The 128,008-nt window shown below is 39.5% G+C and overlaps 1 protein-coding gene across 1 annotated transcript; it reads left to right on the forward strand.

Moving 5' to 3' along the window:
• The first annotated feature begins 26,201 nt into the window (after positions 1–26,201).
• CLVS2 (clavesin 2) lies at positions 26,202–81,595 on the forward strand. Its single transcript, XM_069851785.1, has 5 exons — positions 26,202–26,611; positions 36,496–36,670; positions 70,290–70,400; positions 73,442–73,662; positions 80,486–81,595. Exons 1-5 carry the CDS (start codon positions 26,223–26,225, stop codon positions 80,571–80,573), a joined length of 984 nt encoding a protein of 327 aa, XP_069707886.1. The 5' UTR covers positions 26,202–26,222; the 3' UTR covers positions 80,574–81,595.
• Positions 81,596–128,008: the final 46,413 nt, after the last annotated feature.

Genomic DNA, 128,008 nt, shown 5'->3' on the forward strand with positions numbered 1-128,008 from the left:
TTCTTGGCTGTTGTGTTGAAAGATAAAACAGTTGTCTTTTCAGTTGCACAGACCTTGAATGCAGGCTTTATTTCACTTATCTCACTTCCAGGCTGAACAGTCATGATCTAAGTGGTCTCTTCACTTAAACTCTTCCCCTAAATAGTCATTCCACACTTTCTGTTATCTTTGCTCTCTTTTGTTGTCTCCCTTTTCAAGTCAACTGTTTTTAAAAGTTTATATGCTGGTGTGCACCCAGTACTCAAGATGCGTGTCTGTCATGAACTGTGATCCTTTCATTTGCAGATTTTCTGACTACTGCTTAACAAGGATGACATAGTCACAGTGCCATATTGTGACCCAGCATCTCTTTCCTGCGTAGCAGTAGTAAATCAGATTGTGTTTGAATCAGTGTGGTTGTTTTGTCCCAGCTGTCTTACACTGAAGTACCCGATGTTGAAAGTGGGTTATCCTCATTCCCAGTCTAACATTTGTAGATGTGCAGCAGGGAGAGGTGACTCTTTTACTTCTCTCCCACCAAGTACAAGGAAAATGATTTTTCTTTCCTTCTCCAAAGTTAAGGTTACATGGAGATGGTGGACCTTAAAAGGGTAAATCTTGCCATGATCCAAGAGCCAAAATCATGGAATTGTAAGAATTCTTATTTTCTACATTCTTCCATGTGAAAGAGCTTGCTGCATTCAGGAGCAGTTGTAATGTTAGAAAGATGAACAGAAGAGCAGAGGATTTATATGACTGGAAGAGAGGGAAAGAAGTAGTAAGATTTACACAGAGGAAGACAACAACAAAGACAAGACAAGGCAACTCACTGCAGCAATGCTTTTCGTAAAATACCCATAGGTTATTTTAGACTGCATAGAATACACAGAGCATTGATAGGGTTAGAAGCTATTCAGCATTAATATAGAAGCAAAATTCAATTAAACCCATCTACAGTTGCCTGAGTTTGCTAAGAGCTTCGTCAATAAGCGCACAGACCTTTCTTTTGTAATGAATATATCTTTAACCTATGGAGTAGCAAATATGATTTCTAAACTCTCTCTGACAAAGCCTCTTTGAAACTGAAAGGACTCCAAGTTCCATTTATGTCAATACTTTCCTAAACAAGCAGAACCTGTAGAAGAATGTGTTCTCTCTAAAAATAAACCGTTTTTGTTCAAAAGTATTAGCAAGTTTAGAAGAGCACAAGAATCTGAGAAAAAGTGTATTAGTAGACACATAGTGTTTGTGCTATTCAGTAGCTGTCATAGCATATTTAAAAACTGATATTCAAGCAATTAACATATTAACATCTCAAACTATAATTTAACTGAAACTTTGTGGCTGAGACACAATAAAGATAAGAAAATGTCAAGCACTCACTGTTCCTTATGAAATACCAAGAGGGGATGAAACCTGAACATGTCACAGTGCTCATTCACCATATTCCAGAGGCTTACAAAAAGAAACTCAAATACATGTATTTTGATCATTATTCATATAAACTAATATCTTCCATTGTTATCTTTGTGAGCTGCAAACCCATAGCTTTGTGAGACGGATTTCCTTATGTAAAACCAAAACATTGCCTAGTATAATAATAAGTAAAATTGTTTAGGAAAAGCACATTTCAAATTAAATCCTAAATATAAATTATGGTCTTCAATAAAATCATGGCACATATATAAGCACTCAAGTAAACAAAATAATTCATTTACATTGATAGAATTGCAGTGGACACTGTGTAACATTTTCAGAATTACTGACAAGTGACTCTGCAATTTTGCAAAAACTACTTTTCCTAGTAGAAATGCACCTCAACATTATGAGATCCATTATAAAAATGGATTTTGACTAAATATTTAGCTTCCAGTTTTTAATGAAAAATCCAGTGCAAAAGAGACATCTGTAACCTAAAAAAATATCAGCCTACCAAGCATTTAGTTGCAATCAGCTACCACTTCTAACAAACTGCTTTCTCTATGTCTCTGTTTTCCTGTAATCAAATTACAAACAAAGGCTGTCTATTTTTCATACTATGTCATTGGATTCAGAGAGAGATTAACTGTAATTTGATAGGATCTTAAATTCTGTGCTTTCTTCCCCTGTCTGGCCTCCTGGGGAAAATGACAAGCAAAGAATCAATTCCATCATTTCCAGATTTATCCTTTGGTTTAGAAGGAAATTTATCTCTACGGTCTTTAGTATTATGATTTTTATCTGGAACACTGGATAAAGACACTGTTGAACTTGAAACCTTTTCTAGATTAAAGAATGATTCTTGAGCTATTTTGCTGTTTTGCTTTATGAGAAGAATTAAAAGAGCTCCTGGTTCGTACACAGCATTGTGAAAAAAGGCAGTTCATGCAAACGCTTTCCTTATTTAGCCATTCCCCATTTTCAAGATTCATGAACTTTGCAATAAAAGACAAAACTTAAGTATTAATTTGTAACTTCCATTTTAAAACCACTTATAGTTTTATACAATGCTTCAGAAGGAAGTACAGTGAAGTAGTCTTCTAATTACTGTCTTTCATGTTACTGAAACTACAATAAATGATGAAATAGCAGTGATGTTGGGATACATTTGTGTGCAGCATATCTATTAACAGTTTAACTTTTTAATATGCTAATTCTTTTCTGTATGATGGAGTATCAGCCAATAAATGAGTTAGAAGGAATCAGTTCTCCACCACATCACCACAATATTTTGCACATGTAATTTTTGTTCAAGACAAAATTGTGTACTGTATTCATTCTTTACTTGTGCATCAGATTTACATGACTCATCTCTACAGCCAGTCCCTTAAAAGTGTAACCTACCTCTTATCTCTCATTTGGATTAACAATATCAAAACCTGTTTCTGTAAAACCCACAGTTATAGAATCCATAATTAATTATTTTAAATTTACCTACAAGTATCTTGTGCTGCCCTTGTTTTGTGGAATGATACAATTTAGAATATATTGGGATTTATTTTAAATTATTTTTTCCAGATCTGCTTGCAAAGCATCGTCATTCTTCTTCAGACTCTCCTTTGCAAGTGGTGACTACCAAAGCCTATAGGAATGTTAAGCAGCTGCCAGTCTGAGGGCCTTGATTTTTCCACTGATGATTAAACTGAAATGCTGAACCTTTTTAAGAAGTCCAGAACTTCAGCCTGGCTGATGATGATAAACGAAAATCAGTATGAGCAAATGTTGGTGAATGTATTGGATCAGACTGAAAGAGCCAAGGGGAAGTACCCTGGAGCGCTGCTTTTAAAGCCAGACTTTTGGATGTGTTAAGTTTTCAGTGAAATCTGGGGAACTGAAAACAGAAAATGCTGCTGGCATCAGCACATGCTGCTTGACCTACAGGCTGGCCAAGCCAAATCACCCTTGAGCTTGGAGGGTCTTGTTTAATAACATACAGGACTAACAAGCACTAGCTGTGACAAAAAACATGTCCCTAATAAAAGATGCTTTTTCTTTCCAGGATCTTCTCATGCTTAAACAACAGTACCTCAATAATGAGCACTGTTTTCAGGGTTCACCTTTACCCCAAGCAAGACTGGGTGAATCTACTTTGGCTTAATGGGTTCTACTTTGGCTGCAGTGTAAATAAACAGTAATTAGTTTTGTGTCCACAAAAGCAGCTCAATCAACCTCTCTTTTCTGAGATACAGAGAAGCAGTTTTTCTTAAGTAAAGTGAACTCACTTGTCCATACTTTCGTGCACCACATTTTTTTCTGAAGTGATCAAAGAAGCACTTGCTAGGAACAAAAATCATTGCTGTTCACAGTACCTAAAAGAATCAATAAGGATTTGAATTTTGGAATATATTTGTCTTGCCTTTCTTGAGGCAGTGTGCAATATTCATAACTGGGAGTGAAAGATCCTGACAACTATTTTTATATTCAAGACAAAGGATGTGAAGTGAGTCTGGATGGATGAACAGTGGTAAGGTGTAGAGCCCGCGTCTGCTGCTCTTGGGGAGCTGAGCAACGAATAGGACTACAGTTAGTATGATTTCAGAGTCAGTGGCTTCTTTCCGCTGACTTTGATGGAAATCCAAGTCAACCTCTGGGAGGAATCTCATGTAAAAACATGTTTCCATTCGGCCTTCATTTTGTACTTACATGCACAATGACTATCACATGAAGCAATGTGAAAACCCTGGGAAAGGTGAGACTTTGTGAAGGGGGGATTAATTTCACCCAATGCTAGCTAATATGAAAGGTCACTACGTGACCTAAAATCATTGTCTGGGCTTCTTCTTATCAGCAGGATAGGCAGTGAGAGAGAGAGAAAACATTCTGCAAAAGGTGATCTGTCCTATGTAGTTTCGCCATCCATCTCAGGATGGGGTGGGTGAATTGCCTTGAAGGTTTTCTTTTGGTTTTCTTTTAGTTATCAGACTGCTACGCTCGGCAAGATGTTTCATTTCTGATTGGCTAAAGCTAAGTAAATTAAAGCCTGTGCTATCTGCCTAAAGAGCAAAACATATTTTGTTGTGTTTCCTAGTTATGCATACATGATAACTTCTTGTACGATGGATTTGGGTTATATTATTGCTTATACGATATTTAAAAATATTCTTACACTTTGCCAGTTCTTCAAATTGAAATGATAGAAAATAAAATAATAATAATATTTATTGTTAACTGTATTCTTAGCTTGCTTATGTGGTGTGTTTTCATGTACATCAAAGATCAACAGGAAGCAGGAAATATTGCAGTATGTGGAACTAAGCAAATTATGCTTGCAGGTGTCAAAATATGCAGAAAATTTATAAGGGTAAAGAAAACACTGGTCTTTCTAAGCAACACATTTTTATTTCCTGTCATCTTCTCCAATAATTGCAAAGACTCTGGAAGACTTCAGGCAAGCAATATAAAGGGTACAAAGCATTACAATAGTGTTCCAAAGTATTTTTTTTCTCAACAAAGCACATCCGATTTTTTTTTCTTTTTCAATAGGTGTGTTCCTCTGCTAGGTGACTGTGTTGTAGTCACACTGGGTTTTGCCATTAACTACAACAGGGTACAATTCTAGATAATAATCAGAAGCAGTCTGTAGGTAGAAAGGTGTCTTGTTGCAATGTGGGATGCAACCCTATGAAATATAATCTACTTTCCCTTTCCATGTGTTGCCATATCAAGTCAGGTAAAGAGGTAAGTGTTGCAAGCTTGGATTAGGTAGTGGGAGAGAAAAGGTAAAGCCATAAAGCTGGTGGGTGGATGGGGTCATGGTTGGGAATGATCATGAATATCTTGTAAGGCAAATGAGCAAAGAAACAATCAAAACCCAAAGAAAGGTTAGTGGAGCTTGTGAAGGTTTGCTTAAAATTCTATAGTGTGCCTTCTATAGTTAAGCTGTAAGCAGGTTGTCTCCATGGACAGGGTATTTGGGGAATGAATAACCTACGACTGGAATCCAACAAGCTAGTACTGTCAGCTTGGCTGTGGTTTGCAGCTTTCAGAAGGCTACAGAGGAAGTGTCTGTCTTGATAGCCCAAAGGCAGTAGCTCAGGTTGATCTGTACTAAGGTACGGAGGCCTAGGCCGGCTATGTAACTGAATATCTTAACAGCTGTGTTGTAGGTGACCTAAAGTCAGTGCTCAACCATGTCACATTACGTCACACAATTTATGAGGTATTTTATAACACAAGAGCTTAATTCAGCATCTGGTGCTTCACAGAGCATCTCTGAAGACTTCAGTAGTGTGACAGGCATGCCACAGGTTTGGAGATGGAAGTGGCAAGGTAGAAGCTGTATTTGAACTGAGAGCATCTATGCTCCATAGAAAACTACAGAGTCCTGGACTTTTGAATTTCCAGGTTGTCGGCCCATGATCACAGCACAGGATTGCCTTCAGTCTTGTGCTCAGCTCTCTTAGATGTGACTTTCTATAATCATGCAGCTGATCCAAGAACCCAAGTTCCATTGACTTTAAAGTGCCTGGAGTACCTGCCTGTATCTTTTTCTTGATTACAGGAAGACTGGGGAGAGAAGGGACAGCACTGGTGTCTCTGAAAGTATTTCATTTTCTCTTTGAAACAGCAGCTATGACTCTCAGAGGGGGATAGTGATTACACTCTTGGAATAAAGCAATTCTTGTGTTCGGTTAAAAAATGTATAAAAAAGCACTTGCCTTCAGCAAAGTTAATGTTCAAGTTTCATTTCCTCTAGAGAAAAATATCATTTCAGAGGAGCAAGAGAAGATAGAAAAGAATGAACCAGGTTACTGAAGACCATGGGGTCATTTCCATGTAACTCCAGACATTCTTGCAAAAGCTGGAATATTAAATCTCACTGGGTAGAAAGATGGATATGGACCAAAGGCAACCTAGAGGGAAATAAGACTGAACTAATGAAAGTTTGCTCTCTCAGTAGTATGTAAAGAATGTCTCCAATATTGTGCCACTAAAATAGTATCTCTGGGCAATGTGAGAATAATCATAGGCAGAAATTACACTTCCCTCTTAGAATCACATGAACAAGAATAAAAACTGTGTCTGAGAGAACATGATCTGTAGATTTCAGCAAGGTGTCACACTCTTAATGACATTTCAGTGTCTTCTGAGATTTCCTGACATAAAGAGATTTCAGACTGCTTTAGAAGATGATTTCCTTGTATCCAGAATTGCTGATGACTGTCTGATTTTCTTCCCTGTTCGTACATTGTTTTGTGGAGATTCTGTATTGGAGTTGTTAAAACAACATATTTGACTACATCTCTTCCAATAGAGCTATAAGATACATTTCCATTGAAAGATCAAACTTAAGTTTACCCAGGTGAAATAATCCCTGAGAATTATCAATTCCATTTTCAAGACAAGACTTGAGCAGTGGTTGTTGTATTTCTCTTTCAGAAAGAGAACTTGTGGGAAGTACTATTATCCTAAGGCAAAGTATCTCAGAATCACAGAATAATTGATGTTTGAAGGGACCTCTAGATATCGTTTACCCCAGCCTCTCAGCTCAAAGCAGGACCAGATAGACAACATTGCTCAGGACTATGTCCAGCCAGCCGTGTTTGGATTACTTCCAAGGATGGAGACTCCACAACCCATCTAGACTGGTTCCTGTGTTCCATTGTCCTCAGTGTAAGAAACTTTTTTATTATGTTTAAATGGAATTTCCTTCATTTCAGACTGTGTCTATTTCCTCTTGTCATCCCTCTGACAGAAGGTGCACACCATCCAAGTCATTAATGAAGATATTAAACAGTATTGACCCTGGGGTACACAACTACTGTGCTGCCAGCTGGACGATGTGTCCCTGTTCACAATCCTTTGAGTCTGGCAGTTCAGGCATGGTTCAGTTCACTTCACCGTTCATTTATCTAGTCTGTAGTTCATCAGTCAATCTATGAAGTTGTTATGGGAGGTGGCATGGAAAGTGGTACTAAAGTTGGCATAAAAGCATCCACTTCTCTCTCTTAGACTGCCAAAGCCAGTCATGCCATGTATAATACAATCAGGTTGTTACATGATTTGCCCTTCCTAAATCCATGTTGACTACACCCAGTCAGCTTCTTGTCCTTAAAATAAGTCACTCCATCACCTTCCCAGGGGCAGAGGCAAAGCTGACAAATTTTTATTTCCCATAATCCTCCTTCTTGCTCTACCTGAAGATAGAAGTAGCATTTCCTTTCTTCCAGTTCTCAGGAAGCCCCTTCCAATTGCTATGACTTACAAAGAGAATAGCCTTTTGGTGACATCTGCCAGCTCCCTTGGAGCTTGTGGGAGCACCAGTACCAAGGACGTATGCATGTCCAGTTTGTTAAAATACTCCCTAATCCGATTTTCTTCCATTAAGAGCAATTTTGCCTTGCTCCATAATTTCCCACTGATCTCATGAAACTAGGATTCCTGAAGGCTGGTCTTGTAAAGATCAAAGCAAAGAAGGCCTTGGGAACCTCAATCTGTTCTATGTCTGTTGTCACACTGTTCCCTGCTCCATTCAGTAGTGGGCCTGTAGTTTTGCTAATCTTACTTTTGCTGCTGGTATACCTGCAGAAGATCTTCTTGTTGCCCTTCACATCCCTCAACAGACTCTATTCCATGTGGACTTTTACTACCTCCATCCCTGCACAGACAGGCAGTCTCTATTCCTCTGGCTCACCTGATACTGCTTCCACCTCTTTTGCACTTCCCTTTTATGTTTGTGTTTTGTCAAGAGCTTCTTGTTCATTGATACTTGGCTCCTGCTGCATTTGCTTGATTTTTTCTGCTCCTTGGAAAACCAACCAGCAAGCAACCTTGGAAACCAACAAGCTCTTTTGGCCCTCTCTTCTCTGCAGTGCCATATGCCATGGAATTTTTCTAAAAAGGTACCTGAATAGGGCAAAGTCCTGAACTCTAGGGTTGTGATGCTGATTTTTCCTTTCTTTGCTCCTCTCCAAATCCTGAACTCCACAGATGTTACTGTACTTCAGAGAGGCACCCAGTTCTGATAGTTTCCTGGAAAAGGTATGACAGGTTCTCCCATAATGTTCCCCCTAATACTTGGTGTATGTTTGCATGGCTAGACATAGACAGACCTGTGTGCTTAACCATTATCCTGGGGAAGAAGATAGCTGTGATTCTAGCACTGTTTGGCTATATTAAAGATTTTCTTTTCTTGCACATTAATAATACTTATTGCAGTAGTATGCTTATTAGTCCATTCTATCTCAGCTCTTCAGTCTGTAGACAGGCATGAGTTGAAGAGTACATCCATCTTTGTGTTCACCCATGCAGACTAGACTGCTGAAAATAAATGAAATATACCAAAACTATAGTTTGGCATTTGTGAACAGGAAAAATTAACTTTAGCAACTTCCCCACAAATTTTAGAAGTGGTCTAACAAAACATATTGCCACTAAAGTACATGTCTATCATTTTGGTAAAGGAATTAACAAAAAAGCAGTATCAAATATTCTTAGTTGGAAAAAAACCTCAAGGTTATAATCCCATCTAGATGCAGCTACTTAAATGACAGGATAATGGGCTGTCTAGTTTCATAGACAACTGAGCAGAATGAATAAATGTGAATGAAATGTGAGTTTGATGCCAAGCAGTCATTTTTTTCTTCCCAGACCACTATATAACTATTTCTGGATTAGTTGCCGCTAGTCATATAAGTATGTTTTTATATGTTAATGAAGATATTTTGGTAAATTATTCTTTGTCTTGAGTATCACTGTTGGCTCTACCACTGTACTATACAAACACTCATTGAAAGAGAAATCCTCAAACTGTCTTGAAAAACTTTCAACATCATCCTTGCTAGCTCTATTTTACACACTTGCCCATTCCATTTTATCCTTCTTAACTATATTACCATTTATTTTCATATTGCATAGATGAAAGTAACTGCCTCATTTCTTTTTACAAAACATAAAACCTCTTGGTAGCACCCTTCTGATGTCTGCCAGACCCCTCTTCTGACAGATACAGTAAAACTCACCCAAACGAAATTACCTGCACTAGTATGAAAAGAAAGATTTCATGCATCTCATAGAATAACACGAGCAAAATAGATACTTTAAAAGTCCAATTTGAAACACTTTCTTTTTTAATTAAGGAAGTGTATATTTGAACAGAGTTTTCTTTTTCATATATCTTTAATTTTCTTCTTCCTATTTGACAGACAAGCTGACATCTAAGTTTGATGTTGTTGATATAAATCATTGTTTGTAACACTTGCGGAAGTCACTTAGGCTTAAGTTTGTTATAAACTGAATATTTAATCAATAGATATGGAAACATATTCTTTAAAATCACTAGCTGTGAGGGTCAGCTACTCTGGTTAGTGATCTTTCTACTCATAAAATATCACTCTCAAGAAGGAAATAGATATCTTTTTACTCCAAAAGTATAGAAACAAAAGGCAAATAAAGCATAGATCTTGGTGACCTACAAAAGATAAACCAAGGATTATTGATGATTAATGGAATAATTGCTGATAGTCCACAGAGAGCTACCAGATTTTCAGGTCTTCTTTTTTCTAAGTGATCTACTTCATGACAAGACAGGCGAAACCCTTAAGTATAAATATTGTAGCAGTGTTTTTCCATACAGCCGATTGTCCTAATTTGTATGCAGATGCTATGTAAGTAGAGAGAGAAGAGAGGACAATGTTTTCATATGTCAGATTGTAGAAATTAATGACTGATGAATAATTATAGATAAGCACCATTAAAAAAAACAAAACAGCTCACCTTTGAAACGCATCCTTGAAATTGGTGTCATTGAAAAAAAAGATTTTGCAGATTTATTTTTTTTCATCCACAAGACTGTGGATTTTTGGGGAACTTGCCATTTACTGTGTGACAGGAAGCGTTTCTTGGGCTCTTAGCCTACATTTTCTTTCCTGTTCTAAAAATCTCTTCAGCTCTTTTTTAGACATATTTCATGCCTTCCTCATCATGGGTACTTAAATTCTTCAGGTTCCTTCAGACGATTATCACCTCTGAACAACATATACCTGTAATTCATAGCTTTTAACAATTCTTGGTGGCTGGGGAAGGACTTCCTGGAATTACTCAGAGAACTGAAGAAAAAAAAGTCAGAACTAGCCTGCATCCTTTTGGGGAAGATTTTCACAGAATCATAGAATCATAGAATAACCAGGTTGGAAGAGACACACCAGATCATCGAGTCCAACCATTCCTATCAACCACTAAACCATGCCCCTTAGCACCTCGTCCACCCGTGCCTTAAACACCTCCAGGGAAGGTGAATCAACCACCTCCCTGGGCAGCCTGTTCCAGTGCCCAATGACCCTTTCTGTGAAAAACTTTTTCCTAATGTTCAGCCTAAATCTCCCCTGGCACAGCTTGAGGCCATTCCCTCTTGTCCTGTCTCCTGTCACTTGGGAGAAGAGGCCAGCATCCTCCTCTCTACAACCTCCTTTCAGGTAGTTATAGAGAGCAATGAGGTCTCCACTCAGCCTCCTCTTCTCCAGGCTAAACAACCCCAGCTCTCTCAGCCGCTCCTCATAAGGCCTGTTCCCCAGCCCCTTCACCAGCTTCGTTGCTCTTCTCTGGACTCGCTCCAGAGCCTCAACATCCTTCTTGTGGTGAGGGGCCCAGAACTGAACACAGGATTCAAGGAGCGGTCTCACCAGTGCTGAGTACGGAGGGAGAATAACCTCCCTGGACCTGCTGGTCACGCCGTTTCTGATACAAGCCAAGATGCCATTGGCCTTCTTGGCCACCGGGGCACACTGCTGGCTCATGTTCAGTCGGTTGTCAACCAACACACCCAGGTCCCTCTCCTCCAGGCAGTTTTCTAGCCAGACTTCTCCTAGTCTGTAGCACTGCACAGGGTTGTTGTGCCCCAAGTGCAGGACCCGGCATTTGGCCTTGTTAAACCTCATGCCATTGGACTCTGCCCAGTGGTCCAGCCTGTCCAGATCTCTTTGCAGAGCCTCCCTGCCCTCCAGCAGATCAACACTTCCACCCAGCTTAGTGTTGTCTGCAAACTTGCTAAGGGTGCACTTGATGCCTTCATCCAGGTCATTGATAAAGACATTGAACAGGGCTGGACCCAGCACTGAGCCCTGGGGAACCCCACTTGTCACTGGCCTCCAGCTGGATTTCACACCATTTCCCACCACTCTCTGGGCCCGGCCATCCAACCAGTTTTCCACCCAGGAGAGTGTGCGCCTGTCCAGGCCAGAGGCTGACAGTTTCTCAAGCAGAATGCTGTGAGAAACTCTGTCAAAGGCTTTACTGAAGTCCAGGAAGACCACATCCACAGCCTTTCCCTCATCCAGCAGCTGAGTCACTTTGTCATAGAAGGCAATCAGGTTAGTTTGGCAAGACCTGCCTTTTGTGAACCCGTGTTGACTGGGCCTGATCACCTGGTTCTCTTGCGTGTGCTTCATGATAGCACTCAAGATCACCTGCTCCATGACTTTCCCTGGCACTGAGGTGAAAGTGCCAGGCCTGTAGTTCCCTGGATCCTCTCTGTGACTCTTCTTGTAGATGGGCACAACATCAGCCAGCCTCCAGTCCAGTGGAGCTTCCCCAATGGTTTGTGTTGACCAGGAAGGTCATCTAGTCCAATCACCCTGCCATAAGCAGGGACATCTTCAACTAGATCAGGTTGCTCAGAGCCCCATTCAACCTGACCTTGAATGTTTCCAGGGATGGGGGCATCTTCCACCTCTCTGGGCAAGCTGTTCCAGTGTTTCACTACCCTCAGTGTAAAAAAAAAATTCTTCCTAATATGTAGACTAAATCTCTCCTCTTTTAGTTTAAAACAACTACCCCTTGTCCTATTGCTACAGACCCTGCTAATGTTTTTCCCCATCTTTCTTATAAGCCCCCTTTAAGTATTGAAAGGCTGCAACAAGGTCTTATTGAAGTTTCTCCAGGCTGAACAACTCCAGCTCTCTTCATAGGGAAGGTGTTCCAGCCCTTTGATCAATTTGGTGGTCCTCATATGGACCCGCTCCAACAGGTCCATGTCTTTCCTGTGCTGAGGGCTCCAGAGATGGACGCAATAATCCAGGTGTTTGCAGGTAAAGGTATTTTTTCTGCACAGAGGAAGAGGCTATCTACTCCTCATGCCTTTGAAATTTTTCCCCTCAGTTTTCCATCTACTTCTGTAAGCTAGCTGTGTTAAAGAACACCTATAAGAGTCAAGTGTCAGCTTGAGACTGGCTAGCAGAAAAAACATCTAAATGGAAAAGCACAGTTTCACAATTAAACTTAAGTCTCTCTTTTTGTGTTGTCTCCTTAATTTCTCTTTCTACAATTCTGCTTGTATTATTCTGACAAGGACTTCTGTAAACTCCCAAGATGCCAACCTGAAGCTGACAAGAGTGGTGGCAAAAATACCTAAAGCACAAATTCTTTTGACAGCCTAACAGGAGTCTGTCATCTGCTGGAATCGCCTTTCATTTTCCCCTTGTGCATTTCTTCTGCTCTGCCCTCTGCACACACCTCAGAGACAGCCTGAGGGTGTTAGGCTTAATTCTACAAAGATATGGAGAAGAAAATGCCAAGTGTCAAGTCTATCCCACTACCTCCCACTACAACATAAACTCAAAAAGAAATTGTGGGAAAGTACTCTGTTAGCTCCTTAAGTCTTGATCGGTTTAATTGGTTTCCTAGTGTTTTCATAGCTACACTGGAAAGATACCTGTATTTAGGACAGGACATAGTGCCCACTGAAATCAAATAGACTCTTTATACTGACTGCAGTGGGCTGAAGGTTGACCCTGGTTTCCACTGTGAGAGTTCTATCAAAAACCAATCTACTGATGTGCATTTGCAAAGAATGAATATAAAACCCCCTTGTTCCCCTAGCAAGTGAAAATGAGGCAAAAACGTTCTGAAAGTTTGTATTACAAACACAAGCTCAGCAGAGCTGGCCAGAAGCACGTGAGCTCATATGTGTGTTGTTATACAACAACAGAAGCAGCTTTTTGCAGTTACTGCTAATGTCATTTCTGCTGTTTCTGATCCAATACTGCTTTCTGTAGTTCTCCTGGAAAAAAACATTTGCTGGCAACACTAACCTTGGCCATTAGTTATGTTGCAAATTAAGTCCAAACAGTAATATTCAAAGGAAACAGATAAGTACAATGTGAAAAACAAGTAACTATGCAAAGATAAACCACTGACTTTGATAAAAACTAAATCAAACTGCAGCATTTAGTTAGTACATCCCTTTTAATTGTCGCCACTCTGAGTGGTACTTGGTTTTTGTGTAACTTGAATGCAACTGTCACAACCCACTCAGGTTGATGCTTGGGAACTCTAGGAGACAGCGCACTTCCTTGTGGCTGCTGCCTCCAGTTACCTACAGGTGAGTTCGCTGCAGTTCCAGTATAGTTATCATAGTCATGACAATTCTCATAAGCTGGCAGTCCTCTTGCATGGTGTATTGGACTTGATGTGTAATACGCTGCCAAGAAGGGAACGAGTCCTATAGCCTAGCCAGTTGCCAACAAATGCCAGATCTTTCCTGTTTTCCTAATCCAGCATTTACTGCCCTTTGCAGTTGGTAGTTATGACGCTTATTATAGTGACATACAGAGCAAAGAAACCAGAGTTAATGACCTCACTGATCAATCAGCTGATCAATCCCTTTAGAAGAACAGGTATTTTATTTAAAAATATCTTTCCTAATGTAACTTACATTATTATATTGTCTCATGCATTGGCTTTTTCTTGCTTTTCCATTTTCCTTTTCTCATTATTTTAATTTTCCTTGACCTTCATTTCCCTTTGCCAGCTGCCAGTCTAACTGGTGAAAAAAAAAGAAGGAGGGATGAATGGGGTGAGAGACAGGGACACAGAAAAGAAAGACATATGGAATAAAAATATGGGAAACAGCAAGAGGAAATATGTAACAAGAAAGCAGGACACTACAACATAAATCCAATTTAATAAAAAGCACAAAAGACATTAATGCCAAAAAAATACAGAAATTGCCTATCTTTAAATCACCAAAATGCAAATAACAGAAAAAAATAATGACTTCTTTTTCAAGTTCCTCATCTCCACCTTTAGCACAAGTTGATTGGAGAATGCACACTGCTTTTTGACCAGAAAATTTGTTTAGATAATCAAAATTCAACAAAAGAACAAGAATGCTAGTAGACAGAGCAAGATTTCTTCCCCTTGTGCTTTGTCTGGCTAATGAAGGAATAATTTGCAATGCCGTCCATTATTATCATAGACCTTCAGCTAAGGCAGCTCATCTTCCCTTGTGTCAGTTTTCAACAAAGATGTGCTGGATGGTCTTTAATCTGTATTTATGCCCAAACCAAACATAATGATACTGGGTTTTCTTACATTCAGTTTGAAACAGCCCTGTTAAATAGATGGGGCAAATATGTAACTTACTGGAGAAATTTGGCTTGATTCCTATCTTACAACTATGAAACAGGGACAACTCTTCTAAGGTTGGTGGAGTTGCACGAATGCAAACCCAGATAACAGAAGGAGGTGCTTGCTCCTGTTAACCGTTTGTGTTTTCTTCTAAGCTTTGGTAATATAATTGGGAGCAGTGATAAATCCTTAACAGATACCTATTGTTCACAGTCAAATGGCATTTTAGGTCAGCTGTTGAATTACCATGACTTACTAAGCAGCAGTATCTCTTCCATTCAGTGCCTGGTGTTGAGTGGTATTTTCCTGACAAGCAGAAGAAATTTTAGTTATCTATTTTTCTTTCTTACTTCTTCAGGAATGTTTACATTTTTAATATAGTATCTGGCCATACACTGCAGATGTTGGTAGGGTGTCTTTACAAGAATTATATTTTTGTAACTCTTTTTCATAATGAATGTGAAAGACGGAACCAATTTGCTGCTGTAGCTATCGGAAGAAATCAGTATTAGACCTGTGCCTGAACAGACTCTGTGAGATAACGTTGTGACAAAGTCATAGAAAATATGCTATTGTGTTTCTCATTCCGATTCTTTTGGATCAGCCGGCTCATCTTAGAAGGGGTGCTGCAAATTAAATTACACCAAATGGGAGGTACTTGCCATAAAATAATTGTTTATCTGAAGAGTGAACGATTACATACCTTTCATGACTCTTCTGAAGCTATTTTCCAAGAATCTTTCAGAACCAGACAAATAGCCACAGAGTTTTGAGTCGTAAGACACATTCACTTCCTGAGAATATAGGAACTTGTGTGTCACGCTTTTCTCTACAACAGTGTATCTCAAACTGTTTTGGAGGACAAAGCAACGTTTGTCATAAAAGCACACCCCAAAGTCTCAAACCCACTTTGGTGGTGTCCACGTAGCCTTTTTTTGTTTTGTTTTGCTTATATGTACATAACAGCGTTAGGGTGTGGATGGGTTTCTTGGCTTTTTTTGTGTTGTTTTTGCCATAGCTTCGTGTTAGAAACAATCTTGGCAGGTGGAAACTTGTTCAATACCACACATGTATCTCACTCAAACTTGGAAGCTTAGAAATACTTCCGAATCAGTAATTTTTGATACAGTCTCAGTTTGCTTTTGTGGCTATATCCAGGGTGAAGTGCAGGAGAATCTGGCTGAGTTCTTGCTATTTTAAAGCCAGTGTCATTTTCTGTTCTTTATAAATCATAATAAATATAACTTGGAGGACTCTTGAGTCTTAACAATAAGATCTTACGTGGCAGAATAAATAGTGCCATGAACTATATCTTCAAATACCACAGGAACCCTCTGAACTTTAAAGGTAAACCTTCAAATTTGGGGGAAGAGATATAGCCAAAAGATTCTCATTAGCATTTATGGCAGTTAAGAAGATGAATCCTTTTCTGCTGAACTAAAATTTACCTCTGTGCTGCTATGAAGCTATATGATGAAAGTCAGAGGAACTGCTAATGCCAAATGTGCTTTCAGAACTCATTTTGCGAAGTTCTTTTAGAACAGGCTTGGACATATCCTGGATTTGTTTCATATGGTCCTGATGGTTTTAAACATGATGATATCCTGCCTTGAAATGTTAAAAGATTTGCCTAGTGTTTCTACAGTGCAGGAATATCAAATGCCTTTTGTCCAAGAAGCAGAGTGCCTTTTTACAAGATATAATGCTCATTTTTAAGAGTATTTTTCTTGAAAGCTGAGGACCTGTGGAATTATGCCTGCTGCTTCATTGATAGCATTTTCTATACATTCATCTGCATTTTCTATAAACTTCTGAAAAAATTTTCATACTTTCGGATCACATTTATTCCATCTGATGGTTCAGGTTCTGCCTTTCTCTGAATTTTACCAGTTCCTTGGAAGTAGGTTTCTTAGTCAGCATTGAAGTATATCATTAATTCGTTATATCACTAATAACAGTGGGGCAGTTAACATTTTCATGAATATTATGCTTTATAGATTTATATATTTTTAAGGCCAGGGTGACTGCTGTATTAGCCTAAACTGACCTCCTCTGTATTTTTACTTACGGAAGTTTGAGAACTCAGTGAATTCCCTTATTTCTCAAAGGCAGTATGAAAATTACTCCTGACTTTGTGGATTCAGACTTCATGTCTGCATGGCATTTTCCTTGAACAGATGTGTAAAACCAAGTAAATTTAGTCCACATTTGGTGCTACCAACTCAGCAAGATAATTCACTGAAATAAGTGGAGAGGTAAAGGTCAGAAGAGAATGCCTGTGTTCAAAAGAACTTACAGAGGTGGAAAAGGGGCTTGGGGCACTTTCTGGCTATACAAGAGACTGGCCAAACGCAGATCATATTTTTTTTGTATTTACAGGACCTATTGGGTGATGATTCAGGTCCTTCCTAGGTTCTGTTGATAAACTTGGCAAGACTGAAAGAGAAGAGAGGAATTTACCTCCACTATCATGAGTGTAAAAAAGTCCTGGTGAGAACGGACCCTGCTGAGCCCTGGCCACACCAAGGTGTTACTTCTTGAGTCTATTTTTTTTCCTACATTGCCAACCTGATAACAGGTAAATGAACCCACAATTTCTTCTTTCAGCCCAGATTATTCAGTCCTCTGATATTCTCAGCTGTCTGAAAGTGCATCTCTTCTGCCCGGAAGGCTCTCAATCACCAAGAACAACTGTAGCAGATGCTGGGGTTTCTCCTTGAGTTGGCTAGCTTCAAAAAACAGATTTCCCTTTGTTGCTGCAACATTTCTATGTGCCTTAGTGCATGTCTCAGTTCTTTTCTTTCACTCCTGTCTTCTGTGCAGCGTCATAGTGGAGGAAGAAGGTTAGACATGCAAACTCTGACTCTTAGGTTGTTGTTTAGCATCTAGTGTGAATCAAACAGTAGCTGGAAAAGTTTATGAAAAGCATTCAACAGCCATCTTATTTTGCACTTTTCCTTCTCTGACGTTCTCAGTGATGGAGGGATCTAAGACTTAGACAGGCAAAACTAGAAGCAATTGCTTGACTCTCCGATTAATACTGTAGGTGTCCTTTTCACTTCCTATCATAGCTCCACAAACGGTGCAACAGCCAAAAGACAGCTAAATGTTTAAGCTGGACTAAATGTATGCATGTGATCCTACACTTAAATATATGATCCTTCGCTTTTGCCATTTCATAGAATAATAGAAACCCTAGTTTGGAAAGGACCTTTGAGATCAACAAGTTCAACTGTACTTGTCTACTACGTGAATCTACTACGTGATTCACCCTGTACTCAGCACTGCTGAGACTGCACCTCAAATACTGTGTTCAGTTTTGGGCCCCTCACTACAAGAAAGACATTGAGGTCCTGGAGCGTGTCCAGAGAAGGGTATCAAAGCTGGTGAGGGGGCTGGAGAACAAGTCTTATGAGGAGCTGCAGAAGAAACTGGGGTCGTTTAGCCTAGGGAAGAGGAGGCTGAGGGGAGACTTTATTACTGTCAACAATTACCTGAAAGGAGGTTGTAGAGAGGTGGATAAAGTCCAAAGTTCATTAGATTCACCTAAGCACTTCATCCACCGGTCTTTTAAATGCCTCCAGGGATGGTGACTCAATCACCTCCCTGGGCAGCCTGTTCCAGTGCTTGATAACTCTTTCAGTGAAGAAGTTTTTCCCAATGTCCAATCTGAACCTGCCGTGGTGCAGCTTGAGGTCATTCCCTCTCATCCTATCACCTATCACTTGGGCGAAAAAATCAACAGCCACCTCTCTACAACCTCCTTTCAGGTAGTTGTAGACAATGATAAGGTCTCCTACAGATGACCCACGTCTTCCAGAGCGGCAGCTGAAGACAATTGCACAAGAGTGCAATTACTGAAGGTATCTCAAAAGACTCTAAATACTTCTGCTTTGGTAACTAAATTGAATCTTAAGTGACTGAGTGAAGTTTAAAGTTAGCATTTTTAAGGTGCTAAAATAAAATCACCAGCTGCAGTGGCAGAATAAACTTCATTTCCAAAACCAAATGCGTGCACATTTGTTAATGTTGAGGTTTTTCCATCACTGTTTTCAAAGAAAACTGAATTTCTGTTGCCTGTTACCGTTATTACCTATAAAATACTGTGACAAGTTCTCCATGTGCATAAGTTTTGAAAATAAGGCCACCATTCTGCCCATTCTGGTTTAATGACTTTCAATAGCTCCATTTATTTTGAAACAAGTTACAGCATAAGGCAATTTTTCCACTCAATAGCTTTTGGGAGCAATCCACTTTTGACTTAGTAAATAGATGAAGCTTTCAAAGAGCCTGAATTCTTTAACTGGAAAAGAAAAAGGGCTGAAGACCAACTTAAGAGGCAGCAAGGTTTTTCATGCTTCGTGACATTCTGCAAAAAGAAATTCACAAAATACATTGATTATGTGCCAACTTTTCAAAGATAGGAGAAAATTGGAAAATCCTAATGAAATTACATCACTAAATGTAGCCCATGTTAGTTACACTATCTTGCCACATAAGTATTTGTGCTATGATGGACTACAAGTGCATTTTGCTGAACAAGCTGAAAATTCTGCCTTAGCAGAACAGGCTGACTTCAGCTTTATTCAGCTGCTTTGCTTTCAGGGAATTTCTGATACTTCAAAGTGACTGACAGAATCAAGCCAAATTCATAAACTCAGTCATTCAAAATGATATAAATTAAGACCTTTAAAATCAGAATGAATATTTCTAAGAAAATTTCAGGAAAGCACTATATAGTTATGATAGATGAAAATAATCAACTTTCTCAGAAAGCAGGTGGGTTTATGTCTTTCATGTACGACAGGTGATACGAATGTTCATGAAGAGTTCACCTGTAGATTTTACCAAGTAATTGGCTGATCAATGGCTGTAACCAGGTCAACAATGAAAGATTTGTTATTGTATCTAGATGTGGGGATAAAACACTGTCAGGAATGGTGTGGTGATATTGGAGGATTAATATCAGACATTGTATCCAGTTTGCAAGTAGTGGAGTCTTGTATATCATTACTGCTGGGGGCATGATTTGAATTAATCTTGCCTAGAAAACACTGAGAATAATACTGTACTAAAAACTACTATAAAACATTACCTGGTTTCCAGTACTGGGAAGTTAGCAGTTTTCTAGTATGGGTAATGCCAGTACCAGAAAAGAGCTGAGATCTGTCATTCTACAACGCATCCAAATGTGGCTTTCATCCATCTGCTGCATCTGATGGTATGTCTTCAAGGACAAATCAGATTACCTTCTACTTACACAGCAAATTTGGATATTGACCTCAAGAAAGCAAAGGCACAGATCATCACCGGGAGCTTTTCAGACTTACATGTCCTTCTCATACTTCACTAGAAATTATTTAATAGATAATTTTGTTCCATGACTGCATTCATCCATTTTTAATAAAATTAGCATTTACTCCAAACTTAGCATTCTTTAGCATTCTGTATTAATTCTGTACTGAAATTTTGGAATATTTAATGTTCTAACTCATCATTCGACTAAGCCTACTGAAATTATTGGCTTAGTTATGAATTCATTACCTTTTATTTCCTACATTATTTCTGATATGCAAATTTTTACAGCAGTGAAATATGTGTGACTGCTTTGCTCCCAGTTAATGCAGTATTAATATAACAATGAACTTCATTGCATTTCCAGATACCTTTTTACTTATACTAAATTAATATTTGAACTTGCTTGATAGAGTCCTGCAGTTGCCTCAGTCTGGGTTTGGTTTTTTTTTATTTTTCCCAAATTGTTAGAGCTGTTAAGATATTATGCTGGGTGAAACTTCTACTGTTTGTGTATTATGAGATTGTGTGTGTTATGATTACTGTGTTTGTGAGATGCTGACTTTTCTAAACCACAGGTTAAATATTTCAACTTAGAATTTCCCCTCTGTAAGACTGTCTATTCTAACAGTAAAAATGGCACATAAAGACATAATTTAGATAAAAGAGGAAAGCCTATCAAAATACTGTCCCCACAATAATAATGGCCTACTCACACCCATCCCTTCATACTGTACATCTTGAGTATTTTAAATGCCAAAGACTGAGAGAGCAAAGGTTGTACAACCAAAACAAGGAGAAGAGAGATTTTACCTGAGACTTTACCAGTGTCCAGATAAATAAATAAATTATTCTGTCAGTAGATAAGATAAAAAACAATAGGTGAAATTACCACAAGTCATAGACAGGCCGTATGTTGGGTAAAACCTACTGTGTAGATAGCGAATCTCCAGGAGAGACTGTCTAGAGAAGCTGTGGAGTATCTGCAGCTGGAGGTTTTTAAATACCACTCAGACATCTATCAGGACTGTGGACAGATAAACTAGGCAATCTCTTAAAGCCCCTTCCAGTTTTATTCTTTTATGATTCTGTGAGTAGACATGCCATACTGAAATATTTCTCTGATTAGGGTCTGATGTTATCCCCTGTCTAGTGTAAGGCTATTTATCCTTATGTTTTTAGAGACCTATGATGATGAATAAAAGACAGACGAGTTGTTTGTTTTCAGAAGCCAATTTTTTAGCTGGTCAGCATCTGAAGTTGCAAACAGATTTCCAACAGAGCTCAGTCGTACAGGTTCCCTTGTTTCAGAGATCATGGGACTTCATAGGTCACTCATCGTGACATTTTCTACAAATACACTTAAGTAAATATCACCATCATGCTCTGACACACAACTGCATTACTGTAACTCATCTAATTACAGAATGACATCTCAGGTGAATCCTCAACCTTATGTGGTTTCCAGCTTGATTTAAACTGAGAAGTTTTACCAGCCACTTGCAGTAAGACAAGATCATGCATGAGATCAGTTGCTAAATCTCAGCTGTGATACGGGAACTTCTTAAGTCATAGCAGTGTTGTCAATGACTGACTTCAAAGACAGATTCAGTTGAAGAAAATATTTCAGGAGTCCAGGAGCCTAACACTAACTGATACCATGTGATTCTATGTTAAGTCACTGTAAAGGCACGCTCTGAAGCTAAGATTCTTGTTCTGACTCCCTGCAATTGTTCTTACACTCGTAAAATGTTTGAATGAAGTTTCTAAATCAGTTCTGAAAATGGGACCTAGACCTTGAATTTAGCTGCTTTTGATTAAGGTGTCCTTTAGGTGCTTTTGACAAGGTTACATTTAGTCCTTTTCAAAATCTTCAAGGATGCACTTAACTATATGCACCTACACAAACACTGCTGAAGATGAATGGGCGCAAGCGTATATTCCTGGTTATATGCACTTGCAAACATATTTCTCATCTCTTTAGCTATATCACAGCTAAATAAGACAAACTCTCTAGGAAATTTGATCCTATATGCAGAGCTGTCCTGAAGGAATACCCAGACCGAGATGCTGAGCATGATGTAACTGTGTCAAAGACAACAGCGAGAGCTTTCTAGAGTCTTAAATGACTCCAGAGAAAGTGAGGTACCAACATTGGTCTTAATACAGTTATTTCCCTATCCATCATCTAGTATTTATTTTGTTTGATTTTATACCTGTATTCTATTTTTGTTCCTGAACGCCCTGGTCTGTTGCTGACTTTAAACAATCTCTGAATGTGAATTAGCATCTCTGATATCAAACACCTACACAAATACCTTTGTGTCTTATTTGTGTTTTATTTGTATTTCGAATCAAGTGCCTAATTGTAGTGCTTATAGGATTGCGGGGCACTTGGATTTTAATTGCATGAAGTTCAGGCAAAAGTGACTATAAAAGCATCGAAGAAAAATAATAGTTTGTAAGTGGAAGTGAAAAGATGCTGAGATTTACATAATGGATTTAGTCAAACACCCCTACTGTTTTATACAGTTAAAAGTGCATATGCACAATAAATAAATTACACTGTACCATCAGTCTGTTGCATTTAACTGCATTAGTGGCTCTATTTTTCCCCTCATGACTTGGTTGGGATGACATATTGGAAAACGCATATTTCTTCATTATACTATTTAAGTGGTTTGATAAATCTGCTTATAGATGACAGAAACATTTTTTATTGCTCCTGCCAAGTTATTATATGTAAAAGAAATCTTTCATGTGTTTATGAGCAAGATCTCAAACTACTGAAAAAATGTTAGTGTCATAACAAGCCCCGTCTGTGACGTGGGTAGAACATGACCAAAATCTTGTTCTTTGGCCTGTTCCGTCTTCATGCTGCCTTGCCCTGTGCACTTAACGTAGTGCTGACCTTCTAAATCTACTCAGTCCAGGAAACAGCTGTGTAAACCATCTCCTTCACCATGAGGGCATTTTGATCTATGTTTCAACAATTCATGGCGAAATGCTTTTCTTGAAATCCTGTTAATATGCAGTGAATTTCATTTTAATATGACAAAATATCAGTTAGAAATTGTTAAATTATTAAATCTATTTTTTTATGGAGGCTGAACCATACTTTGAAAAGGAAGCATACAGAAATTGCATTGGTTTTGATTAAACTCATTAATACACTGGGCTTCCAGGTTTTTTTGTCCTTGTCCTCCACATTTTTCCCTGTGTTTTTCTGTGTTGTTTTTTTTTTAAATCTAAAAAGGGTAAGAAGAAGAGGAATGGTCAAAAATGAGGAAAACAAAAAACCAGAACAATAGTGAAAGTTTTCAGATAGATTTTTTTTTTTAATATTCCTTTTATTTAATGGAAAATTAGAATCTTTAGAATTAGCCTTTTCTATAGTTTCAAAATTGTTTATATTTTAATTTTGGCTACCTCACTCCTTTTCTCTTTTCAGTGCATCTGTGTGCTGGAATACATGGGAAAATCTATTATATGTGTATGTTTCCATTTGAAAAAGAAAAATAAAACAAATTAAGGAATGTGTTACTGGAGGTCATGACAAGATATATTATAGAGTTTATTTGGCAAGACACTGAATGCCTGCAGCTCGCCTTGTATCGAGTGAATTTAAGGCACTTGTCACATGACCTACTCTTTTATTAGCTTAGTTGCAGTGGAAAAGGCAGAACAGTAGCATCAGAAATGGAAAATGATGGCAGGAAAAGTCTGGTTGTTGGTTCCCTAGGGGTGAAGAAAACAACTATTCTCAAAGGTTCTGCTGAAGAATATAGAAGTAATAGAGAAGAAGATCAAAAAATCAAAGGAAAACAAAGATTTATGAATAACACAAATCATTTTTTAAAAAGGTACAAACTATTTCTGGAGCAATAACTACTCTAAGAAAAAGTTACCAACCTAGATGAATCACACCTATGTAAAGGGGATAATTTAAAAATATTTTATCAGACAAAGAGAAACAAGCACTCTAGAGAGTGATTCTATCCTTAGGCAGACTGCTTATCTTTCTCTCTTAAGAGGCATCTCACAGTACAGAGTGAAATTCAGATAGAATAAAGCTGGGCCATGATGACTGGGCACTTATCAGGTTGGTCCTTCCAACAGTTTCTGCCTTAAGCTATGCCATTGGAAGTCTGGCACCCAGCTCAGTAAGGACTGCTGGTTTTGTCTGCCCTTCCCACAGTGAGTACTACAGATATTTTGAGATCAGGCAGCTATAAAGAAACAGGTAAAACTGGACCTTTACTTGGCACAAAGAAGGGACCTGGTAAAGAACTGCAAACCCCTATAATGCCCCACAGAAACAAACCCTACCTTTAGCCCCCTAAAGAATGATGATTTTGCCTCTTAACTCCTGCTTGCTGCATAGACTCCTGCTCAGAACAAGCTCATTGCTGAGGGCTCCCTCCTGCTGCTGAGGTCGTCTGTTTCATCCGATGGTGGCCTGCAGAAGATGCAGGGTTTCATTTAAATGTTTTTATGAGTATCTTTATTTGCCTGAGAACACATCCTATACTTCCCGCTGGTATATTTCCCATATATACTATCTACACAGCTCAGTGATCTCAGTGCCTTTTCAATAATTCAGGCTGTATGCTTTGGCTATGTCATCTTGGGAAAGAAGCCCAATTCAGTATGTAAGAGCTGTGCTTCTTGTAGGAAGGAGGAGGAGGTGCACGTTATGGGTTTCCCTGTGTTTGCCCTATCTTTCACGTAACCTTCATTTTCAGGCATATTTGCATCGAAAAGGTCCAATTCCTCAGACAAAGGTCAAACGTTCTTCAGTGGGAACTGTTCCTGAAAGCAGTATGCAGAATCAAGCTTTCCTAAATGAAAAATGGCATCTTTCCTCACTGAAATATTCAGTACAGAGAAGCGGGATACTTTCACCCTTTGCAATGAAATGCAACTTAAGACCCGCTGCCTCTGACATGAGACGAGTAGATGAGGTACTCAAAGATATGGTTTAGTTGCAGATAGGAACGGTTGGACTCGATGATCTAAGAGATCTTTTCCGACCTAGTGATTCTATGATTCTACGAGGCCATAAAAGAGGTTGCTTTGTTTTATCCTCCGATTTTTACACTCGCAATGGTTCACATGAAGAAATTCAGTCAAAAGAGAAGAAAAGACAAGGCTGGATGTACAACGCCTGGTGACCGGCGCCATCCACGCCGATCCTGGGTCCGACTCCCACGGGACGCTCCCCCGAGACCGACGGTCGCTTCCCCCTCCCCAGCCCCCTGGGTAACCACCGTCTTATTCCGCGCATCCCGGAGCCCCCTCCTCTCCCCGCGTTTGCTCCGCGGGGGCGCTGGCAGCGGCGGGCCGGGGCTTTGGGCGTGTGTCTGTGTGTCGGTGTGTGCGTGTGTCCGTGTGTCCGTGTGTGTGTGCGCGCAAGGCGGGGCCCCGCGCCGGCTGGTGCCATCTGGAAGCCGGGGCGTGGGGCGGGGGAGGGCGCCGGAGGGGGACGAGCATCCTCAAGGCCGACGCTCCGTTTGTCTTTCCGGGCTCCTCCCGCTCTTCAGCACCGGTACCGGCGAAGTACCTGCGGATCGGCATCCCTCCTTCCTCGCTGTGGTTTTGTTTTTTGTTTTTTTTTTTTTTTTCGCGTGTTTTGGTGGTGGTGTTTTTATTTATTTATATATATATTTTTTTTTAAACCCTCCCTTAAATCCAGGGAGACGCTTTCCAAGCGGGGCGAGCGCTGTTCTTACGTAAATGGTTCTGCTCTGGGGAGGGCATCCCCCCTGCCAGCCCCGGCCCGGGGGAGCATCCCTGGGTACCGCTCGCCCTGCCTAGTGCCGGGCCCCTCGGCGTCACCGCATCCCGGCCCGAGCCCCGCACCGGCAGCGGCTCCGTTCCCGGCTGGTGCCGGGGATGCTGCGGCGCGTCGGACCCCGCGGTAGGGAGGGCGCTATGTCCGGGAGATAACGCGCCTCCGCCGGCAGCCCGGGGCGGTCTCGGGGCCGGCCCCACCGGGACCCGGCTGCTCGGCGGCCGGACTGGCAGCGGCGGCGGGGACCGGCGGGAGCCGGGGGCGAGCGGCCGGGAGGCTGAGGAGCGCGGGCGGCGGAGCCGAGGAGGAGGAGGAGGAGGAGGGCAGCACCATGACTCATTTGCAGGCAGGTCTCTCCCCGGAGACTCTGGAGAAAGCCCGCCTGGAGCTGAACGAGAACCCCGACACTTTGCACCAGGACATCCAGGAGGTGCGGGACATGGTCATCACCCGGCCGGACATCGGCTTCCTCCGCACCGATGATGCCTTCATCCTGCGGTTCCTGCGGGCCAGGAAGTTTCAGCACTTTGAGGCGTTTCGCCTCCTGGCCCAGTACTTTGAATACCGCCAGCAGAACCTGGACATGTTCAAGAGCTTCAAGGCCACAGACCCGGGCATCAAGCAGGCGCTGAAGGACGGCTTCCCCGGCGGGCTGGCCAACCTGGACCACTACGGCAGGAAGATCCTCGTACTTTTTGCTGCCAACTGGGACCAGAGCAGGTAAATGCGGAGCCGCCCGGCTGCCTTAACCCCTGCTCTCCCCGGGAGATGCGTAGGAAAAGCTGTGCCAGAGCAGAGGATGAGCGGGCAGCGGGGACACACCCAGCTCTGCCCACAGGGGGCTGGGCAGCAGCCTGGAAGGCAGAGGGGGAAAAGGAAGATGAAATGCATTTTGTGGCTTAGGGCCTTTTCAGCTTTCTCATCCTTTAGGCTCGGAAATTTGGGAGAGAAGTAGGAACTGCTCAGTTGCTTTTCTCAACTGGTTGATACGAGGTTTACATCTTTCTTCCTCCCCTTAGCCGAAGCAAACTGGCACAGTAGATGATGTGCTTGTCCCCCAACAAAGGCTTGTTGTGGTCTCTATGCTGGTCTTTCTGCTTCAGCACACACAGAGCTGCTCAGGTGCCATAGGGGAAAGCATGTGCAAAACAGGAGTATGCATCACGGCTTTTGAGCTGAAAAGTTTGCCTATGCAGGAAGCTGAGGCTCTGAATCTTTTCCCTCAGTGAAAGAAAGCTCTTCCTGAGCCACCTGGAAATGCCAGGATGGAAGTTAGGGAAACTGCTGATTTTCTTTACTCATGCTGTGAATTCCCTGCATGATAAGATCCAAGCAAACAAAGATTTGGTAGCAAATTTAAGGAGGCTAGTGTAGTCCCCAGAACAGTTTCTGATCCCTTTTGGGACTACTGTAGCCTGAAGATGACTTAACAGGCTGACCCAAGAGCCCATCAAGGCCCTTTCTTTTAGCAATTGACTTGATACTATGTGATGCTGTTTTGTTATTCTCAATATCTCATTGAGTGTCATGCCCAGTTTCTCCTGCAGTCTAAAATTACATCCACAAAAATTACTTGATTTTCAGTACATGTAAATGAATGAATCCATTAAGAGTTAACTCTAAAGCCTACTCCTGTGAGCACTGCATGGCTTCCCTAGGCTTCCAAACTGAGAGCAGGTTTAGGATCTGAAGCATGTCTTAGCAGGAAAACTTAAAATCCTTCTGGTTGCCTTCATGAGAACTCAAACAGTCCATCTTTTGTACAGTCAGAACAGGCTGGACACAGGCAGTGCTGAGCACTGAGTGCATATATCCCAAGTCCAGCTATTTTGAAACATGAGAAGGGTATGAACACCTAGCAGGGTGGATAGAAAGAACAATTTTTGAGGGATCAGTATGGTTAAGCTTGCCCTTTACGTGTTTGTTTAGCCATCTTCTTGCAGGCTGTATCAATAGCCATTGCAGAGACTGATCCTACAGCTCTCTGCAGCAGCCGGTGTTACAGCTAGGGATGGGTTTCTGCCCAAAGAGCTGCTGGCCTTCCATACCTTTCCTGCTCTCCTGATAGGGTGGACAGATCCACATCACCTACAGAGAGAGTTTCCTATCCCTTTCTAACCCATGTATCATCCCCAGAGACTGGAAAAAAGCTGCTGGGCACAAATCCAAACTGCTCATGATCAGGCTAACAACTAGAAAGTGTGGATGAACATACAGATTGCTGGGGGCAGCATAATTTTCCTACTTCCATTTTGTGGCAGGTGGAGTAATAGAAGCTGAGCAATGAAGCAGTTGTGATGAGGCTAAGGACAGTCTGAGTGGTCTTTGTTTCCCACATAAGGACCAAGCCAACTATGTATTGTAAAAACGGCTCCACAAACTCTTAGAAGATCCTGAAAGAAGAATTAGGAAGGAAATGGATATTTAGATGTTTTATTAAGTTATACGTCCAGCATGAAGAAGTTCCCTTGTTAAAAGATAGTGTAGACTACTCTGTGCTGTTATTTCTCATTAACTAAAAAACTCTAGAGCCTTATGTCACACTTTTCAGACTGTTAGTTCCTAGTCAAAAGAACACCAAAAATTCTAGTTCAGAGATAGAGTTGCATTTAAAAAAATAATTGCAATATGAAAATAATAGGGTTATTTTCCTCTTAATATTTGATGTGCTAGTATTTAAATAATAGGGTTATTTTCCTCTTAATATTTGATGTGCTAGTATTTAAACTGCATAATATCAGCTGACACAATAGTAAATTTTATTTTGATCTTTTTTTCATGAAGATTGGTAAAACTATTATTTAGGATATTACAGGAAAGTGACTGGGGTACACAGGGGTACCTAATGGCCACATTTGCAGTTGGGTCCCTATTGCTCTACAGTGCTGCACGCCTATGGTACACCTCTCCTCCAGAGCAAGGGATTTGTTTTCAGCTAGACCACTCAGACAAAGGGGAGAGAGCTGAAGCCCAGCTGTGGGGAGTGGCTTGCTTCAAGGCACATAGCAATTCAGTGACAGATCTGGGAACGGAGGAGCTAGGTCACGCTCTTTTGTAATTAATTTAGTGTCTTCCATTATCTGATGTTCAGCAACTGACCTTGGGGAGCATTGTGTGTGGAACTTAAACCAGAGCCACCATGCAATGCATCTCAGGCTTATGCCTTAACTGACTTGAGATCTTAAAGTTCATAAACCAGCACTCCCCTTACAGCAACACTGAGAGGACTGCTTTTTGAAGTCTTCCTTGTTAGGACCTCTTTGTATGCTTCATAAACTAAGCTAACAGAGCACAACAAGCATCCCAAATTTATTATGCATGTATGACTTATTATGGCCACCATGTAACAATTAGAAATAAAAAGTTCCAATTCGTTACTTAAATGATTAGCAGACGTACTATAGATGATTTATATAGCACTGACAGCCTATGATTTGCATAGTTGCATAGTTCCAATTAGAAAGAGAAGCGTAGGAGGCAAAAAATTCCAGTGATAAAACAAGCTTGTGTACTAGATGTTACATCATTAAATTAAAGCAGGGCCTGAAAACTGTACCAGATGTCCTACCATCTGAACAACTACATCAGACATGTACTTAAGACAAACAAACAAAAAAAGTGAAGGTGAAGCATAATGCATTGAGCAGCCCAGCAGCTTTTCAGTGGGACCCTGTCTAAGTCTCCATTCTGTCTCTACTATGGGGAAAGTGAAGATGAGTGACATTCCTGCCAGGAGGCTGGATCGCACTGGAGGAGGGATCAGCCTTTCCTGTTAGCTTCCAGATTGTTGATTCATAACTACATTTGGCTTGTAGGTGTGTACGTGTATTTGAAGACTCCTTTTTCTTAATGTGATCAGCTGATGAAGTTTTTTTTCAGTTAATGGTACAATTGACTTCAAATCTCAGCAGCAAGGGATTGATTGTCATGCATGTTCTTCTTCATGCTTTGTGGCACTGTTCACAAATTCCCTAGGAAAATCAGTCTGTTTTGATGCTGCTTATTGGAATTCTTTCCCTGCATCAATTATCTGAAAACATTTTGTAGTAAGTGCAATAGAAAAGCGCAGTAGAAAAGTGCAGTAATGCCTAGTTCCTGTCTGTGTCACAGTGATCCAGTCAGCTCACACCGTACTCAGTGAATATGGAAATCCACTGCACTCTTTACCATTAGCTCTGCTGTTGCATCAGATGATTTATAGCAGGGCAAAGACGGACTCCACTGGTTTGCTTTCGAAACAGTGCTTTCATGTGCACAAGTGCTAGAAGCTTTTCATTTCCTCCCATTAAATGAAAATATAAATTCTATTGCTATTAGAAGACTGGTCTGCTCCTCCGCTCGCTTTAAGCCACAGGCGAGTTGGAAGGTTATTTTTCCAGCTCTTGATGGATGCAGTGTGACAAAATAAATAGCAACGCTAACAATAATAACATATTAACAATAATAAAATACCTAGTTAATAGAGTCAGTTTTTGTTTGGAAGTAATATCTTTCAAATAATAATTATTAACTAGTGCAAACACTGTCATATTGCTTTCTACAGTTTCTCCTGCTGACTGTTGTTGTCTTATTGTTTCCTACCTTTCTCCCAGGTATCTCTGTCTGCCTGTTATCACTTATGTTTAGACTGTGAGTGTTTGGTTAGGGATCTTTTTGATCAATGTTAATGTAAAATTTAGATCAGGTTGATCTTCATGCATGTCTGTGACTGTTAGACACTGGGCTAGTGTAGGAATAATGAATGGTATTATATCTGACTCTAAAAGATGATCTGGTGAAATATTTGAAACTTTATATTTCTCTGTGCATTTTTGTAACACTGGTGGTGCTTTTTGGTTTTTGAATAAGGTCCTCCAGGGTATGCTGCCACTCTATGCTGAATAGCAATAAAAAAAGTTCTGATCCCCCATCTTTTCAGTCCTCAAATTTGTACCCAGACTGACAAAACAAGGAGATATGAGGCATTATTTCTAGGTACTCATTTGTATGTTTTGAGGGCTCTCTTTTTCACTGACATTCTAAAAATACAAAGCTAGATCACTAGGTTAGAAATGGGATGATGGCTCAGAGACTTGACCAACTTTCTCTTTTAAACCATAGTGGCACAAAAGCTCATTTGACAGAAACACTTAGTTATTCAAATGGTGACGAACTTAAAATACAGGCTGCATATTCTTTACATTTTGAGACCTTCAGAAGACATATGGCTTAAATTCAAGCAAAGACTTACCATTTATCTCTTCCATTTAACAGTTTGCATCCTGAGAGGCAGACTCATGCCACTCAGTTTTAATTCTCAAAATAACTTGAAATTTCTTGATATGAGGAGGGAGATGACAAGTAGCAATAGAAATAGTGGGGCAACTCTGCCAAATCAGATTATCTGTTGTGCAATGTGAATGTGAATCGACTGAAACCAGAATCTGATTAAACAGATGATACGGTGGATGCCACCCATCATCTAGAACATGAAATATTGCAAACCATTGACACAGCTGGATTTGATATGAAACTTATGTACCTTTCATTCTCCCCGTCTCTTCTCTTTCTGTTGGCCTGGTGGGAATCACAGTGTCCTCTGAGAGTGAAGAGGATGCATAGACCACATGACCAAGAGATAAAGGGGAAAGATCATAGCGAGGTGCTACTAAAAGCTGATACCAGACCGTTTTCCCCAAAAATCCTGGGAAATACTTTGAATCTGTTCATGTCCCATAGAAAATTCTCCCAAGAACTTTTCTTTTCTGTAAAGGAGAAGTTGCTGCCACTGTTAAATTATGAGATTGGGATGCTGTTAAATTATGAGATTGTTTGAGCTGCCCTGTTCTTGATAAATCAAGAACTCAGTGAGGCATTACCCTAGCAAGCTCTGTCACTGTTGTAGTAGAAATGGTAGCCATCCTGAAGCATTTGAAAGAGTCACTGTTAAGTGTGGCTATTAACTTGTCAAGCCTTTCCAGGCTTATTGCTTTGAAGTCAACCTGATTGAAAAATTTCAAGAGGTAGCAGAGTGTGTCTGCACACCAGTCCCAACCTTTGGACTCAAGCTGGAACTCACATAGAAAAGGAATATTAAGTTTGCTTTATATATGCAATAACATATTTCCAGCATTTGTTATTCATATTAACAACTGGACTGAAAAAATTGGCTAAGGTCTCCATTGAATTAAGCATGGCTCTATAAATAGAGCTCATTAAATACATTTAAATTAACTGTGAGTTCTCGATTATCCTACAATTAGTAATACCTTGCTGGCTACAATATGTCCCATAAAAGTCTGTTTAAGCAAGTGAATACAACTGAATTTAGCTATAAATAAATAAGGATTTATTTCTGCACAGCCTAACTCCAGGCTAGTACAGGTACTGCAGCAAATCAGGCTGAACACACCCTACGTACTTGATAGCATTGGAGAGGCTGGGGCCAGGGCAAAATGATTGTCTTCCTATCCCATAAATACATGCTGTTTCTTAACACAGATTGGTAAGAATAAAACAATACCATCTTCCCCTCAGACAGAACACCATGGTTTCTTAAAATTAAAGGCCAATATGTTGATGTTTTTCTTTCTTTTTTCTTTTTTTTTCTTTATAATAGAAAGGCAGTCAAAGTCATCTTGGGCCATGTTTATTTTACACTCACTACATTATCCATTTTTTTCTGATTTTTGACTGGTGATATTTCTGCATCTATGTAATTTCATTGTGGAATGAAAGTTCCAGCAACACAATCCAGAATAATTTTTCCCACCTTTTTACAGAGAATTTTCATTTCCCAGCCAAGGATGGAGTAAATGTTAAGGCAGAGCCTGTGCATCCTGATGCTGACATGAACAGTAGTAACACTGAGGTGAAATGCTAGACAACATGGGGCTGGAGTGCATTAAAGATGACTCTCTATGCAAATATCTCTGTGCTGTGTGAAAGCTTCAGGATAGTTTTTTTAATCATGTTCCATTTGCTTGGGCTGTTCAGCTGATACTTTCAGTACTCAGGTTGCCATTGACAGTACTTAAGATTTCATCTATCACACCAGGTTTACATTTCTGGCTGCCTCAGCATGTGTCCAGAGTAAAAGCTGCTTTAAATTTCTATTCATGGGTTTGTCTTTCTTCTCTGGTTTTTTGTACTGCACTTAAAGTAAGGAATCAAAACCAAGAGAAGAGGTCCATTACAGAATGAAAAACATCTTTTATTTTCAGCTAATTGCCCTGAAAGGTATTTGAGGGGGTAGGTTTGGTTGTTGGTGACATGTCCCTGTATATTCCTAATGTGGCTTTTTAGACTTAAAGAACGCTTCATATACCTTCTTCTGTCAGAGAGCGTTCTTCCTTGCTTTTAGCTAGACCTGTGTTCTTCAGGACTTGTTTTCACTGAGAGGACAACCTTTTGTATTTTTCAGTGGATAAACACACAATATCGTTATTGTTGTTGTGGACTACTTCTTACTCTAAGTAAACCTGCAGTAGGAGTTACGGTGATCCTGAATACACCATAGACTTGTGGAGGCTCAGCCCTTTGACCAATAGTTACTCTCTGGTGGCCGAAATACTGGTCGCATTGATGCCTGACTGTTTTCTTGTTGACTTGAATGAATTCAGAACATAATTAGGTATATTTGTGTGTACATGTATATATCAATATATTTATCACTTAGGTATATATAAAAACATTTTATGGCCAGTCTTAGTGGTCTGATTGACATTGTAAACAAAGAATCTTCATGTCTAACGCACCAGATTTCTAGCAGTCTTGTGTCACTAGGGAACTGTTAATCCAAGGCATGTGATGCCTTTGTGAACTCCCAAGGGAGGACATAAGAAATCTGCAAGAGGATCTTGGGACTCAACTTCTTGAACTGTAGGGTGCTTGCAGCAGCCTTCTGCTTTGTGGAGTTGTTTTTCTGGAGAATGAGATCTTCTGAATAGGGCAGCACGAATTCCAAAAGGCTAATTTTAGGGTTTAAGTCTGTTTCTTGTATGAAGTCTGAGAAATGATCCTCAGATAGAGGCATTAGCTTCTGATGTAATTTCCTCCCAGTGCAACGTTTCCCCTGGGAGGGCCTCTTACAGGGTGTATCTCCACCTAATTTCATAAAGCAATAAAAAAAATAGTGTTTCTAAGACCTGTGGAGGTAATCAGGGGTCTGAAGGCAGTTTGCCACACTCTGAGCCAGCCCTGACCCTAAGCATGACTTTGTAAACCTCCTTCCCTCAGGCTAAGTGTGTGTTTTAATCTCGATGCTGACTATAGTACAAAATGCATGTTGTAAAGGAGTTTTAGTTCCCATGTTGATTAGGTGCCCTCCATTGTCCATACATCAGTGTTGTATTGGATGGGTAGACTGGTTTGTACATAAGCTAGGCAATCTAAGACCTTTTTGGTGCCGGTAAAACCATCTATGGTCTTAATGCTACCAAACACTCACTACACATCCCATTATCCATGAGCAAACTCATTTGGAAAAGAGCTGATGATTGCTCTCGTTTTTCCTCAAGTTGCACTTCGGACAACGACACTGGGGGTGTTTGTTTGTTTGCTTATTCAGGGACCTCAGCACCAACAGGAGTTTTTCCCCCAGATGTCCAGCAGTTGGGCTTGGAGGAGCTACTCTGCCTGGGAAGAGGGGGAGCATCAACTTGAGGCACCATGCCGGAGGCACTGCTCTGCCATGCCAGGCAATGCACCCCTGGGCAGGTTTGTCCAGGGCAGGCAGGGTGTGCCAGGTTTGCTTCACTGTGCCTGCTGCAAAAATCGGGTCCTGGCCTAATAGTTCTTTGATTATAAAATTGTGCTAGCAATTTTAAGGATCCAGGTTTTAATTGATTTCCTTCAAAACCAGTTTTAAAGCACATACTTTTTTTTTTTTTTTCCCACAGTGGACAATTTTCCATTTAGAGAAATTCTATTTTTTTTCCCTTCCAAAAGAAAATAGAGAGTTTTAGTGTTTTGAGGATTTCCATAGGGAAATTACAGGGAAGAATATTTCTTGTATAGTTTTCTCTACCAGCTGAACAAATCTGAACAAAAAAGAGGGAGCATGCAACTTTAGATCCCAGAGAAGTAAAAAAAAAAGGATGGAAAGATGTCAGCTAGATCAGATTAAAATTTAATTTGTGTTATTTCCTTTTGCAGATACTTTCAATATATAGTTATGTACATAATGGAACAGTGCATTTGTATTAAAGCAAATAAAATTTGATATAATTTAATGTAATTTCTAAATAGACACACATCCTATTTTCTACATATGTAGTATGGTGAAGCTTTTTCTGAGGATTCGCAATTTTGAGAATTTCTATGTTTGATGCCATCATGGGAGATTTTTAAAGGGCCTTATTTAAAAATATCTTCACAAATACTGAAGACTGAATTCTTTCTTTTGTTTGTGGAATATTTCTTCATCTGCTATTTTATTATTTAGCTTTCTAATGCCGCATCTGATACTCTTTTGTGAACTGGCAAATTTATATTCATTTCAGGATCTATTTGCCTTACTTTTAAAAAGTTTTTATATATAAAACATAGTTAGCCTGGAAAAAATCAAAACTTAAACTACTGCTTTCATGTCTTATGAAAAAAACCCAGATAATTCAGGTCTTTTGCCTTTTTTTTTAAAAAAAAAAGCAATAAGCTAAACTGCAAGTTGATTAATAACTCTTTTATATGGCAGTCTAAAGATGACATTGCTGTATATATTTAAGCTATTTGGCTGCTATATTAGGTGCTTTAGGTTCAAAAAAGACAGATTATACTCAACAGGGCTTGACAGTACGAAATTATGTCTTTTTTTACAAGATCATCAATCTAAAAAAAGATTATGTGCATATGTGTAAAACACATAATTACATATTGTAGGTGGCATCTTGTAAATCCAAATGTAATGTAGAAAATTCTAGGGCTGATGAATACTACATTCCATACTTACTCCTGAAACCACATAATCTAGGTATACAAAGTACTCAGAAGACAGTTAAGTAACTCTTAAATACTATTACTTTTAACCTGAAAGACCTCAAAGCCCTAATGTGTATTACTTTCCATTTCCAAGATCCTTGAGTAATCAGCCTTCTGTAATACCCTTTGTAGATTTAAGAGGAAGCCTTATCCAGAGAGAGAGAGAGGCAAGGGGAGAACACGGAAACCCTTTTTTTTTAGCTGATGATTTTGCAGAAGTTATTTCAATCTGTTGGAAGAATATAGTAGGAAACTTTTTGTCTAGGCTTCTGGTTCAGATTTTGGTATCATGATGATTTTAGAAAAATGCAATTTGCATAGATATGTTTGTACAGACATTTTGTAAAATGCATAGATATTAAAGCAGATCAGGAGACTACAGAAAAACTCAAATTTATTTTTGGTGTCCTTGAAATTTGTTCTGGCTCACTGATGGTCTAGATGTACCTAAATCTGCACCAGAGGATGAGTTCAACTCACTGAGCTTTTGATACTTTCCTAGCTTTATATACCATGACTTCTGAGGATGGATTTGCATTCCTTTTTTTTGAACTTGTAACAAGCAGCACAAAGGAAGTATGCTCAGAACTTCTCCGTGTTGTGCTCATTGCTCCTTTCCTAACTGAATCTCCTCTTAACGTTCACAGGTACACACTGGTTGATATTTTGCGCGCCATACTTCTTTCATTAGAAGCCATGATAGAAGATCCTGAGCTTCAAGTGAATGGATTTGTTTTGATTATAGACTGGAGCAACTTCACCTTCAAGCAAGCCTCCAAGCTCACACCAAGCATGCTTAGATTAGCTATAGAGGGTCTTCAGGTAATGTTCTTTCTTTTCCTGATTGTCCTAGATTTTGCAGTTCATTATAAATCTAGGTGGCTAACATACTCAAAACAAAAGAAAATTCTAAGAACTTCTGAATAGCAAGACTATTAAAACCTTAAGGTATGGGTGGACAGACAAGCTTCGGTGGCACAAGCTAATGTGTTTGCTCAGTCTTCTAGCTGCAGTAACTCCTGCTGTGTGTAGACTCCTCTGTTGCTGTAAATAAGAGGTAGCTTTTCTGTCTTTATTCTAAAGTGGCTGGCTTCCTGAAAATTGAGACTGTAGCTTCTGCAGCAGCAAGTAATCAGTTTATCTTGTCATTTTGCACAGGGCTAATAAAATATGAGTTGCTGCTGCCATGCCAGTTTTTTTTTTTTTGTTGGTTCTGCTGGAGACAGGCATTACATCATTTGTCCTGATAAGTGGTGGGCACTGTGATTAGACAGTTAGCTGGGACTATTTACCTACTGAATAAGATTCAGCGTGTGGTTGACTCTTTTGCTGGATCAGGATTAATTTGTTCAGCAGCTTCTGTGACAGATTATACAGTGATTTTAATTTCTTTCTGCTCATTGTAAATGCAGTTTGCATGGCACAGGTATATTGGTGGAAAGGACATAACTTTTGTCTGTCTCCTATGATCTTTAATGCTTATTAAAATAAAAACCTAGAATCTGTAAAGTTGTTTGCTGTGCAAGCTTGACTTGTGTTAAAAATACCAGCAATTGACTCCTGTGGCAGTGTGCCTTGGTTTTACAAGGACATATATTCTTTTTCTGTGATGCTTTTACAATTTATACATTTTTATTACTCATAAAACAAAACAACAGCCTTATCTTTGAACCTTCTTCACTTTGATTTTGCTATTTTTGAAGAAACTTGTGTAGCAGTAGTACAGAGTTTGATCTAAATCTTGAAGTGGTTTAACTAGTATTCAGTCTGCTGTTGCACACAGAAGGGTAGTGACAGCCATGAGACAAAGATCTCAATTTTCATTTTGTTGTGTTTCCTTATGGAACAGTGTGATTCCATGGTCTTGAGAACTACATCAGAAGGCGACAGATCTGTACTGTAATAGTCCTGCATTTCCTTTTATTGCTTTCAAAGTTGTTTTCTTTTCTGTGCTGTTTTTCAAAGCTAGCCTTTCTTTTCTCATTTAGAGCATGAATAAATATTTTAGTAGTGTTTGGTTTTAAATAGTGATGTTTCTTCTTGGACATTAATCAGAGATGGTTATTTTGAGGAGAACTCAGTGGGTAATTGGATCTGAAAATGTGATGAGTGACCCACCAATCTTCAGCTGGATTCTCTGTGTTCTCCTGCCATTGTTTGGTTCATTACTGAGTTGAAGTAAAATTCATTGACTTAACTTACCTATGACCCCAGCTTTGTACATTTGAATATGGCAAGTCTGATGGTGACCAGTACCCAGGCCATCATTTTGTGCCCACTTTCTTCAGTCCTTTTGACTCCAGGGATATGCCACTGAGCATGAAATGCCCCAGAAGAGATAATGAGAAGTCACTGAAATGGCAGATGTAAGGTAAAACTCTCAGCACTTGAGGAATCTGTCCTAATCTGTGACAGGTATTGTTAGCTGTAAGCAGCAACTTTTAGAAAGCCTTTTACCACCAGTCTTGAAGAAATCAGTTAGTTGAACTCTGATAATACACCATTTCATTTTCTGTGGAGAACCACTGAATGAATAATGGCTAATATACTAGCCAAACTGATGACACTACAACAATGTTTTCCTAGTAGTTGTCCTGTTTGAAGGCTTGTTTATATTTAGTGGTTTTTTGACTATTTCTTTTACTTAAACGTTTTTCTATGTAAAGATATAATGGCATCAAATGAAAAAGCTAAAGACAACTGTATTGAGCATCTTGAAGGGAGAAATTAACTTCAAAAACAATTGCTATCAGTAATGAAATAAGAGGAAAGCATGGTGGAAAGGAAGTACAGAAACATCCTGGGAAAGGCAAAGGTTTACTTACACCTTCTTGCAAGGTGGCATGCCTGCAATGTTGCATTCCCTTATCCTCAACAGAGACTCTCCTTTATTTTGGACAAAAATGCGCAGCAGAAACGTCGTTCTGAATCATGTAAAAGTATAAAGTGCTTAGTCAGGTGTTATGAAAAAGAACAAGAACGACTCTCACACACTGTTTATTTATGATCTTTGTAAACACTCTCTGTTTAATCAGAGAAATGGAATTTACTTTGGCTTATAAGATTTAACAGGGCTCAAGATGCTGAACTTCACCATTTGGGGAATTTAAATATTAGTGTTACTTGGTTGGAAAGGGACAGGGAAAGTGGGATTAGGGACTGCAGAATTTGATGTTAACCAAATCCCCTTGCCTCCTGAATGAAATCTGCTAAATTTGCATTATATTTGCTTAGCTTCCATTGTGAGCAGAATATTGAATATGGCACGTACCAAAGTGAGTTGATTTACAAGCTATGGCATTTCTGGGCTCTTCTCAACTGCTTTTTTTTTTTTTTTTTTTAAGGAAATTTCTCCTGAATGTAAGATAAGTAAATATATACAGTTTTCTAGTGAATATGAGTTCTGATATACCCTTTGTTTGATATACCCTTTGTTTGCATATGTATGTTAAATAGGAGCACAAAAAGGATCACAGGCCTTATGAGGAGCGGCTGAGAGAGCTGGGGTTGTTTAGCCTGGAGAAGAGGAGGCTGAGGGGTGACCTCATTGCTCTCTACAACTACCTGAAAGGAGGTTGTAGAGAGAAGGGTGCTGGCCTCTTCTCCCAAGTGACAGGGGACAGGACAAGAGGGAATGGCCTCAAGCTGCGCCAGGGGAGATTTAGGCTGGACATTAGGAAAAAATTCTTTACAGAAAGGGTCATTGGGCACTGGAACAGGCTGCCCAGGGAGGTGGTTGATTCACCCTCCTTGGAGGTGTTTAAGGCACGGGTGGACGAGGTGCTGAGGGATATGGTTTAGTGTTTGGTAGGAACGGTTGGACTCGATGATCCGGTGGGTCTCTTCCAACCTGGTAATTCTGTGATTCTGTGATTCTGTGTTTGATAGGAATGGTTGCACTCGATGATCCGGTGGGTCTCTTCCAACCTGGTTATTCTATGATTCTATGATTCTATGATACCTGTAACTGACTTATATACATCAGAAAAATCTCATAAGTAGTTATTTTAAGGAAAAGATCTTTTTGGCCGTGGAATTTTTAGTGTAAAAGGACAGTTATGATATGTAAACTGATGTGAATTTCCAGCGAATCCATCCCAACAGTGCTGCACTAACCAATTAGAGCAGCGCAGGTCAGTCCTGACTTTTAGAACAAGTGGTTTTGCTAGCCAGGAAGCAAATACCTACTATGGTGGTTAGAGTACTTTAATGGGACTCTTAATGCTGCAGTCCTAGCTGGTACACTGGCTTTGTCTTTTTGGAAAAAAAAGGAGCAATACTCTTCCTACTAGCAATGATACTAGCAAGAGCCTGTGACACGGTGATACTTTGTACAACATTGGAGTAATCTCTGGAACTCCTTGCCCTGGGAAATTCTGGGTGCTAAAAGTTTAGTCCTCTTCAGGGGAAGTGAGTAAGTTTGTGGAAGAGAAATGAAATGAGGATTACTAAATATGTAAAATCCACATCAATGTTCAGAATTCCTTGGGCTACACATAGCTGAAGTTGAGGTGAACGCTGAATAGAAATATCACATATGCTGTCCACATTGTATCTGCTATTTCTGGTCTCCGTTAAGGACAGGTTATGGGCTCTGATGGACATAATTGAGTCGTGTATTATTCCAGTCCACTCTCCCTGAAAAGGTTAAAAACCCTTCTTTAATTTTACTGCTTCTGGCAGTCCCATGGCCACTTCTGCCTGAACACTGAGCTGGAAACACACGGGCAGAATGAGGGAGGAGGTCCTGGGTATGATTATTTTCTTTGTGATAGTCCTTTTATAGCTACCTATGTGGCCTTATTATTGAGTATCAAGAGGACATTGTTTTCAGAAAACAATGTTGAAGAGCAAAAATGCAAATTCTAAATGATATTGAAAGTTAGGTTTTAATACTAACTCCGGCAGACAGCTTTGGGAGTAAACATAAGTGAACTGTGAAAAATGGAAAGTTGTGTGTGTGTATACTTTAACTGTTTAATTGATATTTAGGATTCTAAAACCTGGATCATTAAATCCTTCTTAAATACTTGATTTTTTTAGCTCATAGTAGCAGTTGAATACATGACAGATTTATTTTGCATGTCGGCACTCAGGCAGGCTGTACCTCCAAATGATTTGCCAGACTGCATAGTTGTTGGTGGCTCAATATTAATGTTTTTGTTCTAGGTAAAAAGCTGGGGAAAAAGAGATGTTACACATTTAAACTGGTAACTGAGCATATGTGGGCAGTCAGCAGCATTGCAGAAGACAGAAGGCTCTTATTTTTGAGTTGAGGATGTTTACAGGAAGAGAGAGTGATAGTATTGTGGGGCACAAGGCAGGTCTTTCAACTATTAATGACTTTTATTTGTAACACAGGAAGGCTTCATAAGCTAAAACAAACTCATTACTGTGAACATGAAAGCAAATAAACATGAAGACAGCATGCTTGCAGCTACTATGGCTATCTAAAACATCTTGCAAACAACTGTTCTTGTGAGTTATAATACCCCCAATCAGATTTACTGCAGCAGTGTAACCTGGAAGTAAACAGAGACCAGAGCATGTACAGTCTAGTGATTAAAGGAGCAGGACTTGCTACTCCAATTTTCTTTGAACTTAAACATCAGTATTTTGCAGAGAATCTTATCTGAATAACATGGCTGATGCGCCTTTCTATTTAGGTATCCACAGACAGTGCTTAAATTTTGCCACCTAGTTCTGGACTACCTCTATACAGCCAGCTGGTTGTAGTGGCAAGCATTCATAAGTCAGGAACTTCCAGGACTGAGGATGCATCTGCAAACAGTATTTTGACTTCGTATAATTGCACTGTCATATGCTCTGTGCAGTGCATAAGTTTGTTAATAATGAGCTTAAGGGGTGGTTACTAAGTACTAGCAATGATTGCTGTTGAGCAGCAAATAACACAAAAAAAGCTTTAAGTGTCCTTGCATCCAAAATGAAAACCATAAAATGTGCTTATTTAGTGCTTGATTTTTCTGCCAATTTTTGAGAAGAGAGTCCTGACACTTCACACAGAGGATATTAAAAAGTAGCAGGCTCAGGCTTTTAATGGGAGTATCTTCTACTTTCAGGAGGGCTAGTAAATCATATAGCTGCTTTCAATGTTTTTTTTAATAAAATAATTCAGATGTTTATAAATGGAGTATTCTGAGCCTCTTGTAAATAGCAGAATTTTGTACCAGTTCAACTCATGTTCTGTAGTGGTAGCAGAATGGGCTGTTTTTCCTAAAAGCTTGTTATTTTACAAGAGTTTGCATATATTTGATCATCTCTCCTCGTAAAAAGGCCATCAAAAAGGCTTGTCAACAATTTACTATGGAACCAGGGTGGACTGGAAGTGATTGTTAGTTCTAGCTCCTCACCTGCTGTCTGGATGGGCTTAACCTGCGAGGTGAGAACGGACTCGATGGCTGGAGCTTGAGTTCAGTTGCTTATAGCAAGTCTGTATAGATATAGTCATTATTCAGTGTGGTCCCAGCTGTTTGCCTGTTATCTAAAACCAGAATTAATTAATTTCCTTGCCAGGTTTTTTTGTGCTCTTGCTAAAAAAATATTGTATGCCTTTCAAATGGTAATTTATTTATTTTCATAAACGCACTTTTAAGATGAGGGTATACTATTATCTCTTCTTTTTTTTTTTTTCCAGCTGAGAGCTATTCCACTGAAAGATTACTGTTAAAAGTGTGTGTGAATTTGTGGTGCCCTCTGTGACAGGCCATGGTCTGATTTTCTGTCACTTTTTTATGATCAGAGCCCAGCTGCTATTTATTTTTGATAAGGTGGATTCAAGACTTCTAGAGTCTTGATCCTGAACTCCCAAGACAGGAGCCTGAATTCAAGCATGGCCTAAATTTAGAACTCATCATTAGATGCTCCTTGAATGCTACGTGGGCTGCCGACTCTGATTCAAATGGTAAGAAGCAGTAAACTGAATTCCCTGTTCATCCCTAGAAATTGTGACGTGTGGCATCTTGCTGAAAAGTGCAAGGGTGATCTTAATGGAGTTAAATATCCACCACCCAAACATGGCCACTGGAGCTAGTGGAGTAAATGCCTGCAGTATGTTATCCTCCTAGTGAATGCGCATGAGAAAGAGAGTGGGCACTTTGCCAGTGTTTTGCAGAGACTTGCTGTAAGCAAGGCGTGATTAGTTGTGGGGATCTTGGCTTTCATTCAGGTGCTTTGATCAAACTGGCACAGACTCTTCTGCCTGTTCTTCCTGCCCTTTTCCCTCTGAGCAGCCTTTGCCACTGGCCTTCCACTTCTCCAGTTCCTGATCTGTCTCCTGTTGACATAGCCTTACTTTGTACTAGTCTACATTAATGTGTTTTTTTTTTTTTCTCTCAGTGTCCTGATGCCGTGCTCCAAACCCTCAGTCATCAGGGGTGACTGCATGGCGTGTTAAGTTCATCTTAGACTCCTTAGGAGATCTCAGCCTTTCGTGGTCTCACTGTCCAAATGCTCTGCACATCTGGGACCTAATACACTTAAAATCTCCAAACGTGAAATTTCTTCTTAACCAGTGTTCTCATTGCTCTTTTGACCACTATGGAAAGCAGCACTAGAGAGTGAGTCCTGATCTGCTTATGTATCAAGTGAATTCTGTCCACTAGGCTGTTAAGGAAAAAGATCCTATAATTCCTCAGACTGGAGCTGGTTTCCTTGGCATATATGACTCAATGTTCCTGGAGCTGGGCAGGAGATACTGGGAGCTTCTGGAAATGCAGTGGGATGACACACCATGATCCAGGAAATGAAGGTTTTTTTGTATCTGAAAAATTTTCTTCTACTTCATCAAGGTAGCCATGGCTAGTGCAGAAGCCAGTGAAAATACTCATAGCTGACATTTTTCCATCAACTCTGTCAAAAGAGAAAAAAAATCCAATTAAACTTATTGCAGCTCGAGAGAAAGAAAATTTTTAAGAGATCCTTCTTGTACATGCAAGCTGTCTCTTTCATGAGCTTTTGCTGGATGCTAACCACTTTTCTGTTTTATTTCTTTTTATTGGGAAACTGAATCTATCATATTAAATAAAGATTCTGAATAAATTGCCCTCATTAAGCTGAAAAACTTAATATTATGCACCAGCATAAGACAAAAAGGACTTTCAGCACAAACTCAGCGTAGGGAATTAACTCTTGGCACTGTGATTGACTTTCTGTTGTCTCTGGTAGGCCACAGTTCAACAATATATGTGGTTATGACCATCCCTTGGCTTCAAAATACATAATTATTTTTTAAAGTAATTTTCACAGTCAAGGTTTGAACATTTCTCTTTGATTCAATATCTCAAGGCCATGAAGGGAATAAATAGTATTCTTCCTTCTAAGGTCACTCAGAAACAAAACTAATTTGTTCTAAATCGTAATGTCAGAGACAGAAGACATGTTTTAAGATCATAGTTCACCTTCCTGCTGAAGCAAGATTATCTTATGCATTATATTTTCTAGTACTTCACACATCTTAATTTAAAGTCTCCAAGGCACATTCTTTGGAAACCTTTCTATTACTGCTGCTCTTCAGATTTCCTCTCAGCATTAATCCTAATTTTTCTGTCTCAAAATATCACCTCCTATAAATCCCTTTTCCATTTCACCACATGTGGTTGGGTATGAAGAAGGAATTGGTGTCTGACTGTCAGTACCCCAAAGAAAGGAATTGTTTGATGGAGTATCTATATGCAAGAATATACTGTGAAAAATGATCTGGAATCAGGACCTGGAGAATTGTCTTTTTTGCCATTCAGGATGGTGACGTGAAAATCTGTGGAATGATCCTCTTCATTTAGGGAGCTTAAATTTACATTTGTTTTAAAAATTGTCCAAATTGTCCAAATTGTCCAAATTGCCAAATTGCCGAATTGCCAAAATTGGTATCAATCTATTTTATATACACATCTTTCAGGTTTACCTCATAAGGATATGCCAGATAATTTTTATAATTATTTTCTTAAATCAATCTTATCTTTGTTATCTGTGATGCTCATAAACATTATCCCATTCCAATGGGAACCATGTGGTTGGTGTGCAGGCACCCGACCAAGGACAACCAACTGATGAAGTCTTCTTCCTCCAGTTACAGGAGGCTTCATGCTCGCAAGCTCTCATCCGACTCGGGGACTTCAACCACCCTGACATATGCTAGAAAAGTAACATGGCAAGCTGTAGGCAATCCAGGAGACTCCTGGAGTGCATTAAGGACAACTTCTTAGTCCAGCTGATAGAGACCCCCACAAGAGGAGAAGCAATACTGGACCTTATGGTCACCAATACAAGCAAATTCATCACTGATATTAGGATAAGAGGCAGCCTGGGCTGCAGTGATCATGCACTGGTGGACTCCAAAGTCCAGAGGGATATGGGACAGGTGAGCAGTATAGTCGGGACCCTAAATTTCAAAAAAGCAGACTTCCAGCTCTTCAAGTAATTACTCAATAGGATCCCCTGGGACATAGTCCTCCAAGAAAAGGGAGTGGAACAGAGCTGGAAAATATTCAAGGATGCTTTCCATAAAGTGCAAGAGCGCTCAGTCCTTGTACGTAGAAAATCAGGCAGGGAAGGGAAGGGAAGAGACAGGTGAGGCTGAGTCGAGACCTGCTGGTTAAACTAAAGAAGAGGGAACTGCACAGGCAGTGCAAGCAGGGACAGGGAATCTGGGACGTGTATAGGGATGCTGCATGGTTGTGTAGGGATGAAGTCAGGAAGGCCAAGGCACATCTGGAGTTAACTTGGCAAGGGATATAAAGACTAACGAGAAAGGCTTCTACAGGTACGTCAACCGAAAGAGGAAGGTCAAAGAGAACGTACCCCCACTGATGGTTGGAAATGGTGATTGTGTATCAACGGACGAGGAGAAGGCTGAGGTACTTCACAACTTTTTTGCCTCAGTCTTCACTGATGACTGCTCTCCTCACCCCTCCTGGGTCATGGGACAACAAGATAGTGACCAGGGGGGTAAATCCCCTCCCACTCTAGAGGAGGAACAGGTTCGTGACCACCTGAGGAACTTGAATATTTATAAGTCTATAGGACCTGATGAGATGCATCCCAGAGTCCTGAGGGAATTGGCAGATGTGATTGCCAAGCCACTATCCATGATATTTCAAAAGTCATGGCAATCAGGAGAAGTCCCTGGTGGCTGGAAGAAGGGTAACATTGGGCCTATTTTTCAAAAGGGCAGACAAGATGACCCTGAGAACTACAGACCTGTCAGCCTCACCTCTGTGCCTGGGAAGATCATGGAACAGATCCTCCTAGAAGCTATGCTAAAGCACATGGGGGACATGGAGGTGATTAATGGCAGCCAGCACGGCTTCACCAGGGGCAAATCCTGTATGACCAACTTAGTGGCTTTCTATGATGAGGTAACCGCAGCAGTTGACATGGGTAAACAGATTCATATGATTGATCTAGACTTCTGTAGAGCCTTTGACATGGTCCCCCACAACATCCTTCTCTCTAAATTGGAGAGATATGGATTTGATGAGTGGACAGTACGGTGGTTAAGAAACTGGTTGGATGATCGTATTCAGAGAGTAGTGGTCAATGGGTCAAAGTCCAGCTGGAGAACCGTGACAAGTGGTGTCCCTCAGGGGCCCATACTGGGATTGGTGCTGTTTAATATTTTCATCAATGAAATAGACAGTGAGATTGAGTGCACCCTCAGCAAGTTTGCAGATGACACCAAGCTGAGTGGTGTAGTTGCCACATCGGAAGGACAGGATGTCATCCAGAGGGACCTGGACAGGCTGGAGAAGTGGGCCTCAGAACCTCATGAGGTTCAACAGGGCCAAGTGCAAGGTCGTGCACCTTAGTTAGGGCAAACCCCATTTTCCATACACAATGGAGGATGACATGATTGAGAGCTGCCCTGCAGAGAAGGGCTTGGGGGTGCTGGTCAATGAGAATCTCAACATGAGCCGGCAATGTGCGCTCGCAGCCTAGAAGGCCAACCGTATCCTGAGCTGCATAAAAAGAGGCATGGCCAATAGGTCTAGGGAGGTGGTTCTGCCCCTCTAGTCCTCCCGTGTGAGACCTCATCTGGAGTATTGTGTCCACATCTGGAATCCTCAATGTAAGAAGGATATGGAGCTACTGGAACGGGTCCAGAGGAGGGCTACAAAGATGATCAGAGGGATTGAGCACCTCCCATACAAGGACAGGCTGAGAGAGTTGGGGTTGTTCAGCCTGGAGAAGAGAAGACTCCAAAGAGAATTTATAGTGAGCTTCCAGTACCTGAAAGGGGCCTACAAGAAAGCTGGGGAGGGACTATTCATAAAGACATGTCGTGATAGGACTAGGGGCAATGGGTATAAACTGTAGGAGGGCAGATTTAGACTAGACATTAGGAAGATTTTCTTCACCATGAGAGTAGTGAGGCACAGGCACAGGTTGCGAAGGGAAGTTGTGGCTGCCCCGTCCCTGGAGGTGTTCAAGGCCAGATTGGATGGGGCCTTGGGTAACCTGATATACTGGGATGTCCCTGCCCATGGCAGGGGGATTGGAACTAGATGATCTTTAAGGTCCCTTCCAACCCTAACTATTCTATGATTCTATGATTCTAAATATTTTGAGATCTTGTTAGGTTGTGCACAGTTGGCTTTATATTATTATCGTCAATACATACTGACTTTGCACATAGCTACTGTGATCCAGCCAAACCGTCAGTGCCCTTCTCCAGAACGATACAGTGTAATTTTTTGCGATTTTTGTTTATATTCTTCAGCAAGTGCACAGCTCCTATGACAATTATTTTTATGAATCCAATTTTGACTTTGGTTTAAGTGATTGCCATGCAGGAAAAACTGCTGTGATATTTCACTAATGTTGAAAAACAAATGTGGTAAACTTCTCTAGGGGAAGTGCAATAAAAATATGAAATTATATGGCTAGTGATGGTTTCTTTAATCTTGTGCTTCATAATCATAAAAAAAATTAAGACAAATCAATTCTCATGTGTTTTAATAGGCATAACTCTTTAAATAAGTAGTACTCTGGTGATTTAAAGTATTTCAGGAACTGGAAGCTTAGGTTTATAACACAAAAAGGTAATTATAATTCTTAAGGAAAAATTAAGTACAAACTCTTCCTAAGGCATCATAATCTTTTCCAGTGTCTTCTGTAATAAAAAAGATAGAGTACTAATATTTTGTCTATATGTAATAAGTATCCAAACATGGCTGTCGGCTGAAGTCTGAGGTGGCTGAACATATCCTGTTGGTGGAAGTTTGGGTATAGGTGCAGTCCAAAAAACTGAATAAACTCCAGTACCTGACACAGGTCTCACATCTGCATCTCACCCATAGCAGTTCTGGCTATGTCAGGGTGCTTGCTGGCTGTCATGGTTTACATCTTCTGTTGTACCTCACAGTATAGGCTTGAGTTTTGACTCTAAAATGTATTATCAAACATTTTATACCCCTTATTTTATGGGGCCTATGCCAATACCACACAGTGGCATTGGAAAATACAATCTTTATGCAGTGATTAAAGATTGTATTTTCAAATATATTTGTTAATGTCTTACTCTTTTAAGTTGGTTCTTAAGAATCTGTTATATCTGTTAGAATAATTTTGGGGAGGGATTTCCGTCTAAGAAGAAATGGATTTTAACCCTTGAGAACATCTTCTGGAAAGAGAAAGTGGTTTTGCTGTGATTCAGGAGAGGCCCTCTCTAAAGATATGTTTAAACCACAGTTGTCATTAATTCTTCAGAATCACAGAATCACAGAATCACCAGGTTGGAAAAGACCCATCGGATCATCGAGCCCAACCATTCCTATTATCCTTCCTTATGTCAAGTTTTACTTATGCCAGTTACGTTTTATCAAAACCCGCAGGAATTTTGTGAGCAAAATCCACTGAGTTTATTGGGAGGTGCCTTCATCCTGCCCTAAGCTACTGCACTAAAAGTATCATTTAGAGCACTGCATCTTCTGGCTGAAAACCACTCTGCTGAGTGTGAAGGATCCAGGATAAATCATAAAGTACTGGTGGTTCTCCAGCATTCTTCTCGCAAATTCTTTGTAAGGTACAGCCAGTCCTCTGAGGTCTGCAATAAATCCTTCAGACCTTCCTATCACAAACCCCACAGAGTATACTGCAGGCACCAGTAAGTGCATATAGAAACAGTGGATTCAAGTGCAGTAATTAAAATTTCAGCCTTTCCAGTAGGGGGTTTTAACCTGCAGGAGAGTTGATGGGGAAAATGTAGCTTTATTTAGGGAGGAAGATAGAAAATATTTTGAAGAGTAGTACCTAGGAGGACCAGAGGGATGGTAGGGGAAGACAGGATAGTTATGAAAGTATAGGGCAGGACACAGGGCAAAGATGAGACTTAAAAGCTGCCCATGAGATTGTATTTTCAGATGTTTCAAAGTATGCAATTCCATTTCATATTTTATGGCTGTTTCCAATCTCATTGAGTAAAATATCATTTCTAAACAGAATTTTTAAAAGCTATGCTGAGATACCATTATAAAATAAACATTAACATTACTGAAGTCATAGCTAACATAACCTGCAACAATTAACCTATACTATACCACCAAGTATTATCAGTCCTCTCTAGTTTTAGTCGACAAGCACGCCACCATTATGTGGTGGTTTGACAGAACAAATGTGTCTTGCAACTGTGCTCCTTCTTGAATCCTTACTCCACTTCCCAAAAGAATTACATTGGTGAGCTGCGTACTTCCAGCAACATACTTCCATTATGAGGGGTTACAGTTAATAGTTATGATTGACGAGGGTTTATATGTCAATGAAGAACTGATTAAAACCCTCAATCACTTATTTCTCCATCCTTTATCTTTGGGTGTTTTAGAGATGAAGAACTGCAAGCAATGTTTGATGTATGTTTTGGGTGTCAGCTCCAATGAGTCATGCTTTTCAAAGCTTTTTGTTAGGAATACTGAGCAATTGATTTTCACTGGAAAACCTGAGGGCATCTTCATACTATTGCTGTCAGTATGATCCAGTTCTGTTCTCCACAGAAATTCAGCAGGGATACAATTTAATGAGACCAGTGAAAGAAATCAGACCACTCTATGTATATACCACGTTAATTGATCAGGTTAGCCATGATAGGAGGAAACTTCAGAGAAAATCAATGCGGTATCAAATGAAAGCAACACTCAAGTCTTTAAAGTGAACTGCATGGAAAGCCAATTATGAATGAATCCATTTGCCAGTCCATGGAAACAACTTGGACTGTGTGTATTCTTCCTTTAAGCTGTAGGCATAAAATGGCACTGAGCAGCATCTTATTTGCAAGGTGAGTCTTACTATATATATTCTTCTTCATCTTGTTGATATTCTGTGCCATTAAATCTTGAGGAATTGTTTTACTTCCATATGGAAACTGTAAACATCGTCTTTTAGGCTCCCCTTTGACATCTTTACACTTTTTGTAATGAGCTTTGATGTCCTACCCTGAGGATGGCAGCCACACTGTGTAGCAGAACTGTGCAGCCTCTTTGCTGTGTGTCCAGGATTCAGGCATAGTCCCAGGTCTGAGGACCTTCACTGAAATTCAAGGGGAAGATGGTCTGTCTGCCTCCATTGACATTCTTCTCATCCAAATACATGTAATTATAGTAGATACACAAAGCATAACTATTTGTACTCATTGCTAGTGTTTCTTAAAGCTGTGTAACAGGTCTTTGCTTCTTCCACTAATTGCAATTTTTCCTCACAGTATCTGCTGAAGTCCTGAACAATTCCACCAATGCTCCATCCATGAGAATTTTTGTTTTGTGGCAGGTATCCTCCTTGACTGGGTGTATCTCAATGCCATAGGGGCTGACTGCTTTTCAATACACTGCTTTTTGGTTGCTGTAGGAGTGTGGATCATGCAACAAACTACCATAAAGGCATTTTAGCAGTGACTTGCTTCAGAAAGAGCCAGTAAAGGGAACACATATACACTGAGTGACTTTAAATGTGCTTTTTATTCTTGTATTTGTAGATATGCAATACTTGTGCTTTAAATGCAGTTGTCCAAACTAGACATGTGTGTCTTGTTTCCTTCAGTTCTTAAATGTGCAATTAAATGGATAAAAACCTTGCTTTGTTTTACTGCATGTGGGATCCTGCACTTAGGTTCATTTTCTGAGGAAGAATTCACATTTTCTTTTTCAGTAGGATAATCAAAGGCATGGCATCATGAAGCAGTTGCATGAATAATTCTGTTTTTCTGCTGCTAAATGAGAAAGGAGTAAATAACCCCTACCTTCGATGAACAATTAATTTCTGTGAGCTAAATTTATGCAACAGCAATAGTTAAGCATATTAATGATGCTACATTTTCTTTTTAGTCAGTTTTAAGCATATCTGGAAGCATGGAGTTGTGGCTTAATTAGCTAGATGAATAACGTTGGAAATATTGTCAATTATCAATATAATCTTCCTCTTTTTTAAGCCCCAATTGGGAATCCAGTTCCTAATGACATCAGCAGTTGCCGTGGAGAACTTTCATAAGCTAGACTTGACTCTTTCATTAAATCACAGGCTAGGAAAGCAGACGTGAGGATTGAGATGAAAAATCACAACACTGATGACTTCTTTAAAAAAAAATCATAAATGGCTTTGCTGTCTTATATGCAATGTTTGAGAATAGAGGTAAGGGTGCCAAGTTTAGCAGCTCTTCTTCTAGCTACATTGGACTTAAAAAGTGGGTGTTTTCCAGAGCAACAGGCTATGCTTTTAGGTTATTGTATTGAAGGGTCCTGAAGAAGGCAAGTCTATACCTGACCTACCAGCACAGAGATGATGTTTGAACTCACACTGTGGAGGTGGGTGCCCAAGCTGACTCATGGAGAGAGAAGAGAATGCGGCAGAGGGCTGAGGGCTTTGGGGCCCATGTGAAGTATGGTGGGTTCAGATGGTCTTTTGAGAAACAGCTCGGAGTTGGGAGGGCATTCATTACACTGAGCTGAGACTGGAAGAGTGGAAGTATCTGTCTCACTGTTGGGAGACATAAAGGTACTACCTAAAGCTTTCATTTTGGAACAGTCCCCAAAAATAGCAGTTTGGGTCAATATATAGCTGCCTCATTCTGTGCCGTTTTGCCTACTAAAAGAAAATTGTTCTTCCTCATGGATCTTAACGTGCTTATGTATTACAGTATTATGGCTCTAAGAATGCCATCAAGGTAGCTGTTATTGGCAAAGGTCTTCTCAGCAGTTTCTTCTACCTATGTTTTGGTCTACCAGTGCAAAGCTCTGTCTCATCTTTTCTTGTCCTCAGTCAGTCCTGGGTCCTGTCTGGGACCAGATGTTGAGCCAATACTTCCTTGTGTTTGTTCCCTCTGTGTTGTGTCACTTCTTTGGAGAAGTACAATTCCCGTTTTGTACTTTTTTCTGCACTAGAAATGGGAAAGCCATGATTTTCACACTTTGGAAATGGAAAAGATTTTAAAGAGGCAGTAGGAAGCAGAACTACAACTGTTTTGTTTTATTTTGCAAACACATTAATTGAGAAAAAAAACCCCAGAAAATAGAAAAGCAGAATCTGGAGTGTTTGGGATTTTTTTTTACAGATTTTAAAGTTGGGATTGATTTCTTTTAAAGTCATGAAGTCTCACACACAAAGCTTTTATGATTTCCCTAAGGCTTTTTTTACTGGAAAGTTTTTTGACAATTTAAACTTGGCTAGAAGTAGCACACTAAGCTGTAATTTATGTTGCCAAGCATTGTTTCCTAAGGCCTTGCCTTCTCATACTTAGGAGCACACAGGTGAAACAATGCAGAATGAAAATATCTTTGCCCAGGTTGCAAAATGAGAAGTTTTCAGTGAGAGCACTCTGTCACTTTTTCCTACCAGCACAAAGTTTGCACTTATGTCCTTGAAAAATACCATTTGCATGGATGACAGAATATCACAGGGCTGGGAAATAGGTTATTGCTGTGAGATGGGAGCCTTTTCGAGTTCTTCTGAGTCACTGGCACCATCTGTCCCTCTTCCTGAGGTAAGGCCGGATGGAGCGAGTGGAGCTCTGGCATACCATTCAGTTTTTCACTTGTCATTCCCAAGCATCATGGTTTAGCTCTGACTTGGCCTATTTTGGCAGCTGAAACTTAGCAGTTGGGCTCCCAACTTGCATCAGCTGCAGACTGATGAAGAGGTTGATCTAGGATAAATTATTTTTTTCCATGTTCTGCAGTGAACTCCTGGCATAATCTGTTTTGATTCACATATTATATTGCAGAACACATGTTTTGCTGCAAAGCAGATGATTTCACAACAGTTGTTTTTTTTGCTATTAGTGCATCACATTGGGATAGGTGTTGCTTGCTTCTCACCTCTCCTTGTTCAGAAGCTTGTTTTTCTTTTAAACACACAATAATAAAATAAAAAGAGGATTCATTCAGATTCAGTCAGGATTCACACAGACCACAATTCTGGTCACCCAGTGCTGTTAGCCTGGTTTCTTTCCCTGCTTTTGCTGATGAAAAGTATGTGCCTGTCCTTTCTCTCTTGGATTTGATCCTTTCAACATGCAGTGAAATTCACAGCCCTGGACTCATCAAACCCAAACCAATCAAAGAAGCCACACTCTTATAGTGGATAACTTTTAGGCATGACAGTAGACTAGTAAAGATAAAGAGGTCAGGTTCTGTGCAATGTTGTGTGTGGGAAGATATAGTAAGTGTTGTTTTTCAGTGGAAGCTGTGGTGTTAGAGAACAGGATTTAACTGATAATCCCAAGGAGAGTTTACCAGTTGAGTGCTTCATGGGTATCACCGTAAAACTACAGAAATTCCAAACTGAGAGAATTTGAGCTTACTGCTGTTAGTGACCTTTCACCAAGTAGTATGATGAGTGAGACTTGGCTGTGGATAACAGAACAAATGGAGGGACATGCATTTTGACGCAGGGACGACAGTGAAATGTGTGTAGGTAAAGGAAGTTCTCCAGGGATGGTGTTCAACGTGAAGAGAGAAAGGAATAAGGGCTGAAGTCTTTTGGATTGTGAAAAGTGACCTACAGCATTGAAACCTATAGAGGGCAGTTTGTATAGAACGGGGAGACTGGGGAGGAGGCAGAGAAAATAGGAAATGCAGCATCTTGTTTCTTGAACATTAACAGTAAAATAAGATAGATGAATAGTGAGTTATTTTACAGTGAAAGATACTGTAATGGGTTTATATGCTAAAGAAAAGGACAAGGAGGAGTGAAAATAGGAGCCATCGCTGCAAAAAAATGCTATCAGGAGTACTATTAGAGGAGCTGGTACTGAGAAGTCAAATCTCTGGGTTGTTTCCCAGGTAACAGGTGAGCATGTTGGGGGCAGGTGAGATCCAGGCTGCGATGGTGACAGAGGTTCATGTCTGTGTGTGCCGTTTGTTTTGCCCTCATTTTCAGAGTCCTAAAACAGATCTCATTTCCCTTAGTATTACATAACAGTAAGTCAAACCTGGCTTTTAAACATCATTTCAGCAGAGGCTCAAGTGTTGTTGGCAGTCAGCATGCAGGTGCCTTTCAGCAAAACCAATCCAAACCTCTGCCACCCTTTCTGATCCTCTGGATCTAGACAACAGGCTCTGTTGCAGGAGATCTGAACTTACCTGTGCTCAATGCCAATGTCTTTCTGTGTTTGACATCTATCTTTATGCTCTCTCTTCCCCTACACCCATCTGCAGGCTCCTGCGAGCTTTGGTGCAGCCTCCTGCGCTCCTGGAGCCCTGCAGCTTTGGAGAGCTGGCATTGGTCACCTATCCACAGAGATCACCAGAGCTGGTGTCAGTTTGATGCAGATTTAAACAAAGCCAGGCATGCCAGGTTGGACAGAAAGTTACTTGCTTGAATTTCAGTATTTTGACTTCTGGTTTGATTCTTGCTTCAGGCATTATTTCAGATCCCACATCTGAAGAAAAAATATCTTCTCTAGCTAGTTGGGAGCTATGTCCTGAGCAATATAGTATGATCACTGAGAATACTTTTCATCTGCAGAAATGGTAGATGTTGCTCTTACTCGTCCATATGCTTTGATAGTAAACAGCATCTGTAATATTTACTTCTTTCTGTAGTACTGAAAACCACAGTCCTGTATGACAGATATGGATCAGGGAGGAGTCATATGTTATGTGAACTGTATAAAATTATATACCTCTTGATAATCTTACCACAATGCTTTTATTTTATAAACTTAGTCCTCTAAAGGAATGCACATTTCAAGCTTTTTGCATTGATTCTGTGTTATATTAGTCTGTCACTACTTGTTTAACAACAGCACTTTAGAAAAGATAATTTAATTTATTTAGTTTTGTGAAAAAAAAACCACAATAAGGGAGATTCTTATTCTAGCAAATAAAATACTTGTAGACTCATTTTTCTTCTGTGAAATACAAACCCATGAAAAAGGTCTTGATTATGTTATTTATTTACTATGAATTTGACTTCTCTGTTAGTTTAGCTCCTGTTCCCACTGGGGCTGTGCTGTTCACCTTGCTGATGACAGAGGATAAATTGTTTTTATTATTATGCTTATGAAGCATTTTTACACAGAAAAAGAATTCAGTGGTTAATAGTGGAGAAATACTTCCAGGCAGGTATGTTGTCTTGAAAAAGGAGAATCTCACAGCCTAGATGAGTTACTCTTTAAGACAATCAGAAATAACTATTGGCATAAACATTTACAACTGTACATGTGGATTATTATTCACTTCAAATTTGTTAATTGTGTAATCAGAGTGGGCCTGATTCTCATCTGATGCTGAGTCTAGCTACTCAGAGCAGTTGCTGTAGCAGAGGTTCCAAAACCACTGCATGCTCTCATGAAGTGTGCTGGTCAGCAAGCACTGGTGTCACAGAATCATAGAATAGTTTGGGTTGGAAGGGACCTTAAAGATCACCTAGTTCCAATCCCCCTGCCATGGGCAGGGACATGTCCCACTATTTCAGGCTGCCCAAGGCTCCATCCAATCTGGCCTTGAACACCTCCAGGGATGGGGCAGTCACAATTTCCCTTCGCAACCTGTGCCAGTGCCTCAGCACCCTCATGATGAAGAAAATCTTCCTAATGTCTAGTCTAAATCTACCCCTCTCCAGATTATACCTGTTCCCCCTCACCCTATCACCACAAGTCTTTATGAATAGTCCCTTTCCAGCTTTCTTCTAGGCCCCTTTCAGGTACTGGAAGATTGCTATAAAATCTTCTTGGAGATCTTTTCTCCAGAATGAGCAACCCCAACTCTCTCAGCCTGTCCTCATATGGAAGGTGCTCAATCCCTCTGATCACCTTTGTAGCCCTCCTCTGGACCCATTCCAACAGTGTCCCTCACTTGTGGCTGACATTCAGAGCTGGGCACCCTTTCTGCTCCTTCACTTTCCCCAAGTACTGATTTCATTATTGATCCCCATCTTTTAAGGCTGCAACCCTTGAGTTACCTACTGAGTTATTTGGAATATGTACAGAACTTACTTGCTTAACACTAATCTTAAATACACAGTACATTGCTCAGTCCTGTAGGAAAGGACTAGGGGAAGAGTGGCTAGAAAGCTGCATGGAGGAGAAGGACCTGGGGGTGTTGGTTGACAGGCAACTGAACATGAGCCAGCAGTGTGCCCAGGTGGCCAAGAAGGCCAATGGCATCTTGGCTTGTATCAGAAACGGCGTGACCAGCAGGTCCAGGGATGTTGACGCTCTGGAATATACCCACAGAAGAGCAAAAATGTTGGTGAAGGGGCTGGAGAACAAGCCTTACGAGGAGCGGCTGAGAGACCTGGGGTTGTTTAGCCTGGAGAAGAGGAGGCTGAGGGAAGAACTTATTGCTTTCTACAACTACCTGAAAGGATGTTGTAGAGAGGAGGGTGCTGGCCTCTTCTCCCAAATGACAGGGGACAGGGGAACAGCCTCAAGCTCTGCCAGGGAAGGTTCAGGCTGGACATCAGAAAAAAAAGATTGATGGATGAGGTGCTGAGGGGCATGGTTTAGCGATTGATAGGAATGGTTGGACTCGATGATCCAGTGGGTCTTTTCCAGCCTAATGATTCTGTGTGAAAGAAACTGGGATGCAAAGACCTGATGAATAAGAAAGTGATAATTATGAAGTATTTTGCTTGGAGAATTGTTTATAACTTGCAGCCATTTCTGATCTGTATTTCAGACTATGCAGAATATAGACAACAGAAGTTTAAACAAGAGATAAAATGAATGGAAACATTTGTATGATACTAATTTTCTTCAAAAATGGTATTCAGTGGAGGTCATTACAGTGGATGGAAACAGCTCCCAGGACTCCTTAATGCATATTTACACAATACACCTCACAGTACTTGAGTACCCGGTCCGTTTAATTAGTGGTATTTAAAAAGTTTAATCTGTGTAATCAATAGAATTTAAAAGGTCTATAGCTTATATTTGTGAGTATGTTTGCTTTGTGTGAGACATAATTTTATATTACTTCATCTTTTCATGGGTTTCTTGATGTTTTAGAATGAGCAGCTGCCAGTGGAGAATGCCTCTAAGAGAGTGTAATTATATCTGTACTAATAAACTAGATATGCTCAGGGCTGCTCCCTACCGCTGGACTAGCTACATCCTGGCTATGAAAGTTTTGCTATCCTGAACAGGTAGCTACATCCAAAGAGCATTTTGGGAATGCACTTTATTTGTGCTACCTTTGAAATTGTTTGAGAGAGTACTAGGTGGCTTTGACTTTCTCTGTCAGTTTCACAATATAGATAATTGAGTTCTCCCCCTTGAATGCTTCTAAGTACTGTTAAATGCCCAGTACAGATGCTGCTTGGGTTTTGTAAAACATTATTTTGTGTATCTTGGTATTTCCTCTGATACATTTTAATAAGTCAAGGCCTGTTTCCATAGACAGCGATTGTGGAGTACACCTGATGCAATTGAGCTAGTATGAGTGCCCAATGAGCTCATGTGAGTGAATTCTAGATGAAGAACTTTGCATTGGAGACCTTTGCACTCACCCTTGGAGTGGATGGGACAGGACTGGAATGTCACAGAGTTGAGCTGAGCAGACCCACTTGCTATTAACTTTTATGGATATTTTCAGTGTTAAGTGTTTGTAGTGATGACATGACACATCTTGCATCAAATAAATTGTCTGATGCTTTTCAGTGCTTGGTGGCACTTTGAGGCAGCTAAATGCTGCAGCAGAAATGCTGGAGTCAGCTGAAAGTATGGAGAGAATTTAGAGGTGCAGAATGAAATTACTTGAGTTGTTATTTGACCAAGACATTGGGGTTAATACTTCTACTTCTGCAAAGGCACCATGGGACTTAATGCAACCAGAACTGGTCAAAACCTCAGTTAATTTTTTTTTTCAGTTGAAAGCTGGCAGCTTGAGCGAGCACACCAAGCCTGTTCAATTGTGTTGTAGCTTTGGGGCAGAGTTGAGTCTAAAGGAGAGGAACCAGTTACTGAAGTGACAACTGTCATGCAGCACTGTGGCTTCCACCTGGAGATTAACCTGCATGGCCTCACTTTGCAGGTGAGGTCTGTCACAGTCATACAACTCGGCCACAAAGCTTCTAGCAGTATAACAGCTCATAACAACAAAACAATCTGTTTGAGTACTGAGGATGTCTTGGGACACATGGATAGTGCTTGCCTGTAATTTATTTCATCATGTAACTCTCCATAGCAGATCTGCATGAAATTCAATTTCTGATCCTAGCGTAAGCTTGCATTTTCTATGATCACGGCAAATAACAGAGTGGGATCTGTTAGTATAGCTCCAAGGGTCTGCATTTATGTGCACAAAAAGGGCACGTAGTTATTTTAAAAGTTTAAGGAAAAACATTATAACCTTTGGCACTACAGCCTTCCTAAGAAGAGTCACGTATTTTCCATCAAGAAAATGTTTATGGAAAGTGTCTCCCTTTTAGATACTTTCTCTTTCTGTAGACAAATATCAAATGTGTCAAAACTGAAATGTTTCAGTTTGGGAAGGCTGCCAGTGTTGAGTGGAGCATTCAGGAACCGCGTGTCCCCATTTACCTCTAGGCTGTATCTGTTCCTGTCTCCAGGAGAGACTACTGTGCATTGCAGGAGAAGTATTTCAACCAAATAATGTTGTCTTTTTAAGAAAATGGGAGCTTGTAGCACTGAAACTACAGCTCCTAGGACAGTAGTAATAGCTAGCAAGCATTTTGAGATAATTCCCTCCCCTGTTTTTAACCTAACTTCCTCCTCTCCATCCTGTATTTCAGTGAACTCAAATTCTAAGGTTGCCTTTGCCTTTTGTATGCTGGCAGATTTAGCTGCTGAATTCTTATCATAAAACATGATGCTTTTAATTTTAGTGCTGAAAGGCAGTAGTGGATATGATGGTGCAGGAATTTGGGCTCAGAAAATGGAAGACTTTTTAATGCTGCAGCTATGTGTGAAGATTTATCAGCTGGGCTCCAAAATGAGCAAAGCTAACTGGAGTACTGATGTAAATTATCTATTTCAGGAAGTACACAGCCAGGATCTTTAATGGCTAAGCATACAGCTGGTGCCTGATATCTAGAATGTGGCTCAAAACGTTGTTCATTCAGGATGAGAACAGGTATTATAGACCTACAGTACTACAATGTACACATATATATATGTACATCAGCGGATTTCTTTGCTGGAATTGCCAAAAAGTAGGGTAACAATGCAACACACTAAAAATGATCTCATGGTTATTCCTAATGAGATTTATTACATTTAAGGGAATTTATATCAATTATCTCTGCATTTCTTATCTTCCTGTGTGCCGACAGTAGGTAGCCTGTCTCTCTATCTCTCCATTGCCAGCATTTGGCTGATAAATTTGCCACTTGCTTGATCTGTTTTTTTTTTTTCCTTCTATATAGCTCATTCTAGTGTTTTACCTTTTAATATGGTAACATCAAATTTGCTCAAGGTCTGTGAACTAATGTGGATTAAAAGTCAGGCAGCAGCATCTCTAATACATAATTGATCTACCAGTGGGACACAAAAAATGATTCTGCTTCCTAGATAGGAAATGTCTTCCTTTTTTTTTTTTTATCCTACACTGATAGTCTGAGCTCTTAAATCTATTTTAAATTAAAGTGAATAGGCTACTAGAAACTGACAAATTATCCATGGTAGTAAATTATTTAAGAGATTAATTTGATGTTTGAGACATAATGATTTTTATACACAGACACACATTCTATTTGACACATGCTTTTTATATTTCAATGCAGTGTTCATTGGCAGTTGAAAATACCTTATGTCTGTGTTTGTATGCCTGTATTTGTCTCTTGCTGTGACCCCACACCTGTTAGTACCTAACAGAAGATTTTGCTTGCTTAAACTATTTTTTGTAGAGGTCTGAGAGCTTTGTGACATGTTCTCCAGATGCCGTCAACAACTGCATCCCTTTGCGAATGGACAGGTTGGAAAAGGCCGTGTCTGCTCATATTAACATTGGCTCTGATTTTGCTTCAGCTTGTCATACATCACTTTTCTTAGCTGCTGAGGAATGACTCCTGGCAGTTCAGTTAAGTGGGGGTAGAAGCTTGTTTAAGGTCTAATGTTTAATGATATTCTCACTGAAGTGAGGAGTTTTGTGTTTTCAGGCTCCTTTTGAGGTAGCAGCACATGGTGGTCACAGCAGGACCATTAGCAGCTCTAGCATGAATGACAAGTGGATGCTGGCTGCACGGTTGTGTGGCTAATAGCATGTATGTGCTGGGTGGTATGGAGGGTGCTAATGGATGGGAAGCAAGCAATGGTCAACAGAGTGTCTCTCCCATTAATTCAGCTCAGGCATACCACATGTCATCGTCCCTGTACTAGGATTTAATTCTTCTATTAGCATCTACCACTAACATCGGAGTGACAGTAATATAAGAAAGCAGAAGATTTAAGCTATGCTGTAGAGGAGGGCTGCAGTTCAGAAAGCTGCCAATTAGAAAAGGAGATAGGAAGGAGAGGGAAGTAAGATCTTTTTTGTGCACATTCTTAAGCTGTCCATATAAAATAGATTACACTGTCTTAGTATACTGCATTGGGCTTAAGATGCTATAATTTAAGTAACATTTTAACAGTACAGCAGTAAACATTTTACAAACTATAGATAAAATCATTCAAAGATGTTACATATGCAACACCAATATCTCTTGTTAAACAATGTTATATTTGGAAAAAGACGTGCTTTGAGATGCAGTCACTCTTTATTATGTTGGTAGAGCTAAGAGCATAGCAATAAACAGTCAGTCTCAAAATGGAAACTGAATGTTTTTCCAGGAGGTTTTGTTAGTGAATAGAGTTAATCTGTGTTGCAGGCTTTCCTTGGTCTGTGATCTGCCTGCATTGCCCTCTCTGACATTTCTAAAAAGTTGGGCTCACTGGTGGGTGTTGAAAAAGAAGAATAGGTCTGTATTTCTGAATTTGATCTTCCAGCTCCTTGGATATAAATTTTCAAGAGTTCCAAAAATTTGCTTTTAGGGTAGACTCTGCCGTCACATTTCTTCATTAATAGCACATATTAGTAGTTCAGAAAAACATGCTGGCTTTGTTCTAGGTATAAATCAAATAATTGTTTATTTGCCTAGGTGTTGTGAATCTCTGAATTTTACTGGCAGGGTTTTCTCTGTAGCAGCTAACACAGATTTGTCCATGCTTATATGGTTTTAAAAAGTCAGGGGACTGATGTCTAAAGTTAGAATTCAACAACAATGATTTGTGATACTCTAGAGTAATAACCAGCATGACAGTTCTCCCTCAAAGAATACTGAAATTTCCTCGAATCCCAGGAGCATTTTATGTGTGTGTACCACCAGCAGTCGTTCAGCAGTGCAGAAGAGTGAAGCTGATGTGGGATTACCTCATAGGAAATTGTATCTTTTCAAGCACCTTTGTAAAAATAAAGTGAAGCTGAGCAGTTCAGACTGATGCTTTCTTGAAGTTGAAAGCCTGAAATAAATCTCCATTCTGTACTATGACAAAGATGTTTGAATGCTTTTTGGAACTGAAAAGAGTTTTGAATTGCCAGGAACAGATCCCTTGAAAATTTGTATGCTGCATAATTCTTAATATCTCCACTTTTAATAAAATATAATACTTATTAATGGATCTCAAGTCAGTTATTCAGTTTCCCCAGTAATTTAAAGCTTAATTCCAGATCTCAGTGGCTGTCCTCAGCTGATTTTTCTTAGACCACTGTCCCTCCGATCTTACAGTTCAGTTCAATTCTCAGGACTCTCATTTGCTTAGACTGACAGATTAAATCTGGGTGGCTAAAATGATTACTGCTCTCAGTGCCTATTGCAGCAATGGATATTGATTCCTCATAGTGTGAGAAAATATGGCTCATGAAATAACTCTCGAATCACTACAAGTTTCAGTTTATTGTATTATTGTAAATTGAGACTGGTAAAGTGGTAATACAATTTTAATGTATCCTGTCTGAAACAGACTTGCGTTTTTGGAGGAGGCTTGTATACTAAAATTGTAGGCAGCAGTTCAGCAGCTCTCCATATCCAGTGGAAAAAATGAGTATTCTTGTTGGAGAATTGGTATCTTTTAACTCAGTAACTTGTTGGCACTACAAAACTATGCAATATTGTTTCAAAGGTGCCACAACAAGGAATCTTGCATTTTTGCCTCTGTGAAGTATCTCTTTTCACCCTATCAGTCTGCAGACGTGTGCACCCCATTGCCTGTACAAGTATGCTGATATATCACTAAGAATAATCAGTTTAATGTAGCTTCTTGCAAATTTTGTCTGAAGCCAATCCAGAATTAAAATTTTATAGGCTAGCTTTGATTCTTCTAGGAAATTGTTAGTTGGGATGATACACAGAAATTCTATGGAAGGGATAAAATTTGGTACTTGCTTGCCCTATTCTAGTTTAGGTCTGTAAAATCAGTCTTGACAAGTGAATGTAAAACTTGGGTCTTCCATGTAGGAGTACTTTACATTTCAATTTTCCTGCCTTTCTGCACAAGTTTTAAAAGGAGCTAGAAAAAGAACATGATGAATATGTTTTTCTCTTTGTACGTTGTAGTAATTTCTCTTTATTCATCCCTGAATTAATTTTAATTTCACCTTTCCTGTTCTCTTTTGCTCCTCACTATTATCTTATTTCTGTGGTTTCTGCCTTGTCATTGTGTCTTTGAATCCTTGCTTTAACATTATTTTAAGGTTTCCCTTATTTTCTTCTGCTAGGAAGGAAATGTGAGATAGCACAAGAGATTATATTTTGGTTGAACAAACCAGAACAAATAAATGTAGCTGCCCTAAGGCAATTCTAGATAAGGTGCTATTTAGTCTACTTCTTACATTTGGTAGTGGTTAAGCACAAGGTGGATGCTATCTGATAACTACTGATGCTCTTCTTTATAATGACCTCAGGGTTGTGGGAGGCTTTCTCCATGCTGACAAAAGCACCATGGCAGTAATCCTGTGGTTAGTGGTCTCAGTTGAGAACAAGGGCTGTTAGGGTATCAGGACAGTCTCAATGACTGAAAGAGGATGACTTCAGGATAAAGGTCCTACAAAGCTGAGGTGCTGGTGTGGCATTTCATCTTTCCTTATACAGTCCCTGACCAAAGATTATTGCCTTCAGCAATCCGAGTATGGCATTTTTATGAATAGTAATTTCCAGCATTATTTTTATTTTACCAGCATTATGAAGTATTATTAATACATGTAAGCACAGGAATTTGCAGAACAGTGTTTTTTTCCATTAGTCTGTATGCTTAATTTAATAAGACATTAACAAGCTGCCTGGAAAATGGATTTTTTTTCTTCCCCTTTGGGAATTTCCATAGAAGAAGTCGACATCTGAAAACTGACTATTGTAAAGAATGATTTTCATCACAGGAAAAGAAAATAGTATACAAGAAACTACTTCCACCATCTTTCTTACTTCCTCCCCCCCTTTTTATTATCTCATATTACAAATGAAGTATTACATAGAATTAAAAAAAAGACAGTGTTGGTAGCTGAAGACAGAATTGTCCTTTGAAAACAGCAATTTTCATTTCCTCTTCAAAATTAAAACCTTCATTTTTACAGGTTCAAACTAAACAAATGAGCCATGGGAAAAAGCTACCCAGATCCCTATGCCCCTGTCAAAACAAGCAAAAATTGTTAAAAGAATTTCACACAATTTCTAATTAAAACTTTTTAAAAAGCCAGGCCAAACCCTCTTGAAGTTAATTTGAAAAAATAATTTCAAATGAATATTTAAGGAAATTATTTTCTTTATCAAACCCATCTAATTAAAAAAAAGAGAGCAATCTGAGCCCTTTGTCTGAATAGTGGAATCACAAAATCTAAGTAGATTTTAAATTTTATTATATTTATATATAAACAAGCAGACTCATGGTCAGATGGCTTTTAAATCCCTATCTACCTAATTAATTTAACCAATATGTAATTTTTATGAGTAGCATATTGAAATGAAAGATGGAAGATTATTTGAAATGAAACCAGATACTTCAATAAAAAGAGCAATATTCTGACTGGATAGATACCATCTCTCTCTCTTCTCATCTCATTCAATTTCATGTATTTCTATATGAGCTGTAAGATAAAATGACTAATAAAAATGAAAAGGATGACTGCCAATAGTCAAATTACTTCACTGGAAGCTTCTTAGATAAATGACAACATCCAGTTCTAGATAATTAAATCATTTTTTGAAGGAATGTCACTGAATGATGTTAGTTTGCCTTTAGGTAGTGCCGTTTTGGTTGAACACAGTAACACAAATTTATTTGGGCATTTTTTGTTTGTTTTAGAAATGATTCAACATTGTTTAATAAAAATGAAAAGCTCAGGCTAGGACAGAACAGCAATGTAGACTTACCAAGGGATCAAGCAAAATTTCACCACTGTTGAACTCTGAAAATTTGTTTGGTTCTGAACCTTAATGAGCTTTAACACAAAGGGACAGGGGTGAAGTCTTGTGTTGTTACACACAATCTGAAGATTAGCTTCCTCATAATTTAGTAATCTTTGTCTCAAAATGAGCTAGGTTGCTTATAGCCCTCACAGACATGTTGGTTACTTGATAATTCAGAGCTGCCTACTGCTTTCCAGTCTAGCAGTGTTCGTGGTGAACTCATTTGCTTGAGTGTAAATGTTGCCCTTTGCTTTGAAAGGGCCTTTCCTCACCTCTCGTTCATTCTCCCTTTTATGTTTATAGATAGCATCTGCCTTCCGGTATTTGGTTTCATAAAGAAAGCAATCAAAATTGTTTTAAACTTTACAAATGCACTTTGAAGTCTCTTTATCATGCTAACATGCTACTGGATATAGTCTCATTCTAAGTTCATGTCTTCAGCACAGGTGATCAGTCTTGACAACCAAGTTATTTTCTTTTGAGACATTGCAACTACCCTTGTCATGGATGGATGCCTGCAGGATCTTTGGTATTAGGAATGCCTTGTTCTTTCATATCGTCAATGAAAGTTACAGTTTGGGAGCAAGTTTGGGCGTTTCCCTTCCTGGTGTTTACAGAAGTGGCTCTTGGTTCCTCTGATAATTCAACTCTTGGAGTACTAAGGAAGTGAAATAATCTTTCTAATCAGAACCTTTACTTTCTGTGATTTTTCCATAGTTTCCTCATTAGCAAGCTAAACACTAAGTTTACTTGGGCTGCATCTTACATCAGACAGAATGTTTCAGTGTCTTTCTAGTGGAACTTTCCATTATGAAGATACTATTTTTGTTCATTGCAATGATCTTTTTCCTCCCTGAAGTGCTTGACTATTTGGAATAGCTGGAGGAGACCTGAATTTATTTTCTTCAGGAATAACTCTTAAGTGACATTTAAGATATTAATAATTTAATATACTATCTTTGAACTTGCAATTTTTTGTTATGAAGATGCAGTTTTCATAGTTTTGACTCTGTAGCCTTTTGTCGCCTTCAGATGCTATGGCCTGAATTCATCACCACACTCAAGTGCAGCCTTAAGTAAATCATGTAAAATGTGTTCATTATATTTCTCTAGACAGTGCTTTGAAGGATGCCTCTAGACTGTCCGCAAAACCAGCTTCACTGCCTATAAGGACAACAAATCTTCAAACATGACCCTAGAGCGTATATGCCTGAATACTCTCACGATGTTTGTATGTGGCAAGGAGTTTCCAGATGGGCTATTTGCAGGTCATGGGCAGCATGATTATGAAGCCCTGATGTGGCTGGAATATCAGTGCACCTTTGGGCATACAGCATTTCCAGCACCTTCTAAGACTACACTTCTAAGAGCTGTGCAAACAATTTTAACTCTAGTACTGATTTCAGCCAGAGTTGCTAATTCTTTAAAAGAAGACTCCAGAGTTTTAAATGTAGACATGATAACCAAGGAGTGGAGAATGCTGTGGGCTTTAAGAAGTTATTTAATTTTTCACATTTGTAAATGAAAAAGGTGGGTCATTTTTCTTATCTCTATGATAGTGTTTCTGGCATAACTAAAAAGACTCACGTTGATTTTCAGTAGGAATTTTGCATTTTCCTTCCTTAGGTATTGCTGAAAATGTCTTATACTAGTTTTGCAGTTGCTACATGTGCTATACACATTTCTCTATGGAACCCTGAGAGCTGGCTGAGGTGATGGTCAAGCCCAGCACAGGTCTAGATGCGATGCCCAGAAGTAGAAACTTGGCTTCTTAACATGTTCCAAGGGCAGTAGCTTGTGATAGCAGCTAGGTTCTTTGAGAAGAAGCTTGTGGAGACAGGTTGTATAAATTATATGTGGCAGAGAGTTAAAACTGCTGTGCTGTGAGCGAGCAGAGCCATGTCATCAGAGATGGAAATCAATTGAGGCAGTATGTTTGGGATCGTTCTCCGGCACTGGCTTATGATGTTAAAGGAAAGGTCAGTTACTGCCATGCAGTTGCCCAGTGGTGCAAATAGTAGTGTAGGGGTCTGCCTCTTCCTTGGCAGCTCACTATTAATTGCTCCTTGTAAACCTTGTATCGTGGGGCCTGTGGTCCCTAATAGTAACTAACTGCTTTCCTGTTTCTGTTGTGTGACTATGTCCCAGCTGTTCATCAGAGGCTCACTTGTGTTCTGCTGCTACAAAAAAATTCCCACACTGTATATATAAAATCAGTTCTTTTTAGTTGTTTGCTAATACCCTATCAGATTTATTACTTTACTAGTAAAATGTACAGCTCACTTCATGGCTGATCTCCGCCTCTTACAGTTTTCTGGCATAGGATTCCTTTTACTTAGAATCCGTATGATTCATGGGTTACAGATTTTCTGTTGAAGTGCAATATGTCTAAGAGAGGCAGTTATGACTGCCACCACGCTTGTGACTTAATCTGTGTAAAAACCCACAAGAATCAGTGATTTGGAAGAAATTCCTACCTGCTGTTTGAGTAGGAAGACCATCTGTCTGGCAAATCCCCATGCAGAAGTCAGATAAGGCTGAGAAGAGCCAGACAACTTTCTGACACCTGTTTCTCCAGCAGCTGAAGTTGTGTATTCCACTTTTTTTTTTTCTTTCCTCACCAGGTGTTAAGATTCAGTTTTGAAACTGCATTCAGCAGCTTTTGCATTCTAGTTCCAGCACTCTGTGCAATGCAGGATCATTCTGACCAAATCACCCTTTCTTTTTCTGGGCCCAAATGTTGGAAGTTCTTAATTATACCTTAGAAAGTACCTCTGAATTTGAACATCTCAGTTCACTCACAGAAATTGTTAAATACCCAACTTCTTTAGTCAGTTCTGGAAAATGCCTTTAGGCTTGCTGGAAAACACTGAGACAAATTGGCTTTTAATATCAAATGATGTTTTCTGTTTGATGATCATTACACATGTATTCATGACCCTCTGTGTAAATGGATTCCAAGATGCAAAAAAAGATAGTGCAGGTATCAAAGGAGTATTTTTTATAGATACCCCTTTTATCTGCTAGAAATTTGATGTTTTTATGAATAACCAAATATTGACAAGTCATCCATTCTGAGCCCACAGCAGAATACAAATACCTTTGGCTCTCTGCTCTGAATCTGTGTATGTGTGCATGGCCTATTGACATAATCTTATTCACAGATTGTCCTCAGTTTCCATGGCAGACACTTCATAACTTGGTGTTTGTGAGGTTTTGGGCAATTGTATTAATTTATAAACTTATAAAATCATGCAAGAAAGCGTGAAGCCAGGAATGGCTTGTTTGCTTTGCTGTGTTCCATAATGCCTACGTAATAAAAAGTATTTGACCCACATGAAACTTAATACAGTTACCATTCCATAGTTAACTCTGAAGATATCTTCAATGATATCTAGATGAAACTAGTAAAAGATGCCTTCTGCAGCTCTGGTGTATGCTCTTGTGTGCATAGTGCACAGCATGCTGCGCTGGACGTCTTTACTGGTGCTGTGATAAACCAAACAAACACAACCTTGAGCAGATGAATTATATCTCCTGCAACTAAAGTTTCAGGTTTTATCCTATGACTTATCCTTTCTAATGGATTTGTTGGATTGCTGTGATAGGGACATAATTTACTACCTTTTGTGCATCTGAGGTCATGTTCCCAAAATGCTGTTTGGGGATTTACGATATTGAACAGGGTGAGTTACATGTCAAATTATCAACCATCCTGTTTGATATTAGTCAGTGCTGACAGGAACTAGGCATTTAGCAAGACAAGGCTTCTGTGGTACAGTCCTGCGATAGGATTGTTTTGTTTCAATTCTGTTGTTAATCAAATGTTTCTGGAGAAAACCTATGGAATAGGCTGTTAATTGTATTATCTCTTGTGCTGTGGCCAGACAGATGTTAGTGGTGCGTGTTCTAGCTGTCATCCTCCCTGTTGGTTATTCTTAAGGCATTGCCTCCTGCATGGAAAAATATTTCATCTGATAAGCCACTAAGTTGTTGCAGTTTGGAGGCTGGTGGCACCCTGATGTAAAGATCCCCTGGGTTATGAGTGCCTGCCAGTATTTGAATAGCACTTTTGAGAGATGCAAGTGACTCTTTCCATCTTCATTATTCCCACAGCTCTGTACACATTCGCAGACTAAGGACGTTGCTTTGCACATGCACTTTTTCAACTTATATTCCTAACTGGAAGCATTTCATTAAAGATTCCCTTCCTTCATTTCCTGCCTTCCTCATCTGACAGTTCTTTATTGGTTAATATAGCCTGTGCTTTTTTTTTTTTCTGGGCCCTTTTTCTTGATCTGTGCAGTATACTTCAGATGGTGCTTTATGGATTGTATCTAGACTGTTGGATGCTTCTGTGTGCCCTGCTGTCTTGTCTCCTGAAGGGACAATGTATGTATTTTTTTTCACAGAGTGCCCTATCTAATCATTTGCTGCCTCTTTAAGAGTCTCAGATCCCACTGACACACACCTAAAGGTGCTTTTACTGCATTCACATAGGAGGAGGAGATGTTGAGGGGAAGCATGTCCTTGTTTGTACCTGTATCGTCAAGCCAGAGATTGGAACTGCTGCTCCTGTGAGGAATCTCATTTTGATCCATGTCACTATCATGGGTGCCTACAGTTGAATAAAATTCAAATGAAAACCATTCATTTAATAAGTCTGTATGCCTAAACAGTGAGAAGGTTTGGACGTTACCCACTAAAACAAAAGGGGGCATGCGCCAATTTCCAGGCCTATTTATGCCTCTTGGTTCCTTGCTTAGTATTGCAACTTTAGGCAACACAGGAGACGGCAGTAGCTTATTGCATTGTTTGAGCATATGATGAACCAGGCAAAGACAAAATGAGGACACAGAATGAATTTGGCAATAGTATTCCAGGACAGAGTATCTGCCTTCTACAGACTCCTAAAACCTCTGGCATATTCTCTTGACTTAGAAACTGAAAATGCAGAATTTTTCCTAGCAAATTGTCTGCTCCTTGTGTTTTTCAGTGAGAAAAAAGTCGTTGCTTCAATACAGATATGCTGTCCTTACATTTAAGCTCTCAGAAGGCCTCTCAATATGTGATAGGAATTGATGTCATGGATATTGCATTACAGTTTATGCATAATGCTTAATGCATTCTTGGTTTTATGAAATATGAATAGTACTGGAGACATTTTGAATAGTAGCTTAGATATACTTTTTTTTAATGTGGAAATGAGGGATATTCCTAGCTTTTTTATGACAAGAAGAGTCGAGGTGGTTACTATTGCAAATGAATAAAATCCATGGAAGTGGAGAAGAGAAAAATATGTTGCATATATGAGTCATGGGCAATTCATAAAGCTTCAAAGCATTTCTGGAGGTTAGAAATGCCGTGCCTTTATTTGAATATCATAGTTGTCTCAGCTTGCTCACACACCGCTCTGTCCAGGGTGTGTGGCTCCTTTGTGAGAGGTTGGAAATGAACTGAGAGGACACAGTTTTAAAAAACATTTCTTCTTGTTTAAGGTTCATTATTAAAGTAAAAGTATTCAGCAAAGAAAAGTTATTTGATGCATGTGCAACTTCTGTTAAGAGTCAACTCACATTGTATGTATTTATTTTGTGACACACAGGACAGTTTTCCAGCTCGGTTTGGAGGAATACATTTCGTCAATCAGCCGTGGTATATCCATGCCCTCTACACAGTTATACGGCCCTTTTTAAAGGAGAAGACACGAAAAAGGGTATTCTTCTGTTTAATTGTCCATTATCTCGCAGTTGTAGTCAGCAGATTTATCATACTATAATAAAGTAGATATATACAATACACCAGCTTGCTGGTATATTTGATAGCATATATGAAAGTATTTAAATACATAGCATTGCAAAGAGTACCTTTAACTGTTTTAAAAGCCTATACAGTATTACCCTTTAAGGACACAGTCAAGCAGTGTACTTAATTTTATTTTAAATTTTAAGCGTATGCTTACTCTTGGGTTATAAAAAAAAATATCGCCAACATTACAGTTTCTATTAAGATTCTATTCAATTTCTGTTAAAATTACACTCGTGTCTTTCTTTTAAGAACAAAGATAGTGAGTATGAAGTCCTTTCCTAGTGCAATTTCCTTGACATTTGCATGAACTAAAACGCACAGCTGGTATATAGTTGTTTGCAAGTACTGCTCTGAGTGAAATCCAATGAAAGGAAATTTGGGTACACGCATCTGTGCATGAGCATGAGCAGTCCCTGAGACGCTGCTGAATTTGCAGCATTTGCATCAGTGCAATTAAATTTGAGCTTGATGGTGACAGCACATAAAATGATATTATTTCAGTAACAGAAAATTTGTCATCCAGGAAAATGCAATCAGCATCACATACAAAGACACTCCAAATAATGTGATAGTTTTTTTTAATGGGTTCGGCTCTCTAGGCAGCTCTGTATTTTCTTTCCTCAAACACAGTTTACAAAGCCACAATGATCCTTGGTGTTTAGGTGTTTTTTACTGACAGGTTATGCTTGAGAGGCCCTTGATATGCACAGATTGAACTACAGATAACAAAGCCTTTTATGAAATATCTGTTATAAATATGCAAATGAAAACTCATTTTGCAGGATTCAGTTGCAATCAATTGACTGCAATTCCAACAAAGAACATTGTAGTGCCAGTTATGTTTGAGGCCTTTTTAAGATAATTGCTGCGTATGCATTAACAGGGAGTACAATACAGATCATGAGTGTGTTACAACATTAAAAATAAGTGACAAGGCAGTTGAACATGAGTTCTTATCAGTTGACTTCTAAACTTTTATTTAGACACCTGACTTAGTGGTATATATTGCCAGAGGCTCTGACTTTTTACAACTGTTGTTGTCAAGAGTGAATACCTGTAAGTAGTCTGGTGGCTAAATACAATTTACAGTCCAAAACGCAGTGTGAAAATGTGAAAGTTATGTCCAGCATGTAAATTTAATATCAGCTTTAAAAAACCCATAAAAGGCACAACAAATGACTGTAAAAAGAACCTTGACCCAATAGAATTATCTTCAGAGTTTTATCAGGCTCATTATTTATCTGTTGCATTTATCTTGTATTCTTTTGTACCTTTTAATGTGTCTGGTAGATTTGCAACTGATAGCTATATTCAAATAAATATAGTACTAGTCATGTATAAAAGCAATTGCTAAGAAGTGAAACATTCAGTTGGAAACGTACCATAAAACTAATTACCTTTGCCATTAATATTCTAATGTTTTTCTTTCACAAAAGGATAAATTCCTTTCTGAGATGGAAGAACATTACTGGGTTTGTATGATCATATTATTAAGCTTCTTGTTTCTGCAGCTGATAGGAAGATTGTTGAAATAAGTAATACAAGACAAATATATATTTGGTCTTTTTGTCTTTCTCTTTTGAATTTAGCTCTGATGAAAGAAGTGAGCTTGTTCTGAATATGAAGGGAGTAGTTAATCATTTGACTATGAACTGTGCCATGGCACTTGCTTCTAGTCCCAAAGAGTGAATCCTGGCCTGTCCATCTTACCTGCTAATCTAGAAATAGGTGCTGTGAGCTGTCTGTGCAGCCATACGCAACAGCAGGCATTTCCTCTAGTGGAAGGTATCCTCTAGTATCTGTGGGAAAAGGCTATCCAAATCCAGAGTGCTCAGTTTCTAGTGCTCATCCGTAACACAGTCCAGATCTCTGAGGAGAAAACATAAGATTAAATATAAACATAAATATAAATATTCATAGTCATAGGAATTATATTAATATACGCGCATATATAAGGATAAAGCATATCTGAAAATAAATCAGTGTACCCAAACTTTAATGGAAAGTGTCAAGGAGTCTATCAGCTATTCCCTCACCATTGACACAAGAATTATTTTACTGTTGTTATTTTTGTTTACAAGAAAGCTGGGGAGGTGCTTTTTATCAGGGAGTGCGATGATAGGATGAGGGGTAACAGTTTTAAGATGAAAGAGGGAAGATTTAGATTAGATATTAGCAGTAATTATTTACTGTGAGGGTGGTGAGGCACTGGAACAGGTTGTCTAGAGAAGTCACGGATACCCCACCCTGAAGGTGTTCAAGGCCAGTTTGGGTGAAGCTTTGGGCAACCTGACCTAGTGGAAGGTGTACTTGCCCATGGCAAGGAGGTTGGAATTAGATGATCTTTAAAGTCCCTTCCAGCTCAAACTGCTCTATGATTCTATGATTCTATGAATCTATGATATATTGTCCAGCACGGATAGTAGTTATGGGTACCACTTTATTAAGGAAGAAAATATTTCCAGTGGAGTTTTTATTACATTACACTGTTTATCTTCTTTATAGAACTCGATTCTGGATCCCTAAAGTCAATATATATTCCTTAATGTATACAGTGAATATGAATTTTATTTATTATTTATGTTTGTACTTCATTTACTTAATGTAATTCATGGGTTTAAGGAAAACAAATAACAAAAGATAGACAGCCTGTCTGTCTAATCATCAGTCCATCTAATTACCTGACATCAGTTCTTACCCTCCTTAGGCCCTTTGTTCTGCAGACGTTGGAGATCATTTACACATTAATCAGTTTTTTAGCTTATGAACATACTTTCGTGATACTTAAGGCATAGGCAATGTCTGTTTTGGTGGCCACCTCTGTTAGCCCAACATAGCCAGAACATTGGAACAATACAGTATCCTCTAATAATGTCATCTAATGATGTGATTTGAGCTTTGATGATTTTTGTGATACTGCTTTGTTTTTACCTGTGTGTGTAAATCCAGATCTTCCTGCATGGCAATAACCTCAACAGCCTGCATCAGCTAATACATCCTGAGATCCTGCCTTCAGAGTTTGGAGGAATGTTGCCCCCCTATGACATGGGGACGTGGGCAAGAACACTGCTTGACCATGAATATGATGATGACAGTGAATGCAATGCGGACTCCTACAATGCTCCTGCAAAAGATATAGAGAAGGACCTTTCTCCCAAATCTATGAAAAGGTAGGTTAAAGGTACTGTGGTTTTCTACTGTTGCTGCGAAGTTAACATTTGTCTTCCTTCTCTTTTATGTAGTTGCAGGTAATTCCCTCATTTTATTGTGTACAACTATCTCTTTTTTTCCCTTTCTTATGAAGGTCACTGTAGATTATCTGATATCCCACTCCAGCCTACAGTAAATATTAGAGACGGTGCTAGCACAGGGTAAATAGGGGCCACTTTACCCATCTGGATGGTGATGATAGGTTTTAACTTCCTCCCTCTCACAGCCCAGTGCCTGTTATCCACTAGCCTGCAGGTGCCAGGACATTTACAGCACCTGAACTGTCTGTCACAGGGACTGTGCACAACATGTGAAAAAGCAATGAGGAGAATCAGGACAAAAATCAGTGCCAACCATTATACTAGAGTATGGCAGACACCCTGCTGTTCTAATATTCTTTTTTTTTGAGAAAATACCACATAATTGCTCGCTGCACTTTACCATTCAAGACCAGGTAAAGTCTAGGGAGAGGTTAGTTACTTCTCTGTTAACTAGGGAAGTGATGAGGTGGTTCACTTGGGTGGGAGTGCGTGTATAAATCCAGTCCAGTCATGCTAGAGCAGTAGAAGAGAGAGGGGAAATGGATAGTGGAAAGACTGAGCAGGGAAGCAGAAGTCAAAGTACAGCTCATAAAGGGTGGGCCTAGCAATGAATCCAAAAAGAACAAGCAAGGCAGAAAAAAATATATAAAGTCATTAAAATAAAGTCAGAATTTGTGAAGCTGAGAATTTAGTTTCAGGAGACTGCATCTGATGCAAAAAGGAGAGAGACTCTGGAAGTAGTTCAAACAGGATAAAATATTTTGAGACTCTTCAGACAGGAAGATAAGTGGAAAATATTCCATAGGTTGGGGAGGACAATGTGCTTTGAAAAGGGAATGTTTTTTTGGAAATAGTGAGGAAGCAATGGGAGATTGCCATAGGGATATTAATAACTAAGAACAAAAAGCAGTGAAGTTTAATGATTTTGTGTGGAAAAAAACCCTAAAGTGCATTGAAAGTGGGGAATAGCAAGAGACTGGATTGGAACGAACTTGGATAAGGAGAAGTTAAAAAAGGCCCCGTGGCCATGTGGCAAAGATGCAGTTAACACAAATAATGAAGAAAATGGGACAGGGAAAGGGGAAAAGTGAGCTATATATTTATATGTAATTTGCACATAATACAAGAATAGCACAATAGAGAAGATGTTTTGGAGAGAAAGGTGGAATTTAGGAGCTGAAATGGAGAAGTGTTACTGTTGCAGAGTGAAGTCATGAGAGTAAATAGCTTCATCCAGGGATGCAATAAAAAAAAACATGAGAAAAGCTCTGAGAAGACCCTCTTGAGCAGACTTTTCCAGACTATCCTGGGCAAGCGTGTTATTAAATTGGAAAAGCAGTGGATTGACCAAATTCTTCAATCTTTCTCTAAGAATGATTTCTCATGCTTACCTATTTTATTCTCATGTAACTTGTGCTTGAAAAATCCTTCCTGCAGAGTTATATGTCAGTACAAACTTAAAATTGACATTCTTTCAGTCTGTGTTAGTTGACAGCGTAGGAGACATGCTGCAGAACATAATCAGGTTGAGATTTGTATCTACATAAAATGGAACTGAAATGTCCTCCCCTTCTTTGCATTCGTTTTAGTTAACATGCCTGCAGCACCTTCTGGAATCCGCCTTCCCTGCTGTTGGATATAAAAAATACTTTGTAGACTTGCTATGCTAGTATCAAATAGAAGGGGATGGTGGTAAGATGGACAGAAAGTCCCCAGACTTTGAGATATTATGTGCACATACTGTGTTAAAACAGATATAGAAGAGTTAAGTTGAAACACGTAAACTTTTTTCATTAAAAATTAAATTTTACTTGAATTTTGCACCAGATAGATTATTTCTCTTAGTTTGAAACCATACTCAGAGTGGTATGTTACAAATACTCTCTTAAAAAATTCAGAGTACTCTGTTACAAATTTCACAAGCATCTAGCAACTCTCAGCACTTATCTTGCTTGATTTTACTTGTCTTTTTAAATTTAGTTTACTAATCTGAAAAATAGTCCCTCCTAAGCTAAAACCCTACTAAGAATTAATTTCTTTGTTACTAATTTTTGCCTCTATATGAACAGGAGATCTTGAACTTTTGGTGTATCCATTCAAAGCTCTCATGGCTGAGGCACCCAGCTGGAGCTGCAGGGTCCTGCATCCTGTTTTCAGCTAATCCGCAGGGCAGATGTCTGTGTTGATCAGTTTTGCAAAGTATCTGTGCATGGCTTTGGTTCCTTACCTCTACAATAAGGCTCTGTAGTACAACTCTGTCCTACTGTGTTTTGTGAGAATTTATTCAGTAACATCTGTAAAGTTATTGGAGAGATATAGAGAGAAGGTAGATTTAAACAAATGTTTTTCCTTTTGTATACCTTCAGTCATGAATTGCTGCTGAATGGAATGAAACATGACAGTAAATGTTGATGTAAAACTGAATGAAAACCTTTTCTTGTTCTTCAAGGCAGTAAGGCTCTAAGCTTACAAGCCATAGTTTAGGGGATCAGGGTTTGTGCAGTTTTGTTTTCACATCTGCTGTGGCATCAGGGAATTTGAAGGCCCTGGGAATTTGTGGCCAGAACTGCCTCACTGGAAATTTGAGGCCTGATTTTCAGTTCCGTGGATGAAAACTGGAAACCTTGGCTATTCAGACATTGGCAACCTAGGAGAAGGCTCGATCTCCTATTAGTGTTTACATTCAGTGGAGAATCATTTGAAATTAGTATGCTTCCACACCATTTTTCATCTTGACGAACTGCGTTTTGCAGGAGTACAGTTTCCCATCAGCATATTTTCAATCACCTTTGCCTTGGCACGATACCTTGTGAAGATTTCGAAAAAGTATTTTAAATTCAGTGGTTTAGTTTTCTACCTAAGGAACTGACCAGTGTTCTAGATGAGGGTGATTGTACAGCTTTGTTTAAAAGTTTTTGATTATGTTTATTGCAAGAGAGACCATCAGATTTTTAAAGCTAATTTTCTTGATTTTAACCTGATTAAGAGAATGTGGTATTATTAGAAAACATCCTTGTGTTTAAAGTTTTCACCTAAGCTTTAATTCAGTTTTGATTTTGCTTGTGTTCTTGAAGGTTTTATTTACATTTTTTGAGAAAGACCAAATTGTCTCCTGCTCTCAACCTTAATTCATAAGTTTCAGTGGCTGATGCCACTTTATAAGAGTGGGGAATTCACTCTGTGATGTAGCTTTCCAGATGGGGAAATCTGTAGCAATGCTGCAGTCACAGTGTGCTTTCAGTGATGAAAAATAGATAGGTACATTGTAGAAATGTACACACGCTCTAACCATCTTAAATCTTCTTTGCAGAAAGGAAGAGAAACAGGCATTTCTAGCATGAGATTCATCTCACTAAAGGAAACATCTAACAAGGGTTTATTTTATTGTACCACAGAAGTATCTGAGCTGAGATGAGCTAAGATACAGGTGATATAAGACCCCATCTTAACACTGTGGACTTTATTTTTAATGGAACATTTTGATTTTGCTGGAGGTTGAGTTTTACTCTTTTTCCCTCACACATGGCTGTTGCAGGGTACCAGTACCAGTGTTAAGCTTCTGTGCTGAATCAGAGAACCAGGAGGAATATTGCAGTCATAACTGACTTTGCTCTTACCATCCCTCTCTGCTATGTTTAGTTACACAATCACAGAATGACCTGAGTTGGAAAGGACCCACAAGGATCATTGAGTCCAAATCCTATCCCTGCACAGGACAGCCCCCAAATTTACACCATGTTTCTGAGTGCATTGCCAAAATGCTTCCTGAATATTGTTAAGCTTGGCATCATGACTCCTTCCCTGGGGAGCCTGTTCTAGTGCTCCACCACCTTCTGCGTGAAGAACCTTATCCTAATATCCAACCTAAACTTCCCCTGGCACATAGAATCATAGAATAGAATCATAGAATCATAGAATAACCAGGTTGGAAGAGACCCATCGGATCATCAAGTCCAACCATTCCTATCAAACATTAAACCATGCCCCTTAGCACCTCCTCCACCTGTGCCTTAAACACCTCCAGGGAAGGTGAATCAACCACCTCCCTGGGCAGCCTGTTCCAGTGCCCAATGACCCTTTCCGTGAAGAATTTTTTCCTAATGTCCAGCCTAAATCTCCCCTGGCGGAGCTTGAGGCCATTCCCTCTTATCCCGTCCCCCGTCACTTGGGAGAAGAGGCCAGCACCCTCCTCTCTACAACCTCCTTTCAGGTAGTTATAGAGAGCAATGAGGTCTCCCCTCAGCCTCCTCTTCTCCAGGCTAAACAACCCCAGCTCTCTCAGCCGTTCCTCATAAGGCCTGTTCCCCAGCCCCTTCACCAGCTTCATTGCTCTTCTCTGGACTCGCTCCAGAGCCTCAACATCCTTCTTGTGGTGAGGGGCCCAGAACTGAACACAGGATTCGACGAGCGGTCTCACCAGTGCTGAGTACAGAGGGAGAATAAACTCCCTGGACCTGCTGGTCACGCTGTTTCTGATCCAAGCCAAGATGCCGTTGGCCTTCTTGGCCACCTGGGCACACTGCTGGCTCATGTTCAGTCACTGTCAACCAACACCCCCAGGTCCCTCTCCTCCAGGCAGCTTTCTAGACAGACTTCTCCTAGTCTGTAGCACTGCACAGGGTTGTTGTGCCCCAAGTGCAGGACCCGGCATTTGGCCTTGTTAAACCTCATGCCATTAGACTCAGCCCAGTGGTTCAGCCTGTTCAGATCCCTTTGCAGAGCCTCCCTACCCTCCAGCAGATCGACACTTCCACCCAGCTTAGTGTCGTCTGCAAACCTGCTAAGGGTGCACTCAATGCCTTCATCCAGGTCATTGATAAAGACATTGAACAGGGCTGGACCCAGCACTGAGCCCTGGTGAACCCCACTTGTCACTGGCCTCCAGCTGGATTTCACACCATTTCCCACCACTCTCTGGGCCCGGCCATCCAGCCAGTTTTCCACCCAGGAGAGTGTGCGCCTGTCCAGGCCAGAGGCTGACAGTTTCTCAAGCAGAATGCTGTGAGAAACTGTGTCAAAAGCTTTACTGAAGTCCAGGAAGACCATATCCACAGCCTTTCCCTCAGCCGAGTCCAAGAGGGACTGAATTCTTCTTCCTGACTTCCAGCTCCTCTCTATTTAGCCTTGGGATGGAGCAGAATACTATTTGTGCCCCAGAGCCCTCCATCATTTTCCCAATGGCCCTGAAGTCATTCTTGATGGTTTTGGTCTTTTTGTTTACCAGACCATCGTTACCAGTTTGGACTACTATCAGAGGATAGTAGTCTGTCTCGTGAACCAGGGAAGGAAGTTTTCTAGCTACCTCCTTCACTGATGCCCCCAGTAAGCAGCAGACCTCTCTGTGGAGCAGGTCCAGTCTGCAAATGGGTCCCTCCGTTCCTTTTAGGAGGGAGTCCCCTGTGACAATCACCCTCCTCTTCTTCTTAATGGAGGATGTTTTTATCTTTTTCTGAGGATGCTGCAGCCTAGGGAAGGATTCTAGGCTGTGGGAGCCATCATGCTCATCCTCAGGGTAGGATTCCACCTGCAGCACCTGGTACTTGTTCACCAGGGGGATCTGGGGTTTTGGTGTCTGGGTGAGGGGAGCAGGTTTCCTTCACCTGGCAGGAACTTGCTGCCATTCCCCATCTCTTGTTCCCCCAACCTTGCAGTTTGCAGGTGGATGGTGTTTGGACACACCAGCTCCAGCAGCCTGCTGAGTTAGTGAGAGGGCACTACTCCACTGGTCTATCTCCCTCTCACACTCCCTGATGGTCCTCAGCCTCTTTACCTCCTCCCTTAACTCCTCCACCATGTGAAGGAGTTTCCCCACTCAAGCGCAGCTTTCACAAGTGGAGCCAGTAACAGAGGCACGAGCCGGTGTGGGAGGGGGGCACTGCCTGCAGCCCAGGGTCTGGGTAGCTGCCTGCACCCACTGTGGCTCTGGCTGAGTGGCAGCATCCACCCTGCCTGCTGCAGCACATGGAGCAGCTTTAATCTTCTGCCAGGTGGCCACCATGGTCCTCGGTGTCTTCTGTCTAGTCTCTAGGTCCTCTCCGCGCCCTGCCTTCTCGCCCTGCCTGCTCAAACTGCCGCTCAAACTGCCCTGCTCCTCTTTGCCACGCTTCTCTTCGCCGTGCTCCCAGGGGGACATCTTCCTGCTATTCCTTGGGCCCTGTCATTGATTGATAGCTGAGCTGCTAAGTGAGTTTGACAGATGTGTCTGCTGCTCCAGAAATCCTGCTGGCCAAGGCAGCATTCCCTAGGGTTGGCCTAGGTTCTCACGCTGTTGTATTTGAGTACTGTTCAGAAGAGGAGCAAGTTGTGCTTCCAGCTAATGCCACCATTTGCAGTCTACCATTAGCTGTCTGAGTGACTGATTTGTACCTTCTTTACCAGCCTGGTGCCATATAACCTCCTGGTAGGGAGAGTCAGTGCTTAAGTCAGTACAAAAGACAGCTTAGTTTGTCCTGTGTTGAGTGCTGAGGATGCATCTTGTGCCGCAGGAGAAAACAGAATCCGCTGTATTCCACTTTTTGCTCCTATGCCCACAAACCAGCATTGAGCCCTTTAGAACCATGTAATCACTTCGTGAGGGTATTTTCTAACCACGTGCAATGATCAGATGCTTGGGTAATGCTGCACCGTTATTTTTAAGCACTGTCAGAGATTAAAATAAAAAAAAAAAAAGAAAAAAGAAAGCTGAGGTTAACGCTCATTTGTCTTGATCTGGAAATGTCAAATAAATGTTATTCCTCTGCAGGTCTCAGTCGGTTGTGGATCCTGGGGTGCTGAAACGCATGGATAAGAGTGAGGAAGAAAACATGCAGCCTTTGCTTTCACTTGACTAACAGTTCCTGAGCATTGGACATGAACTGAGGTGGAAGGCACTGCCTCTCAGCAGCAAACAAACCATTGGGAAAGACTGTACCAGCTGGAATCCTATTTACTCTTGTTAATGTAGCATAATGGCAGCAGGCAGCAGGTTCTTCTATTCTGCTTGAATTCGGGATGCCCTGGGGTGAAAAAGAAGAGGTGAAAAAAGGAAAATAAAACTAAATAAAAAAGGAGGAATCAATAATTTATTCTGTAAGTGCCAACTAGTTTGTAAATACAATATAATCCTCCACTTTGACTTTGTAAATCATGGCAAACAAATACTATGGATATGAGTGACTATGAAATATGTCAGTGAAGTGCACCATAAAAAAAGGGAAGAAAACATGTGCACACTTATACACGCACACACATGCACACAGAGAAATGCATACTGGACAAGGAAAAATATCAAAGCCAATTAAATGTTGTCTTTCTCATGGGAAGCCATATTGCAGCTAGTGTATTGACTGCTATTTTGTTTTCTCTCTGCAATGCTCATGTAGTGTGCAAAGATAAAGAGGGAATATAAGAACTTGGAGATACTGTAATCAGCTGAATATTTCCTAACTGTAGGAATTAATTTCCCAAATAACATGGTGGCTTAGGATTGTGAATTAGCATGAACCATGTAGCATTGTGAAAAAGATAACAGATGAGCTGGAACCAACTCTTTGACAGCTTTGTTGTTTGGCTGTATGGATCTGAGAGGTTTCTTCCTTAACTTTTCATTTACAGTTCACAAGTAACCTGGTTTGTTACCCTAATCTGGGTTTTGTAATTTGGGACACATTGGAGTTACTTCTCTTGCATTTTGAGTGCACATCAAGAATTTTCCCAGAACTCTGTTCACCCTTGGAATGTGAAAATAGTCCTTTAAATACAGTGTAACAACCAGTATTTGAAAGTAAAGCCTGGTATCAGAGGTTAAAAGTTCGTCACTGAAAGAATGCTGTACACTGGGAGACTGAATACATATATATATTTTTACCAAGCTTGGACAAACATACAAGGTGACATTGTTAGATAAGTATATTTAATTGAAGGTTTATACAAGAAATCATACTTCAATGTACTTAGCTATATTATAGATTGTATATTGAGACAATGTCATTATTAATATAGTAAAACTTTCCATAGAACAACAGCATCCCACTTCAAGTAAGGATTAATATGAATAAGTTGTAGTCAAACATCTCAGCCTATGCGTTTAGGACACTTCTGTTTTGTTTGTAGTGTGACTGTATATATTGAACATGTGCCATAATAGAGAAATACATTTTACCTCAAAAGGGCAACATGTTTCGCTAGGGTTTGGATAAATCAGCTGAAACACAGGGACTGTGTCATCTTTATGTGCTGGCTGATGTGTGCAGCCTGTTGTATGCTGAGTCAAGAATGTATCTTCTTATTAGGGCTTCACTCTGCAATTGGAGTGAGAAGACACTGGGTGCCCACCAAGACATCTCTATAGTGAGAGGTACTTTAAAAGCATGTCTGGGCAATGCAGAGGTTAGTTAAGAACACACTGACCACAGTGGAGGAGATGGCTCACAGTAACCCTCCTTCCCAAGTGCCAGAGTTTAAAGAATTTCTTCCATCACTTCAGTCATCGCTGAAGTTTTTAAGTCACTGGTTCTAGGTCATCTCTCTTTGCCCAGGATGATTGCAACTACAGGATTCAGTAGACTGAGATAAGTTAAGAGAGAGCAGAGAGTAAAATCTTGGAAGCGTGTCATCTCAGAGTTTAGCTGTAACTCCTCTGGTGGCAGTTTTGGCATTTCTCAGGGCTGAGACAACCCTGTCTCTTCCAGCGTCACCTTTGATTAGCCCAGGCAGCATACAGATAAAGCTTTCCTGCCTCATAGTTCGTTAGCAATGCTGATAAATAGTGTATGCCCCAACATGCCATCACATTGCAGGAACTTGTCTGAACAAGTCATTGCATTCTGCTTTCCTATTTTCATGATATGTGTTATGAAATGTGAAGAGAAACGATATGGAGCCTGAACATCTTTTCAGTTTGTCCCACAAGTTTTCAGTAGTGGAAGCTGCTGTAATACTACTTCTATGGTTTGAGAGACTAGAAAATTTGATGAATTCTTAGATATTATTTATTCAGTCCCATTTTTCGCATACCTTGTAACATCATGGGCAGGTGAGATGTGTCTCTGGAGTTTGCATAAGTGCCATATTTGAATGTATGTTATATATATCCACATTTCTGGTTAGTAGAATAGTATGTTGCCATTGATCTGATTTTTAAATACTTATCAGACAAAACTCTAACATCAGCAGAAATTTTCTTCTTGTAAGGGCTTGAGGATTTAGTCAGTATTTCATATGTATGCAAACTGTAACACAATGGTGATCAAAATCTTCATGGATGCTTTTGGATACCTGGGCCAAACCGTGGTGTAAACCAGCACAACACTGATTTGAGAGTACACTGTCTGTCTGGTGAAATAAATGCAAACACCTCTTACATCCCCACAGAGCAATTTTATTGGCAAACATATCTGTTCAACTCTACAAGGCTTAGAATTTTTTTGTTTGCAAATCCTTTATTTATGCTCTTAGCTGTAATTTATGTAATTTTTTTCTGATGCCTGATTTCAACTTCAAGTTAACGAGTATTAATATATTCTTTCTAGAAAGTGAAAGTAGGATATATTACAATTTTGTGTAACTGGGAACTCATCTTTCACCAAGAACAAACCTACATTTCCCAAAAGATCCTCACTGTTAAAGAGTTGGGCTACAGGTCTTCTTGGCTGCAGCTTTTATTTCACTGAAACAAATACTGGCAGTTGTGACATTGGATAAGAATATGAAAATGGGTAAGAAAAATAACTATCCTATACATGCTCTCTGTATTCTGTGAAGGCATTTCTCTTTTATGCATCAGAGTACATAAAGAGTTTCCACATTTCCCTTGCGTCTTGTAGAAAATCTTTATAGATAGGTCAATTTGTAATAGATTAAATTTGGACTGAACACTTTTTCTGATCTTTATTATGGTAAGAATTGATGTCTAATTTTTATAGAAAAAATGAAGTGGTAAATATAGAATCCAAATGCTTGGGAGAAATTCCTGTTGATTTCTTACCTTTGTTGTGTATTGGGTAGAATAAACTTTGTTGTAATTATGCATGCTGATATGCATATGAGAGAAATATCCTGCAATATATGGAACTTAGTGGAAAAACTGGATATACCTGTCCAAGCAACTAAGTGAAAATAAAAGGAGGAGGAAATAAAAAGTGTACAAATTGATAGTTTCAGGTCTTTGGCAAGATCTAAACATGTCCCCTTAAATGAAAAAAAATGTTTAAAATGTTTTTTTTCCATGAAAAAAAATGTTTAAAAATATATGGAAAATGGAAACTTCCATGCCCAGAGCCTTCCTCCTGTAATCCAAGATGTCAGTAGTCTCTTGGCTTCATAAAAAAGGCAGGTAATCAGTCCCACTAAGCTCCAATAAATACACAGGCTCCCAATAGTTCTTAGTTGTAAAATAGCTTTAAGATATCTTTACATAAATGTAAATTTACTGTATAGCATATTTAAAAAGATGTTTTGCACTCTACAAACATGCTATGCCTAGTCACAAAGGGTATTTGTAGAGACTTTCATAAACTAAACAGAATTAAAGAAAATGGAGTAGAAGGGACCTGAAGAGGTCATTGATATGTGGAGAAGCAGATTTGCTTTAATGCGTCTTTTAAAGAATTGTTTTAGCTCAGTACCTTGCATGAAATGCTCTTTATATTGTTTAATCACAGTCACAGCAAAGCCTAAGCACCTTACCTAACAAAATTGTAACCTGACAGTATTTTGTTCATGCCTTTCATTATTTACTTGTTCTGTTTGGGGAATTAAAAAGTTTGCCAAGTGTCATAAGAACTAGTATTTAGAATTAACTGAGAAACACTTTGCAATAAGCCTTGGTCATGTTCTTGTTATTATATTGTTTATGTTATTATCAGTGTACGTATTTGTTAAGATTTTTGAAAAAGTTATGTTTGAAAGAGCACGGAAGAAAGAAAGACTCAGTATCAGGCTTCAGGATTTTGTTTAGATTATTAAAATAGGATTTGAGGAGTGCTGAGTTTGGTTCTGATAATCTCTATTTGTCCATGGGGAATGCCCAGGTGAGATATTGACAGCATTGGGTACCAGGACAAATTTGGAAAGTAAATATCAATATGAAAGGTAATAGTGAAGGTCTCAAAGGATTGTACTGAAAAATCACTTACTCACATGGCTAGCTGTGTCATGTCCCTCTAAAGAAAGGCATTTTGCAAGTAGCTTATGAGCATGTATTTGCGGTGCTGAAAATAGTACTTTTGTCCACAAGGTTACAGGCACACTATGAAATCAGTAAAATAATAGTTATCCCATTTCTGAGGTAGTAAAACAGAAACATAGCCAGTGCTAAAATCTCAGTGGAAGACATTCACATTGTGTTTATATACACCAAAAATGGCACTTTGATCACTTAGTCTGTTTTGAACTGCGGTAGAGAAAATAGCCTGTCCCTATTTTGTGTGAGAAGAAAGTCTGGTTGTTGATTCAGTCATGCCTTTAGGAACCTATCTAAATGTTTTACAACGAGACCTTTACAGACCAGGGGTGATCTGCTATGCTGACATATTGAGGCATGCTGTAGTGAGCGCAAAAGGAGCTGCAAACTGGATAGATTGGACCCCACATCTTATATTGCCTTGTAACCTTGAATGATTCCCTGTCAAGGGTCTGTATTGAGCACATTGACTTGGACACACCCTTCAGTCTGCATCACAGCTTATATTCTTGTGGGAATTTTTTCCTATCAGCTTGTGGAATCTCGAATAATCTGCAAAGTGATTTTGCTGTTAAAAATAACAACTTGTTGTATTTTGGGCAGTGGTGAAGTTGAAACATAGGTCACGAGCTCCCACTACTTTGTCACTTTTCTCCAGTGTTTCCAGTATATAAATTGCTTTAATTAGTAACAGACTTGTAAAACTTGCATAGCGTGAGTTTAAAATAGAAAGAAAACAGAAGTTTCTGGAGTGAGTTCAGAATCTGAACTCATGGTGTTACTTTGATGGAGTGGAGAATTCACTCCTAGAGAATTGACTTATCTGTCACTTTGCTGCAGACAAATGGCAAGGGTTAATTAGGATTTGTATTTGATAAGGTAATGCCACTGTGATTCCTTAAAGAGACTGTTTCATCATCAGGAACACATATCAGTGTCTAAAGTTAGACATCTCAAATCAGGTCCCTTGGCTAATAAAAACTTAAGGAGGAGAAAAAGCCAGAAAAAGATAACAGAAGATGATAAAGCACAGTAATTAAAATAAAAAACAAGCAAGTCTGCAGAGGAAACTCAAGTGAATGGCAAAAATTATCTGAGAGTACTTGTATGAACGCTTCCAAGTAGGGAATTAGTAGCCTACCTTGTGTACCTCACCTGCATTATGAGCAGAGTTCCTATTTTTCACATGATCTACCTTGTATGGCCATTGTGGGGTTTCTTGCATCTTTAGAAAATGCTTAAGTTACCATGCCAAATTGCAGGTGCAGTAGCTGAGCTTGTGATCATGGATTAATGGGTCACTGCATGCCACTAGATCTTCATCTGGACACGGACACCAGGCTGACTCACACCTGGTAGCCAAAGGAATATGAGAAAAGTCATATTCTGCCTGGCTGAAGAAGTCATGCAGGAAGAGTAGGAAAGGAGCCACAGGCCTGTAAGGAAGAGTCTGAGTCCTGTGAAGAAAAAAGCAATAGGGAATTGGAGTGAATGGATCAGTCATTTTAATGTAATGCTGAGGGAGGCTTTCACTTGCTTTGTGCTGTAAGAGAGTATGTACAACCCCCACCACTCATCTGTCCTCAAAAGGGAAAGATAACATCGTTCTCTCTTTCCAACACAAAATTGCTTTTGATCTATGTAAAACTGACTCCTACTCTCCTGCCAGGCATGAATTGCCTCTGCTGTTGTTGCTTCCGTGGTGGATGTGGGTATCATAACATGCAGGATCTGGAAAGCTAATGTTCAACAATCTGTCCATGGGAGGAGAAGGGAGGGATGTATTCTGCAAGTCCCTGCTGCAGAGATATATTTGTGGGAGAATTCAGCACTTGCTTGGATTAAAGCCTGTCTTGCGCTGACAGCAACAGCAACACATACTTTGTGTAGAAGGCTGTGAGTGTATGTGGTGTGGGAATATCCCCTGCGCAACTCAGTGTCTTGTGCTAATTATGCAGCCTTCGAGCTGTAGCTGGTGATCTGTGTCCTGTGTCTTTAAACAGTCCTGCTGGTGATGTTAATCATAGCCATTAGTCATTCAGAGTGGAGATGATTTAAAGGAAACTGACAACTTTGAACATTACACTTAATGTCTAAAAATATTAAATCAGTGATTGTTAAAAGTAATACATAAGGTTATGATAACTAGAAAAAGTTTCAGGGTTTTGTCCCTTGATGAGACTTACTGTATAATCACTTTCCTTTAAATATGGTTTTCCCTGAGGTTCGTGTGCATCTTTCATGCTTCAGTGGCAGAAGGAATTAAATAGTAGAAAACTGGATTCTAAAACTATGAACATATTCAGAGGTATGCATATAGGAGTATACCTGACACTATTTAAAAAAGAAAAAATAGTTTTGCAGTTAACTAGTATTCAACTTGACAATAATGTCACTTGAAAATCATCTGTTTCTCTAGCTCTTTCACCCTATGGGCTGTAGTGCAAGGTGTTTCCTACAAAACCTACACAGTTCTGCATCCTTTTTTCTCCTAACCCCTTGTATTCAATCACATCCTGTCTTCTGTACATACTTTATTCTATTAATAACTTGAGAAAACTGAAAAAAGAACCCCATGACCCTGATAATCTGCAGACTAGAGCTCAAGGATGACTATTTTAAGTATTTCCCATATACAAATCTCTAATAATGGGATGAAATGAAATATGAGAGCCAACAGCTGACTTCATCATAGAGGAATACAAAACAAGAGACTGTCTAGGAGTCTGCACAGGTCTAGATAGACTGTCATCTGACACAGCTTTTGTGATTTAAGATGTTACTTTCCCCTGACTGTTAATTATCTTCAAGTAGAGACTACTGCCCCAAAATTTAAGCAACAGCAGATTATGGAAGTACTCCTGTCCCAGTGATGGTTGTGCATGACTCACACTAACTCTGTTGATTCTGCACTCATGCAAATATAAAAGCAGTCACATAATCTATTAATACAATTCTGTTATGAGAATAATGATTAACAGCTAGTCATGGTGACATCTGAATTGCTAGATTGGCTATCTGTGCCTTAAGGCTCTTGTGATCTGTAGGATTTGCATAACAGTAACAAGTGAATAAATTTTCTTTGCATGCAACAATCCATTTTGGAGCCTTATGGAAAATACTATAGCACTATATCAAAAATTCCAAAATTAAATTGCAGGAGTAATTTGAAAACAGTGCTTATATCCTCAGGATAAAAACTGTTTTTTTCTCAGTTTAGTATTGTTAGGACTCAGGGGGTCTGAGATTTGTAAAGCCAGGACAAGTCTATCAATCGTCTTCTCTCTGTGTATAGTTTCAATAACTGTTCTCTTTCCATGACTTGTTGTCAGTTTGAATTTTATTCTTGAACCGAGTAAGATGGTTACTTTTAGTCTATTGTGTTCCAAGCTAAAATCTGAAGTTTAAGCGACTTTGTGAACCATGTATATTTAAATATCATCAGTCTCTGTGAAAAATGGGCTGCTTTGGAGAGTACTACTACACTAAATCATTGTTGTTTACTGAGGAAGAATGACATTCTGTTAAATAAAATATGACCAAATGAAAATTAAAATACATATATATTTTTGTGTTTGTACATGAGAGTGTTTGTCTGGCTTGCTTGTGCTAAAATATGTACAGAAGTTGTATTTTAATTCGATGAACTGTACTTGCTTTTTATTAGGGCTTTGAAAGAAAAATGAGGAATAACTGAGTGGTATATCAGCATTTAAGTCTTTTTCTGCTAGCATGGAATATCTCTTTCCACCCAACTGTAAGTTTTAGAGAGCTAACGTATTCTGTGCTTACAATACCCTTGTGAGCTGTCACTTCTTGGAAGTTTGCAGGTCGTGAATGTCCTCACAGATGAAGATCATGCAGAGATGCAGCACAAGAAAAGCTCATTTTCCCCTCAAAGATATTTCCTACTCTCCTGTCTATTAACTACTTCTGCTCTGTATTCCCTAGCGTCACCTCATGTTCATTGACTTTCTTTTGATGCCGTGTGAGGGAGAAGTAATACTGGCTCCTCACAGAGATGTCCTTTCCATTAGGGAAGTGTTGATATTCTCAGGAAAGAGCAACCAGGGTAGGACTGAACAGTCTATGTGACATTGAAGCAGTGACTGTAGAATGACCATATTTAATTCTAGATTTTATTTTTCTTTGGAGGGAGGGACTCAGTAAATGATAGTTGTGTTCATGTGCTTTTCCAATGTCCTTTCTGTAGTATTCTTAGATTAGGCACAAGGACACTTATTCATATTTTCTGTGTATTTTCCATACTTTAGTTTTGGTTTACACAAATTGAGAAAGAGAAAAATAGACTGCAGTAGCTTTTGGTTTCACAGTTAATCTCAGTGGTATATTCAGATGCATTCTTTATGCCAGTTCCGCAAGGTGTATCTTCCAAAGAAGTACAGATTTTCCAATTGCCGTGTTGAAAAAATATCAGTGTTTTCTCAACTACATGGGAATGTAGCCCTTCATTTCCAATGCACTGCATTGTTGTATACGGTATATAAAGCCATTGCTGCACAAGAGTGCGTTTCATCATTACAGTTGTAACAAGATATATGTCCATACATCTCTCTGCTCCCTTTGAGAGCCCCCACTTACCTCTTACAGAGCAACATTAAAGCCCCTATAAGCTGGTGGGGTTTGCTGCAATACTTCACTATAGCACTTTGAGTTACGACCACTATCCATCTGTATGTTGCTAGACTGCTTGCCCCTGAAAACAATGTGATCCTAGTGTGTGCATGTGTGTGTTTTTGTGTACGTGTCTGCTTGTCTTTGCTGCCCTCCCCGCCCCCTCATTCTGGAGAAACTGAGAGTATGTTGCACAGCTGTACTGAGAGCTGCAACTTTTTAACTTTTGCCTTTTGTGAAAAAATTAACACTTTGCCTCTTCCCCAAGTTACAGAAAAAAATTAATAATGAAAAAAAGACTTCATGAAATATCATCATTTAAATTTTATTTCTAGCTGTGGTAATGCTAGAGGAAAGAGTTAATTGTAATACTTGATAATTTCTCTGGAATTAAACATTTTTTTTTAAATAGACATGTAATTTCTTCCTCATGAAGCAACAAAGTAAGAATCAAACTGATCTTACAAATCTAGTTCCTAGAATCACTTCATAAAGGCCAAAACTGATGAAAAAGCAGTCAAAATGCTGATCTTAAGGTCAAAAAAGAATCAATTTGTCTTTTAGTTTGATGTTTAAATGAAAAATTTATAAAATTTGAATTTGAAATATGAAGCTTTTAATTAGTTTCTAAATTAACACAATGGTGGAAAATGTCAACATATTCAAAAACTTTACAATTCTTTCTCTATTTTTAATGCACATAAACTTTTACAGTTCAGATCAAGCTACCGAAAACTAACAAAAATAATCTACATTTTAAAGAGCTTAGAATAAAGTACAACTGTGCACTATACTATCAACTGGAATTTTTTTTTGCTTTACATTATTATTATTATTATTATTATTATTATTATTATTATTATTATTGGATCTTTTTAGTGCTCATATAGCAAAGACCTCAAGAAGAGATAAAGCATCTTGTTTGAAGAAAACAAAAAAATAAACTAGAAAAGAAACATGGAACTGGCATACCACAGCTTATACTGATCTTTTTTTTAATATAATGCTTCACGTGTGGCTTTGTTTTCTTCTTTAAAAATACTGTAGCCATGGATCTCAGCCTATATGGTACATCAAGGTGATGCACAGCTGTACAAGTGTACTAAACCATAATAGCTTCTTATGTTATTATATTGTCATTAGAAACATTTGATGCATAGTCTAATTTGAAAAACATTATAGACTAAAATTGTTCATGAAATAAAATCCAGCACTGAAAAGAGTGTTACTGCTAGTAATACCTGTAAATCAGCTGAGTTCATAGGAGACCATGCTATGGAAAAGTGCATTTAGCCTACTGTTAATTTCTCATTATGAGAAAACTGCCATGTTATAAGGCTTTAGTAAAATGTAGAAGCAGCTGCAGCTTCAGTGGATTAATTAAAATTCAGGTATTAACTGAGATTGACCTGAAGTTGTAATTCTTGTAAGCTACAGCCTCTGCCTCTTTATTTTGTGGAGGATCTTTACTGAGGTTTTCAGGGGATGTGGGAGTGCAACCTGCTGCCATTGCTTCTTCTCTTCTTTAAAGCCTATTGCCTTAAAATTTCTCTGGTAATGTTCCTGCATTATAAAAGGAAGCAGATGGATCTCTGTTTTAAGAATATAGACTTCGTTTATTGCCAGTTACCTGCTTTCTAAGTATGGGTGCTGAGGCGGTTTTTGTATTGGGGTTTTTTTGGGGAAGGTGGGGAGACCGGTCCTTTATGCATTTCAAGGTAATTAATCAAGAGATGTTTTCATATCCCTGCAGCTGCTGCCACTTATTTTTGACTGTTTAACAGCCCCATCACCCCAGTTTATTATTCTAAGATTGTATTTTTGTAATAATTAAATATAAGTATCTCAGAAAAGCATAATGATGCCAATTTTCTACCAAGTTCTCCTTTCCTAGATGCACCTTATCAGTGCAATATAAAGCCTGAGATGACAGCAATTTACACCTCTGCAGAGACAATAAAATGCAAATAGTGTGGTTTACCTTGAGTATTTTCCCCTGGAAATACTTAGTTTTACCTTCTCATTATTTTCTCTTTTGCAAAAAAACCCATGCACTAGTAAGATGATTGCTGATTTGTGGTTGGTTTTAGTTTTTTGTCTTTTTAAAATTTTTTTTTAAGCTCAGATAAGAATTTAACTATTACAAATGTCTGTCAGGGAAAGCTGTGTATTTGTTGGATGCCACATAATGAAGAGGCGCCTGCCTGCTGCCTTTCACCACTGCTTGTTTGCGGAGTGACATTTGTGGCTTTCAGGTTTGAGAAATGCGCTAGTATCACAAGCTAAAGTCACTAAATAATGAGGGGTCATAGAAACAAAGCTCCTTGGTTTGGATTTGAGATACATAAACCTCTTCTTTATCAGAGGTACTGTACATGAGTTTTAGTTTCTGTGGGATTTTTCTCACATAGCTTCACTGAAGAAAGCTACTGCACCCTAGGGAGAAAAGTATTGGTACCATCAGAGAAATAATTTCGGGAAAGCAGAGAATAAAACAGTCAGCTTTTCCAAGTAGGAAGAATTTCCCAAAGGGACTTTTTATTTTGTGAGGAAAACTACCAGGGGCTTGTAGCATTACTGATATTGATTTTAATGTTTCAATTTGCAGTCCTTTTTTGATTAAAATGACTTGTCTTTGATTTTTCTTTTCAAAATGTTCTTGATTTTAAAATTGATTTTATGATAGTTTATAACACACTATTCTTCTTATTAATGTTGAAGTTATATTATATCCTTGAATTATTAATAGTATGGTTTCTGAAGGAAGTCTCAGGTCATGTTTTCTTCTGAGGCCATATTTGGTTCTGTATCAGAATGAGCTCAAATGTTAAACTACCACAGTTTCTCAGGGAAGAGAAACTTCTAGATTGAAGGTGTTCTTTTGCTTGACTTTTGTCAAAATAAGTCATAGATAGCAAATATATGTTGGTTCTTTTCACTGTTTCACTCAAGATTAAGGAGAATAAGAGGACGCTATAACTCACTTGCTGATTTACTCAACAAGTTATCAGATAATTAACTCCCACCTCAAAATGCAAGACTTCTCTTCAGAAAAGTTTAGTTAATGCTAAATTACCTCCATGACATCCACAGCTAGTAAGTCAGATCCATAATTTCAGAGCACAGATGATTAAAGTCACCCTGTTTGGATTCCTTACTGTAGTCCAGCATCAGTGGTCATCAGAAAGTCCCTTCATCTGTGTGATGAGGCAGGGAGGAAGGACACTATCTTAAGCCTTTGAATTTTTTCCGTCATGAAGATTTGCTTTCCATTTTCTTCTGAGCAAGACTGGTCATTCTTTGTCCAAGAAGCTCTTTTCTACTGAAGATTTTGAATGTAGTAAGGTAGAAGTTGTGAAACATTTCAATCTCACCTTAATTTTCAAAGTAAATTTAAAACACAGTTTGAATTAATTTATTTTTATACAATTTTTCTTTTGATAATACATTTGTTAAAACAAAAACACAAAACATATCTGGTTTGCTTTCAAAATTAAATTATTAAATTCTATTAAAACTTTTGGGACTTTTACACTTCATCATAATTTGAGACAAATATAATTTCAAAATCCATAAATTGTTCTGAGGAACAACATTTCTTTTTTAATTTTTGTTTTGGTGCAGCTTCTCTAGATTGCTGTAGGTGACTTTCAGGAAGGTCATGATTTGATTAATATATGCCTCCAACCCTTTATAAGCATATTCATCCATTCAAATTTTATTCTTTTTTCCTTCCTTTTCAGCTATCTCAACATTTCTGCTTCATCCACTCTCACCTGAGGACAGACAAAGAGCTCTTCTTCTTGGGCATGTATTAAATAAACAAGTTGGTGATTTTCCATATTTCCTTTCAAAATCTTATAATTATTGGACATACCATGACAGAAGCACTTTCTAATGTATTAACCACTTGTAAACCCAAGCACATTTCTTGATACCATGGTGAACAAGTAACTTGTGTATCAAGAAAGCAAAAATAACCACACCAGAGACATAGAGTGGAGAAGAGGGAGGAAAAAGTTAGTGAAAATCTGATGGCAAGGAAGTAAAGCGTTTGGATAAATAATGCCATGTTCTAAGTATTATTCCAGAGTGTAAGGATTCACCTTCCTTTCTGATCAACTAAGCAACTGAAAGATAATTTACTTTAGTAGAGTGCACATCACCTGTTGTTGTGTTATAAAAAGAATTGTATCCCCTTTGCAGTGTTGTTGACTGCTCTTGGCAGTCAAACTGGAAAGTACAGTTCTGTGTTAACTCACATAGAGAGGGTGTAATAAAGTTAAAAATTCAGAGTGATAATCAAGATGACTTAATGGTATCTGCACATGAAAAGTAAATGTGCTTGGACAGTTCAGCCCTGAAAAGAGCCAGTAGGGTTTGAGGCATGATGAAAGCCTATGAACTCATGAGTGGTTTGAAGACACTGAATAGCCTTGTTTTTTACAAAAGCAGAGTTACCACACAATATGATCAGACTGGCCATTTGAAACACATACACGACAAAGTGAGGCTTCATGTGACCTCTAATTAAAATCTTTACCTCATTGCCACAGGGCTGAAAGTATATATGACTTCCAATAGCCTAATAATTAAAGAATTATTTATGTAGGGTCATTAAATTAAGAAAAAATATTCCGATAACTCATCAGGGAACATCAGTTCTTGCTTGCAGCATTCTCATATCCTTCCTAGGCATCGGCTGCTGCCCACTGTCAGAAACAGGATCAGGCATATTTTAGTCTTGCCTAATATGGCTTTTCCTACTTTCACGAAAAATAGATTGCATGCTACTGATTTGTATTTTGTCCAATACCATGATGGGTTTGAAATTGGCTTGTTATAAGAGCTATCTTTTAGGATTCTTTGAAGACTTAGACTATAGGGGCTTGCTACTGTTTATGACATATGTGGGGAATTCATCTCACCCAACTATGTGTGAGGTACTCGCCTGTATTCCTCCTCTGATCAGTTGAGGAGAAAATTAATGGTTAGGGATATCTCACTGAGATGAGTTGTGTGCTATGGAGCCTATCATTCTATGTAAAGGGAGCCAAGTGACTAACTCCCATGTAAACACCTACATCACAGCTGTCAAAATTTGGATGCATGAATCCCACCGTGTCTGGAACTAGGTAACGATCTAACTAGGAAAGAAGGAATGTTTTCCCCCCTTTTTTAAATCAGGAGATTTCTATTAGCAGGGTCATTGCCTGTGGCTGGTGTCCCCACTGAAGATCATGTAGGGCAAGAATCTGTAAGGAAGTAAGTAGAAAGTTGTATCCTAGTTCTGCTTCTTCTCTCATGGAGTACGTTGAATAAAAAGGGAGAAAGAAAGATTGGTTTATTTTCCAAAACAACAGTGCAATGACAAGCCAGCTGGAAAAGCTGTCTGGCACGCAGACTTTAGCCAAGTTTGGGGACCACAGAGGTGTTAAAGACAGGCTTTGTTACCCAGAAATATCCTTTATCTTCCTCTTGAGTGTAGCATGTTTGCAGAAGATAAATAGGACTAGAAAAAATATGCTACTTCTTTTATTGTCATGTAGTTCCAACAGAAACATGGTTCTACAATTCAAAGGGCTAGGACTGACAAAAATGGATTTAAGTCACTCATGGCTCTTAAAAGCTACATTATGGAGATAAGACGTTCTAAGAACAGTGTCAGACAGGAGATGTACACGTAGCAGTGCACCTGAAGGGCAACACTAGGAACAGTGGACATCTGTTCATTCACAAGAATAGAATTGTATCCAGGTATATGACATATAATTTTCAGTATCATTTCTGTTTTCAAGATGAATCTGACCTTTTTCCATATAGAGCTTACCTAAATGTTTTTCTTCTTACATGTGAAAACCAGCTTCCTAAAGTCTATCTGTATCTATACATAAAATTATACCTATACCTCAACTGTCTCTATAAGTTTCTTCAAACTGAAAATAGTTCTTTTCACTTCCTCTCTGTCTGTATCTATAATAGGTCATTGTTTATAATGATGACACTTACATTGCTCACCACTTCTTCAGCCAAATTAAGTGTACCACAGTGCTTTGAAGATACTCTGTCTACAGTGAGGGGGGTTCTTCCTAGAATCTGTGCTCCAAAACCTACCTTTTGCATTGTTAATCTGAAAGTAACTACTCACTTTCATGGTAGGATCTGCTGATGCAAAGCTACTGGATACTTACATGAAAGAGATTATGCAATAAAACCAGCTGGCAATTATAATTTGAGTCAAAATGGGTGGGATTTATTTGACCCAACTTCAGCTATGTATGATCCAACTCTATATACCCTAGTCAATAAAGTGGAAGAATCACTTCTAAGGCACTGCTCATCACATCCTAAAGCAGAAGTTTTATCTAGGGGAAACTTGGTATGACTGGCAAAGGAGGCATAATGAGAACCTGACATAGCATACAAATTGCACAGCAGCAGTACAGAGAAGAAGAGAATGTTTCCTTTACAAACTATTAAGCCATGAGAGGAAGCCCTTTGACATATTTTATTTGCAATTGTAAAAAAAAAAAAGTCTAAAAAGGAAAATGCTTGCTCAATAAATTTTATTTAATTAGGGCCTTCATCTTCAAAGAGGCACAGTTGCACAGGCATCTGCTCCTGTCCTTCACAGAAGACACGTCAGCTCATGATAAGTATTAAAATGTGCCCAGGCTACTCTTTCAGAGGCAAGGCAAAAGGAATGTACTGTGTTATGGCATAAAATTTTGCAAACTGATCTATATTATGGTGAATATTCCAGTCCTGAGAAGTGTGAGGAACATTAAACTGTATTTTGAGAGGGGTTCATAACCACTGTTCAAAGTATTTCTTCTTTGCTTAAAAAGAAAAAAATCCAAAATCATAGGGTTCTGTGCTGGATCTAAGGACTCATTTCCTATAAATCTCTAGAACAGTTCTTCTTTGGTCAACTAAATATCTTCCTTGAGAAACTCAGCCTCTATTCAAACAGTAATGGAAGCTCAAAGACCTTCCACCTGGAAGCTTTGCTGTGTGTATCACAATCCAAACATCCAAAGTTGTTTTAAGTGGTGCAGTTGGATCCTACCACATATTTAAATTCTGAATTACTCTTTATTTTTCATAAATTGTGGGAAATCTTCAGAATGGGCAATGCCTATGCATTCGGGATTGCAGTTACTGTAGTTTGGTTGGGTGTTATCAATAACTTATGCCTCTACTCTGAACAATGACTTTGTGAGTTTGGGCACTGTCTGGACATTGACTCACATGTGGACAGGGAACAGAGACTTAGCTCTGAATCTTCGCCCAACAGTCTGCACAGGAAGGATTATTATTTGGTGCTTGCACTGGTCAGTAGAAATTTATTTTGCTGCATTTAATGTCTGTGAGCACATATCCACCCTTTGCCATGGGGTTTTAAAAGCAACTGGAGCCACTGCTAGCTGTGAAGTCAGGAATCTGGAGATGGACCACGATGAGTATGACACTTCTTCAAAAGATATGGCTGCATATCCAAGCCAAAGCCTGTGCATCACTGGTATGTGCGAATCTGGCTGTGTTTCAGAATGACTGAGAGTAGCACCAGATGACTTGGGAGCCTAAAAACCAAGTGTGGCCAGGTAGTATCTATTTCATTCAGGAATCAGGACTTTCTGAAACCTGAGTTTATTTCACAGTAGCAGCTTGCTCCTCTTCGCAATTTTTAAGCCCCCTTCTTACTTTCAATGAACCTCCTGAGCTTGTAACACATGAAATAGCTCTTACTCTCTTGTACGTTGGCCTACTACCTTCTTTTAGCTCCAGCCATGCTATCACTTCTACTTCTGAGTTCATTTTTTTACCATTATGTCCAGCCACATTTCTTTGGAGGGGTGCATGGTAACAATGATTACTGTACAGTTTTGAACAATATTTTCTTATTTTGAGAATTCTGTTGCAGGGCCACCTAAGGCCAAAGAACAAAAAATAAATGCTGTCAGCTGTGGTTAAAAGGTAATTTAAAGAATTCACAGCAGGAAAATAAAATGCTGTACTCAAACTAGTTTATAAATTTCAGACCATCTTCTTAAACAGAAGCAGACGGTAGCTTCCCTGTTGCAAATCCAAGACTTTTTTTTAATTGGAAATCAATCATTCCTTTCATGTGAATCCATTAGAAACTGTTAATCGTAGGAATCTATTGCATCTCACTGATACATTTTGCAGCATCCTGATCTCCTGTAATTGTATTTACCAATGATTTAGGATGGCCTGCTTCTCTAAAAGACATTAATTAGCTGTAGTCCTACTGTGTTTAAGTTCTTGCATAAAGACATTTTATATTAATCATAGTATTCCTCTGAGATTTCAAGGAACAATCTTGGTATATTTAGGAAATAGATTAGTTGAATGCTAGGGGATTGAGCACATTATTCATGAATAGAAAGACAGCTATGACTATGATGGGAGAAAGAATTCATAACAATAGTGCAGCTTCCAGTGATTTTGTGGCTTCAGACTGCAGCTTCAGACTCTCCTTTGAGATGGTCTGCATCATGTTCCCATCTCCCATGACATTAAAATAACTCTCTTTTGGCCATGGCTTCTCGTATTTTCTCTCCAAACAGGATTCAGGAGAAGAGCAGGCTATGGCCTGAGTCCTCAATTTGGATGGCGTGTAGCTCCTTGAAAAACCAGGAGGTTGTAGAGGACGAATCAAAAGATTGGTTTTAAAGAACAAGAGACATCTTATGTCCTGATACATTTTTATTTTTTACTGTGATCATAACCCTGTGATCATAACCTGCATGCACTCCTCTCTCTCCTTCAATGTGAAGACAGGAATTCCTTCCAGTCGGGCAGAAGGTCCTTGTCTGCCCCTGCCTGCTTTAGGAGGAGAACAAGAGCATGTGTTTAGCGTAAAGGCATGTGCCTACCTGCTCTCACAAATGGACTGCTGAAGTATTTTTCTGATATGGGGATGTCCTGAAATCACCTTCTTGTCACATCTAAACGCATAAAGGAGGATATTAGTACCGACCACATTGCTATATTTGCCAGAATTTTATATTTTAATATTTATGAAGATATTTAATAAGATTTTTTTAAATGCTATGTGTGCAAGCAGAAATCAGGCATACTTTTGAGTCAGTACTTATAGTTTTCAAGATAGTACTTGGACCTTGGGCATAAATATATATTTTAATATATAATATTAATATAATATATAATATTAATATAATATATAATATATAATTGCATATAATAATTGCACCATATGCAATATTTTATTTCACAGGCATGGTCCAGATGCTGGTCTAGAGATAATTGACATCAGAAAAGATATTTGCTTCAGTGGGCCTAGACCAACAAGTTAGATATCTTCATCATTATTATCTACTATTCTGACAACCTATGTGCCATCCACACGTTTTACCAGCAGTGATAGTGTGTATTATTTGAAAGCATTAGTAAAACATTATTGAATTAATCCCTGCAAAGGGATCATCCTGTAAATTGGCATCTGCCAATTAGTGAGTTCTTAATCTATTTAATGTGTTCTCTACTGGCTTATGAGAAACTAATTTTATAATAAGACTCACCATGTGGTACTAAATCAAACACATTATAATAGGCAAAAGTTACCAACTATGTTTTTCAAACAAGTTAGACATGTCATCAAAGAACACAAGAGACACAGTCATCTTGAGGGCTGAGTTATAGAATCTGAATCAAAATATATTCTAAAAGGAAAAGTACCTAAATATTTCCTTAGGGGTACTTTAGCTGAGGGAATTTAGAACTGGGAGTCTGAACTGTAACCCAAGGGCAGCCTACTTTCAGGTAAGTTAATGAAAAGTGAATTAGTATCAGGTGTACCATCTTCAGTGGAAAGGAATGAAGACGCCTCTTTTTGCTTCTCTCCTGCTGGCATTTTCCTCCTTGAATACTTTGCTACATAAATTGTTCATCATAGGTTGTGAGAAAGGTCTTAGTACACTGTGCTCTTGGACAAATTAGTAGGGGAGCTTAGGTGGCAGCGCAAACCCACTGCACCAGACATTTCTTAAAAAGCGCTGGCTTTTCCTTTTCTTTTGGAAGAAACATGGCAGCTTCAGGAGAAGATGGTTAACAAATGCAAAGAGGTGCAACACAGGATACAGTGTCCAAATTCTTCCCTCCTTTCCTTCCTTCTATCTCTGTCTCTGAATGATTAATTTAGATGTCTCCCAACTCACCCTTTTTGCAACTCATTTTTAGCAACCTGAAAGGATATCTGCACAGACCATTGCCTACAGATGTGCATGTGCTCTGCCTCAGTTGAAGATGAATAAGAGTAGATAGATCTCAGCTAGTCAAGCTGCTATTTTAGCATGGCACTCCGCTAGAGTCAGTGTACTTCTCTTCAGAGACAGCAATATTATATTGCACTTAGCTGACCTTTCCCTTCCCAGCCCTACTGCCAGAAGTGGAAATAATAAACTGTGGGGTCTTCAGCTGAAGGCCAGTCTTCCAGTACATCAATGTTTTTGTGGCATTGGTAATAGAAGGAAAATCATAGAATTTACCTTGGAAGTATAATATGAGATAATTCGAACTAATTTCACATTAAAATTTTTTTTAAATTTGTCTTACTTCAACAGGTGCCTTCAAACAAAGAACAGTAGCTGGATCAATCTTATAAATATTAATAGATAAGAAAAATGATGTTCCATACTAATAGTGATGTTTTGCAAAGTAATAGCATGCAAAGAAAGTTATGTAGACTTTTGGGAACAATAATATTCTGCCTTTCCAGGTCTATCAAGACATTTATATCACAATTTTAAAATACCATAACTCCCTTGTATGTGGCATCAGTCAGTTTTATGAGCTTTACGGTAATTTAACAGTGCAGGTGTTGAAAGATTTAGAGTTATTGTCATCAGCCATTCCTTCAGGTAATCGTTGTTACTGAAGAAGATGGGAGGAAATGGATTTAAATGTAATGATACTGACAAATATGAGAAACGGTCTGAAAAATCTAGGTTGCTGTTCAATAAGAATAAGAACAAACACTATACTTAGAGGAAAATGAGAGCAGCACACAAGGCAAGAAAAAGGCAACTAGGCAGAAATTTCCAATGAAAGGATCAAGAACTGTATTATAAATATAAATATAGCCGTACGGAGTAAGGTCAAAGGCCCACATAGACTATTCTCTGTTTCTAACAGTCAGCAACGTTTTATACTTAGGACAAGACGACAAGAAACAGGAAAAGCAGAGCACCACCTCTCCCGACACACTGCCCTTATGGGTCTTTAGCTTAGGAGTTTACTGAAGCAGAATCACATCACCAGCATCTTTAGAATACCTTAGTGCATCTTCCATGATTTAGTTTACAAAAATCTCTACTTATATTTATGTTATCCAAATCATACTGTAACAAATGTTTCCGCAATTTGATTTTGTGCCTCATAAAACTTTGATTCTTTTTGTTTGTGTTAAACCTGCTCCTATAATTTCACTGTGTGCCCTTTATCTAACTTATTATTAAAAATAATATTTCATTGTTCCCTACTTATGTTTATCATTACATGATTTTTTAAAATTAAAAATATTTTTATAAATGTCCTCAGAGATCATCCCATACTTCTGTGTTGCGGTTTGAGGTGGTTTGTGGTGACATTCTGATAATCCTTGATAATCCTTCTCATGTTTCTCAGTGCCTCTTCTGATTCTAATTTACCAGTTTACAATATCTGCTAAATGATTACTGATACGTGGTGCCCAGAGTTGCACACAACATTTGAGACAAAACTGCATAATGATTTTATTCAGTGACCTTGCACAGTTTTCTTCCCTTTCCCTTTTCTAATAGTTTCGTATGTTCTAGCTGGTTTTGTGACTGCTGCTGAGCACTAGGCTAAAGTTTTCAAGGAATTGCTCACAGTATATCCAAAGACTCATTTCTGAGTCATAAAATATTATTGAGAGAGAATTAGAATCATAGAAAGGTTTGAGTTGGAAGGGACCTTAAAAGTCATCTAATTCCACCCACCATGCCATGGGGGGCAGCAACACCTCCCACTACTTCAGGCTGCTCAAGGCCCTAATCCAGCCTGGCCTTGAACACTTCCAGGGACTAGGCATCCACAGCCTCCCTGGGCAACATGTTCCAGTGTATCACCATCCTCATCATGAAGAATTTCCTCCTTCTGTCTAGTCTAAATCTTCACCTCTCCAACTTACAGCCATTCCCCCTCATCACTACATGCCTTTGTAAAAAATCCCTCTCCACTTTTCTTGTATGCCTCCTTCAGGTACTGGAAGGTCATTATAAGGTCTCCCTGCAGCCTTCTCTTCTCCAGGCTGAACAGCCTCAACTCTCTCAGCCTGTTCTCATATGAGAGGTGCTCCAGCTCTCTGATCATCTTTGTAGCCCTCCTCTGGACCCATTCCAACATTTCTATGTCCTTTTTATGCTGAGGCTTCCAGAACTGGACACAATACTCCAGATGGGGTCTCACAAGAGTGGAGTAGAGGGTCAGAATCACCTCTCTCGACATGCTGGCCACGCTTCTTTTGATGCAGCCCAGGATATGGCTGGACTTGTGGACTGTGAGTGTGCATTGCCAGCTCATGTCAAGGTTGTCATCAATCAGCACCCCCAAGTCCTTCTCTGCAGGGCTGCTCTCAATCTGGCCATCCCCCATCCTGTATTGAAAATGAGCATTGCCCCAATGAAGGTGCAGGACCTTACACTTGGCCCTGTTGAACCTCAGGAGGTTCGCAGAGGCCCACTTCTCCAGCCTGTCCAGGTCCCTCTGGATGATACCCTGTCCTTCCGGTGTGGCAACTGCACCACTCAGCTTGGTGTTATCTGCAAGCTTGCTGAGGTTGCACTCAATCTCACTGTTTATATCATTGATAAAGATATTAAACACCACTGGTCTCAGTACACACCCCTGAGGGACAGTACTTGTCATGGATCTCCATCTGGACATCGAGCCATTGACCACTACTCTCTGAATACAACCACCCAACCAGAAAGAGAAGATATCCTTCATTAACTATTTTCAGTCTGCTTGGCTGTGACTAACCTGAATGGGGGAACTAGTACTGTACCTCAAGTATTAGCCTATCTCTGCTTAGAAGGGGATCTGTATACCTACATCAGTTGTTTGCCTGTGTGCACAGGCACTTGGAATAGAAGTATGTATGTGTGCAGATGCCTAATTTTTGATTACCCAGATGACATTTATGCACATAAATCAGTCATCCACAAACATCTATGTTTGTCTGTCACTGAAAATCTGGTCCTTGGTGAATTATGTGCCATCATAGTTAAAAACCAAAGCTTCATGCTTCCAAAGCTCTATATGTATATGGTATGATCTATGAGACCCAGGACTGAAAGAAAATTCAGTCATAAACTCTGCATGTTGGTGTTAGTGGTGTTGAATTCTTCTCAGAAGAATAGGTTGCTACGGAATGGAGCCTTTGAACCGATTAATGACAACACCAACATTATGGCCTGGTGGGACCTTGTACAGTTTTCAGACAAAGCCAACGTGGCGGTAGTGGAAAAGCTTAGATAGTGAGGGGAAATATTATAGGCAGTGCTGCTGTGTATGTTCTTTGTGGACAAATGTGATTTCCCTTTATCTGATTTTAGAACTATGAAAGAATTATTATAGAGTCTTCACCCAAAATGTTAAAGGTAAGCAAAAACTAGGAAAATAATTTTCAAAATGAGGTGTGCCCAATTAGGTGTGAGTTAGCTGAATGCCTGATTGCATACTCAATTGGCAGATTAAATTTGTCATATTTTCTTATTCAGTGTGTGTAATTGCGCATGCAAATGAACAAGTATTCATGTAACCTATCATTTCCATAAGGAAATGTATAATTCCTTTCTTTGTAACTGCAACTCGAATTTTGACAATGTTAAAATTCATCAAGAGTATGAACTTTGGTCCTTCCAACAGAAAATGAAGTTCAGTGATCCATTGACAAAATGGAGTTCACCTTGCAAAAACAGGGAATTGTTTTGCCAAACTAGATTATCATAAAATCTTCTTTTGCTGACCTAGGAAGGAAGGGTACCAGCTTGGATCAGCAGTGACAGATAGTAAGTTCCTAGCTAGACATAAGCAACAAGGATCGAAATACAATAAAATTATTCTTCATGGCCTCTAAGATGCTCAGATTTTTTTTTGAAGGAATAAAAATGGGAATAGGTGATCAGCCCATCAAAGGTTTCAGTTCTATACACCACAGATGCTAAATAGGCATCTGTATATTAATACAAGAAAGTTAATCTCATTGCTTTTATGAAGTAACTGGCATAACACAGATGGGATAACTCACATGACTAGAATATGAACATAAATTGGTACAGTATGCTCAAGAAGGACCAACAAGGGAGAAGGGAAAAAGTGTTACCTTGCATTAATATATGTAAGATAACACACTTACTTGGTAATTGTTAAAGACAATAGGGAAGAAAGACTGCAAATGTGTTGACAAATTTTGTCTGAAAAAACAAGATGAAGCTTAATGGCAACACAGATAGGAATACTTGAGAAAACAAGATAAAATACAGAATCTCTGAGACAGTATGTGGGATTTATGGTGGAACACAAGCTGAACATAGGTTAATAAGGTTGTTCAGCTGTGATCATGACTGGGGTGAATACTCAAAAATGCAGCCCACAGCATTTCGATTCCTCTCAGACCTGTATTGCCAAACTGTATTGCTCTAGTCATTGTAATCTGAGAAACATGTGAAGCGACCAGAGAGAGACCAGAAGAATCTCTAGAAAAGATGGCCTTTGGGGAAATACTGAAAAAAATGGATGTGGGTAAAACACAGAATAGAAAATAATTGGAACAAGGTAACAAACTTCTGTCTGCTACAAAGAATGAGAGGATAAACTGTTTTCCAAGTATTTGTTAGATAAAAAAACAGTAATAGGCTTTGTTTTCAGTAGGAAAAGAATACTAGATATTGGGAAACATTTCCTACTTATAAGTGAAAGTGACAGAGCTAGTGAAAAATAGAGCTTTGTGCTGTATGAGCAGACTTCTGCAGAGGTTGTAAAACCTTAATTGCTGGAGAGATTAAAAACAGTTTAGCCATATGTCTCTCATGAATGACACAAGGATAATTGATCCTGCCAGAGTTGGGCTAACTGATATTCTCAAAATTGCTTCCAACTGTTCTTCAAATATTTCTGTTATTTTATGGTTGCATTTAAAACATGTATTTTTAGTAATAGCTTATGCTTTTACAAAAGCAGAATTGGAAAATTTTAATAACCCAGCAATGTATAATTTCACTGCTACCTACAGTTCCTGCTTTTCGTCTGGCCTCTGTATTTAGTGGCTGTTCCCAGAAAAGCAGTGGCTTAGTGGCTTAAAGCCGTCATCCCTTTGGTGGGATCCTTAGGAAAGACTGGAGGTAATTTTGATGTCTAAGAGAGAAACACAAAGCTAGCTAATCCAAGCAGTCAGGGCTGTCAGTTTTGAATAATTTACAATGTCTCCCAAGAACAAAATTACTCTGATTTTCAATCTACTTTTTGTCATCTCTTATCTTGACTTGATGATCTGAGCATTTCTAGGATGAAAATGTGGAAATGATACAAGACCCCAGACTCATATGCAACACTTCAGAAAGAAGCTGGGGAGGAAACACAAGTGGATGCTTATACAGGCAGTGTCCTCCACCTTTTCTGAAATTTGTATTCATAAATCCATGTGTAGTCTCAAGCAAAAAGCTGCAAGAACACCAAAAGCCAAAGTCTGAATAAAAGATATGACATATTTTTATAGAAGATTGCTTGATTTATGTATTTTTAATATTTTTAATTATTTTAGTGAAGACTTCATCAAGACAATAATGAAGATTCATTGTCAGATTTTATAGACCTGAAAACAATTAGCAATACACACAGCGAGCATAACTTTACAGTGGGAATCAAGAGACTTTTATCATCTTTCCCCTCCCTTCCCACACCAGATGTGGCTGGGCTAGCTGGGCTCTGTTTTTGCGCTGCTTGGATCTGTGCTGTATCTGCACCTGGCTATGTTAGATGGTGGTGGTACAGTGTGGGCAGAATCTAAACCACAACAGCAGCAAAAAACATGAGCCACTGGCATGACCCTCAGTTGAAGATAGAAGCCAGGTTTGGAGTATCTGGACAAAAGAGAGATCCTTCAGAATCTGGGGGGATTACTTGTCTTTGTCACTCTTCAATGAAAGATGAACAACAGCTTCTCAGGTCAACATATGCCACAAGGGCTTTGTGTGAAACACCCAGGAAAAGTCAAGAAGCTTTTCACATTTAAGAATAACGATTTTTAACACCTGTGCTTGCAGTCCTGTAGGTATAATACTGAAATTATTGCCTCCAGTTCTCATAAATAAGACTCTGCTTTGTCTTACAGAAAAGCCTTTGTGGTATTGGGGTGTGAAATGAATCAGAGTGAAAGCAGCAAACAGAGGAGATCTCCCCTGACAGAGGCAGTCAGTGAGCATGGGTTTGGTGTGCCGGCAGCTCAGAGACATCCACCTCCTGGAGACTTGCTGGGAAGCTGGCATCCAGACACCAGACTACTAGATATGGGGGAATGGTGAGGAAGGTAACATTAGCAGCCTCTAATTCTGCAGCAGGAGGTTTCTCTGTCTGCAGAAATCAGCCAACAGCAGATACCTATCAGCCTGGGATCTCACTTGATTTCCCAGACACACAGCTTACAAGCCCCAACACTGCATGAACATGCTATAAGCAACCTTTGAAAAGGATACAAGTCAGTGAAAACTAGTAGTGCCATGCAGAGGTTTACCTTATCAAAGGCTGTTGTGCAGTTAGATCAAATAGGCGTTAGTGAGACTCCTGCTTTCTGAAGGACTGCTGAGCAGCAAAGCCCAGCATAAGCCAGGTTGTTATGCCAGTAGCTTGGCTGGGGCTACAGCATCCTTTATGAGAGAGGAAGGGAGGACAAACACATTTGTCATTTATATGGATACTAAAAGTGATCACTGATCTCTGCAAATTCAGACTCAAAATTGTAGGCATATTATTCTAGCTGCTTTCTAAAGCTCTGAGGATCTCTATACCATTAAATAATCAAGCATACATTCACACAAGCATTCTCTTCAAAATATTAAAAAAACACATACTAACACCGAAAACTCAGTTGTGTAATTTCTATGAGAGAGAGAATTTTATCTGGTATTGAATGCTGTTGTAGGACGTGTTTAGAGCTATCATGATTTTTCCTTGTATATGTATGTGTTTTCTGGGCTAAAGCAATTACATTTAAATGATGGTTCTGCTTTCAGAGTACTGCAGGAGGACAAATATTCAGACCTCAGAGCATTCACAGTGAACTGGAGTCATAGTAGATGTATTTCAGTTCCACTTGCAGCAATCTTGATTTTTTAATGAAGACCTACAGAAGAAAATTGTTCTACATCTCATGAAAACACATGCAAATGCTGCTTTTCTTCAAATATTATAATGATGATTTTATTCAGATGTTATTGCTATGAATTTAATTTTTCCTTTTGTGTATTAATGTCTCTTTTATGTGTATATGCCCATGGCCAAATCCTGGGTCATTTATCTTGTCAAAGAAGAAAGAGCATAGCATGAGACTCTTAAATTTTCTTAATAGTAGGCAGGTGGCGTCTTGAGGGTGCCTCTGAATGAGCCTTTACATTGTCTTCTACAGCTAGCATCTGTCCAGAACACATAGAAAATAATATGATGGACTTAAAGTGTTTTTCAATGAGGATTCTTCAGGATTAAAGTGAAGCAAAGCAGATCTTGCCCCTCAATAGGTATTTTACCGAACAACAGCTGATAAAAATTTTTGGACAACATATTTATATTACATTTGTAACTGTATATGTGATGGCAAGAACTTGAAATAATACTGTTTCTCTTCTTCCAGAAATCTTTCATCAATAGTTTTGCCGGGCTTATGTTTCTGCAAAAATACTTCATTGACAGAATGGCTTTGTGAGGTCCTATCTTACCTGTATAATCAAAAGTTAGGGTAAATGCGAAGAAAATATAGAATCATAGAACAACCAGGTTGGAAGAGACCCACCGGATCATCGATTCCAACCATTCCTATCAAACACTAAACCATGCCCCTTAGCACCTCGTCCACCCGTGCCTTAAACACCTCCAGGGAAGGTGAATCAACCACCTCCCTGGGCAGCCTCTGCCAGTGCCCAATGACCCTTTCCGTGAAGAATTTTTTCCTAATGTCCAGCCTAAATCTCCCCTGGCGGAGCTGGAGGCCATTCCCTCTTGTCCTGTCCCCTGTCACTTGGGAGAAGAGGCCAGCACCCTCCTCTCTACAACCTCCTTTCAGGTAGTTATAGAGAGCAATGAGGTCTCCCCTCAGCCTCCTCTTCTCCAGGCTAAACAACCCCAGCTCTCTCAGCCACTCCTCATAAGGTCTGTTCTCCAGCCCCTTCACCAGTCTGTTGCTCTTCTCTGGACTCGTTCCAGAGCCTCAACATCCTTCTTGTGGTGAGGGGCCCAGAACTGAACACAGGATTCGAGGAGCGGTCTCACCAGTGCCGAGTACAGAGGGAGAATAACTTCCCTGGACCTGCTGGTCACGCACCGTTTCTGATACAAGCCAAGATGCCATTGGCCTTCTTGGCCACCTGGGCACACTGCCGGCTCATGTTCAGTTGGCTGTCAACCAACACCCCCAGGTCCCTCTCCTCCAGGCAGCTTTCTAGCCAGACTTCTCCTAGTCTGTAGCACTGCACAGGGTTGTTGTGCCCCAAGTGCAGGACCCGGCATTTGGCCTTGTTAAACCTCATGCCATTGGACTCTGCCCAGGGGTCCAGGCTGTTCAGATCCCTTTGCAGAGCCTCCCTACCCTCCAGCAGATCAACACTTCCACCCAGCTTAGTGTCGTCCGCAAACTTGCTAAGGGTGCACTTGATGCCTTCATCCAGGTCATTGATAAAGACATTGAACAGGGCTGGACCCAGCACTGAGCCCTGGGGAACCCCACTTGTCACTGGCCTCCAGCTGGATTTCACACCATTTCCCACCACTCTCTGGGCCCGGCCATCCAACCAGTTTTCCACCCAGGAGAGTGTGCGCCTGTCCAGGCCAGAGGCTGACAGTTTCTCAAGCAGAATGCTGTGAGAAACTGTGTCAAAGGCTTTGCTGAAGTCCAGGAAGACCACATCCACAGCCTTTCCCTCATCCAGCAGCTGAGTCACTTTGTCATAGAAGGCGATCAGGTTTGTTTGGCAAGACCTGCCTTTTGTGAACCCATGTTGACTGGGCCTGATCACCCGGTTCTCTTGCACATGCTTCATGATAGCTCTCAGGATCACCTGTTCCATGACTTTCCCTGGCACTGAGGTCAGACTGACAGGCCTGTAGTTCCCTGGGTCCTCCCTGCGACCCTTCTTGTAGATGGGCACAACATCAGCCAGCCTCCAGTCCAGTGGGACTTCCCCAGTCTTCCAGGACTGTTGGAAGATGATGGAAAGGGGTTTGGCCAGCACATCCGCCAGCTCCTTCAATACACTTGGATGAGTCCCATTCAGCCCCATAGACTTGTGGGTGCCTAGCTGGGCTAGCAAGGCTCTGACCACCTCCTCTTGGATCATGGGAGCCTCATTTTGCTCCTCTAGCTCCTGGGTTTGTACACAGATGGAACAACTTTCTTTACAATTAAAGACTGAGGCAAAGAAGGCATTAAGTACCTCAGCCTTTTCCTCATCCCCTGTCACTGTTGTTCCTTCTGCGTCCAATAGGGACTGTATGGTCTCCCTAGTCCTCCTTTTATTATTTATATATTTATAGAAGGATTTTTTGTTATCTTTCACAGACTTTGCCAATCTGATCTCTAGTTGAGCCTTAGCCCTTCTGATTTTTTTCTCTACACAATCTCACTTCTTCCCTCCTGTAGTCCACCCAAGAGGCCTGTCCCCTCTTCCAGAGCCCATAAACTTTTCTCTTCTTCTTGATATCACTCAAGATCTCTCTGTTCAACCAAGCTGGTTTTCTCCCCTGCCGGCTTTTTTTTACCAGAACATGGGGATGGCTTTCTCCTGAGCTGCTAGGATTTCCTTTTTGAAGAGCTCCCAACCCTCATGGGCTCCCTTGCCCTTGAGTACTGTCTCCCATGAGACTTCACCAACCAGCCTTCTGAAGAGATCAAAGTCTGCCCTCTGGAAATTTAATTCTACTGTCCTACTAACCACCCTCTTCACTTCACCTAGAACAGAAAACCCTATCATCTCATGATCACTTTGTCCTAGGCGTCCACCTACTGCCACATCCCCCACAAGGCCTTCTCTGTTCACAAACAGCAGGTCCTGGAGGGCACCCTCCCTTGTTTTTTCATTCACCAGCTGTGCAAGGAAGTTGTCTTCCATGCACTCCAGGAACTGCTTCCTTTCTGCTCTATTGTACTTCCAGCAGATATCAAGAAGATTGAGGTCTCCCACAAGAATGAGAGGCATTGATCTAGAGATTAACCCCAGCTGTTTATAGAAGAGCTCATCAGCTGCTTCTCATTGGCTGGGTGGTCTGTAACAGGCTCCCATCACAAAATCTACCTTCTTATGGGCTCCTCTGATTTTAACCCACAGGCACTCAATCTCCCCATCGCCACAATCCATCTCAATGGTGTCCAAGTCCTCCCTTACAAAGAGGGCTACCCTGCCTCCTCTCCTACCCTTCCTATCCCGCCTGAAGAGTTTGTACTCCATCATAGCTGTACCCCAGTTATATGAGTCATCCCACCACATTTCCGTGATGGCAACGACATCATAGGCTCGTTGCCCTACGACAGCTTCCAGCTCTTCCTTCTTATTCCCCATGCTGCGTGCATCGGTGTAAATGCACTTCAGCTGAGCTGCCGAGCCTTCAGCCCTCTTAGAGGGAACAGAGTTCATTCGCAATTGCCTGATAACTGGAGTAGCTCTCTCCAGAGTGCCCATATCTCCCTTAGCACCCCCAGGTGTGTTCTCCCCCACTTTCTGTGTGGTGAGGTACTGGTGGTCCTCACCAGCACACCCTCTCCGAATCACCATTGCCCCATGTCCAGGCTCGTTCCTGTCTAGCCTGGGCTCAACCCCCTCCCCCTTCACATCTAGTTTAAAGCTCAATTTATGAGCTTAGCTAGGTTTTTAGCAAGGGCTTTAGCCCCCCTAGGAGACACACATGTCCAGTCTTAAGCAACAAAGCCTGGGGGTGTGTGAGCCACCCCATGATCAAAGAAGCCAAAGCCCCTCTCCTCACACCAGGCTCGGAGCCAGGCATTAATTGAATTCTTCTTCCTGACTTCCAGCTCCTCTCTATTTAGCCTTGGGATGGAGCAGAATACTATTTGTGCCCCAGAGCCCTCCATCATTTTCCCAACGGCCCTGAAGTCATTCTTGATAGTTTTGGTCTTTTTGTTTACTAGACCATCGTTACCAGTTTGGACTACTATCAGAGGATAGTAGTCTGTCTCATGGACCAGGGAAGGAAGTTTTCTAGCTACTTCCTTCATTGATGCCCCCGGTAAGCAGCAGACCTCTCTGTGGAGCAGGTCCAGTCTGCAAATGGGTCCCTCCGTTCCTTTTAGGAGGGAGTCCCCTGTGACAATCACCCTCCTCTTCTTCTTAATGGAGGATGTTTTTATCTTTTTCTGAGGATGGTGCGGCCTAGGGAAGGATTCTAGGCTGTGGGAGCCATCATCCTCATCCTCAGGGTAGGATTCCACCTGCAGCACCTGGTATTTGTTCACATTGTCCTTTGTATTATGGATAAGGAAGAGAGCTCCACTCCTTCTCTAAATTGTTAGAATATTTCAGTTGCAAGACACTTGCAATGAACATCTAGTCTGGTTGGTAAGAGATTTCCTGGTATTCTCAAGCAGTGCATTAGCAATGACACTGTCAGCTACTGATAAGGAAGTGTTGGTAAAGTTTATGTAAAGGTAGTAAAGTACAGGAAGGAGACACCTAGGAAAGGTTTTCTATCTCTATTACTGGAGGGTTTAAAAAAATAAGACAAGTAAAAATCTGTGGGCAACAGTTTAGACACGGCTTATCTTGCTACTGTGCTTCTTTTGGTTGGGGTAGGGTTAGTTTTCTTCACATTATCTCTTATGGGGCTTTGTTTTGAATTTGTGCTCAAAACAGTGTTGATAATACAGGGATGTTTTAGTTATTGCTAAGCAGTACTTACCTAGAGTTGAGGCCTTTTCTGCTTCTCACACCACCCCAGCAGTGAGCAGGCTGGGGGTGTGCAAGGAGCTGGGAGGTGACACAGCCATGAGATCTGACCCCATCTGATCACAGGGATATCCCATACCATATGACACCATTCTGAGCATATATAGCTGGAGGAAGAAGAAGGAAAGAGGGAATATTTGGAGTTTGAAATTATGTCATTTTATCATTGTAATGATGAGGCATGATAGAGCCCTGCTTTTCTGGAGATGGCTGCACACCTGCCTGCAGATTGACAGTAGTAAATGGATTCCTTGTTTTGCTTTGATAGCTTGCATGGCTTTTACTTTACCTATTCAACTGTCGTTATCTCAGCCCACAGGTTTTCTCACTTTTACTCTTCCAATCACCCCCACCATCCCAGCAGGGAAAGGTGGGTGGGTGCTGGGTAGTGGTTAGTTGCCAGTTGGGGTTATATCATTACACCTGCTCAAGATCCGCCCTAGTTCCATTTACTGATCAATATTTATTGTTTTTCATCTCATATCTCAACCTGGTGGCTTTGTTTTTTGTGTCTTGTTTGATTGTTTGTTTTTTTTGGGGGGGGGGTGTGAAGCTTTTATTTTAAGCTCCATCCCCCAGTGCCGTAAGAACCTGATCTGTCAATGAAAAAATTAAAGGCTGAAATAATTGACTCTAAGGTAGCCTGAGGACACAACAAAAGAAGGATTTAACAATGAACCCCTATTCTTAAAACAAATCGTTCTGTGGAGAGTGGAATCAAGGAAGCCTAGTTTCCTGTGGATTCTTGCACAGCATTTCTTACCTCTCCACCATTACAACCCCAATTCTCTGCAGCTACTCCATACCTCCTACCATGACATCTCTCATTCTCCTACAAGCCTGCTTCAATCAGTCACAATAGGAACTTTGTTTTTCTCACACGGCAAGATTCTTATCTTCCCTAAGCACCTCAGTTGCTTTACCTGTCTCTTTATAAAGTTTCTGAGGCAAGCATCAATTGATTCAAAGCTGTGGAGATGATGATGGCTGGCTGCTACTGCTGTTGGACAAGACACAGAAGTGACAACATGCTTCTTTCCAACACCAGGTGTACCACCAGTGCTCCATCTGCTAACGGTTTTTATTGCATTTGCAGGAACATCATGTTACCTCAGTAACTCTGTAAAAATTAGATTAATATTAGGTTGTCCCCAAAAGCAACTCTGAGAGACTGGCAGATAGCATGATCACTGATATCTCTATTAAATTAGATAAAGTAAATCTTACATTTTTAAAGGTAATGAAGTTTTTCGATAACTGGCTCATAGTTTTTGAACTGCTGGAAATGGGAGGTCTAAAAGAAAAGCACTTTATATTAAATACCTCTACAATCTAGTATTTTGTAAGCACTATCACTGGCTGGTTTAAATATGTCTCTTTCTTTGCCAGGAATGTAACTCCACTTTTTCATTTTAAGTCTAATAATGTGGAATTGTTCTGGTAAACTAATGTATCTTTCTCTGGAATTGAGAAAAACCACAACTGGTTCCAAGTCATGTAAAATGAATTATTTCAAGACTGATAAAATATGTCCCACAGACCTGATTAAGAATTTAATCACTGGGGAGCTGCATGTTCTGATATCTGAAGATGTTTTAGAAATACACTCATTTGCATGTACACCACCTGCTCTCAGGAAAGGACAAACCAAACTGATATTGGTTCTTGTTAGTATTCCTTTATTTTGTCAGCAGCTATGGATTATCCTAAATTTTCCACTGGGCATAGTGATTATAAACCAAAGATCATTTTTGGAACATAATAACTTGACACTAGTTTATTGAGAGTAGTAATTTTAAATTATTTTGTATGTAGAATTTTTGTTTTGATAACTAAACAGATAAAATACCGTATTAACCTGAAGCACATACATGAAATATTAATTTGCAGAATGAGCTAAATAAATATAACTTTAAAGACTTAGAAATAATAGTCAAATTAGTCAAAGGTAATATTGCTGAAGACTGATTAAAATATAATTTAAATTTCTCTGCCATGATTTAATACGACAGGAAAGAAACTCTACAGAAACTCTAGTCTATGACAGAAAGACTCTACAGCAGTAGGAGTTTGTGACTTTGTTGTGATCATCTAACCCAATCCAGTTAGAAGACCAGATCTGGAAATTATAGCTCTAAGACATAAAATGTGAGCATTTTTATACATTTGTTGGTGATATGTTGTTCTCTTCTGGTTGCATGTGTAAAGTAGGAAATGGGTATGAAACAAATCTATCATCAAAGGCCAGCCTGCAAATCAAATTTGAAGACTTGCTGTCATGAAAATAACATTTCTTCAATGTTATGATTTTTCTATAGTTAAAACAGCAGTGAGTGATAGTGTCTTTGGCTTCTGTACACTTCTCCTTAATCTCACGCTGATTTTTTATTCTCAGGATGATTTTGTTGTTCTCAGGCCAGAAAACCATCTCACATTCTTATTCACAGTGAAATTGGGATTTGCTGTTACAGAATCATAGGATCATAGAACAGTTTCGGTTGGAAAGGATCATGAAGGTCATCTAGTTCAGCCTCCAAATCACATCTTTTGTCAACTCCTTTTGGACTGAAGAAGCAGAGTGAGTCCTGACGTTGAGTATATGATACTGAAGCTTTGGATTTCATAGATTATTATATGGGAAGTCAAAGCATGATATAACATTGCTTCATGTGTCTCTAAACCAGCATTCAGAAAGAAATGTCTCTTTCCTCTGAAAATGATGACTACCTATTGCCCTTAATTTTTATATTTGGACATTGAATTTAGACTAAATATTTCTCTTCTACAGAAGCATGTGGATATCTATTTTTTAAGCAAACATTCTCCTCAATGTTTTTTGCCTTTTCTTCACAGATACCCATTTGCACCACAGTCACATATTTTGGTGTAGTAATACTGTTGTACAGTTACCTCAGCAGATCCAGAAAATTCGATGATGTAGAAAGACAAGGTCAGTGGTTTCTCTGCATTGTCTCTTTTCAGTTCTACAGTAGCTGAAAACATATTTTTCTTTGTGAGCACGGAAGGGCAGAGGTACAGACTGCTCAGGGAGTCTGTGTCAGCTCCATACTGGGGGCCTTCCAGCCCCAAGGGGGCCCAGCCCTGAGCAGACCCATCCAACCTCAGTGCTGAGTCTGCTGCTGCAGGGCTGGATCTCCAGAGCTCTTGTCCAGCCTGAGTCGCCTGTGAACCCATGGAATGTTATTGCTCTTTACCTTCACTTACTGTAGGTTTCCCACATTCTCACTGATTTCTGACCACACCCTTCTAGATAAGATAAGTTTGGGGACAAGACCACATTTGGTGTAAACAGAATTGTCTATATTAGGAAGGAAAAATCAATCTGAAATAAGTAGAGCCAAAAATTCCAATAGTTCTGTGATTGAATCTTCCTTTATGGTCCTCTCCATATGAACAGTAACATAGACGTCTCATCTGGAATGGTCACATGAGGATTTATTATCAAAGGAAAGTTGGGATCTATTTCTCTGTATCAAAAGCATGGTAGTATTCCCTGCCAGCTGTGATTTTCTCCAGCTGTGATTTTCTCCACTGCAGAAAAGTCTGTGCAGTCACTGGTATCAGGAAAAAACAACCTAGGGTTTTTAATATGAGAGTTGAGAAATTAATAAAATCTGAATATTTATCTGGTGATAAAAGCACTATCGAGAAATTCACTTAGGTGGACACACTTTTATGAGGATATATATGTAGACAGCAGCGCACAGACAGTTTCAATGGTATGTAAAGAAGATGATTCTGAGAAGCTTATGAAAGTCTTTATGCGTTGGGATGATTTTTTGCCTCTAAATGTTACACCTTCCAATGGCTTATTTTCACTGTGGGCTACTACTCATGCAACTTTCTGATAAATCTTACTCAGCAATCTTTGCCTTACAGTTTAGGAAACCTGGTGCTTCTCATAAAAAAAAAAAGGGGGGGAAAAAAGTTCAGTTGCAACATTGATAAAAATAATAAGTGATATCAGCAAAAAAACAGGCATTAGACAGTGAAATCTACCTCATCCAGATTTGAAGAACTTTACATGACCTACAGGAAATGCACCACTAGCATCAGTTTCCTCAGCCACTGAACTGCAGCATGAGGATGTGTGAGACTCACAATAAAAAAATTCAGACAGAAACTCTTCCGTTATGCTGTCTGCCAGGATCAGTATCAGCTCTATCAATAGCGAAATTGATGTCATGGGCAGAGGCAGAGGTAAGGGGTGTGCCTAGGCTACTCAAGGCAGATTTGCTTAACAAGCAATGGAGAAAACTACAATTAATCTGTTCTCATTCAGGCACTTGTTTTATAAATTGTACTTCTCTTATTTAACAATGCAGGCAAATTCTCCACTGAGGAGAAAGGAATTCTGCAGTGGCTCGCAGCAATGATATCCATTTACTCAGGTAAATACCCTCTTCCATCCTCCTACTCTGGGAGCTCTGTGGGTGGCTCCATAAACTACAATTTGTCTGTGTAGACTGCAGGTTATCTTTAAACCCTGACTGTTACTGCAGGTCATGGAGGTGTTCTTTGAAATATGTTAGCATACCCTGCCAGCAGTGATTTTCTCCACTGCAGAAAATTCTATGCAGATTCAGGAACTTTCTCTCACAAAGAGCTTGCAGAAAGATTTCTGGCATTTTATTAATCCCTTTTGTAAGGAAATGGGTCAAATAAAATTCATATATTTGAAAAAGAGTAAGGTTTCAAGGGACAGCTTGCACATATTGCTATTTATGAGTTCAGTACTTTACATATGAACTAACATAAGGAGAAGTGAAATGACAGGCGTGGCTAACCTGGTCTTAATGGAGAATTGTTAAAGGCAAGGTTGCCCTTGTCTCCTATCTTATTTCCCTCTGCAACTATAAAATTATGAACACTTAATAATTTTTTATATGGACCTGTGATTTTTCTTCACTACAAAAGCATATCATATCATATAGGAACTGTACAAGTGTGTGAATGTTTTGAGGAATGTATTTCATTACAGAAGAGGATCCTTGTGAATGTATGTTCTGTTTACTTTTTTCACTGCAGTAACATAAGATTGCTGTATCAGATCAAACCCCCGGATAATCGCATCTTATGGTCTGCCTCTTACCCTATCTTTTACAGTTTAGAAACGTCCTGTAATGTCCCTGGACTGTTATGAAGTACTCTGGATCCAAGTTGGATATAGACAAGACCTATTTCTGATCTCTTTTACAAGACAGGTTTCTACATCAAAGATTTTTTTACCTCTTACCCGAGATGCATCATTGCTATAGTAATACAATTCAACCTTTTAAAAAAATAAATCTGTAATATTTGATATAATGTAAGGGACTTTCAAAAAACCCAAGCATCTACAAAACAATGTGAAACTTCAAGAGAATTTTCATTAAGCATCAATGGGACAGACCAGGAGTAATGATGCTTTTGCATGCAGAGAAAAGCATAAATAGAAAATACTGTAATTATTGTTATATTGTTTCTTTCTTTTGAAAACAACCCATCATTTTTATCTCTGATTCTTTGTGACTTGATCAGGGTCTTTTGTCGACAGCTAAGATGATAGAGGGATGCTGAATCAAAATAACAAATACCTGCTGAAGGGGATATGAGCAGTATTGCTATGCCGCTGACCTTTTGTCAAGAACACAAATACATACTCAAAGACAAAGAATAATTGGATGTAACATTTGAGCTTCTTTTGTAGAGTTTTCATTTTACGAAGATTTATGTTTTAATTACTTTTTGTCCATGTAAAAAAAAATTGTGTGCAGATGGAAGGCATCACTTCAATGGGCCAGTTTCTGTAGAAGCTTCAACTACCATACTGCTAAAGGATAGCTGATTAATCAGCGAGTTGGCTAGAAACTTGTGCTTAGTTCTGTTTCTAGATCTGATGCAGATTTGCACATCCTTGGGTAAATCGCCCTTGTTAAATCCTTGAATGAATATCTGTCATTTTATGCATTTCACAACCAATGAAATGAGTAAGAAGCCTAGCCCAGCTTTGTATGACCTTCTTGCTGATTTACTGTGATAAAGATGGACCCTGTGTTGCTTGCTACACAGGGCAGGACCAGAGCCGGACTTGAACCTGGGAGAATCACAAGGCAGTTCTGCTTGGAAGGAAGATCTGAAGGTGCTTCTACCTCCTGCAAAGAGTTGAACTGTTGACAAAACTGCATCATTTTGTGCAAGAATAGACTGGGCTAGGGATGTTTTGAAAATCTTTGAGGATGGATCTTCCACATCCTCTCTGGACACCTTTTCTGATGCTTACCACTCTGATGGTGCAACCTTTTCCTCTTACTGTAAATTGTGACCATTTCACCTCCAAGAAGAACCTGGGTTTCCCTTTTCTGTAATGGTATTTTAGATTGTGGAAGACTGCAACTAGACTTCACTCTTAGCCTTTCCTTTTCCAGGCTGAATAGAACCTGTTCCCCGAACCTTTCCCTGTGTGCTGCAAGCCCCTAGACATCCTACTGGCCCTCCTCTGACCTGTGAGCAGGTCATGTCTCTTCTGAGGTGGCAAGCTGGAGACAGGGCACCACATACCTCTTCAGAACTGCCAAGCAGAGTGGAATAATCATTTTCCTCAACCTGCTTGCTGTGCTTCTCTTAATACAGCACAGCACACAATTAGACTTCATCACTGCAAGGATGTGCTGCTACGTCAAATTTAACTAATTTCCTACTATGACCCCTATTTTTTTTCTGCAGAAGCATTACCCAGCCAGATGGTCACTAGCCTGTACTGCTGCATTTTTTTTCTGCCCCAGGGCACTAAAATTTGTCTTTATTGAAGTCTGAATTGTTGACCACAACTTTGAGATAGTTTTTGGTCCAAGAGGTGATTCATTCATCTTGTACTTTAGTCATTTAGCCTATCTCCTCAAATCTTACAGATTTTTCATTTTGTTATACCTTTTCTCACTGAGTGAATAGCAGTGAAAACACACAGGGGAGAGAAATATTCCCTTTTCATTTAGCAATAAAGAGGACTGATTTTCATGTTTGAATAGGCTATCAAGCAAAACCCATTTCGGACAATGTCTATAGCACAAATATTGAAATTTTATTTCAGGGAGAGAGGAATCCCAGGTCAAGCCGACTGGGAAATGTGGTGCCCACCTCTGTTAGTGCCAGAGTGCACTACCAGTGATGCACTATGACAGCTCTGTCTGAGAGGAAGACAGAGGACTGCTGAGCATCTGCTTAGGAGGTCTAGTGCTGGGGACTCTGGGTATAAACATTTTGGCATGTCCTAAATGCAGTAGAATATTTATTCCACAAGCTACAAGTGGACAGCAAGGATTAATCATCCCAGTCATCTAATTCATTGTTCACTTGCTGCCCTCTCTGCTTGTAGGTCAGTTATAATTTTGTGTGGCTTACTGGTTGTGCATTAAACTCGCAGAGGGTTGAGGGTAGCAGGAGTCAGCGCACACAAGCTCCTTTTGTAAAGTTTTCAGTTTACTAAGATTTATGTGATGAAAACATATATATTTCACCTCATTAAATAGTATTCTCATTAGACTTCTATTAAGCTTATGTATTTGACTCTTACTATTACTGATCTTATTTTCTTTTTTCTAGAATCAGGCACTAATGTTATCAATCAAATCAAAACTTATTGTTCAAACTTTCTGTCATACTTCTACTATGCATTTAATTCAGTTAGAGTTCTGATGTCAAGAATAAGTCAAACAAATTTAAGAACAATGGCCTGTCCACTCTAAATGAAAATTGAATATTTGCTGTAAATAATTAATTTCAACACTGCATATAAAATTTTTGAGTATATTCCTATTCCTTCGTAATGGAGAGAGATTTGGTTTAAAGAGCACAATGAACTATTCTTTCCTTTGTGAAGGAAAGGACTCAAAAGAATCATGTTAGGAGATGGAAATGGAACATATAAAAGTACAGCTGCCTGAAGGAAGAGGCAAAAGGAGACAACCATTAAGTAATTGGATTAACCTCTATTTGGCCTTTTTCAGCTGAGTTAGATTTATTTTGATAACATGCTGTTTTGTTTTCTTCCAGGTTTGCACACAATGTAGAGGCCTTTCTCAAAGACTGAGAAAGAAATTGAAGCATGCATCTCAATAAAAGTCCCTGACAGGGTAATAAAATAATACATCTTTTGGTAACTTGGAATCTGGAGCAAGGTTCTCCCAGTAGCTATAACCTGAATAATACAGGAAGGGAAATATTGTGTTATACACAACTTCTCTGAATTGCAGCTGCAAGGGCAACCTAGGGAGGAAATGAGGAAGAAAGCTTCTCAAATTTTACTTGAAAATGGATTTACTGAAGAAAAATTATCTATTTTAAATTAGTATAAAGCATGAAAATCTAAAGCTTTGAAAAATGGAATTAAAAATATCCTGTATTTAAATAAACTATATTTTCTTTTTAAAATTTCATTGTGTCTAAATAAATGGATTTTGGTTAAACTAATTATATTTAGACTATTGAAAAGCAGTTATTTCAAATCAGAAAAGTGCAAGTTTTTTCTTAGAAAATATCAAACCAGTTTGTTTTAACAATTATGAAAGTTAAAAAACCATTTTCTTCTAGAATCTTAGCTTATTGTACAGATATGTAATTGAAAAATTTTCTAGCAAACACACATTTTATAGCAGCTGTAGGAAGTGCTTCTTTTTCTCCAAGCTTCCACCTTAATTTATCTAGACTCCACATATTTTTCTTGAGAACCAAATGCATTTTCCATTTCTGTTTACAAGGTGCGTCAGGGTTTCTTTTTTCTGCTCTGAACATGAGTCTGGTGTGAGAGCTGTCCAGCCTGCAACCTTCAGCTGTATTGATCCAAAACACCCAACCCAGCCTTAGCAACTGCATCTATTATTGAGATGAAGATGGGTTTGGGGCCAAGGTCTGACTGGCTGATGTATGATCTGAAAGAGACCAACGTGCTGGCTACAGGAAACAGCAGGAACAGATGGCAAGCATAATATTGCTACATTTGACTCAGAACAGGCAAGTAGGAACGAAGTTAGTTCACTGCTGATATTAAAAATCCAGAGAGATACTATAGAAGAAAGGATGCATTTTCCCTCCTTGCCCTTCACTTTCATTTAGTTAAGTGGTTGGGCTCATTTCTTTAAGTCATGCATTTGGTGGCACTTTGGCTCAGACTTTGTAATGGGTTTTACTAAGGGCTATACTTTACAAACATCTAGAGATTGAAAGCGTAACAGAATTCAAGTCTCTGCTTATTAAGAGCATATCTTTCTGGAGCGCACAGACTAATATTTCTGTACCATCTACACAGTAGGAACTAAATAGTATTTTGTTTAATTTGTTGGCCGTGGGACCAGCTTTGCTAAACTATCTCCTTTCTCCTCAGGCCAATCTGTTATTGCTGTAGTTGAAAGGAGGCATATTCCACCCCTTACTTCTGAACCACCTTGTTGCTCAGAGAGGACACTACAGTCAGTAGCCTGCCAGGCAGAGTCCTGCCTTCTAGAGGAGAGTGAGGTAAGAGTTGGGTTAAAGGAAGCACAACATTTCTCCCATGCTGAATTGCTATCTGATGCACTTTCACACATCTCTTCAAACTCTCAGAAGACAGTTACAGCCCTAGAAGCTTTGAAATAGGAGTGTCAGGATTTATGCGAAACTGAGACAGAAAGTGTCATTGTAATTAATGAGTCAAGTGTCCCAATATCATGGGGATAACTACAGCATAAAATTATTTTCATAAACATATCAAACTCCATCTTAAAACTAGGTAGGATCCCCCTCTCCCTCAATATGACCTTTGGAAGGGCTGCTTAAGATCCTTAGGCAGTTGAGATTGCTGATGATGCCTTCTTTCAATTTCAGTTACTCATGGACAGACGTTATGCAGTTTTTCACCCCAAGATTTCAGTGTCTTCAGAAGTCAGAGTGTATAATGTCAAAAGACATTTTATACATAGAATCATAGAATAACCAGGTTGGAAGAGACCCATCGGATCATCGAGTCCAACCATTCCTATCAAACATTAAACCATGCCCCTCGGCGCCTCGTCCACCTGTGCCTTAAACACCTCCAGGGAAAGTGAATCAACTACCTCCCTGGGCAGCCTGTTCCAGTGCAGAATGACCCTTTCCGTGAAGAATTTTTTCCTAATGTCCAGCCTAAATCTCCCCTGGCGGAGCTTGAGGCCATTCCCTCTTGTCCTGTCCCCTGTCACTTGGGAGAAGAGGCCAGCACCCTCCTCTCTACAACCTCCTTTCAGGTAGTTATAGAGAGCAATGAGGTCTCCCCTCAGCCTCCTCTTCTCCAGGCTAAACAACCCCAGCTCTCTCAGCCACTCCGCATAAGACTTGTTCTCCAGCCCCTTCACCAGTTTGTTGCTCTTCTCTGGACTCGCTCCAGAGCCTCAACATCCTTCTTGTGGTGAAGGGCCCAGAACTGAACACAGGATTCAAGGAGCAGTCTCACCAGTGCCGAGTACAGAGGGAGAATAAACTCCCTGGACCTGCTGGTCACGCACCGTTTCTGATACAAGCCAAGATGCCATTGGCCTTCTTGGCCACCTGGGCACACTGCTGGCTCATGTTCAGTCGGCTTTCAACCAACACCCCCAGGTCCCTCTCCTCCAGGCAGCTTTCTAGACAGACTTCTCCTAGTCTGTAGCACTGCACAGGGTTGTTGTGCCCCAAGTGCAGGACCCGGCATTTGGCCTTGTTAAACCTCATGCCATTGGACTCAGCCCAGCGGTCCAGCCTGTTCAGATCCCTTTGCAGAGCCTCCCTACCCTCCAGCAGATCAACACTTCCACCCAGCTTAGTGTCGTCTGCAAACCTGCTAACGATGCACTCAATGCCTTCATCCAGGTCATTGATAAAGACATTGAACAGGGCTGGACCCAGCACTGAGCCCTGGGGAACCCCACTTGTCACTGGCCTCCAGCTGGATTTCACACCATTTCCCACCACTCTCTGGGTTCGGCCATCCAACCAGTTTTCCACCCAGGAGAGTGTGCACCTCTCCAGGCCAGAGGCTGACAGTTTCTCAAGCAGAATGCTGTGAGAAACTGTGTCAAAGGCTTTGCTGAAGTCCAGGAAGACCACATCCACAGCCTTTCCCTCATTCAGCAGCCGAGTCACTTTGTCATAGAAGGCGATCAGGTTAGTTTGGCAAGACCTGCCTTTTGTGAACCCATGTTGACTGGGCCTGATCACCCGGTTCTCTTGCATGTGTTTCATGATAGCTCTCAGGATCACCTGCTCCATGACTTTCTCTGGCACTGAGGTCAGACTGACAGGCCTGTAGTTCCCTGGGTCCTCCCTGCGACCCTTCTTGTAGATGGGCACAACATCAGCCAGCCTCCAGTCCAGTGGGACTTCCCCAGTCTTCCAGGACTGTTGGAAGATGATGGAAAGGGGTTTGGCCAGCACATCCGCCAGCTCCTTCAATACACTTGGATGAATCCCATTCAGCCCCATAGACTTGTGGGTGCCTAGTTGGGCTAGCAAGGCTCTGACCACCTCCTCTTGGATCATGGGAGCCTCATTTTGCTCCTCTAGCTCCTGGGTTTGTACACAGACGGAACGACTTTCATGGCCGCTTCTTTATATTTTTACAGTCCAATCCTCTTCATTATGGTTCATACAATGGTTTGAATCAAGCTAGTGTATTTTGCTTAACTAAGATACTGCTGCTTGTGTTGCCTGGAATGGGATTTCCATGAGAAGTTATAAGTTTAGATCCAAAAGATTATGAAATATTTAGAGTTCATGCCTCCCTTGTTACCTCACAGATTTAGATATAATATTGAGCAAAGTTAATGATATTTGCTAAAATTTTTCTGCTCTGCAGCTCTTCTTCTGGCCAGAAAATATCACTTTCTCTGGTTTTATGCAGAAGATGCTGAAGTCCAGTGCTGAAATAACCACATAGTCTTCAAGGAGCACAGAATATAAACAGCTTGTAGAGAAAAAACAAATAGAATTTGTGTAAAATTTTAGCTAAAAAAAGCCAAAAGAGTAACAATGTAATTAAAATGCCAGAAACATTACAAAAAGTACTGTTTCAGACAATGGGGTTTCTATTGCCAAATCACTGATAAGCCTGAAGGAAATTATATGGACTTGTCTGTTCTCTTTCTTTTGTTAGCAATGTGGAGCAGGATCTGAAATTATGAAAAATATTTCTTTATTCCTGTGATTAGTTATGAAAAAAAATCAGATGTAACCACCAATGCATATAAAGACATACACTAAACAACCTTTCTTCTGCTGTCCTTATGATCTAACATAAAGTGCTTTGATGTAGTGACAACAATAGAGAGATCTCTGTCTCTCCCCTGGTTTCTTGCTCTGAGTCTGATGCATTAGGAAGTGAAAGTAAGGAATTTAAGATAAATGTGAGCAAGCAGGAATTTCCATGGACCCTTTATCCAAAAGAACCTTAATAATAAACTCACCATATAATTTTTGCGCAACAGAACCAAGACCTAGAGGTTCTTGTTTAGAGTCTTGTGCATCACATCTAGCCCAGATGCCAAAGCCATCATTTGACCCTCCATCCTCTCTCATATTTTGATCTGGAGAAGGAATCACTGATGTACAGAATTAATTAGCCTCTTGGCAGGAACAAAACATAATCCTCTTTAGCACTCTGGCCTACCCTGTGCCCTCAACGTTCTTCCAGAATGCTGCTGCTGACATACTCTGTGCTGCTTTTGAGCTACAGATGTCTCATTCCCCATTTAAATACTAGGTAGCTAGAAAGTACTGAATAATCTGCTATCCTGAGCCTTGACACTAGAGGCAATGGTCATTTCACCTGCTTTTGCTGTTGCTGGGAATAAGGTTGCTTAAAAAAAAGGCACCACAGGAAGCTCAGAAGCTGGAGGTTAAGAGCTGATGGTTTGTTGCCAGGAAGCAGCACTGAATTATTTGAATGTTGAATGATTTATAGAAATTGAGTTTTCATGAGGTAGGCAGAAAGAGGGGTTTTTTTAGGTAATGTTGTACGTGTAGGACACTTTTGGAGAGAATGAAAAAGAGGAAGATCCTCACTAAAATCCTAGGAGTGTCTTATTGGATTAAATTTTCTTGCTTTTTTCTTCTCCCATCAGAAAAGAAAAAATGCCTGTGTTCAAAGTTGAAGCCTCCCTATTTCTCTACTGTTTGAATGGATTATTTTTACAATGTAGCCTAGATATTACTAGTTGAATTATTTATTTTTCAGCGGACGACATGAGTACATAGTGACCCCAGTTTTCATTTGTGAAAGGCTCTTCATAAATAACTATTTTGAAAGCCCATGCAACACATAGGTGAGATGCCCTATGCATGTTTAATTATTTAAGTTAACTTTCATCCTTTTTTCTCAACAGGCTTAGCAATTTTAGTGGGTACTTTTAAGGGAGACTGTGACAAATAAAGTGTCTCTTTTTTTCGCTCTGAATAAGGTGCTGTTTCTAAAAAATTTGAAAATAATTTTTCTGGTTTCAGGAAGTAGGAAAGGACTGGTTCATATCTTAAGAGAACTCAGATTGTCTTTAGATGTCATTATAGCTAATAACTGAAAAATATATGTTAGGAAAGATGTGCTGAAAATACACTAAGGGGAAATCAACTTAAAGATGTGCCCAGAGTGAAAGAAGTTCTTAACTAGGAATTTATTTCAATGATCAAATTGCCCCGTCCCCAGGAGATGAAATCTTAGTCACACAAAAAATTTTGAGTGACTTTCCAACAAACAATAAATAGGCTTTAATAGCGTAATGTATTCTGTGACAGATGTCATTTACTTTCACACTTTTAAATCTGAAACCAAGGTGTATTCCAGTTAGGCCACTTACTATTTCAGATAAACAGCAGATGTTGATGTTAGGAGAAGCAATGATATCAAATTATGTCAACAGAAGCTAAATCCTTTTCTTTCCTATAAGGAGTAGAGTATTTAAAAAAAAAAAAAGAAAAGATAAAACCTTTCCCCAATATTTTCTGTATATGTTGCTCTTTCATCTACAGAGAGCTGCATCAGTATTTTTGCTTAGATATATTTTTTTCTGTATGTTCTCTCAGCTGCATCACGTGGCTCATCAGTCCCTGAAACATTAATCTTCATTCTTATGTTTTTCATTTTCAAATTATTAACTATCAGGTCACAGTTCTTCTGTGAAATACCTGCTACTCTGTAGTCCTCAGTTTCAGCCTTTCCTGTTCTTCCAGTCTTAATGATCATCTAGTTCTTTCCTATCCTCCCTAAATTGATAATGTTATTCTTTATTAGGTCTTATAAAAGTTTCATTATTACAGTCCTAGCTATTTTGTCCTTGATGATGTTCTTTGGCAATTAAATTAATTTTGCTGAAGAACTTTGTCCTGAACCATCATTTCTCTAAATGTACTCCCCAGCCTGGCACACTGATTTCTGTTGAGTTACAAAAGAGCTCTTTTTCCCACATGAAATGCAATTATATTTCCTTTTTAGGATCCATCAAAGTCCTTTCTACTATTGCAGGAAAATTTGTAAGTAAAAACTTCAAATCTTTACACTGATGAGATCAAACATAAAATCAAATAAATATTTTTCATTTGGATAAACTTACTGATTCAAACACACCTCATGTTGAAATAATTGCATGGTCCTAGGAAAAAGGTTATCTTTCAGTCACTCATATCTGGAACTTGAAATTGAAATTCAAGTGTGATTTATTCTAACATTTCATAAACAGAGATATCAGCTAAGAAACCAGTCTGGCACAGACACAGGCAGCACAATATTTGAGAAATCTTAGAAGGCAGTATGCTGCATAAACATTTCTCTATTATTTCTGAAATATTATATACTATATTGGATCTTTCTGAAAAGTCGCAATGATATGTCAGAGCTGGGAGTCATTTTACTGCATAAAAAATTTAAAAAGTAGCCTTATGAGTGTACAGGTCTTGTTCTTTAGCCCTGCTATTTGTAATTTATGCTGGGGACAACTACACAATGATATAGGATGCCTTTTGGATTGCAAAAAAGTTTGTTTGGTTCCAGTAATCATAAGAAACAGGGACTTACTTCCATTCTAAGTGAATTAGCTGGAAAATAAATTAAAGAAGAAGATGTGAATATCTACCTGAATTTGGCTGGTAGGGATGAACAAATCAAGATATGAAAAAGAAGAATCATACTCTTAATATATTAGAAGAAGAATCTTTCTAGAGAAATTATTATTTTAATTTATTAATTTAATGTTAGTAACAATGGTTGTCCTTTAAATTAATGATTTTGTTCCTGTGTTTCATGATAGTTATTGAATTTGAGAAAGCTCTTGATGAGAAAGCCTTTTTTTTTTCTTTAATCAAAAGCAGGCTATAATATCAAAGTGGTGCTTCTGATATCAATTTCTTCCTTCTTAAGGAAAGGCTTCTATTAGTATTATATTCTATTTTATAACTAGTGTTATAAAATTGTACCTTGTAAATAATACCACTTCTGTTGGCATTATTTCTCTGATATTCCATAGATAGAAATCAATTGCTTGTTCAGGCAAATACCATACCTCTGATGCTGATTGGACAGTGATTGGACAGTGACAATACATGTCATCATTTCCAGATGTTTGATCTGACTTCACCTTTATAAGGAATGGCAAAAGTAGCTAGTGATTTGACTAAAATCAGTGGAATATTTCTAAAATTACTAAAAGTATTTTTGTTTTGAAAACGTTGGTCCTTGAATTGTGAGATATTCATGAAGCTTCTGAAAATGAATGAGATCTCAAGAAATGTCTCAATTTGCTTTTTCAGGTCAGATCAACAGCTATAGCAATATAGGTAATGGCTGCATGTCTCTACATACTACCAAGGTGCAGGAGCACTTCACTGGAGGAAAGAAAGGAAAGGAAATGTTGATAAAAAGCATCTCTCAACAGAGTTTGTCTCAAGAAAATTTCTGAGGTGAGAGGCTCCCCTGACAAAGAGCAGAGTTGGCTTCATTGTCCTAAATTAGAGGAGGGTTTTAATTTATTTGTCATTATTTAACTAAAGAAAATGTTAACGTTATATGAAGTAATAAAATTAGAAATTTGAAACTTACCAAACACTCAAAAATACTCTTTCTTAGTGCCTCAAACATGTAATTATATTATCTTTCTGCATCTTGAGAATGCACAGAATATTAAAAATATTGTTATTCTTCTTGGAAATATCAGTCCAGGTAAGTCTAATTGAAATAATAGGACAGTGTACAAGGTTGGTTTTGGCAAAG

The sequence above is a fragment of the Phaenicophaeus curvirostris genome, chromosome 2, assembly GCF_032191515.1.
Source record: "Phaenicophaeus curvirostris isolate KB17595 chromosome 2, BPBGC_Pcur_1.0, whole genome shotgun sequence".
Taxonomy (NCBI): Eukaryota; Metazoa; Chordata; class Aves; order Cuculiformes; family Cuculidae; genus Phaenicophaeus; species Phaenicophaeus curvirostris.

What these genes read in the sequence shown, in the direction of transcription:
- CLVS2 (XM_069851785.1), top strand. Translation starts at nt 26,223, where the DNA reads ATGACTCATTTGCAGGCAGGTCTCTCCCCGGAGACTCTGGAGAAAGCC. An exon ending in GCCAACTGGGACCAGAGCAG is followed by an intron (nt 26,612 to 36,495) that starts GTAAATGCGGAG and finishes TAACGTTCACAG; the next exon opens with GTACACACTGGTTGATATTT. An exon ending in AGGAGAAGACACGAAAAAGG is followed by an intron (nt 70,401 to 73,441) that starts GTATTCTTCTGT and finishes GTGTAAATCCAG; the next exon opens with ATCTTCCTGCATGGCAATAA.